The sequence below is a fragment of the Manis pentadactyla genome, chromosome 12 (assembly GCF_030020395.1).
Source record: "Manis pentadactyla isolate mManPen7 chromosome 12, mManPen7.hap1, whole genome shotgun sequence".
NCBI classification, from domain to species: Eukaryota; Metazoa; Chordata; class Mammalia; order Pholidota; family Manidae; genus Manis; species Manis pentadactyla.
In genome coordinates, this window is record NC_080030.1 from 73,284,965 (window position 1) to 73,406,860 (window position 121,896).

Consider the following 121,896-nt stretch of genomic DNA (forward strand, 5'->3'; position numbering starts at 1 on the left):
TATCCTCCTGGAAAACCAGGACTTGCCATTGATGGTGTCTTTGCTGTCTTTCCACTCAGGTTGATAGAGCAATAGTATAGTGGCATGGGCCCATACTTTTGCCCAGGTACATAATGTCTCCCCCTGCTGCATGTGTATTGAACTGCCTAAGGAAGTCACTGCTGGACTTTTGTGAAAAATCACTCCCACCAAACTGTCTGTGTGGGAATGCCTCTGAGCATGGAATCAAAATGATGCCAAAGGTGAAGCAAAATGGTGCTCAACTGAGCAGTTGATCTGATAATCAGCACATACTCTGCCTGGGAAAGGTATCATGTATAATTGGTATGATTGGATGTCTAGTGTACATGTAACCTTGCAAACCATAGCTCCACTGTGCATTGAACAGCAGGTTCACAGACCCAATCTCATAGTTGGCTGGTACCCAGAGAATTGTGTGCCAATGTCAGTGTTAATTACACCCTTAAGCATTGGTGGGATGGTTGCTCCCATGTAGGCACTGTGCCAACCGACCTCCAGCAAGGAGAAACTATTTGGATATGTGGGGAATATGGCTGGTCCTATCTTGGTGTGAATAGGACAGGCCATTGTGCTTGGAGCCACCCATACCTATCAGGACAGATACTACAAACCTTACCATGGTCCACACATAATTGGGATACTGTATATTCCCACTGGCATCATACCAAACAGACAGCAGGGTGGTTTTATCCCTGGCTATTTTCCTTCCAGGAGCCAGCACTATACATGTAGAATTACAAATAGAAGCCCTGGGACAGTGTGTTGCTCATACCCTGAATATAACAAAGTCCTTGCTAGCCCTGTTGCTAGAAGAAGTCACCCAAATGCGGAAGGTGATTTTACAAAACAGAATGGCTCTGGATATACTCATAGTTGCACAACAGGGCAACTGTGCTTTACTGCACGTTGACTGCTGTGTTTATATCCTGGACCACCAGCAGCAAACACAAGCCATGCTCCAGGAAATAGATGATGAAGTGTCTCAGATGCAAACCTTATCTCAAGATCCCCTGTCTACGTGGTGGTCACAGCTTGGTCCCACTTGGTGGTGGTTCCTAACCATAGTGGCCACTGGGGCATGCGCCCTCCTTGTGCATTATTCTTTATACTGTTTCTGTGGGCTCTGGGCACAGAGTTCTGTTTTGTATCCAAGGAAGAAGCAGACAGCTGCTATCCTGCAGAAAGGGGTGGGAGGTAGGGAAGATCCCTGCCCCCTCACTTTTCCTACTGTTATATGAGGACAGCTGTCTGCTACTTCACCCAGGATATGTCTGACCTTGTATGGAGCTGGGTTTGTCTGGCCTTGTCCATAAAACCTTGAAAACACAGCACATAGTACCCATGAGTAAGGAGCTAGATTAGCATCTTGAAGGCCAGACAGTTGCCCATGAAGGCCACACACATGCATTTTTTCAATATTTATGTAACCATGAACTAGCACTATAGCAGTATAAAAAGTACAGATTTATGCAGAATAAAGTAGCTTCTTTTGAGCACACTCCATGAAGACTCCCACTGCCTTCTTTGATCTTCACATTACTCCAAGACCACAGTGGTAACACCCAGACCCTGACAGTATGACTGAGGCTTTCCTTATTCCTGAGTGACCCCCACTGCAAGGGAAAGAGCCCTTCAACCATGGAGCTTGTTGATATAAAAAAGTGGTGCATACTATCAAACCAACATGAAGAGCAGTTCGTGTATTCATAAAAAAATGAATGCCCTTCATGGACATGAAGTAAGAGTCCCTTTACACCTTTGCTGTGTTTCTTCATGCCCCAGGCTTTGATTTCAGAATGGTTTCTCATCATACATCCATGAGCTATGTATAAGTGACCCTGGTATCAGTGAGTGGGTAAGATCACATGTTCTAGTCTTCCCCCATTTGGTAGACAATGGTACAAGTTATTCATAAAGAAAAACTGGGAAAAGGTGAGGTTTGAGGGAAGAATTCAAAGTTCCATTTTGATACTTCAGTTCTGTATTAGGAAAGAGCATTTCATAGAGATAAGTGGACATTTATAGAGACAGAATAGGGACTATAAAATACACAGTTTTTATAAGGGTACAATTAAGGGTAAAGTCAGTATGTGTACATTCTATTTCAAGTTATGTGATTAGATAATGTTACCAGGGTAATAAGAGCAGAGTAAGAGGAGGATAAGGCCAGGTAAAGTGTGTGAGAGTCATCAGCACTTGCAAGTTAGACAGAAAAGGAGAAGCCAGTAAGGAGGAAGGAGCACTGTCTCAGAATACCATCATGTCAGTTAGAGAAAAGCTCAAACAACATTTCCTAAATAACACAGGCATTGTTTTTCTCAAGAAACATGAAGACCCAAGGTTAGAGTACAGTGGATTTGGGTAACTCTTCATCTCAATGATTTCAAGGACTTTCAGGCTTTCCACATTTCTGCTCTGACATGCTAACTCTCATCCCAGGTGGCTGCCACATTTTTCTACCCCAGAGTCTCTTTAAAAGAGTGAGGAAACTGTTCCCAGAAAACACATAATAAACCTCTTTTCCTGTGTTATTTTACAGAAATATTTCACTCTCTGGACCTAGTTCAATTACTGCAAGTAGACTAGATCCGACATGAATGACTTAGACCAGCCAAATTGTACCAATTCACATATGTATTAAAGCCATCTGGCCTAACACCTAGAGAACAGATTTCCAAAAAAAATTAAAGTTATGATGACATGTAAGAGAAGGACAGGAAATGTTTTTTTGGTAGGTACCATGAGTATCTGCTTGATGTGCCATGAGGTAGCCTGAAAACCAGGAATGGGGTGTCAGGTAGGAAGGAAAAGAAAATGTATGAAGAGAGAGAAATGATCATCTATGTCAGTTGCCACTTTGTAGGCCAAGTAAAATGATAGAAAAATGGTCCCAGGGTTGGAAAAGTATAGGATATAAGTGACACTGACCCTGAGGCATCCATGAAAGAATGGGGGCAGGAGTCAACCACTCATAAGAAGATTAGCTCAATAGAAGAACAGGAAGTCACAGCTGAAAATTGAAATAGGACAAGAAGAGTATAAACTGTGTATCATGACACTTGGTTATGGCTCAAAGAGAATGATCAGGAAACAAGAGGAAATTGATAATGAATGAAAAGAGGAAATTGTTGCTCAAGCCAAATCTTCATGGACAGAACAGGTTTCTCGACAGACAAACTACAGACATTTGAACCAGATAATCATCTGATGTGGGTGCTGCCCAGTGCATTGTAGGTTCCTACAGCATCACTCTCTTCATCTCACTACATGTCAGCAGCACCAGCATTTTTGCTAAAAATGCCCCAGACAAGTCCAAATATCTTGTGGGAACAAAATCACCCCCATCTGATAACACAAGGGGATAGACAAAAATGGATCTAGCCCACATGTGGGGGGCAGCTTGCTAATAGAAGCACACACAGGCCACACATATGCACTTTTCCTTTTAGAGGGGATGGCACTAAGGGACACCACTGTGGCCAGGCCTCTAATTTGGAGATTACCTGCGCCAAGTGGATGTGAGGAGAAAGATGTTATTGAGGTTTCTGAAGAGGGAGGAAAGTTCCAAGTGGTCATTTTGGAAAGTGAGAATGTGAAATATTTAAAGAGGTAGAATTTTAGAACTGTGGCCATAAGTTTAAAGACTGGGCCCAGCTCTGAAGTGTGTGGGTTTTGCCCCAGTCCCTTCGATCCCTGAACATGGTATGAAGGCATTCCAACTGTGTTTAAGCAGAGTTAGGGGTTGTCAGCTGATTACAAGGGTGGATGGAGAAAGGGTTTAGACAGGAGCACCACAGTGATACAATATGAAGTCTGTGGTTGGTAATGATGAAAGTGAAGATATGTGTGGGTGTGTTGAGAGTGAGGAAGTGGGGGGACCCTCTTCTCCAGGAGACTGGAGAGGATAGATCCTGAATGATCCTTACACATGCTGGGATGGGAACACCAAAAAAGGAGTAGGTTGGCAAGGAGGCAGTAGTCTGAACAAGATGCTGGAGGTGACAGTATAATTAGGGCAATCACTGGCGAGTCCTTTGTTCATTCACACAGTTCCACTACCTGCTGGGCACTGTTCACAGCACTGTGAACACAGCTATGAACAGAACTTTACCTCTCTTATGTGTTTTACCATCAGATCAGGATAATAGAAAATAAACAAATACATAGATCACATCAGAGAGCAATGAGCACCATAAGTAAAGGGTAGTTTATAAGTGGATTAGAAGGGTAGTTGAGGTTAGTGGAGGAAAGTTCACTGCAGTTGGGAAGTCCTCACTGAGGCTGACAGGGTTGGGATGAGGGGCAGGCAAGGGCAGAGCCTGGCGGTTAAACTCAAAGGAGGCCCATCCTGCATTTGCTCCACCCTGAGAGTGAGCGCCTCCTGCAAGTGTGGGTTTTGGTGCCTTGTGGGCCTCTCCTTGTCTGGCTCTGCCAGAGGACCTTTGAAATCATAATGAATGGCAAGAGCAGAGACAGAGGGGAAGATAATGAGACAAGAGCTGAAATAACCAATGGATGGAGGTGATGGACCCAGGAAGGATGGAAGAGAGGGAGAGAGAATCACTCTGTAAAAAAGGCTGACTTGTTCTGAAATTCCTTTGAAGTTCATGGAATTAGGGGCTTTGAAGGAGAATGGGGGCAAAGTAGTTTGGAAATGTCCAAAGGAAGCAGGGAGGGCTCTAGAGAGAAGGAGGTGAGGAATTGCTAACATTATTTTATCTATACAGTAATACAGTTTATTAAAAATTAGAGGGATGTAAATTATATTTATGATGTATATGCTATTATAATATATTCTTTAACATAAACTACATGCAGGTATATACATTCTTAATTTTTAAATGAGCTATTTGACTTATATAATCAGAAAAAAGGATGGAAAATAAAATTCAAATTTTAGTAATCAAGAAGGTGAATGGCTACTGAAATTATAGCATCTAGTATGAGATAAAATGAGATAAAGAAAAGAAGTGACCATTCAGCAGGCATAGTCCACTTCCTACCTTGGCTGTTTGTATCTTCAGCCCTCTTAGAGCCAAGTAGTATGGAATGTGGCTACAAAATTGATGAGGAGATGGTCTTTCTCCAAATGCCTTAATTTAAAATTATACTCAAGAAAGGGGACTTGATCTACTGCATCCATATTTTCAGGTTTTTGCAATGTTCTTCAAAGTAAATAAGGCTTAAGGGCTGCTGAAGCCATATTCCTGTAAAAAAATAATTTTGTTTTTTTATATGCAGAAAGTTTTCAAATATATGAACATACAAGGCATCAGTTTTTACATCATATAAAGTTTTTTAGTGTACTAGGGATAATCATATTTTTTTTCTGGGTGAATTCTTTTATATATATCAAGGGCAGTGTGAGTAAAAGACAACAAATATCCCTTTTATTTTCCTTTTGAGAAGATGGTCCATTCAAAACTCCATTGCCATTTGTTACACAAATTCATTGTTAGACTCCTTCTCTGTACTTTCTTCTTCATACATAGCTCTTTTATGTTATTTTTTCTGTCTTTCTCTGTATTTTCTTCTGCAGTCTCACTCCTAGAACTTTACCTGTCATGAGCACACAAAAGGATTTCCATTAAAGAACTAACAATATCTTCCACTTTCCCCCAGTTTGAAAGCAATTCCAGGAAGCTTGGCCATAGGCATATAAGAAAAAAAGAAAAAGGTAACTTTTAAAATATTTTGAGTCACACTGACACTGAAAAACCTTGGTTTGAGAGTCTCTCTTACAAAATGTAGTTTACGAAAGGTATAAATTCTCTGGTTGAACACAGGAATTCACAGCAAGACTGAAGTAGGGTCCATGAAAGCATGGGGAGCAGGAAGCAAGAGAGATTTATTCAGTCATTAGAGTTACTGCAAGAGTCTCTTTTTGGCTGTCCTCTGGGGCTCAGGAGGAAAAACCTAACTGATGATACCTTGGGGATGACCTGATTTGGGCTCAAATACTAATTTCCATCATAAAGAAGCAGTGCTTCTTGAGGAGTAGCTGACTCATGTCTTGGGATGACAACAATAAATATGAGCCTGTAACATCTTCATCTCTTCCTAAAGTGAACATAATTACATGAATATTGGGGGTAGTACTAAAGGGTCAGAGATAAAAATGAGGACAGTCAGCACCCAGGGGTGACATTTGGAACAAGAACATTTATATCTAAAGGAAGAGGCATAGCAATGAAAAGTACTTGGGGAAATGGCAGGGAGAATGCAGACACGCTTTCAAAAGTGGGGCAAAGAAATAGATTAAATGTGTTTACTGCAGCCAAAGATACTACTTCTGAGTGCAACACATGAGTCCAGTTAAGAGGGAGATATGATGAATTAGTGAAGCAATGTGTGCACAGTGTAATGAGAGAAAATGTGATCTGTCTTCTAATATGCTACTGTACTAATATGGACTAAAAAAAAAAAAAGGACATCTCATGAATGGGCCTTTAATCTGGGGGAGATAAAATGCTTAGAAAGATACTAGGAAAGTTTAGTGTGTTTATCACGAGTCTGGAATAAGAAACAAACAACTAACCTTATATTTCATCCTATAAACACAGATTTAAAAAATGTAGTGTCATGTATTTTACTTATATTGGAATACTATAAAAACTACTACCCTGGTAACTGACATTTTTGTTATAGTAGAACATATAAAATCTAAATAAATATTTGGAACTATATCATGGCTAGGTTTATTAAAGATCAAAGCAAAAGAACTAGAAGATTTTGGCTTCGTACATAAAGTGGATATCACACACGTATTTCACTCAGTGTTCAAAAAAATCACTATACAACAAAAACAACATAGCAAAAGAGGGGGAGCTGGATACATTACCACACATAATGTGTCCTTATGGCAAAAGGATCATTTTGATTGGGAGGCCATTAACACTGCCTAAAAGAATTTAAATAGGGGCCTGTAACAGGAAGAGCATTATACCAGAGATAACTTTTTATATAAGGAATATGTTATCAAACATTGAGAAATAAATCATCATTGAAAAATAAATTGTCCCTTTCCAGAACACATGCAGACTCTACTTAGATAATTTGATATAACTTTGAGTAAAATTACCATAACTACATATAAATGGACAATCTTCATGCCTTTTCCTATAGAACCACTCAGAAAGATCGCCAGAGACATTCAAGTTGCAAACTAGCAAGATTTATCAGATTATTACCTTCTGCCTTTATCTATTCTGAAGATACTTGAAGCCCAATATCTAGAAATATTCTCACCTGGATGCCTTTGAACCTCAGAACCTGGGACTGCTCTACACATTAACCATCATTTTTCTTTAACATCCATAGAGATGCCACCTAAAATATACCTGATTGTCTGCACACTATTGTCCTAATTTTGGCAGCTGACTTGCATCACAGCCTCCTTTAAAGAGTTTAACAGAAGTGACCTAGTGTCAGGATTAAGAGTCTACTTCACTGTGTGGTACCAACCCAACTTTGGGACTGGGCATCTACTAGGAAACTGGAAAATTTCAAAGGTGGGAATGAGCAGGAGCAGAAGACTTCACACTAGAATATGCCACGTTGGCATGTGAAATTTTTTTTTATTTTGGTATCATTAATCTACAATTACATGAAGGACATTATGTTTACTAGGCTCCCCACTTCACCAAGTCCCCCCCACATCCCCATTCACAGTCACTGTCCATCAACATAGTAAGATGCTGTAAAATCATTACTTGTCACCAAGTTCACAGTCACTGTCCTTCAACATATAAGATGCTGTAGAATCACTACTTCTCTTCTCTGTGTTGCACAGCCCTCCTCGTGCCTCCCCAACATTATACATGCTAATCGTAACACCCCCTTTCTTTTCTTCCCGCCCTTATGCCTCCTTTCCCACCCACCCTCCCCAGTCCCTTTCCCTTTGGTAACTATTAGTCCATTCTTGGGTTCTGTGCATCTGCTGCTGTTTTGTTCCTTCAGTTTTCTTTTGTTCTTATACTCCACATATGAGTGAGATCATTTGGTACTTGTCTTTCTCCCCCTGGCTTATTTCACTGAGCATAATACCCTCTAGCTCCATCCATGTTGTTGCGAATGGTAGGATTTGTTTTTTTCTTATGGCTGAGTAATATTCCCTTGTGCATGTGTACCACATCTTCTTTATCCATTCATCTACTGATGGACATTTAGGTTGCTTCCATATCTTGGCTATTGTAAATAGTGCAGCGATAAACATAGGGGTGCATCTGTCTTTTTCAAACTGGAGTGCTGCATTCTTGGGGTAAATTCCTAGAAGTGGAATTCCTGGGTCAAATGGTATTTCTATTTTGAGCATTTTGAGGAACTTCCAAACTGCTTTCCACAATGTTTGAACTAATTTACATTCCCACCAGCAGTGTAGGAGGGTTCCCCTTCCTCCACAACCTCACCAGCATTTGTTGTTGTTTGTCTTTGGATGGTAGCCATCCTTACTGGTGTGAGATGATATCTCATTGTGGTTTTAATTTGCATTTCTCTGATGACAAGCGATGTGGAGCATCTTTTCATGTGTCTGTTGGCCATCTGAATTTCTTCCTTAGAGAACTGTCTATTCAGCTCCTCTACCCATTTTTTAATTGGATTATTTGCTTTTTGTTTGTTGAGGAGTGTGAGCTCTTTATATATTTTGGATGTCAACTGTTTATCGGATCTTTCATTTTCGAATATATTCTCCCATACTGTAGGATACCTTTTTGTTCTATTGATGGTGTCCTTTGTTGTACAGAAGCTTTTCAGCTTGATATAGTCCCATTTGTTCATTTTTGCATTTCCTTCCCTTGCCCGGGGAGATATGTTCAAGAGGAGGTCACTCATGTTTATGTCTAAGAGATTTTTGCCTATGTTTTTTTCCAAGAGTTTAATGGTTTCATGACTTACATTCAAGTCTTTGATCCATTTCAAATTTACATTTGTTCCTGGGGTTAGATAGTGATCCAGTTTCAGTCTCTTATATGTAGCTGTCCAGTTTTGCCAGCACCATCTGTTGAAGAGACTGTCATTTCCCCATTGTATGTCCATGGCCCCTTTATCGAATATTTGTTGACCATATATGTTTGGATTAATATTTGGAGTCTCTATTCTGTTCCATTAGTCTGTGGCTCTGTTCTTGTGCCAGTACCAAATTGTCTTGAATACTGTGGGTTTTTAGTAGAGCTTGAAGTTGGGGAGCGAGATCCCCCGTCTTTATTCTTCCTTCTCAGGATTGTTTTAGCTATTCGGGGTCTTTGGTGTTTCCATATGAATTTTTGAACTATTTGTTCTAGTTCATTGAAGAAAGCTGTTGGTAATTTGATAGGGATTGCATCAAATCTGTATATTGCTTTGGGCAGGATGGCCATTTTGACGATATTAATTCTTCCTAGCCAAGAGCATGGGATGAGTTTCCATTTGTTAGTGACCACTTTAATTTCTCCTAAGAGTGTCTTATAGTTTTCAGGGTATAGATCTTTTCACTTCCTTGGTTAGGTTTATTCCTAGGTATTTTATTCTTTTTGATGCTATTGTGAATGGAATTGCCTTCCTGACTTCTCTTTCTATTAGTTTATTGTTAGTGTATAGGAAAGCCACAGATTTCTGTGTGTTAATTTTGTATCCAGCAACTTTGCTGAATTCCGATATTAGCTCTAGTAGTTTCGGAGTGGAGTCTTTTGCGTTTTTTATGTACAATATCATGTCATCTTCAAATAGTGAGAGTTTAACTTCTTTATCTATCTGAATTCCTTGTATTTCTTTGTTTTGTCTGATTGCCGTGGCTAGGACCTCCAGTACTATGCTGAATAACAGTGGGGATAGTGGACATCCCTGCATTGTTCCTGATCTCAGAGGAAAAGCTTTCAGCTTTTTGCTGTTCAGTATGATGTGGGCTGTGGTTTTATCATATATGGCCTTTATTATGTTGAGATACTTTCCCTCTACACACATTTTTTTGAGAGTTTTTATCGTGAATGGATGTTGAATTTTATCGAATGCTTTTTCAGCATCTATGGAGATGATCATGTGGTTTTTGTCTTTCTTTCTGTTGATGTGGTGGTTGATGTTGGCGGATTTTCAAATGTTGTACCATCCTTGCATCCCTGGGATGAATCCCACTTGGTCATGGTGTATGATCTTTTTGATGTATTTTTGAATTCGGTTTGCTAATATTTTGTTGAGTATTTTTGCATCTACGTTCATAAAGGATATTGGTCTGTAGTTTTCTTTTTTGGTGGGGTCTTTGCCTGGTTTTGGTATTAGGCTGATATTGGCTTCATAGAATGAGTTTGGGAGTATTCCCTCCTCTTCTATTTTTTGGAAAACTTTAAGGAGAATGGGTATTACGTCTTCCCTGTATGTCTGATAAATTTCCGAGGTAAATCCATCTGGCCCAGGGTTTTGTTCTTGGGTAGTTTTTTCATTACTAATTCAATTTTCTTGCTGGTAATTGGTCTGTTTAGATTTTCTGTTTCTTTCTGGGTCAGTCTTGGAATGTTTTATTTTTCTAGGATGTTGTCCATTTCTCCTAGGTTTCCCAGCTTGTTAGCATATAGTTTTTCATAGTAATCTGTAATTATTCTTTGTATCTCTGTGGGGTCCGTCGTGATTTTTCCTTTCTTGTTTCTGATTCTGTTGATGTGTGTTGACTCTCTTTTCCTCTTAATAAGTCTGGCTAGAGGCTTATCTATGTTGTTTATTTTCTCAAAGAACCAGCTCTTGGTTTCATTCGTATTTTCTATTGTTTTATTCTTCTCAATTTTACTTATTTCTTCTCTGATCTTTATTATGTCCCTCCTTCTGCTAACCTTTTTCCACATTTGTTCTTCTTTTTCCAATTTCGATAATTATGACATTAGACCATTCATTTGGCATTGTTCTTCCTTTTTTAAATATGCCGGGATTGCTATATACTTTCCTCTTAAGACTGCTTTTGCTGTGTCCCACAGTAGTTGGGGCTTTGTGTTGTTGTTGTCGTTTGTTTCCATATATTGCTGGATCTCCATTTTGATTTAGTCATTGATCCAATGAGCGTGTTGTTAAGCCTCCATGTGTTTGTGAGCCCTTTTGCTTTCTTTGTACAGTTTATTTCTAGCTTTATGCCTTTGTGGTCTGAAAAGTTGGTTGGTAGGATTTCAATCTTTTTGAATTTACTGAGGCTCTTTTTGTGGCCTAGTATGTGGTCTATTCTGGAGAATGTTCCATGTGCACTTGAGAAGAATGTGTATCCTGTTGCTTTTGGATGTAGAGTTCTGTAGATGTCTATTAGGTCCATCTGTTCTAGTGTGTTGTTCAGTGCCTCTGTGTCCTTACTTATTTTCTGTCTGGTGGATCTATCCTTTGGAGTGAGAGATGTGTTGAAGTATTCCAGGATGAATGCATTGCATTCTATTTCCTCCTTTAGTTCTGTTAGTATTTGTTTCAGATATGTTGGTTCTCCTGTATTGGGTGCATATATATTTATAACGGTTATATCCTCTTGTTGGACTGAGCCCTTTATCATTATGTAATGTCCTTCTTTATCTTTTTTTACTTTCTTTATTTTGAAGTCTGTTTTGTCTGATACTAGTATTACAACACCTGCTTTTTTCTCTCCGTTGTTTGCATGAAATATCTTTTTCCATCCCTTGACTTTAAGTCTGTGCATATCTTTGGGTTTGAGGTGAGTCTCTTTTAAGTAGCATATGGTTGGATCTTGCTTTTTTATCCGTTCTATTACTCTGAGTCTTTTGATTGGTGCATTCAGTCCATTTACATTTAGGGTGATTTTTGAAATGTATGTACTTATTGCCATTGCAGGCTTTAAGTTTGTGGTTTCCAAAGATTCAGGGTTGGCTTCTTTACTATCTTACTGTCTAACTTAACTCGCTTGTTGAACTATTATAAACACGGTCTGATGATTCTTTATTTCTCTCCCTTCTTATTCCTCCTCCTCCCTTCTTCATATGTTGGTTGTTTTGTTTTGTGCTCTTTTTAGGAGTGCTCCCATCTGGAGCAGTCCCTGTAAGATGCCCTGTAGAGGTGGTTTGTGGGAGGCAAATTCCCTCATCTTTTGCTTGTCTGGGAATTGTTTAATCCCTCCTTCATATTTAAATGATAATCGTGCTGGATACAGTAGTCTTGGTTCAAGGCCCTTCTGTTTCATTGCAGTAAGTATATCATGCCATTCTCTTCTGGCCTGTAGTGTTTCTGTTGAGAAGTCTGATGATAACCTGATGGGTTTTCCTTTGTAGGTGACCTTTTTTTTCTCATTGGCTGCCTTTAATACTTTGTCCTTGTCTTTGATCTTTGCCATTTTAATTATTATGTGTCTTGGTGTTGCCCTCCTTGGATCCGTTGTCATGGGAGTTCTGTGTACCTCTGTGGTCTGAGAGGCCATTTCCTCCCCTAGTTTGGGGGATTTTTCACCAATTATTTCTTCAAAGACACTTTCTATCCCTTTTTCTCTCTCTTCTTCTTCTGGTGCCCCTATAATGCAGATATTGTTCCGTGTCGAATGGTCACTCAGTTATCTAAAAATTTTTTCATTCCTGGAGATCCTTTTACCTCTCTCTGCATCAGCTTCTCTGTGTTCATGTTCTCTGTTTTCTAGTCCATTAATGGTCTGTTGCATCTCGTCCATTCTGTTTTCAAGACCTTCCAGAACTTGTTTTATTTCTGTATTCTTTTTCCTTAGTTCTTGCATATTTCTCTGCAAGTCCATCAGGATGGTTATGACTTTTGATTTGAATTCTTTTTCAGGAAGACTGGTTAAATATATCTCCCCATGTTCCTTCTCAGGGGAAGATGTAGCAGATGCCGAAGCTGTCTGGGTTAGTCTTGTCTGGATCAAATTTTTTTGCCTTTTCTTGTTGATAGGTGCAGTGGAGTGCTATTGACGTGTCTATCAGCTTTCCACTTGGCTCCTGGCCTTTCTTTACTGGGACAAGTGCGACCCCTAGTGGCTTGTGTTGGGCAATTGCATGTTGACTGGTTCTTTGTATCTTGCCCAGCTGATATGGAGGAAGCTCCCTTGCTGAGGGCGTGGCCAGCCTCAGGCTGATTCTCTGCTTTGGCAGGGCTCCGGAGGGGTAATGGACGGGGGCTGTTTGGCTGTTTACCTCTGTGAGGGGTCTCAGAGCTGTTGCCCAGGGTGTTAGTGGGCCCAGATTTCCCTGGAATTTACAGCTGCTGGACTGTGTTCTGGGATGTTTCTGTCCATCTGTTGCCTTCCTGTCCCTTTAAGACTTTCAAAAAGCACTCGCTATTCTTTTTCACAGGGGCATCTGCTTTGGGACCCGCTCAGAGGTCTTGCTGTCCTGTTTCCGTAGTTTCCAGCCCTCCACGCATGCACTGTGTCTGCGCTCTGGTGCGGTTGGTTGGGGCTGGGTGCTTAGCACTCCTTGGCTCTCTCTCCCTCCCTGCTCCGACTCCTCTCCTCCCTCCAGGGGCGCTCAGGTCCCACTTGGCTGGGTCTTGTATCTTACCCCTTTCACCAGGCGCTGGGCTCTCGCATGTGTGTATGTAGTCTGACTGTTATCCTGTGTCTTCTGGTGTCTCTTTTAGGATTAGTTGTATTTGTTGTATTTTCAAAAGGATATATGTTTTTGGGAGGAGATTCCCACTGTCCTACTCACGCCGCCATCTTGGCTCTGCCTATCACAATATTTTTTGACATACACTTTTATATCTCTTGCATAAATACTTAGAAATAAAGTTCCCGGGTCATGGAATAGATGTATGGTTTGCTTATAAGAAACTTACAGTATTCCTTGAGTATGAACTATTTTATGCCCCCAGATTAGGGTTCTTACCAGTTCCAGTTTCTCCACATCCATAGCAAAATTGGGATTCACTGTCTCTTTAATTTTAGACACTCTATGGAGTTTTAAGTATTTCATTGTGATTTCCTTTTTACTTAAATTTGTCATTCCTCGACTTTCTTAAGTTAAATTCCATAGATAACATGATGTAACTACACATGAAATTTGAAAAAGATCAATATAATGTCCTAATTGGAAAAGAGATAAGGAACATTTTAGCATAAAACAATATGCGCTATATAGGAAATACCCAAGCTTTACAACACTATAAAATGTATTAAAATAGTTTCATCACTGCATGTGTAAGTAAAATCACAATGAACATAACTATGAAGACATACAACAGGTATACTGCTTTGATAATTCATATAGGATATGAAGCATTGTTATCACCAACTTCATTTTTAATGTCAAACATCTCCTCATATCTTTCTAAATACAGCATAGTATATACAATGCCTCCTCAAAGTACCCAGTAAGTTCATTCTTAAAACATTCTTTGCTTAATTATACAGAGCAAAACAAATTTTCAGTTTACAAACAAAATGGAATTACTTCAACAATAAGGTAGTTATATGGGTTTTTCACAACCACAGATAGCCAAAGTAGCATTAGAAATTTATGGTGTTGTGGGACAGTTCTCACTCCAGAAAGTGTCAAGTAAAAATTCTTGTATACTTCCATCGTGATATATTGTGATGACCAAAAATGTTCAAACACATTTCAAAAGCTCACCAAAACCACTTCTCCAGCACCACTTGGTGTCTAGGGAAAGCCACAGGCATGAGCTTACCACCCATCCCAACAAACACTGCCCTCAGTAAGTTATGCTCTGTGGCTGTCCTGCTGTGAGGTCACTAAGCTGCTTTGATGTAAATCGTTATGTAAGATGTTTTAGGTTGGGTCTTCCAGGTGAACAGGCAGAGACGGGCATGCAGAGGGGAACTGCTCTCAGGAACATGGCCCCAGGGGGACTGAAGGAAGCATGACTGGGCAGAGGGAGAGGCTGGTCTGCAGTGCAGTGCCAACAAAGCCACAACTGAGCAAAAAGGAAGCTCAGCAGCTGGGAGGCCCTTGAGAACTCTTCTACCTTGAGGCTCCCTAGCTGCTGCAGATGCCAAGGCAACATTTGTACAACTGCAGCTAAAGAGGTGCCACTCCCACTGCTAAATAGTGTTTCATTTTTTTTGGATTTTGATTAAATAATGATGATATAATGCCAAAAGAAGATGAGAAGTATTTGACTTTGTCTCCTTGGATATTTACAACAAAATACCACTGACTCAGTGGTTTACAAACACCACAAATTTATTTCTCACAATTCTGAGGCTGAGAAGTCCAAGATGACTACAGGCAGCTTCACAAAGGGCTGGAACTCACTTTCTTGGCTGTCCTCTTACGGCGACCTCACAGGGCAGAGAGGAAAAGAGGGATTTCAATGGTCTCTTCTGTAAGGTCACTGATCCTATTCATCACCTCCCAAATATCCAAAATCATCCACAAAGGTGGTGGGATTTCAACACATGCATTTGGGAGAGACACAAGCCTCCAGTCCATAGCAGTCTGCTTCTTCAATATCATTTAATCATATAGGGGAAGGTGGAATCATGTGGAATAGGAAAGCTGGGAGAGATTTGTAGACAAAGCCCTGAAAAGAACTTTCCTGATAAATGACCAATTGTGAATAAGTTTCATAATTTTCCTTTTTAAATAAATTTTTCATTTTAAGGAAGTATTATAGTCCCCACCATACACATGAGAAAATTGAGCATAAGAGGATAAGTGAGTTTCCCAATCTCCCACAGTTAAGAAGAGCCATTCTCACCCTTTTTCAGCAGAACCATCTCATAGATGTTCACACTATGCAGTGCATTAAAGTTCAGCAGTCAACTGAAGTATTAAGTATTAAAAATTAAATTTTGACTTTTTCCCACTTGTGTGCAAGCTCCAGGGTGCTTGCGCAAGTGTGCTGGCTCACTATCCGTTGACCTCCAAAGTCATAGAAAGAGAAATCCCTGTATCCCCAAGTAAAAATTACATGTGCACAGAGACATTTCCTATCTCAGTTAGAGTCCCACAAAATTAGTTTATAATAGCCAGGAAAGAGACAAGAAGATATGCATTCAAGCATACCTCTGAGAATATGCCTAACACTGTCTTCAATGTCATTTTTTTTTTTTAGATAATTATTTTTTATTGAAGGGTAGTTGACACACAGTATTACATTACATTAGTTTCAGGTGTACAACATAGTGATTCAACATTTATATACATGACAATTCTAGGTACCAGCTATCACCATACCAAGCTGTTACAATATCTTAACTATATTCCTTATGCTATACATTACATCCCGGTTACTTATTTATTTTACCATTGGAAGTGTGTACTTTTTTTTTTTTGTGAGGGCCTCTCTCATATTTATTGATCAAATGGTTGTTAACAACAATAAAATTCTGTATAGGGGAGTCAATGCTCAATGCACAATCATTAATCCACCCCAAGACTAATTTTCGTCAGTCTCCAATCTTCTGAGGCATAACAAACAAGTTCTTACATGGAGAACAAATTCTTACATAGTGAATAAGTTACATAGTGAACAGTACAAGGGCAGTCATCACAGAAACTTTCGGTTTTGTTCATGCATTATGAACTATAAACAGTCAGTTCAAATATGAATACTCATTTGATTTTTATACTTGATTTATATGTGGATACCATATTTCTCTCTTTATTATTATTATTTTTAATAAAATGCTGAAGTGGTAGATAGATACAAGATAAAGGTAGAAAACATAGTTTAGTGTTGTAAGGGAGCAAATGTAGATGATCAGGTGTGTGCCTGTAGACTATGTGTTAATCCAAGCTAGACAAGGGCAATAAAACATCCATGTATGCCGAAGATTTGTCTCAGAACAGGGGGGGTGAGGTTCTAAGCCTCACCTCTGTTGATCCACAATTTCTCACCTGATGACCCCCCGATGTCATTTTTAAGAGTTTGGCATCATTATTTACCAGTTAAAACAAACACCCTTGTGAACAGTTGATAATGTCTTAATGGCCTTTAAATAAACAGAAATTGCCCCACATGTTCTTTAAAAACAAATGACAGAATTCATACCCAAATTCACATCAAAAATGTTTTTCAAAATTTCTTTATCCCCAAAGCATAGGTTGAGAATGTTCTGGTTCCTTATTTTCAAAACAGACCAAGCATCACAAGATCAGTTTATTAAAGATACCACAAAATTTGAAGCATAATTCATTATATTTTAATGATACATCACATTTAAGGTAAGTCTGGACTAGGATGGCCACAGTGCATAATCTACTTTTCCCCATCTTGGGCATGTGGCAGGAGTCCACACTCCAGTAATTTCTGCTTCCTTAATTGTTTGAGCAGAACTAACCACTCGGGGCTGTCATAAACATGGCTTCACGTATTTGGCCTCTGAGCTCCATAATCTATGCAAAGGATTCCTCCTTACCTACTGCTCCACGTGATTCCACCTCAGTGCTTGCTCCCTGGTTTTCTTGGGGATGGATGCCAAGGGAACCCATATCACCTGTGTGAACTACCAAGGACTATGCTGAGGTGAATGAAGCCCTTGCTTCAGGTGCAGAATGCAAGGAAGTGCTTAAAACTCAGTAATTAAGAAAAATATTTTTTTAGTGCTGAATTAAAAAACCAAAAATTACTGTGCAACCCATGAAAAGTGACCTATCCAAATTTAAATGGCGACTGATGTGTCTTTTACCTCAGGTGTCAGTGGGGCTCTGCCCAGCATGGTTGGTGATATCATGGAGAGGTTACAGATTCAGAGACAAGGACAAACCCCATGGAAAGAAGCAGTGCTTGCGCCCAGCAAATATTGACTCTGTTGCTGGAAGGGGCTTTCAAGCTATCTCTACATTTAAAAAAGTAAATCTTAAATGGAAATAGATTCACTGTAATTCTTTTAATGAAGAGAATAGGGAGTTATTGAGAGAGAGGATGTGCACTGCAACAACCAAACCAATGAGAGTTTTTATTGAAATCATGGTAAAGGGCAAGGAGCAGTCATGCAGAACAGAAATGTGAAAGGAAATACTAAGGGGCTAATTACTACAATATCCTCCAATGATCTGATCATGGTAGGTAGGAAGAAGGAATTATTTTATTTATATACTACTCCCAACCTGTAGGAAATATCCTGGCACTGGAAATACTCTGGAATTTATTTTAAGCCATGTGAGATTTGTTTCCCTATTCTATTCTCTCCAGGTAATGCTTGTCTCATGAGGAACTCATGACAGAGCTCATGGAGCATGGAACTGATGCTCGTCCTGAGAGGCTGGCCGGAAGCCCTGGCCAGAACATGTACGAGATCCCTGACAGCATAGATTGACAAGTAGTCCTCAGGACTTTAAGTCTGAAACTAATGTGTGTAGGATATTTAACAACCTCCCTGGCTTGTCTCACTCCATATCAGCAGCACCTCCATGACCCTAGCCAAAAAATGCCTCCAGACTGGTCCAAGTAACCTGCAGGGTGAAAATCACCTCCATTTGAGATAAAGCAGTTTAGACAAAACAGAACCTGAGCACAAGCAGAGAGGCTGATGTCTAATAGGAGAGACAGTCCACACACTCCACTTCATCTTATAATAAGGAAGGTAGGCACTGAGAGGGAGCAGACTTTCTGACCTGGAGGTCAGTAAGTGGGCCAGAGGTTGCCTGGGCAGAATGTTGTTGAGGTTTCTGAAAAGAAAAGGTATCAAATCATCATTGAGTGAGAAAGTAAAACATTTAAAGATGTAGAACTTAGAATTCTTGCCATAAATTCAAAGACCAGACATAATAATAAGACACCAGTTTATGGATAAAAGTAAGGGACAGAATGGGAAGGTGCAAGTGCCTACAGCAATGAGTTCCCAAGAATAAACCAACAGATAGACAAGACAGTAGAGGACCAGGGAGGTGTTGTTTTACCCTGATGATGTGAAAAAGCACTTGCCTTCAATGGCATTATCAATAGGATTCTAAGAACCATAGGATTCTGATAATGTTCAGTTCATAATTCTGAACTGGCTAAGAACTTAAAGAATAATAAAGGAGAAACTGATGGCTTCAGAAAACTGCTAACAAAATTCAAGATCATCAGGACTTAATTGTGTGTGACTGAATAATTGAGGATTATTATAATTTTTATTCCTTTTGGTGTAAAATATTGTTTGTTCTTCAGTGCTTGTTTCTCCATATTAAAGGAAAACTTTTCTCATTTTTATTAAGCAATCATCAGTTTGGTAATGATTACCTTTTGGAACATGGTGAAACAATTACTCTGTCACGTCTCCTGATCTCTCTAGAATTAAGAAACTCTTAGTGACTATTCTTTTTTTATGGTAATGTATTTATATTCTTAATTTCAATAAGATTTGGTTCCACCTCTAGCATAACGCAATTGGAAACATAGGTGATATTACCAATGTTTGACTGGAATGTGATATATGAGAGAGATACACATAGGATAATATATGAGCAGAGAGGCTATTTTTCCCAGGATCCTGTGGCAGAGGCAATGAAGAATGAATCCAGCAGACAAGGGTAAGGATCAATAAACAAGCTTTTAATGAAGAGTAAAAGAAAATGTATCCTGCCAATCAAGAGGGGCTTCATTACCATCAGGACTGCAGCGTCTAGGGTTTATAAGCACGGAGCAATTTACATGATTGGGGGCTTGTTGCTAGGGTAGATCTGGATTCAAAAAATAACTCCTTTATTTTTCAGGCTGAATTTTCCAGATGTCAAGATTATGGCTTCTTGTTTACTGCAAAGTCATGACCCTAGGTCCCTGCTGACTGCAACTTACAGGGGCCTTGAAATTATAGGGGCCTTGAACTCTATCTGTCTGTATCCCACTAACACCTGTCTTACTAGTAGCAGTGTACAGTTGGAGTGTGAACAATGGTGCTCAGCCTGCATCCATCCATGGTAGCAACGTGTTGGGGTTATACTAATAATATTAACTCAGCAGCACTTCAAGTCCTAAAGCATTCTGGCAGTTCTTTGAGAAAATGAACAAATGCTGCAAGGATGCAGAGAAGTGGAACTCTACTACACTGTTTGTGGGAATGTGACCGAATTCAACTATTGTGGAAATCAATATGGAAGTTCCTCAAAAAACTAAAAATAGAAATAACTTTTGACCGAGTAATTTCACTCCTAGGAATTTACCTGATGAATCAAGAAACCTCATTCAAAAAGACATATGTACCGCTTTGTTTTTAGCAGCAATACATACAATAGCCAAGATATGGAAGCAACCCAAGTTTCCATCAGTAGATGAATGGATAAAGAAGATGTGGCACATAGACACAATGGAATATTATTCAGCCGTAAGAAGTAAACAAATCCTAGCATTTGCAACAACATGGATGGAGCCAGGGGTTATTATGCTCAGTGAAATAAGCCAGTCAGAGAAAGACAAATACCAAATGATTTCACTCATCTGTGGTGTATATACACAACAACAAAACAAAAACTGAGGGAACAAAACAGCAGCAGACTCACAGAACCCAAACATGGACTAGCAGTTACCAAAGGGTAAGAGGTTGTGGAGGGTGGGTAGGAAGGGAGGGATAATGGGATTAAGCAGTTTTATGATTAGCACACATAATGTAGGGTGGGGGGCACAGGGAAGGCAGTATAGCATAGAGAAGACAAGTAGTGACTCTATAGCATCTTACTATGCTGGCAGACAGTGACTGTAATAGGGTATGTGGTTGGGACTTGATAATAGGGAGGGATGTAGTAACCACAATGTTGTTCATGTGAAACCTTGGTAAGATTGTATATCAATGATACCTTAATAAAAATAATACCACAGTGAGATTCTACCTCAACATCAGTACAAGGCAAGAAATTAGTGTTGGCAAGGATGAGGAGAAAAGGGTATTCTGCTACACTGAGAATTTAAATTGTTGCAGTCACTGTGGAAAGCAGTATGGATATTTCTCAATAAACTGAAAAAGAAGTACCATACAATCCAGAAATTCTACTCCTGGGAATTTACCCAAAGAAACAAAATCACTAATTTGAGAAGATATATGAACCTCCATGTTTATTGTGGCATTATTTAAAATAGCCAAATATAGAAATACCTAAATGTCTTTCACTAGACAAATGGATAAAAGAGTGGTGGTACAAATATACAGTGGAGTATTACTCAGCCATGAGAAAGAATGAAATCCTGCCATTTGCAATAACGTGGAGGGGCCTAGAAGGTATTGTGCTTAATAAAATAAGTCAGACATAGAAAGACAAATACCACATGATTTCACTACTATGTTTGTGCAAAACAAACAAACAAAACAGAAACAGACTCATAGACCTAGAGAGCAGACTGGTGGTTGCCATAGGGGAGGGAAGTGAGGGAATGGATGGAATAGGTGAAAGGAAAAATTGACAGTATGAAGAAAAATAAACAAAAAATCACATTGTCAATAGGTTAACAATTGTAAATGCCACATTTTATATTGAGTTCTCATTCATGTGGTATGGCAAGGGAGAGCCAATTTTAGACATTGAGGGACTCAGGGAAAACACACTTGTCAGAAATTCTTGAAAAAAATTACTTTAAATTGTATGCCAGATACAATTTCTATTCTTGGTTTAATTATTTCTATTGTTTTATTCATCTCAAATTTATTTATTTCTTCTCTGATATTTATTATTTTATTGACTTTGGGCCTCATTTATTCTTCTTTTTCCAGTTTCATTAATTGTGAATTTAGACTGTTCATTTGATATTGTTCTTCCTTCTTTAAATAGGCCCAGATTGCTACTTACTTTCCTCTTAAAACTGCCTTCATTGCATCCCACAGAAGTTGGGGTGTTAGGCTGTTGTTTTCATTTGTCTCCATATATTGCTTGGTCTCTGTTTTAATTTTATCATTGATCCATTGATTATTTAGGAGCATGTTGTTAATCCTCTATGTGTTTGTGAGACTTTTTGTTTTCTCTGTTCAATTTATTTCTAGTTTCATACCATTGTGATTTGAGAAGTTGGTTGGTACAATTTCAATCGTTTTGAATTTGCTGAGTCTCTTTTTGTGGCCTAGAATATGATCTATTCTGAATAGTATTTCATGTGCACTTGAGAAGAATGTGTATTGTGTTGCTTTTGGGTGGAGTGTTCTATAGATGTCTGTTAGGTATATCTCTTCTAATGTGTTGTTCAGTGTCTCTTTCTCCTTTTTAATTTTTTGACTGGTTGATCTGTCCTATGGAGTGAGAGATGTGTGGAAGTCTAAAATGAATGCATTGCGTTCTATTTCCCCCTTTAATTCTGATAGTAGTTGTGGCATGTATTTGAGTGTTCCTGCTTTTTTGCGTAAATATTAATAGTGGCTACATCCTTCCATTGGACTTACCCTTTTACCATTATATAACAGTCTTGGTCTCTTGTTAGTTTGTTTTGATGTCTATTTTATCTGATACAATCACTGCATCTCATGTTTTTTTCTCCCTATTCTTTGCATGAAATATGTTTCCATGCCTTCACTGTTAGACTGTGTATGTCTTTGGGTTTGAAGTGAGTCTCAATATTCTTTCATTCCTAGAGATACTTTTTTCTGTCTGTGCCTCAGCTTCTTTGTATTCTTGTTCTCTAATTTCTATTCCATTTACCATCTCCTACACCTCATCTAGTCTGCTTTTAAATCCTTCCACTCTGTTTTTCATTTCAGCTACTGTATTTTTTAAAGTGTCTATTTCCATCCTGATTTCATCCCTTAGCTGTTGAATATTTTACTGTACCTCCATTAGCATGCTTGACTTTTACTCTGAATTATTTTTCAGGAAGGTTGGTGATTTCATTTTCACTGAGCCCTCTTTCTGGTGTTTGGGGGATTTGGATTGGACAAGTTCTTTTGCCTCTTCATAATCCTGGAGCAATGGCTGTGGTCACAGGTGAGCAGTGTCTGTGCCTACCCTAAAGAGTGAGTTCTTTCCTGCTTCCCAGCCACAATACCTGCCACCACTCTCAGGGCCAGTGAGCCATGCACAGGTAGTAGTCTCTGCATTAATCCCCTAAGCTGTGGTAGATGGGGCTGCCCTTCAGCTGGCCTGGTGTGATGGCGGGGGCCGTAGGTTTTCACACAGGTGCCAGCAGGGGGGAAGGGGTGGCAGGCTGCTTGTTTGGTGGGGGACTATGGGCTGCATTACCAGCCAGGGAGATGGAGTGGTAAAGCTTCTGTAAGATCCGAACTTGCTGGGATGAATGTGCCAGGACAATTTTGTCCACCTGTTCCCTCTCCTGAATCCTTGCCCCTTTAGCAGCCCTCTCCCTGTTGGGAAGTCTTTAAAAGTGCCTGCCTTTTTTTGTCCTAGAACAGCTGGCTGTGGGAACCTGTTCACCACAATGGCTGGAATCTCCATCTCTGACTTTGGTTTTCAAACCCTCTAATCTCCAGAGCACTATATAATGTGGGTTTGTGTTCAAGGACTGGGTATTTAGCAGTCCTGGGTTTGAATTCCCTCCCAGCTCTGATTCTCTTCCTCCTACCAGTGAGATGGGGTGTGGGGAGTGCTTGATTCCTGCTGGGTCATGGCTTTATTACTTCACTCTTTTCCATGAGATCTTCTATTTTCCCAGATGTACACTGGCTGGTACAATCTCATTTCTGGTCACTCTTTTAAGACTAGTTGTATTTGCTGTACTTTCATATTGTATGTGGTTTGGGGAAGAAATTTCTGCCTCATTACTCATGCCACCATATTTTTTATCCTTCTAACTCTAAGGAAGGAAATAATAAGGGGAATTAGAATCACATGATGAGGAAAAGGAATTGCTGAGAGAGAATGTGCACTGCAATAAACCTAACAACAATTAATGAACTCTTGATAAAATTTGAGGAGCAATTATGCAGAACACAAATGTGAGAGAAATAACAATGTGGACAATTAGTACAATATCCTCAGCTGATCTATTTTCTTACTGCTGTCAGCCTGTCAAATTATCCTAACACTGGAAAATTCTCTGGATCTTATTCAACCCAGATGATGCTTGGTTTCCTATAAGATTCTCTCCAGGTAAAGATTGTCTAACTAAGAAAATCATGACAGATATCATGGAGAATGGACTTCATGCTCATCCTGACAGGCAGGCTGGAAGCACTGGTGGGTACCTTTCAGAGATCTTAGCAACATAGATTCAGGGAGAATCCTCAGGATGTTAATGCTGAAACTCATGTTTATGGATAAATTGGCCTTCCTCTTGTTCAGACAAAACCACGTTAATCCTTAATATGGTACAAAATGTTTACGGCAGAGTATTAAAGATTTTCAGTTCATCTCCCTTTGGACAATCTTGTCAAACTTTTCATTATGTTCAACAGTCATGTGATTTTTCCAGTCTCCAATGGTACCTGGGAGGAGATACAAACTAATTGCATCAGTGAAGTGCCTGGGTTGGGGGTGCTGGTGTGGGACCTTAGCATGGGGGGAAAGATGATTTTTCCAACTGTTATTTTTCTCTCCCCTCTATGTTTTCAGTTCCTCTCCCCAGTGGCCCTAACTTCACTATCTAACTTAATGGCAAACTATATAAAAATGTATCATTGTAATAATACTATAACTTGACATAATTAGTCCACCTTCTAAGCTGTCAGCCACCTGGAAAAAAGAAAATCACTGCAAATAAATTACTTTTTTTCCATGCTATGGTGGTTATTGTATTTTATAAAGTCTTATAAAAATAACATGTGAAATATCACTGAATTAGTATTTACTGGTAAGGACATGGATGCCCTGAGAGGTATTAAAATATAGCTGAAGGTCATAGAGTTTATATAGGCAGGGCTAGAATTATGCCATCTTTGCCAAATTTGGGTATGATGTACGCTCAAAGTGAACTTACTGACATACAGAATTGTGATGACAAATATCTGCTGAGTGAAGATGAGACAATAGAAGAAACACTGATTCTAAAAATACATTTAATGGAATAAAAATAAAATTCTTAGAAAAACTGAAACCTCAAAGAAAAACAGTGCAGGAGTGGTCATACCAATGCAAATGACATTCAAGAAGATAACTTCTTAATATTTTAAGATAATTTTTTAAGAGATGCATTTAAGAGATGAAGGGATACAAAAAAACTTCAAGAAAACAGAGTCAGTATTTATTGCTACTTGATAGAGAGACATCAAATACTATAATTAAGAATGAAATCTATATCTATAATTATGTATTACACAAGCTACTTATCCTCAATTAAAAGATCATAAAATATAATTTGGAATGATTGTATAAAATTAAAATAATTTAATATGTTCAAATGCTTTGTGTAATGATTTCATTCAATATAAAATCTTATAATTAGGACAGATACATGAGATATTAAATGAATTTGTTTAATATGAGATTCTGGATCGAAATAAGACATGTAATAATCACTCCTGATAATGAACTTGTGCTGATATTCACTCTGATGAATGATGATACTCAGAAAAATCTGCAGAAATACAAAAGCAGCCAGTGATGGTTAAAAGATCCATCATTAACTAAACATCAGAACAGTGGCCATGTTCATGAAGGGAAAGGTTCTTACACTAAATGAGCATACAGTTTGTGGCAGGCACTGCTAGGTATTGGTAGATGTCTAGGGGCCATGTAAGCACCTTGGGATTGTAGGTTACTCCTTTGAATTCTTCAGGAACAAAATAATGTATTTTCATGAAGAGCATGAAGTAGAAATCATGGAAAATCAACCATCTGGAGAAGGAATGGGCACAGGAGAGCTGCATTTTGGGAAACTGGCAAGAAGTCCAGAGTACATTGGTTCATTTGCACCTCAGACCAAAACAAACATTGCTGATCTTCACCTTTGCAAAGGAAACAGCCATGCTGCTTTTAGATTCTGCTCATTCATTTAGTACATATCCAAAATTTGTGAGTGGGACAGATTTCATGTTATCAAACATAGCTTGCCTTACAACAAAATCCGTGTCCTCCTCATTCAGAAGTTCCTTCTCCAGAAATCAGCACTTTCAATGTAGTACTCCTGAGACCCTGTGGTAAATCAGAGGCTGATACATCATGCAAATCATAACAAATAAGATGCATATAAATGTCACAACTAAAAAACATCATGGAACAAAAAATGTAGCTGCTTAGGCTGGTTATAAATTTGGGGTTAGAGAGTGAGAAGGGATTTTATTTTTCCTTCCTGGTGAATTAATCTTCCTCTATATGGAGTTTTTCTCCTCACATTTGTTTATTTCTGAAGTGCTCCGTAAGTGTGGGGAGAGGAAATCCTGGGACAAAATACCTCTAAAAACCATAATCAATCAAAGGGAGAAATAAAGTTTAAAACCCATTTATTGCTTGCAATCTGCAGTCCAGGGCTGTTTTTCTCCTCTGCTCTGTAGGAAGCAAGCCAGCAAGCAACCCAGCCCCTCCTTTTAAACTCTCAGGTTCAGACACACCCTTGGTTGTGTAGGTAATTACCTGTTGACATGGAGATGAACTTCTCTCCACCCTTGAGGATATGCAAATGCATTAAATCCAGGCGAGATATTCTGGAAATGTTACAATTTACCCATCCAAAAATATCACCTTACAATCTACTCATTCCCCTCCTTTGGCAATGGTCCCTGAGAGAGAAAACTGGAGCACTGGGACCAGACTAATGAAAACAATAGCAACAGCATAAAATCATGACAATCCTCAAGCCAGAGGATTCAGCGAGGTTCAATGTCTTATGCACATTAAGTCCCTAGCTCTTCCATTCCAGCAGGCAGTAGCTGAAGGTTCAGAGCAATCACCATGTGGCAGCTGCAGCCAGGGGTCACATTCAGGCCACAAGGACTGAAGGAGAAAATAACCTTAAGGGCAATAAGATACATATCTTGCCCATCATGTAGGACACATGCAAGAGAGTGGTTTTGTGACAAAACAGTGGCAGGAATGGATCTCATCCTAGTCTAACATACCAGACTTTCAAACCCCTCCCTGTGGAAATTACAGATGGATCAACATATAGAGTCACAGGAGGTACATGCATTGGCCATAAAGATAAAACAAAACTTCCCCACAAGATGCTCTTACCTCCTGGGTACACTACTGTGACCTTTGGGGGCCATTCAGCTGTTACTCCAGGAATACACATGAGGCCAGCTTCTAGGCCTTTCCCCCAAGATGCCAGAAGGGCCAGCCATCACTGCTCCATGTGTCAAAATGTCCAGAGCCAGGTCCATTCTACAGTGTCTCCAGGGCTTAATGCAGTAGGGGCTGGCTGCAGGATGTTGCTCTGCTGGCCATATCCTGGCTTCAATAGCTTTTTTTTTGTTTAGATGTACAATTGTATAGGAAAGGCAGCAAGGTGTGTGGGCATATCCACAGGGCTCAAAGCTCCTTTACGTGGCTTCTCATTCAAAGGCCACAGCACCGTCCATAGGAGAACTGACCAACCCTGTAGGCTATTGGTGTCTGACTTCAGGCCAGATTTTGACAAACTGTTGTACCTCTCTATCATGCCTGTCCCAGTAGGATTATATGGTACATGAAATTTCCACTTTATTCCTAATTGCTGCAACTATTGTTGTAATGCATGTCCATTAGAGTGGATGCTTTAATCACTTTTAATCACCTGCAGCTGGCCAGAGGCTGCAAAGAGATTCCAGGCCCCCCTTGGTGGTTTGCTGATATGCACAACATGCAGGAAAAGCAACCAAGAGTCCAGTAGCCATGTCCACACATGTCATGGCATACCAATATCCTTCTGAAATGGGCGGAGGCCCAATATAGTCTGTTTGCCACCTGACAAGGGTTATTGGCCCCCTTACTATTGTCCCATGTTCATGTGGGACTTGATGTAAGTCCCTCTTAGAGCACACAAGGCACTCCTTCTGAGGTCTGCTGACTGTTAGGCTGGAGGAAGGAAAAACAAGGACATACAAACAGAACAGAGAGATACCATAAAAGGAGAACAGACCAGACCCCAAGGTCCATGACTTATATGGAAAGGGGACAGCTCTTCCTGAATTCTATCCTTCTGATGTGCCAACTAAGACCCTCCTCCCTCTTGGAAGGAAAAAAGTTTCTAGTGACCTATTATGTCACCTTTAGCCAATCATACCTCTCCACGCCCCCTAGGATAGCTTGCCCTCTCTTCCCCCTCCTAGCCTCTTATAAGCCCCCACCTCCCTGATGGGTGTGACTTCCACAGCCTGTGTTTCAGACTGAGGAACATCACCTGGGAATTGCACTCAAATAAAGTGTCTGGCCCTTTGTTGCCTCTTGTCACCTGCTAATTTCAGTTAGAATTTATCTTACATTTGGTGCTGAAACCCAGGAAGGAGCATGAGCGCAGGGCCCCAACCGGCCACCGGTGGCCCTGCCCCCTCCTACCCTGACCCGGGACCTCAGCCTGCTCTCTGCTGTGTGGACTATTTTCTGGTGAGTCCCTCAGTTTCCCCCAGTCTGTTTCCCTTCCTAACTCCATTTCACCTGGTCCATTAGAAATTGTAGCTACATCCAGGTGGGGCATCTGGCCCCTGGGCATCCAGCCCATCCTCTGTGGGCATCTGGCCTGCCCCTGGCACTGCAGTAGGGGAGACATCCCTCACCCAGGCTCCCAGGACGTCTCCCCTAACTTGGCACACTTGGGACACTGGGCGCTTCTCTCAGCGGGATTAGTTGGGAAGTGGTGCAGACTGGGGAACCAGCCCTCAAAAGCAGAGGCTCAGACCCTGCTGCAGTGTCTCATTTCTAATTTGGCTACTCTATGTTTGTCCCGTGAAGTTCGCAAATGGAAGCTAGTCTTTCTTTGATCTGAGGCCGGGCCTCAGTATCCCTTGGACAATCAATCTCGCTGACCCCCTGAGGGAACTTCGATTTTGGCCTCCTCACTGACTTGATGGAGTGGAGAGTGGAGTGAAATCCCATATGTGCAGGCTTTTTGGACTTTGCACTCCCGCCCAGACCTTTATGTTAAGTGTTCAATGATTCAGGTTCTCCAGGCCCGATCTCCAGTTAAAGATTGTCAGCCTCTTACTCTGCCCAGTCCTTCTTCCTTTTCAGATCTGCCAGAACACCTCAGTAGCTCACCTCCCTCAGCTCGTGATCCCCTCCCCCTCTCTCCTCCATCATCTTTAAGTCCTTTGTCTTCACACATTTAAGATGTCACTGCCATCTTAAAGTCCTACATTCTCAACCACGCCGTTGTCCTGCTCTCCTCTTCCGGTGGCTGCACCACCCCCTCCCCCTCTCCTGCCTTCACCTCCCTCTTCCCTCACCAGAACATGGTCCTCCCGCCCTCTGGTTCCAGAAGCCACAGACAGGAAGCTGAAGAGAGGGAAGGCAATCGGATATCAGTGACTCAAGACTTTATATCAGTTTGTCTGTCTGTGTATATGTTTTTGTGTGAGAGGTGTTGCTGATGTAGTCATTGTGTCTCAGTTTGTATGTTTGTGTGTCTAGGTGTGTAGATGAAAAATATTTTCCTACCTCAGGATAGTATTAATAAAAATTGATTTAAGAAAAAGCGCTTGTGAAAGTTGGGCAGAAAATCTGATAAGAAATGTTAAACATTAATGCTAATTTAAGTTTGGCTGAGGCGGGCATGTCTTTGTAGTTATCAGCTGCCTAAGTTTACCTAAGGCCATTTAAGTTGATGTTATCTGCTAAATCTTTTAAGAATGAAATGCTTAAAGGCTTGGCTTTGTCTAATATTCAGTAAAAGTCTTGCAAATAATCTAGCATAGTTGTTATGAATAAGTGAACTAAATAAGTGTGGCAAGTGAACACCATAATAATTGTGTGTTACCTACCTACAGCCTGAGAATCTTTGTAGTAACCTAAAACCTTAAAGTTTTGCTAAGTTAAGAAGGTATACTTTGTGCTTAGTGAGAGATTGTGCTGTAAAGCTCATGGTTACAGAAATTATAAAATTTGTTCATAAATTTGTCAATCCAAAGAATGCTAGTGTAACAGTTTATAATAGCCTACTTCTCAGTGTTCACTAAAAATTAAAGTACCTAATGGTTTTAAGTTCTAATTAAAACTACTTAAAGTAATAAGGAAAACATTTCTGCATGCTAAAGAATGTGCCTTTTGATAAAAGAAAGTAATTGTTCTAAAGTACAGCGTTTTATTTAGAGGGAGAAATCTAAATGGTAAAGAAGGTTGTAGAAAGTTTGTAGAATTTAATATGGTCATGCTATATAAAATTAAAGCAAATGAGTCTCAGTATCAAGTACACAGCAAAATTAGAATCTTATTTTCAGTTAAAAAAGACAAAGTTGTCTTAACTGTTAGTCTGTTCTTAATATTGAAAGATTGCAATGAGTTATCTAATTGTTTAATCAAAACAGTTTCTCATGCTTAAAGTCTCAGTGAGTTGTCAGAGTATTTATGAAAATGAGATCTTAATATTAAAAGAACTAAAAGCTAAACTTTGTTAACAACTTGTAACATTCTTTCTTTGCCTTTGAAGTATTTTGTTGTCATTCCAGTTAAATAGGTAAGTATTGCTTCATGGCAACCTATAATCCTATTTAAGCAAGTACCAAAGAAACTTTCTTCTGACAACTTCCCAAAATCAAATTCAAAAAGGTACTTTTACCTCTAGTTAACTTCAGTATTTTCCAGAAGGCCCTAAAACATGTCAGAAGAACTTTTTCTCATTGGAGAAAATATTTAACTAATTTGGCTTATTTATCTGATATACATTTACCTTCTTAATTACCTGGAAAGCACTGTCAAAGAGGATGATGCTAAACTTTATTACCAAATGTTTTGTTACAGAAATATCCAAATTTCTTTATGTCAACTGTCTTATAGTAAGCTTTCATCAAAACTTTAACCATTTTCATTTGTAAGTCTTTCCTCATTTATAGTCACTGTTTAATTACTCCTAAACTAGTAAAGAACTAGATTTCAGCAGAACAGGTATTATTTACATAAGATTAAGTAAACTAAGGAAGATGATTTTATAGCTTTTTGTTTCAAATGTTGCTGATAAGGTGTTTTAAGCTTTTTCTCTTAAGCTGCCAACAGTTTAGTAAATGACTGCATTTATAAGCAGAATTGAAACTTTATCTTTCTCTCTACCTGATCCCCCTAGAATTTAAAAACTCTCAGTGACTATTTTTATATTTCATGGCAGTATTTTTATTTGCACAAGTTCAATAAGAATCTGCTTTCCTTGTAAGAAGACCAATTAAAAACTGGTATATTGCCAAGACTTTGACTGGAACATCATACCTGAAAGACACATGTGTAAACTCAGATATGAACAGACAGCTTTAAGGAACTAAGATTGACTTTATAAAGCCAACAAAGCCCCTTAGAAGAACTGGCCTAGTACCTTGCTTACAGAGTTCCCAGAAGCCTTACCAGGTGAGTAAAGAAGGTCACTTCCTGGAAGGTGCAGGAACCCCAAGATGTCTTGGAGACCTCAAGGAGAAAAATATTCACCCAAATCTGCAGGTACTGCAGGCAAAGCCTGATGGCAAGCCTGGCTTGGCTGTCTGGCCTCAAGAGGCCTTTAAAAGTTCAATCTAAAATTCCTCACAAAAAGTTCCAGCAAAGCACATTTAAAAAAGCCTATGTAATCAATTGCTCTTCTTGCTGCACTTATGCAAATAATCAAGCCAACTGTAAATTATTTTCTTAATCTGGCTACTTCTAACAAAAATGCGGTAATTTTAGAGAAAAGTATTGTTTCAATAATGCAGTCTTATCTATACTAAATCCTAATACTAGTCACTAAGATGTAAACTCGATCCAGAATTCCAGTCCCCCATAATAGCCTGGCTAATGCCCCTACTGGACCCCTTAATAACAGTTTGTGGTTTACTCTTAGTTGCCCCTTGTGTCCTCAGGTTCCTCCAACAGAGGCTAACCCAGATGACCTGGGTCACCACCAATCAGATGTTACTTCACCGTTACACACCTCTTCCCACTAAACACCCTCCTTCAGTCTAATACCAGCCTCAAACCTCCACGACACCCCTTGTCACCTGGAAGTAGCCAGATCGAGTCATCACCCATTATGACCAAAAGGCTGGAATGTTAGGCTGGAGGAAGGAAAAACAAGGACATACAAACAGAACAGAGAGATACCATAAAAGGAGAACAGAACAGACCCCAAGGTCCATTCCTTATATGGAAAGGGGACAGCTCTTCCTGAATTCCATCTTTCTGATGTGCCAACTAAGGCTGGGACGTCAGCCTCCTCTTTCTTGGAAGGAAAAAAGTTTCTAGTTGCCTATTATGTCACTTTTAGCCAATCATACCTCTCCACGCCCCCTAGGATAGCTTGCCCACTCCTCCCCCTCCTAGCCCCTTATAAGCCCCCACCTCCCTGACCGGGTGTGACTTCCCTGGCCTGTGTTTCAGATGGAGGAACATCACATGGGAATTGCACTCAAATAAACTGCCTGGCCCTTTGTGGGCTCTTGTAACCTGCTTATTTTGGTTAGAATTTATCTTACACTGACTTCTTCAAAGGCCCATGGCAAGCCCCACCCACAGAGAACAGCTCACACTGTCTTTTGCCCCACATGAATCAAATGCTGGAATAGCCATTGGGCCACATCAGAGGCAGGCTTTCATTCTAGCCAGTGCCCTGGGGATGCCAAAGGCAAATGGCCAGTCTCATAATATACAGTAACAGTCTTAGTCTGACCAGAGGCCCATAAGCCTTGCCATAACATTTTCCCCCAAAGGGGCCTGTTGAGACAGTGACCATGGGCTTAGACAGAATAGGGTGAGGGCCTCTGGAAAAAGCAAGGCAGGATATTTTCAGTCAGAGCCATCTAACTACATGCAAGGAAACCTCCTACCAAAACTCTGTGTTAAACATTAAGCTCTACGGTCATTCTTCAGTGAGATCAGTTAATAATCCCCAGATAAAGAAGAGTAGCACATGTTTTTATTATGCTAATCATTTGTAATCATGTGTAAGATTCATTTTAGCATGCTAAAAGGCCTAGGCCTATGTGCTGTCGCTCCTCCTTCAGATCTGATGAGGTGATTTTGCAAACTGGGCAAGTAATTTAGCATGCAGACCCAGCTGTAGACATAGTAAAAGGCAGGAAGGATTCCACCTTAAAGATAAGATTGCATTTTAACACCCAGGAAGTTTAACAAGTAAGATTCTTAACTTTTTAGCAAACAGACAACACCTCAGCCCACCTTGGGGACTGAGCAGGCAGCCTTTTGATATGTTCCCACACCAAGATACCAATATCCCAGAGAGAAATCAAGGCAGGAAATTCCTTATGTTAAGTTAATTTTTAATATTCAGGGACCATTTAACAAGTCCACACCCCTAAGCTTTTTTTCACATTCCCAAATATCCTCAACTGCCTATAAAACCCCTAGGCAACACACCACCACGGGCTCTCATGTCCCCTCCTGACTCACACCAGTAGCTCTGTCTGTCCTCTCACTGTATCTCTCAATAAAATTCTCCCTAGCTCTCCTACCTTGACTGTTTGCTAAGTTCATTCTTCAACTCTGCAAACAAGAACCCCAGCATCACAGTGACCAACCATCCACTTGGCATGGTACCATGTCGGTGCCACAGGGTCAAGCCCTGATAGATGGCCCAGCTGTCAGTGCAGACAACTATGGGGGAGTGTTCCTGCGTGATCATGAGTCATACTGCCTGCAACTCAACCCATTGGCTGCTCTTCCCCTCTCCAATCTCCATCCAAATTGTCTTAGTCTTAGGATGGAAAACCACAGACCTCTACTTCAGGGGCCGCTCATGACTGGAGCCATCTGTGTACCAAGCATCTTCAGGTATATGGGCTTTTCCCACCTAGTAAGGAGTCTTGGCTACCAAGGTCTGGAAAGCAAGTTCTTCCTGCTTTCCACTGGTAAAGGTGACTTGCCCCAATAAGCATAGGTGTTCTCCACTTAAGGGGATAGTAGAGAGAGCACTGTTCTGCTGTAAATATGCACCCCATTTGGCCAGGGTAGGTGTCTGTGCCATGCCACTCCATGGCCTTTGGGTGCAGTCTCATACCCACCCCATGATGGGATAGCTGGTTATTACCTTGGTTGGAGCTGTTCCAGCAGTGGGATCCGTAGCCAGCAAAGCATGGTACACAGCAGCAGTTGCTTTTCTATCAAGGTGTACTGGACCTCTGCTCCTTTCCATACTTGTGACCAGAATCCAATAGGTTGGCATGTCCTTTCAAGTTGCTGTCAAAGGCCCCATCCATGACTGTCTTTGGTTACAGCAACATCTAGTTCATAGGGCTTTGATGAGTCCATTATATTCAAGGCCTGTATGGCCTTGATTGCCCTCTAGGCAGCTGTAAAAGCATCTGCACATGTCTCATCCCAGTCCCACCTGATGCCCTTTCATACCAACAGGTATAAGGGCTTCAGAATGTGTGCCAAGCATGGTATAAACACTTTCCAGTAGTCCAAAAGATCCAAAATCTCTTGTAACACTGCCACAGTGGTAGGGGTGGGAAAAGCCTGGACCTTGTCTATAACTGCTTCAGGGACAACTTTAGTTTTACCCCACCAGACAACCCCCAAGAATGTCACATACAAACCAGTTCCCTGAACCTTGGTGCTGTGTACAACCCATCCTTTTTCCTATAGATGTTGCAACAGTCTAGGAACTTCCCCTTCTAAATCTGAAAGAGAATCAAATGTGAGCATAATGTCATCAATGTAGTGATACAACTGCACTGTTTGCAATTTCCTCCATGTGGTGAAGTCCTGGGCTTCAAGTCCATGAGAGATGGTGGGACTGTGGAGGTATCCCTGTGGAAGGACAGTGAATGTCCACTGCCAGCCTTCCCATGTGAAGGCAAACTGTTCCTGGCTTTTCTATGCTATGTCAATAGAGAAGAAAGCATTAGCAAGGTCTCCTACATAATGATACATTCCGAGTTCCTGGCTGAGGGTGTCCAGAATATCTGCAATATAGGGGACATCAACATGCAAAGGGGGTGTGACTTTATTCAATTCCCTGTAGTCTACAGTCATATGCCAGGAGCCTTCTGGCTTTCTCACTGACCGCACTGGGGAATTAAAAGGACTATGAGTGGGCTTTATGATGCCCACCCTCTCCAACTCCTGTGGAGTCTCTCCAATTTCCTTGTGCCACTCAGGCAATTTATACTGCTTAATATTTGTCACCTTCCAAGGTACAGGCAGAGCTACAGGTGGGTGCTTAACGTGTCCCCTCAGAACTTCCTTTACCACATGTACCCTCACTCTGAACTCACCCCCAAAACATATTCAGGGATGGGATAAATGTACACGGTGTACTCCTTCGGGGGTAAACACCTTATCCCCAATGAGATTTGGGATTTCTTCACTCTAATTGCCTTACCCCATAGCCATATATCAGAGCAGGGGTCCCAGAAAATCCCTCAGGGTTTCCATGAATCAAATAACACTCAGCTACCATGTCCACCAACACCAGGACATGTTGTACATGCACAGGGAAACAATGAATTGCTAATTCTACATGTGGCCTCTGGTCCCCACCATGTCCCCAAGGTGAGGACCTTGACTCCCCTTAGTTGAACCGTGATGCCCAATCATCCTCCTGTGGGGGTGAGGGCTCAGGTGAATCCTGAGTACTGTCTCCCATGAAGTTTTGCAGGGACACAGCCCGGGCATGAGGCCTTGACTCTAGTTTCTATGTCTGGGAACTCGGTGGCTGGAACTGCTGCTCTGGCTTTAATTGGTGCCACATTTCTAACAATATTCTGTTGGGCTGCCCATTGAGTTTTTCTTTCACTACCCTTGCCTTTATCAAATCAACACACATCTGGGTCCACAAGACCTTCACAGACCTTTTGAACTTCTCTTCTCAGTCATGGCCTGTACTTTCCTCCAGGCCCTTATTGTTTCAACCTCCCCCAGATCTGCTAAAGTACAAGTAGCCTCCCTTATGGGTTGCCCTAGGTGGGGGGCAAGAGTAGTCATTAGGGACCCAAAGAGAGATGTGGGAGCTGTATGCAGCACCAGGTTTCTCATTCCTATAGTGTACACCTCCTCATCAGGGCCCTGGGGGATCCATATTATAGATTATATTTCTCATACAACATTCTTGCAGTCCCTGTTGGAGCTCTGCATACATTTTCCAACTACTGGGAAAATATGGTAAATCACCCTGATTAGGCCAAACTGTCCTGATGGCAGCTGTCAGCCATTCCACGAGTGTCTGATTCCCTGAAGCATGATGGGCATTTTGCAAATGCTGCTGGAGGGAAGGGTGAGTTATTAGGGAAGCCATTCTACTCATCTCAGTAACCAATATAACAATATTTTCCACCCCCATATCCCAGAGATGTAAAAGCCATGTAGGCAGAGATTCCGATGGTCTCTGCCTATGCTGGATGCTCATGTCCACCAGCTCATTCTGGGTATAGGGTCAGAGCATGGAGTGCTCCACAACCTGGGGAGGAGGCTGCTTCTCCCCCTGAGGAGCCTGCAGTTGTTTCATTTTTATTTTCTTAATTAAAGCTGGGTGGGCCTTTTAAAGAGTAGAAAATTGTACCTCTGTCCATGGCCTGGGTAGCAGATCTGCCAATGGCCCTGCCTCCTCCTCTTCTCCCTTGGGTTCCTCCACCAATGGCTCCTCCTCCACCTTCTCCAGGGCTGAAGGCACTACTCTTTCCTCCCCCTCCCCCATGGCCTTCTGCTATGTGGCTTTCCCTGCTGTCTCCCCTCTTGCTGCTGCTAAGGAATCCTCTAGGAGCATGACCTGCCTTTTCATTAACTGTCTCTCTTCTTTAACAGCATCCAATGCTGAAGTGTGTCTCTTCCATCTAAGTCCCTCCATAATCCTTCTTTTTCCTGTATAACATTTTCCACTATCTGGATGAAAAGAGACCTTACAACGCCAGCTGCTACATGGCTCCCTAAGGTCTCCAAGAAGTCTTCCAACCCACTGAGGGCTAATTCTGCAGCTTCTAGTGTTTCTACCCTTCCCCAGTTTTGGGGAAGGCCTCACCCTTCTAGGATATACTTTTCCCTAGACCAATTCCCCACTAGGGGTTCCCAAGTTGGAAGCTCCATAGCTGGAGGGTAATAACAGGTGAAGTGGCACCCTTTGCTGCTGCATCCACTGGGGCATCCCTACCATCCACAGGAGCAGCCTTCCCAAATGTTGCACCCATTATGACAGATTTTGGGTTCAGAGGCACCCTGCCAACTGCTGCCAGATGTAAGTCCAAGGAGAAGAAATCCTGGGGCAAAATACTTCTAAAAACTGAAGTCGGTCAAAGGGAGAAATAAAGTTTAAAACCAGTTTATTGCTTACAAACTGCAGTCTAGGTTCATCTTTCTCCTCTGCTCCAGAAGAAGCAAGCATGTCAGTCACTCCCTTTAAACTTTCAGGTTCAGACACACCCTTGGTTGCCCAGGTAATTACCCACTGATATGGAGGTGAACTTCTCTCCACCCCTGAGAATATGCAAATGCACTAAAACCAGGCTAGATATTCTGGAAATGTTACAATTTTACCCACATGCTAACATTTCATGTCATCTGTATTCATCATGCAAACTTGGTGAGAGTAGGTACTATATTTCAGACAAAGTCCCAGGTGACAGGGGAAGTGTGAGAGAATCCAGACCTGAGTATGACCTTTTGAATTAGCCCGCCATCTCAGAGAGACCTAGGTGTCATCTTATCTAGGCTACAAGCATTCTCCAGAGGACACGTCAGCAAGCCACTGACCCGCCTTTCCCCTGACCCTTCTCCTCAGAGAGCCCACCAGAAGCCTGGCTATAAAAAGCCTCTTGACCTGTTAGAGATTCCTTTCCTTTGTTCTGCTGGCCAGGACAGACAGGTCCCTCTCAGGTTCCCCAATAAACCTGCTTGGACTGTGGAGTTTGTATATCCCCACCTTTTTAAAAAATCTATCACCTTTATCCCTTTCATGTAGTACTGAAATCCAGGAATAGGAAATGGAGAGCAGGGGCTCTTTTGTAGCCTAGGAAGCAGCTCATCCTGCGCTAAAGCCTAGGTCCTGAGAGCCTCCTGTGTCTCACCCCATTTCCCTTCCCTCCCTCACACAACACCCCGCTTGAGAACTCCAGTCCAGAGACTATCTTGCCAGACCTCAGTTTACACATCCACCACCAGCTATTAATCCAACACAATTCTTGGGAGGGTAAGATTTTGGCCTCTCATCAGCTTTCTCTTGGCGGCGATAGGACGTTGGTCCCAGTCCCCTTTCCTTTATCTTTCCCCTTCCTCTCTGTCCTCCAGTTGAGAACACCACAAGGGGACCTCCTGCACTCTGACTGCGGGGATGCCTCCTCTCAGTGTGCAGGACAACCAGCCCCAGGAGTGTCCAGTTTTGAAACCGGTCGCAGGGAGATGTCCTGGCAGCGTGCTTCTCAAACCCTGGCCATCCTTTCTCACCCTTCCACAATGGGCAATTCTCACTCAAAAACGTTGGGACACACTCACGCATAATCTTTCCCAATTGTGATTAAAAGGAGACATTAAACCAAAAAAATATTGGTCCTCTATTCTATTTCCATGTGGCCTCAATATAAACTCAGCAATGGGTCACACTGGCCAGCTGAGGGTAATTTCAAATTCCAAATCCCCTGAGATCTTAATAACTTTCTCCAGAGGACAGGCAAATGGTTAGAGGTTCCCTAAATCTAAACCTTCCCTTTCTGAAGCAACCTCCCCTTTGTTCTCTACTAAACTCTGACCTCACACTGAGAGCCCACCTCTCCAGCAGCCTCAGGAGGAACACAGCCTCAGGCCAAAACTGCTTTCTCAGTGCAGTAGGGGGGATTTCTCTTCATTTTTTTCTCACAGCTGCATGCCCAGCCCAGGCAACTTTCCTAACTAGTTTGTTAGTCTCCCAGGAACCTTAACTTCCTGTTGTCCCTGGACGAGGCTCCCAGATATCTGGGAGGCTTGCCAGGCCAAAACACTCCCTTATGCTTTTTGCATATTCTGTGCCTTTTGCTGACTCTAAGATCTCAGGTGAGAGCCAAACAATAAAACTCTAAAGATCTCCTCACATAACAAAAATCCCCTACCCATACCCTGACCACATCGTGCCTTTACCCACTTCTCTCCTCTGTTACCCTCCATCTTATCATCTTTCTCCTCCCCAAGAGCTTCAGCAAAATCCAAATCCCTTCCCTATTGTTGGCCTCACCTGAACACCCTTTACCCTCCTCCTTTACACCTGTGCTTCTGCCCCTTTTCCTCTAAACACTCCTCCTTATCCTCCTCTCAGATATTCACCAGCATGTGTACCTCTTCTAACCCAACCTCCTCTCCAAACCCCCCACCCCAGCCTCAAACATGCTCTCACACTCTCACTTCCCACCAAATACCTCCCCAGAATGCTTCTCAGCAGCAGGCACTGAAAGGCCGTTTGGCGTTCATGTCTCCTTTTCAATTTATGATCTGGAGCATATAGAACGAAAGATGGGTTCTTCTCAGAAAACCCTGATAAATCCAACTATGAGCGCCTCAGGGAAATTACCCAGGGGGCAGATGAAAACCCAGCCCTCTTTAAGAACCGCCTTTCAGAGGCCATGATCAAATACACAAACACCAGCCCTAACTCCCCTGAGGGCATTATTCTCCTACACCTCCACTTCATTTCCCAGTGTAACCCAGATATTCATAAAAAGCTCCAAAAATTAGAAAATGGAGCCCAAACACTCCAAAAAGAGATTGTAGACCTTGCCTTTAAAGTTTTCAACAACTGGGATAAGGAACAAAAAACTAAGAAAGAAAAACAGGCTAAAGCCAAATATCAGATTCTTGCCTCCCTAGATCAACCTCACACTGCCAAGCCTGCAAAAGATACCACCCCACACCCACCCAGCAACAGTTATTGCTGTGGCACTCAGGGCCGCTCGGCAAAAGCTTGCTCTAATCCCAGGCCTCTGACAAAGCCATGTCCAAACAGGGAACAGAGGGGTCACTGGAGAGTGAATTGCCCTCTAGGGGTCAACCCCTCCCTTGAGTTCTCAGCCCTCCAGGCAACCAGACACATCTAGAGAGGAAGTGGCAGCACTCACGGCCTTGTCTTCAGTGATGGATTGAAGCGGCCCAGATTCCATGGCCATCTCCATGAGGACACCAGCAGATCCCAGGGTGGTATTAATGGTGGTGGCAGGAAGTCAGGTTTCTTTCCTGGTTAACATGGGATCCAGCCTCTCTGCACTTATTGAATATTCATGACTTTTGCTCCCTCTATCTTCACTGTTATAATGAGAGGCTTAATAGAAACACCAGCCCAAACCCCTCCTTCATATTGTTCCTTAGACCATATTACTTTCCCTCACTCCTTTCTAGTAATCCCCCACTGACCCACCTCCATCTGGGAGGAGATATCCTCCACCACATGGGGGCAGGGCAGGCAATCTTGATTGTTATGCTCCCAGAGGGGAGCTGCTCTCCTGGGAGGGGACCAGAGCAGTAAATTTCTTATGTAAATTTTTCCGAATTTCCCAGAGGATTAATAAAAAACTCAATATCTCATTAAAGATGAGAGAGACCTCTTAACAAATCTACATCCCTAGCCCTTTGTCATGCTCCTGAAAAATCCTCAAAAGCAGAACCCCAACCTTTCAGCACACCTCCCTCTCTGAGGTTGCCTGCACTTTCTAAGTGCCTAAAATCTAAACTTGTATTGAGTCCTGTGAATTTGCCTTAATAATCATCAGGCTGGAGACCCTAAAACATAAGAAATGTGGGATACACTCCATTTTTAGCCAAACAGGGATGGAGAGAAGTGTGAGTTAAACCTCCATTTGCAAGCTGGGTCCTACCAAACTGCTACAATTGGGAGTTAGGTTACAGCCTAGAATAACTGTGGTCATTATGTCTCAATCTGTACATTTGTATGTCTAAATGCATAAGTGTAAGATACTTTTCTACCCCCAGATGGTACTGCTAAAAATTAATTGATTTAAAGACAAGTGCTTGAAAAAAAATTGGACATTCCAAAACTAACAGAAATTCTGATAAAAAATACGCAGCATTAATATTAATTTACATTGAACTAAAGCAGACTGGTCCTTACAAATATCACCTGCCTAAGTTTACCTAAAGTCATTTAAGTTGCTGTCATCTGTTAAATCTTAACAAAAAAAATGCTTAAAGAGAGGCTAGACTTTGTCTAATGTTTGGTGAAGGTTTTGTGAGTAATCTAGCATGGTTGTTAGGAATGAGTGAACTAAATAAGTGTAGTAAGTAAACTTCATTTTTTAAAAATTTTATTTGGGTATCATGAATCTAAAGTTACATGAAGGACATTATGTTTATTAGGCTCCCAGCTTCACCAAGTCACCTCTACATTCCCGTACACAGTCACTGTCCATCAACATAGTAAGATGCTGTAAAATCACTACTTATCTTCTCTGTGTTGCACAGCCCTACCCGTGCCCCCACCACCACACTATACATGCTAATTGTAATGCCCTCTTTCTTTTTTTCACACCCTTATCCCTCCCTTCCCACTTGTCCTCCCCAGTCCCTTTCCCTTTGGTAACTATTAGACCATTCTTGGGTTCTGTGCTTCTGCGGCTGTTTTGTTCCTTCAGTTTTCTTTTGTTCTTATACTCCACGTATGACTGAAATCATTTGGAACTTGTCTGTCTCCGCCTGGCTTATTTCACTGAGCATAATACCCTCTAGCTCCAACCATGTTTTGTGAAAGGTAGGATTTGTTTTTTTCTTATGGCTGAGTAATATTCCCTTGTGCATGTGTACCACCTCTTCTTTATCCATTCATCTACTGATGGACATTTAGGTTGCTTCCATATCTTGGCTATTGTAAATAGTGCAGTGATAAACATACGGTTGCATCTGTCTTTTTCAAACTGGAGTGCTGCATTCTTGGGGTAAATTCCTAGAAGTGGAATTCCTGGGTCAAATGGTATTTCTATTTTGAGCATTTTGAGGAACTTCCAAACTGCTTTCCACAATGTTTGAACTAATTTACATTCCCACCAGCAGTGTAGGAGGGTTCCCCTTCCTCCACAACCTCGCCAGCATTTGTTGTTGTTTGTCTTTGGATGGTAGCCATCCTTACTGGTGTGAGATGATATCTCATTGTGGTTTTAATTTGCATTTCTCTGATGACAAGCGATGTGGAACATCATTTCATGTGTCTGTTGGCCATCTGAATTTCTTCTTTGGAGAACTTCTATTCAGCTCCTCTGCCCATTTTTTAATTGGATTATTTGCTTTTTGTTTGTTGAGGTGTGTGAGCTCTTTATATATTTTGGATGTCAACCGTTTATCGGATCTTTCATTTTCGAATATATTCTCCCACACTGTAGGATACCTTTTTGTTCTATTGATTTTGTCCTTTGTTGTACAGAAGCTTTTCAGCTTGATATAGTCCCATTTGTTAATTTTTGCCTTTGTTTCCCTTGCCCAGGGAGATATGCTCAAGAAGAGGTCAATCATGTTTATGTCTAAGAGATTTTTGCCTATGTTTTTTTCTAAGAGTTTTATGGTTTCATGACTTACATTCAAGTCTTTGATCTATTTCGAATTTACTTTTGTTTCTGGGGTTAGACAGTGATCCAGTTTCATTCTCTTACATGTAGCTGTCCAGTTTTGCCAGCACCATCTGCTGAAGAGAATATCATTTCCCCATTGTATGTCCATGGCCCCTTTATCGAATATTAGTTGACCATATATGTTTTGGTTAATGTTTGGAGTCACTATTCTGTTTCATTGGTTTGTGGCTCTGTTCTTGTGCCATTACCATATTGTCTTGTTTATTGTGGGTTTGTAGTAGAGCTTGAAGTTGGGGAGTGAGATCCCCCCCACTTTATTCTTCCTTCTCAGGATTGCTTTAGCTATTCGGGGTTTTTGGTGTTTCCATATGAATTTTTGAACTATTTGTTACAGGTCATTGAAAAATGCTGTTGGTAGTTTGATAGGGATTGCATGCAATCTGTATATTGCTTTTGGCAGGATGGCCATTTTGACGATATTAATTCTTCCTAGCCAGGAGCATGGGTTGAGTATCCATTTGTTTGTGACCTCTTTAATTTCTCCTAAGAGTGTCTTATAGTTTTCAGGGTATAGATCTTTTCACTTCCTTGGTTAGGTTTATTCCTAGACATTTTATTCTTTTTGATGCTATTCTGAATGGAATTGTCTTCCTGATTTCTCTTTCTATTAGTTTATTGTTAGTGTATAGGAAAGCCACAGATTTCTGTGTGTTAATTTTGTATCCTGCAACTTGCCTGAATTCCGATATTAGCTCTAGTAATGTTGGAGTGGAGTCTTAAGGTTTTTCTATGTACAATATCATGTCATCTGCAAACAGTGAGAATTTAACTTCTTCTTTACCAATATGGATTCCTTGTATTACTTTGTTTTGTCTAATTGCCGTGGTTAGGACCTCCAGTACTATGTTGAATAACAGTGGAGACTGTGGGCATCCCTGTCTTTTTCCGATCGCAGAGGAAAAGCTTTCAGATTCTCACTGTTCAGTATGACATTGGCTGTGGGTTTATCATATATGGCTTTTATTATGTTGAGGTACTTGCACTCTATACACACTTTTTTGAGAGTTTTTATCATGAATGGATGTTGAATTTTCTTGAATGCTTTTTCAGCATCTATGGAGATGATCATGTGGTTTTTGTCTTTCTTTTTGTTGATGTGGTGGATGATGTTGATGGATTTTTGAATGTTGTGCCATCCTTGCATCCCTGGGATGAATCCCATTTGGTCGTGGTGTGTGATCTTTTTGATGTATTTCTGAATTCGGTTTGCTAATATTTTGTTGAGTATTTTGGATCTACGTTCATAAAGGATATTGGTCTGTAATTTTCTTTTTTGCTGGGGTCTTTGCATGGTTTTGGTATTAGGGTGATGTTGGCTTCATAGAATGAGTTTGGGAGTATTCCCTCCTCTTCTATTTCTTGGAAAATTTTAAGGAGAATGGATATTATGTCTTCTCTGTATGTCTGATAAAATTTTGAGGTAAATCCATCTGCCCCGGCGGTTTTGTTCTTGGTAGTTTTTTGATTACCACTTCAATTTCTTTGCTGGTAATTGGTCTGTTTAGATTTTCTGTTTCTTTCTGGGTGAGTCTTGAAAGGTTGTATTTTTCTAGGTAGTTACCCATTTCTCCTAGGTTTGCCAGCTTGTTAGCATATAGGTTTTTATGGTACTCTCTAATTAATCTTTGTATCTCTGTGGGGACCTTTGTGATTTTTCCTTTCTCATTTCTGATTCTGTTGATGTGTGTTGACTCTATTTTCCATTTAATAAGTCTGGCTAGAGGCTTATCTATTTTGTTTATTTTCTCGAAGAACCAGCTCTTCTTTTCTTGATTTTTTCTATTGTTTTATTCTTCTCAATTTTATTTATTTCTTCTCTGATCTTTATTATGTCCCTCCTTCTGCTGACCTTAGGCCTCATTTGTTCTTCTTTTTCCAATTTCAATAATTGGGACATTAGGCCATTCATTTGGGATTGTTCTTCATGCTTTAAATATGCCTGGATTGCTATATACTTTCCTCTTAAGACTGCTTTTGCTGTATCCCTCAGTTGTTGGGGCTTTGTGTTGTTGTTGTCGTTTGTTTCCATATATTGCTGGATCTCCATTTTGATTTGGTCATTGATCCATTGATAATTTAGGAGTATGTTGTTAAGCCTCCATGTGTTTGTGAACCTTTTTGCTTTCTTTGTACAGTTTGTTTCTAGTTTTATGCCTTGTGGTCTGAAAAATTGGTTGTTAAGATTTCAATCTTTTGGAATTTACTGAGGCTCTTTTTGTGGCCTTGTATGTGGTCTATTCTGGAGAATGTTCCATGTGCACTTGAGAAGCCTGTTGCTTTTGGATGTAGAGTTTTGTTGATGTCTATTAGGTCCATCTGTTCTAGTGTGTTGTTCAGTGCCTCTGTGTCCTTACTTATTTTCTGTGTGGTGGATCTGTCCTTTGGAGTGAGTGGTGTGTTGAAGTCTTCCAGAATTAATGCATTGCATTCTATTTCCTCCTTTAATTCCATTAGTATTTGTTTCACATATGTTGATGCTCCTGTATTGGGTGCATATATATTTATAATGGTTATATCCTCTTGTTGGACTGAGCCCTTTATCATTATGTAATGTCCTTTTTTATCTCTTGTTACTTTCTTTATTTTGAAGTCTATTTTGTCTGATACTAGTATTGCAACACCTGCTTTTTTCTCTCTGCTGTTTTCATGAAATATCTTTTTCCATCCCTTGACTTTAAGTCTGTGCATATCTTTGGGTTTGAGGTGAGTCTCTTGTAAGCAGCATATAGATGGATCTTGCTTTTTTTATCCATTCTATTTCTCTGTGTCTTTCGATTGGTGCATTCAGTCCATTTACGTTTAGGGAGATTATTGAAAGGTATGTACTTATTGCCATTGCAGGCTTTAAGTTTGTGATTACCAAAGGTTCACAGTTAGCTTCTTTACTATCTTAGTGTCTAACTTAACTCGCTTATTGAGCTATTATAAACACGGTCTGATGATTCTTTATTTCTCTCCCTTCTTATTCCTTCTCCTCCCTTCTTCATATGTTGGGTGTTTTGTTCTGTGCTCTTTTTAGGAGTGCTCCCATCTAGAACAGTCCCTGTAAGATGCCCTGTAGAGGTGGTTTGTGAGAGGCAAATTCCCTCAACTTTTGCTTGTCTGGGAATTGTTTAATCCCCCCTTCATATTTAAATGATAATCCTGGTGGATACAGTATTCTTGGTTCGAGGCCTTTCTGTTTCATTGCATCAAGTATATCATGCCATTCTCTTCTGGCCTGTAGGGTTTCTGTTGGGAAGTCTGATGATAGCCTGATGGGTTTTCCTTTGTAGGTGACCTTTCTTTTCTCACTGGCTGCCTTTAATACTTTGTCCTTGTCTTTGATCTTTGCCATTTTAATTATTATGTGTCTTGGTGTTGCCCTCCTTGGATCCGTTGTCATGGGAGTTCTGTGTACCTCTGTGGTCTGAGAGGCCATTTCCTCCCCTAGTTTGGGGAAGTTTTCAGCAATTATTTCTTCAAAGACCCTTTCTATCCCTTTTTTTCTCTCTTTTTCTTCTGGTACCCCTATAATGCGGATATTGTTCCCTTTCTATTGGTCACAGAGTTCTCTTAAAATTCTTTCATTCCTCTAGATCCTTTTATCTCTCTCTGCATCAGCTTCTCTGCATTTCTGTTCTCTGTTTTCTCGTCCATTAATGGTCTCTTGCATCTCATCTATTCTGTTTTGAAGTCCTTCCAGAGCTTGTTTTATTTCTGTATTCTCCCTCCTTAGTTCTTGCATGTTTCTCTGCATGTCCATCAGCATGTTTATGACTTTTGTTTTGAATTCTTTTTCAGGAAGACTGGTTAAATCTATCGCCCCAGGTTCCTTCTCAGGGGAAGATGTAGCAGATGCCGAAGCTGTCTGGGTTAGTCTTGTCTGGATCAAATTTTTTTGCCTTTTCATGTTGATAGATGCAGTGGAGTGCTATTGACGCATCTATCAGCTGGGAGAGTCAAGCCTCTTTCCCTTGGCTCCTGGCCTTTCTTTACTGGGACAACTGCAACCTCTAGTGGCCTGTTTTGGGCAATTGTGTGTAGACTGGTTCTTTGTATCTTGCCCCACCAGTATGGAGGAAGCTCCCTTGCTGTGGGCGTGGCCAGCCTCAGGCTGCTACTCTGCTATGACAGGGCCCCAGAGGGTTAATGTACAGGGGGCTGTTTGGCTGTTTACCTCCGTGAGGGGTCTCAGAGCTGTTGCCCAGGGGGTTAGTGTGTCTGGAGTTCCCTGGAATTTCCAGCTGCTGGACTTTTACCTGGGATGCTTCTGTCCACCTGTGGGGTTCCTGTCCCTTTAAGACTTCGAAAAAGCACTCGCTTTTCTTTGTCACAGGGGCTCCAGTTTCGAGACCCACTCACAGGGCTTACTGTCCTCGTTCCCTAGTTTCCAGCACCCCACACATGCACTGTGTCTGTGCTCTGGTGCGGATGTCTAGCACTGGGTTTTTGGCAGTCCTGGGCTCCCTCTCCCTCCCCGCTCCGACTCCTCTCCTCCTGCCAGGAGCTGGGGGGAGGGGCGCTCGGGTCCCGCCTTTCTGGGGCTTGTATCTTACCCCTTTCACCAGGCGCTGGGTTCTAGCAGGTGTGGATGTATTCTGGCTGTTGTCTGTATCTTCTGGTCTCTCTTTTAGGATTAGTTGTATTTGTTGTATTTTCAAAAATATATATGTTTTTGGGAGATTACCACTGTCCTACTCACGCCGCCATCTTGGCTCCACCTCATAAGTAAACTTCTTAATAATAATTGTACTTTATAGTATGTATACCTAAAAACATCTTAAGAATCTTTGTAGTAAACAGAAACCTTAAAGTTTTGCTGTTAAGCAATAAATCAAATTAACGAATTAAGTCACTCCCAAGTAAGATAAATAATGAAACATTAATTACTGATTTGCCAATCTTAAGAATGCTAGTGTAACAGTCTACAAAACCTTACTTCTCAGAGTTCACTATGAAGTAATAAAGGAAACATCTCTGCATGATAGAAAAGATGTTCATTTTGATAAGAGAAGGTGTAAGGAATGGAAATTCATTTTATTGAGGGTAAAAGAAGAAGGTAACTGTTCTAAAGTGTAGCTGTTTATTAAACAGGAAGAACTCTGAATGTAAAAAGAAAGTTGTAAAAAGTTTGCAGAAGAATTTGATATGGTCATGCTATATGAGATTAAAGCAAATGAGTCTTGATATGAAATACACAACAAAATTAGAATTTTGTTTTCTGTTTGCTAAAAGGACAAAGTATTCTTGAACTACAAGCCTGCTCTTAATAATATAAAATTGTGAAGGATTTTTCAAATTGTTGTACCAAAATTATTTCTCATGCTTAAGGTACCAATGAGTTGTCTAAGTACTTAAGAAAATAAGATCTTAATATTAAAAGAGTGGAAAGCTAACTTGGTATGTTACAGAAATACCCAAACATCCTTATATCAATTGTCTTAAATTTTTCATGAAATCTTTAACCACTGTCATTTCTAAGTCTTTTGTCATTTATAGTTACTGTTTTACTCCTGAACTAGTAAATAACTAGATTTAAGCAGAGCAAAAATTACTTACACAAAGTTAAGTAAAATAAGGAAGATGATTTTAATTTTGTTTCAAATGTTGCTAATCTCTTAAACAGAAAAAGAAGTGTCTGTTTCAACCTTTTTCCCTTAAGCTAGTTTACAACTGTTTAGTAAATTATACCTTTAAAGAAGAATTGAAATATTTATCTTTTTCTCTCTCTACCTGATCCCTCTACAATTTAAAAACTTTCAGTGACTTTTTCTTATTTTATGGCAATATTTTTATTGGCATAAGTTTAATAAGAATCTGCTCTCCTTGTGACTGGTTTTATTATCAAGGCTTTAACTGGAATGTCTCATTTTAGGCACATAAAGACAACTTTAAGGAACTAAGATTGACTTTATGGAGCCAAAAAAGCCTCTTGGAAGAACTGGCCTGGTACCTTACTTGCAGGGTTCCCAGCAGCCTTACCAGGTGAGTAAGGAAGGTCACTTCCTGGCAGGTGCTGGAACCTCAACATATTTTGGGGACCTCAAGAACAGAGAAATTTATCCATATGTACAGGTACTTAAGGCAAAACCTGATAGCAAGTCTGGCTTGACTTTCTGGTCTTGAGGGACCTTTAAAAACTCAATCTGAAATTCCTTATAAAACGTTCCAGCAAAGCACATTTAAAGAGCCTGTGCCATCAATGGCTGTTCTTGCTGCACTTATGTAAATAATCAGGCCAACTGTTTTAAAGCTAAACTTATTTTACATTAATAAAAGTGAGTGTGATATTAGAAGAAGAATTGTGTTTCAATATTGCAGCCTTATCACTATTAGATTCTTACACTGTTCATTGTAAAATAGACTAGATCCTGGATTCTAGTTACCTCAAAATATCTTGATATGACTCCAAATGTTTCAGTTTTCTCCCATTATTTTAATTAAAGTTTTACTATTTCTAGTCTTCATATTCAACCATTCATTCTTAATCTCCTTGTCAAGTTTGTTTCCTCCAGAACAAAAGAATCCAACTCCAGATGTTGCTCAGATGAGGATTTCAATCCACTGTAATGTTAATGAAGATGCACATCAGCAACCCTGCAACCTCCTTTCATGTGCCCTTGTCCATGTCTGCCTCTGCTACTACTTCTCCATGAGCCCTCCTCTCCCTGACAGACAGCAAGGAACTGTTATACCCACAGGCAGGGAGACGGCCACTACTCAGCAGGAAGCAGTTACATAAGAGTGACCGACACCCACCTTTCCTTGAAAGATTTCAAGGGTCTGCATGCCTTGAGGGGTGAATTAGGTGGGGCTGAGACATGGGACAAGCATCAGGATTAACTTTTCCTGCCTATTAAGAACAGGAGGGACTCCATCTTAAGGCTAAGACTTCATTTTAAAAAGCAGAAAGTTGATTCCTAACATATTCTCGGGTAATCAGACAATAGGCCAAGAGCCTATCTTAGGTCAGGGCAGGCAGTTTTAACTGATATGTCCCCTCTTCTTTGGCCAAGCACTACAAAAGGACCTCTAATCTCTCAACATTGCTCCTAGCTGACTGCTCCTGTATGTCAATGACCTCTTGCTTTGCAGCCCCTCAGTAAATGATTCTATAGCCTGGGGAAAAAGGGATACTGTGTCTCAGACACAAAGCTCAACAGGTGCAGCAAAAAGTCCCTTACCTTGGGCTTAACCTTATACTTGCTGCATACCCACCTTCTAAACACAAGCTATTAATTATCTCCCTTTACCCACCACAAAGCAAGATCTTTCCTTATTAGGGTTTCTTAGCTATTTTAGACTCTGGATCCAAAATATCTCACTCACTGCAAAACCCCTTTATGAGGCCTCCTATGGGGATCCCCAAAAAGGGTGCCAGATCTGGGCCCTTAAGCAAGCACTCCCCCAGGCATCTGCTTTGACTCCACCTAACCCTAGTAAACCTTTATTTTCTTAACCAGTGAAAAGGGATAAGCATAGGACTACTTGCACAATCAGCTGGGAAGGCCCTCCAGCTTGTTGCCTATTTGTTCAAACAACTCAACCTTGTGATAAAAGGCTGGCCTCTCTGCTTACAGGTCCTAGGATCAGCTGCATTCCTTATCCCTGAAGCCCAAAATATTGCACTCCATCAGCCTCTATAAGTACACTCCTCACACAACCTCTGTGACCTTCTCAGTCAAAGGCTCTAACCCTTTCCTCTCTGGCCCGAGTCCAAGTCATACACTCGCAGCTTCTACAACCCTCACCTTCTCCTAGCCCCATTCACTTTTATCACCCTCCTCCATCTTTTCCTTCCCTGCTTAAGTAACCTATTTCAAAGATTTTTACAGGATCAAATGGCAGCCATCTCCCAGCCAACTATTCAAGAATATCTCCCAAAGGCCTTCCTACATCAGAAGGCCCCCTTCATTGCCCCCTCTCAGCAGGAAGTAGCCAAGTAAAAACAGTGATCCATCTTTAGAGCCAGGAATGATAGAATCTGGACCTGAATACTGCCTTTTGAATAAGCCCACACACCATCTCAGAGAGACCTAGGTGTCATTTTACCTAGGCTACAGGGCATTCTCCAGAGAACATGTCAGCAAGCAACAAGCCTGCCTTTCACCTGACCCCTCCCCTCGAAGAGCCAGCCCAAATCCCTGGCCATAAAAAGCCTCTAGGCTTGTTAGAGACCCTTTTATTTGTTCTGCTGGCCAGAACAGAGGTGTCCCTCTTATGTTCAACAATAAACCTGCTTGGACTGTGGAGTTTGCACATTCCCTCTTTTTTCTTTAATCTATCACTCTTTCCCTTTCAAAGTGAATAGAGGGATTGCAATGGAATCAGGGCAGAGAATTCAATATAACGATATATGCAGAGAGAGTAAGTGTGAAACAGATTTCACAGAAGGTTTCAAGGAATAAGAGAAATTTGTTCTAGGTCTTAAATGGAAACAGGTTTTTCTAGGGAGACAAAGCAGGAGCTGTATAAGCTAAAGGTCTAAAGGGACAGTATATGTAATATTGTAGTTGCATGGAATGTGTAAGGTATCAGATTATAGATATGTTAGGTGTTCAGTTTCCCTGCAGGTGGCTGAGAACAGTCCTGGGGTGAGAAGGTCAGAAGTGGCTACACGCACTGAAAGAACTTGTACTGTGAGGAGGGTTGCAAAGTCAGATACTTGAATCTCTCTTGTTAGCTGATAGATACTCAATCAGAGAGTCTAGGCTTCTATTATAATCTAGGGGTAGATTTTGAGCAAAGCTGGACATGAACATTCAGCTGGTTGCAGTCATTATTCTTTGCCTGTGTTTCTGGCACAGGCAAGAAATCCTCTTCTTTCTTGCTAAAAGATTCCAGTGGTGTTCTGGCAGCAGTTCCAGGAATGGTCCTGTTTGAGCTGACATCCTCATGACAGTACAACTCTCCTTTATATAGATTGGTATAGACTGGAGACTGATGCACTTCTGGCATTGAAAAAGAAAGAAAAAGTAAAATGGAAGCTTCTGAGATTGATTTTCCTCCTGGAGTAAAGCTGGGAACAGAGCAAGGGAAAATTCCTTTATGTTCCTCTTCCTTCTATTTCCACTTGGGGTGTTGTCGATCCTGTCCCCACAGGACATGAGATTGGCGCCACGACAAGCACCTTGCAACTATTAGGGGAGGATCAATGCCACAGCAAATATGATAAAAAAGAAAAGAGAAAAATCTTGGAAAATTCCTGACATCCTTTAGCTGCCATACCCAGCCTCAGGACAGCCTTCCTCTCGATTTCAGTAAACAAACAATAGATATATGCTTCAAAACACTTATAAATGACTTACAATGACTGCTATTAGGAACTGCATTCTTCCTAATGAAACACAGACATTTTATTTTAAATTCCCCTATCAAGCTTACCAAAAATAAGGCATACAAGATTAAATTTCACAACAAATGCATCCAAGTGTGATAAACTAAATTCAGAACATTAATAGGATGAATAATGCAGAAAATAGAATGAATAAAGCATGACTGAGAGAGCAATATTCTGGTTCAAAATAATCAAGCATGTGAAGCCCCGCATATACCCAGAAATCCCTCCTACACATATCATTTTTTATAGGATATCTATGCCCATAACTGTAAATTAAAACCTGGTAAATAGAATATGGAGATGACATAGAAGAAAAGTCTCCTGTAACAGTGCCTCTTGGATCTCTAATTCCATATTTTCATTTGAGAATTCTAGACATGAATCATCAATTCATTAGGCCAGGCTGGGTCGTCAGTTGAGTTAAATCAGAAATCTAATCTCTTCTCACTGTTGTCATGTCCTCATACATTATGAACTGAATGTTCAAGTGACTTTTGTGCTCATACTAAACTCTGATATGGTCAAACCAAAGGCTTCCAGTCACTGTGGGAATATAGAGAAGGATTTAGGCAAATATATTAAACAGGTTGATAAATAAGCTATAGCCTTCTTATCAGGTGCAGGAATGTTTTATAACAAAAAAGGAAAAGGGACTCTGTTCTTAGAGTCCAATTTGTTCCCATTTGTTCGCGATTAACAGGAGAATCATCCTGCTGCTACCAGAAAACTATTACATGCATTAAAGGAGAAATTTATTTTTTCTTACAAACATGTTTTATATAAAGAGAAAAGCATTTTATCTTATTTTATTTTTTATCTTTTTAAATACTTAGGTTCTCTTTTTTAAATTAAGTTATCATTGATATATTATACTATGAAGGTTTCACATGAGCAACTTTGTGGTTCCTAGATTCCCCTCTATTATCAAGTTTCCCCCACATACCCTATTACAGTCACTGTCCATCAGCATAATAAGATGCTATAGAGTCACTACTTGTCTGTACTGGGCTATACAGCCTTCCCTGTGCCCCTGCTACAGTTTGTGTGCTAATCATAGGACTGCTTTAATCCCCTTTTCCTTCCCTTCGCACCTGCCCTCCCCACCACCTTTCCCTTTGGGCTGCCTTCGACCTGGCCTTGCAGAATGGCAGGGGCAGGAGGTTAGTGAGTAGGTGCCACCTGGAAGGAAGGACTGCCAGGCTGCATATCATGGTGGGGGTCCTTGGGGCTCTGTTGCCAGCCAGGCATATAGAATTTAAATTCCCCTATCAGGCTTACCTTTCTGAAGGTCCAGAAAGTACCCAAACTGCTGTGCTGAGTGTGCCAGGATGATTTGTCTACCTGTTCATTCTCCTGAGCAGTAAGCTCTCTGTAATAGCTGTCCCTTTAGCATCCCTCTCACTGTTGGGAAGTCTTTCAAAGCCCCCACATTTCTTTTGTACCAGAGTGGCAGGTTATGGGTATCTGTGCTCCACAGTGGCTGGATACTCATTCTCTCTGAGTATTCTGCCTGTCTTTGCTTTCCATCCCCTCTAATCTCCAGAGCAGCATGCAATGTCAGGTCATGTCCTGGAGCAGATATCCAGGGCTGGGTATTTAGCAGTCCTGGGCTTCTACTCCCTCCCTGATCTGTTTCTATTCCTCCCACCAGTGAGATGGGTTGAGGGAAGGGCTTGGCTCCCTCAGGATCACAGCTTTGCTGCTTTATCCTTTCCCATGAGATTTCCACTTTCCCAGATGAAGGCCAGGTGTTACAGTCCTATTTCTGGTCACTCTTAGGATTAGTTGTATTTGCTGTATTTTCATATTATATGTGGTTTGGGGAGGAGATTCCTGCCTCAATTTTCATGCTGCCATCTTTTTCCCCCCAGAAAAACATTTTAAATTGGGATTAGGAAAGACAGAAAACAAAGAACAGTCATTCAAACAAATCCTCTCTGAACAAATACTCTTACTGACCCCAAAGACACATAGAGCTGCTCCCCTCAGTGGACCATGTAGGCTCCTGATTAGTCCCTTCAGCTCTGCACAGGGGTGCAGAAGCTAAGCTTACTTCTCCTGTGCCAGACCGTCATCTTTATGTCAGCAGGCCTTGCTCCTGCTCAACCAGCCACACTGACTTCTCAGAGCACAATGAGGAACAGTACTTTGTCCCATAGAACCCTCTGGAAGTTGCCATATGCACTATGTACTGCCAAAGCCCCAAACTTACTGGGATCTAAAGTGAGCCCTCTTCTCAGCTGAGCTAGAACAAAAACCTGTATACTCCTGAAATGCTAATTGGTTCACACTCCTTTCATGGTAAAATGTAAATATCTCCTTGAAATATGACTTTATGATCCTGATGATATCCAGAGTTTGGGTGACAGTAAGTAGAATTTGTATGAATAGCATGATATGGTCATGCAAGATAACCCCACTGAGGACTTGATAAATTGTCCACTGAACCCATTCTACTCTATTTCAGGAGGCTCTTTCCCTCTGCCAAATTCACTAAGCTGAAAAACTTCCCAAGTAAACAAGCTAATCTTACAGGAATACAAAATATCATTAATATCTGACCCAGCCCATATTTAACTCACTTATTTTGTGTGTGTGCAGAACATTCAGGGTCATTTGGTAAACACTAGTGTCCTTTGAGCTAAACTTACTCAATTTGGTTTCTGCCTCCAACTTGTATCTCTATTGAGAATGTAAATCTGTTGTTTCTCATTTTGGGGAACATCCAGTTTAGGTGAAGAGAAGGTTTCATCCCCCTGCCCCTTCCCTGTGCAGTGCCTGGAGACAACCCTTCATGCTGAGACAGGGGTTGATAGATTCTCCATATTTCTGTGCTCCTCTTGTCCCTCAGTGACCCACACTGCCCAGGAAAGGGTCCTACAGACATGGCACTTGTCTGATGTCAACAAAATGGTTAATATCAAACAAATATCAATGATGATTGATATTTCTGTGAAAAAAATAATAGTACTCCTCCAAAGGGTGATAAATAAAAGAAAGAAGTCACATTCAGTCCCTTACTATGATTCTTCCTGTTTCTAACTGTTTTGGGAATTACTTCGTGTCTTATATTTGTTGGCTTATGTCAAAGTGACAGTGGTAAGAAAAGAAAACATGTAAAGGAGAAAACAGTCAACTATGTTAGATGCCCAGGATAGGCCAAATAAGATGATACAAAATTAATTCCTTGGTTTATAAACTATAAGAAGTATGTGATATTGACTTTGAGGCATCAGTGAAAGTGGGAGGCAGAAACCAAGCCAGCAGTACCAGCACAACCCCAGGCAAAAATGCCTTCATACACTTGCAAATATCAAATTGAGACAAAATCACCCTCATTTGAGGCACACTGGTGTCGACAAAAAACAGACTCTGACAACAATTGGAGAAGACGACCTCTAGTGGTAGTGGACACCATCTACACACTTCATCTTTTCTTTTAAGGAGGGAAGATGCTGAGGGGACACCAGTGGGAGTAACATTCTGAACTGGAGGTCACTCACTGGGGCCGGTGGGGGCACAGAGCAGAATGTTGTTGAGGATTCTAAGGAGGAAAGTATCATATAATCATTATGTAATAAGTAGAAAGGAGGGAAAACAAATATTTCTTTTCTTACAATGGTCACTTCCTCCTTATACTCCTGGGAAGTTATGAGTTCAGGAAGGAGGGAGTGCTGTACCAGGAGGAGTCACGGGGATTGAGAAAACCTCTCCCATTGCAAGAATCAGGGCCCTTTTTCTCCTTTTTCAAGGCATCAGTGATTAAAGAAATTATTTGTAATTCTTAGGAAACATGAGCAGATCTTTGTGCATATGGAAATAAAAGCAGTGAGGCAGCCAGCCACCCTAAATGGGCACCAAGCAGCTGAGATCTTCCCATCGGTCTGCAGAAGCTGGAGGGTAGTGATGGCAGCCTCCACACTGTTGCTGGCCTCAGACCAACTGCACTGCTTCCCATTCAGCCAGATTTAGATCCAGAAACCCCAATGATGATTGACGAGACAAAAATCCATGAGTAGCAATAATCAGAAAGGAAATGTAACTGATTCAATTTCCTACTATCAGTATGTACAAATATTATATATATAGAGAGAATATATGTTCATATATACATATGTGTATACATTTAGGAATAAGTGAAACAAGAAATGAGTGAACTTTTTATAAGTAAAATGTTTCTTTATCAAATGATCTGAAAAAAACCACAAATAAGTGGTGAGGGTGAAGTAATTTCTGAATGGGAATAGTTTATTGATAAGGATTCATTTTTAAATTATCTTTAAGTGTAAAGTAATATTTAGCATAGTACCAGAAGATTCTTTGTAAAGTTTATGATTTTGTTTTAGAAATTCCATGCCATAATGTTGAAAGAGAAAACCATATTAGGAGAAAAATACGACATTTTACACAATTCAACTCATGAGCATACAATTATTTAGAACATGATGATGTCCATTATAATCAGTAAGAAAATGATGGACTATTCAATAAACAATTTGAGTCACTTTTTTGTCTGTTGGAAAAAATAACTTTTTACAACATGAGTATATTATCTAGATCAATTGAATATATAATATATGACTACATGAACATATTTGTGGTGGCAACCTTCCTAAGTTAAACATTAAACCTAAAAGAGTTAAAATGAAGGTTTCACTGACATGGTTATGTAAATATTAAACTCTTTAACATGAAAAAAGACAATAAGCAGTATTTAACAATAGTCAAACCTTCCATTATGATAGTAAATTGATCACATGTTACAAATTCTTCTTTTACTCAAGTGCTGAGGAATTACTCAAAAGTAAAATAAAATTTTCCTCTTGTTTTAGTAGAATTTAGTATAAATTATTTTATTAACATATTTTAGTATATTTTACTATATTTAGTACAATTATATACTAACACAATAAGGAGAATCCTCTAGTCATCAGAAATTGATGAACCCAGAACTAGAAAACGGGCCACATATCTAAAGGATGTAGAATTACTATGTAGTATGTATTAATCATTAAGGTTTTCAGTTATGATCCAAGAATAGTCAAAGATTAGAGTGTATCTTAAATGTTTCTTTCTGAATCTGCATTCTTAATATATTTGGACTGAGTTTAGGATTCTATTCTTCATTTATATCCCAGATGAACTTCAAGGGTAAATCCTTCATCTCCCTTTGGAAAATCTTGTCAAACCTTTCATTCTGGGCAACAGTCATGTGGTTTTTCCAGTCTCCTATGGTACCTGGGGGGAGATACAGAACAATTGCATCAGTGAAGTGTCTGGGCTGGGGGTGCTGGTGTGGGACCTTAGCACTGGGGGAAACATGATTTTCCCCACTTTTATTTTTCTCTCCCCTCTAAGTTCTCAGTTCCTCCTCACCATGGCCCTGTCTTCACTCTCTCACTTTATGTAAAGCTGCTAAACAAACTTGTCATTTTAATTATATTATAATTTGATACATTTACTCCACTTTCTAAGCTGTCAGCCACCTGGATAAAAAAGGAAATCACTGCAATTTAATCACTCTTTAATTCTACACTAGCACTGCTTACTCTATTTTACAGAAGTCTTATAAAAATCCCATATCAAATATCACTGAATTAATATTTCCTGATGAGGACATAGATGTTCTGAGAGATGTGAAAATATAGCAGAGGTCATAGAGTTTATAAAGGCAGTGCTGAAATTAGACCATATTAACTCAATTTAGGTATGACACAGCCTGGTACTCAATTTACAGACATTCAGAAATGTGATGACAAATAGAAGCTGAGAGAAGGAGAGGCAAGAGAAGACACACTGACTTCTAAAATACACTGAAATGAATGAAAATAAAAACATGAAATAAACTAAAACTCAAACAAATCTTAATGCAGCTGTGGTCATACCAAAGCAAATGACATTCAAGAAGCTAACTTCAATGAGCAAAGTGTGTGTGCATCTATCTTCATACAAATACATGGGAATCTGCTTCACTTCTACAAAGATATTTTGCTCACACAGATTTTCCTTATTTGCCAATTCAGTCTCTCTTGTTCAGGTTTGTTGAAGATAAAGGTGCACAGAAAGTTTTCTTTTTAAAGAAAATCCAAATGCGAGTACAGCAATAATGACAGATGACAATGGTCTTAGCATCTAAAACACAACAATCTCTGCTGGGCTAAAGGGAAAGAGAGTACCTACTCTTCAGGTTGGCTCCCTGTTACCATTGCTTCAATTTTTTTAAGAGAATGGGGAAGATACCTAAGAGATGAAGGGTTACAAAAAAATTTTTTTAAAAACCAAGACAGCATTTAGTGCTACTTAACATAGAGGCATAAAACTAAGGAAAAATCTGTATCTATAATTCTGTATTACACAATAAACTCATCCTCAGGTAAAATTTCATAAGCTATAATTTGGAAAGATTGTATAGAATGAAAATAATTCAATATGTTTAACTCTTATCAGTTGTATAATGATTTAATTCAATCTAAAATATCAGTCACCATAAGGCCAGGTAAAAGAGATATTCCCCTATGTTGTTATAATGTGAGATCCTGATTTGATATAAGATACATAACAGTCACTCTTCATAACAAAGAATAGCAACTGTGTGCTGTTAATTCACACCTGCAAGATGTTCAGAAAAACTTGTGGAGATGTAAAAGCAGCCAGTGAGAGCCAACAGATCAGTCATTCACTTATTATCACAACTGTGGCCATGTTAATGAAGGAAAAGAGTCTAAAAATGAATGAATATCCATTTTGTTGCGGCACTGTGCTAAGCACTGGTAGACTTATAGGGGACATGTAAAGACCTTGTGATTGTAGGTTACATCTCAGATAAACTTCAGGGAACAAAAAATATAGTCTCATTGAGAGAATGGAGTAAAAAACAGAAAAATCAACTGTGTGGAGGAGAGAAGGGGACAAGGAGTGCTTCGTTTTGTGAAACTCTGGCAAGAAGTCCAGAAGCTGCACTTTGGATGATTTGCATGACAAAACATAAAAGTTTGATGCTGAACTCCACCTTTGCGAAGGAAATGGCCATCTGTTCTTCTAATTTCAGGTTGCCTGTTTAGTACACTTTCATAATTTGCACGTGGGTCAGACTTCATGTTTTCAAACATAGCTTGACTCACAACAGCATCCATGTCTTCCTTATTCAATTCTTTCCCCAGAAATTTACAGACTTTTAAAATAGAACTTCTCAGATCCTGAGGTAAAATAGAGACCAGTACATTAGGCAAATCATAACAAAGAAGGCTTACACAAGTGCCAAGATTAAATAACATCATGGAATGAAAAATGTAATTGGTTAGGCTGGTTATAAATTAGAAATTACACAGTGAGAAGGGACTTTATTATTCTTTCTTGGTAAATTAAGCTTTCCTTTGTCAAGTGCTTTACACTAATTATGGTTTATTTCTAGGTAACTCACATTTCATTTTATCTGTGTTCAACAGGTAAACCTCATGAGAGTATCTACTATATATCAGACACGGCCCTAGGTGATGGTGCAAGTGAATACAGGGATAGCAATGGAATCAGAGCTGGCACTGAGAATACCAACACATGGAGAGAGAGTGATTGTGCAACCAATATCTGAGAAAGTTTCAAGAAGCAAGAGAAATATGTTCTAGGTCTTAAATGGAAACAGGTTTTCCTAGGAAGGCAAAGTTGGAAATATATAGACTAAAGGGTCAGTATATACAATACTGTGGTTGCATGGAGTGTGTGAGATGTCAGTTCACAGAAAAGTTAGACATTCAGTTTCCCTGCAGGTAGCTGTGAACAGGCCTTGGATGGAAAGTCACAAGTGGCTGGAGGCACTGGAGGAAGTCCTATTGTGAGGAGGGTTGCAAAGGCAGCCATGTACTTGACTCTCTCTTGGTAGCTGATAGAGACTCAACCAGAGAGTCTAGGCTTCTATCATGACCGAGGGGGAGATTTTGACCAAAGCTGGCCACGAACATTCAGGAGGTGGCCGCCATTAGTCCTTTGCCTGTGTATCTCCTCATCCTCTCCTTTCTTGCTAAAAGACCCTTGGTGCTGTCCTGGCAGCAGTTCCAGGTATGGTCCGGTTTGAGCAAATCTTCATGGCACTACCGCTCTCCTTTACAAAGATTAGTCTAGATTGGTGACTGATGCACTTTTGGCATTGAAACAGAAAGACTAAGTCATACAGAGGTTTCTGAGATTGAATTTCCTCCTGGGGTAAAGCTGGCAACAGAGCAAGGGAAAAATTCTTTCATATTCCTGTTGCTTCTGCTTCCACTGTGGGTGCTGTCTATGCTGTCCTCATAAGACATGAAATTTGATCCATGACAACCATCTTGGGACTATGAGAGGAGGATCAATGCCAAAGACAATATGATAAGGGAAAGATAATAGAAAAGTCTTGGAACAGTCATGACATCCTTTAGGGGCTATACCCATCCTCAGGATAGCCTGCCTCTCAATTTCAGTCAACAAATCACAGATATCCTTATACTTCAAACCACCTGTAATTAACTGTTATTAGGAGCTGCATTCTTCTTAATGAAACACAGACATTGTATTTTCAATTCTCCTATCAGGATTACTCAACATAGGAACAGAAGATTAAATTTCACAACAAATGCATCCGAGTGTGATAAAATAGTACCAGAATGTTTAAAAGATGAATAATTCAGAAAATAGAATGTATAAAGCATGACTGAGAAAGAAATATACTGGTTGAAAATAATCAAGTATATGAAGGGATGCTTATACCCAGAAATCTCTCTCACACACATTGTTTTTATGAAAAGAAATTTAAGTCCATAACTGGAAATGAAAACGTGGTAAATAGAATATGGAGATGACACAGGGAAAAGTCTCTATAACACTACCTCTTGGATCTCTAACTCAATATTGCCCTTGAGAATTCTAGATATGAAATCATCAGTTCATTAGGCCTGGCTCAGTTACAACTTAGGTTAAAATAGAACTATATTCTCTTCTCACCTTTATCATGTCCTCGTACATTATGAACTGAATGTTGAAGTGACTTTTGTGCTCATACCAACCTCTGATATGGTCAAACCAAAGGCTTCCATACACTTTGGGAAGACAGAGAAGGAATTAGATAAATATATTGAACAGGTTGAGAAATAAGCTATAGCTTTCTTCTGAGGTGCAGGAAAGTTTAGTAACAACAGGAGGAAAAGGAACTCTGATAGAGTTCTGTTTTGTTCCCAGCCACATGATTAACAGGAGAATCAACCAGCTGTCACCAGAAAACTATAACATGCATTAAAGGAGAATTTTTAAAAGACATTTTATGTAAAAAGAAAAGCATTTTAAAGTTGGATTTGGAAGGAAAAATACAACAACATTCATAGGAACAAATCCTTTCTGACCCACTCCTCCCACAGACCCAAAGGCACATAGAGCTGCTCCCCTCAGTATAATATGTAGGCTCTTTAAGGACTCCCTTCAGCTCTGCACAGTGGTGCACAGCCTAAGCTTACTTCTCCTGTGCCAGACAATCATCTCTATCACAGCAGGCCTCTCTCCTGCTCAACCAGCCACAGTGACTCCTCAGAACACATTGCAGAACAGAACTTGGTCACAAAGAAGCCTCTGGAAGTTACCACATGCACAGTGTATGGCCAAAACCCCAATGCTTCTGTAATCTAAACTGAGCCCCCTTCTTAGCTGAGCTGGAACAGAAACCTCTGAGTTCCTGATCTGTTCACACTCCTATCATGATCAAGCATAAATATTTACATGTGGTATGGCTTTTTGATCTTGACAATATGCTGAGTTTGTGTGACAGTGAGTAGAATTTTTATCCAAGATAACCCCACAAACGGCTTGATAAATTGTCTACAGATCCCATTCTACTCCATTTCATAAGTTTCTTTCCCTCTTCAAAATTCACTAACCTTAAAACCTTCCCACAGGTCTGAACTTACTTCTAGTTTATAAGCTCAGTTACCTTTTCCTTCTAAAAAGAGTTCCATGAATTCCTCCATATTGGTGGATGGTTTCAATATTCTCATCATGTTTGAAAAGTGAAAAAATGAGCACATAACATCTTTAGGGTTCCTGTACACATAAATAATCTGCAGGAAAAAGAGGGTATCATTGTTTGTGTTGCTTTCATTCCATCATCATTTCCCCTGAAGGCCCATCAGTTGGATGGGACCCACTAATGTTAGTATCGACAACCTCTCAACCATGTTGTACATGCCCAGCTATCACCTTTGTATTCCTGTTTCTCATTCCCTCAAGGCCTCTCCCTCCCAGCGTGGCCTAGACAGTCAGTCACTCTTCAAGACCCATATCAAGATTTAACTCTTCTTAATTTCCCAGGTTGAGAGCACAACACATTCTTCTCCCCTTCAATAAGCAGCTAATGCAGGTGACAATGCTTCAGAAACTATAAAATTCTATGAGAACTAGAACACCTCACTAACATATTTCAATACACAAATAAATCTCAAGTTGTGTTTTTCTTATTCTTCAATGTACACTTAACCTCTTTCTTACTGTTAGAGGAAAATGCAACTGCTGGGCTCACACAGGTTACTTGTCAAGTATTTTTTTTAAATGGAAGGAATAGAGAGTTCATGTGAAACATTGTTTATGATCAACAACTATAAGAAATAATTCCTTAACAATAAGCAAGCTGATCTTACAGGAATACAAAATATCATTAATATCTTCCCAGCCCATGATTAAGATCCTTATTCTGTGTGTGTATAGAACATTCAGGCTCACTCAGTTAACCCCAGGCCTTGCATCTCTATTGAGGATTCACTTGTATATTTGTTCTTTCTCCTCTTGGCAAACATCCAGTTCAGGTAAAGAGAAGGTTTCGTCTACCTGCGCCCTCCCTGTGCAGTGCCTGGTGACAATGATTCATGAGAAGATTCTTAGAATCTTGATAGATTCTTAATATTTCTGTGTTCCTCTCATCCCTAAGTGACCCACACTGCCCAGGAAAGTGTGACCTGCAGTGATTCATTATCTCTATGTTTTCAAATGGTTAAAGATTTACCATATTTCTGCACTGACATATTAAGATAGGAAAAGAAAAGATATAAACAAGTAGAAAAAGATCAACTAAGCCTGATGCCATGAATATGCCAAATAAGATGACATAAAATTGATTCTTTGGCTTATAAAATATAATAAATATGTGATATTGACTTTGAGGCATAAACAAAAGTTGGAGGCAGAAGTCAAATGGACTAAGATTAGGTCAAAGAACAGAAAAACAGCAGCTAAAAATTGATATGGATAAAGAGGAGTTCCATCTCTTTCAGAAAGTGTAACAAGACACCTTATGTGCCAAAGTGAATGATCAGGAAAGAAGAATAAATTGATGATGAATTGAAAAAAGGAAATTATTGCTTGTGCCAAATCTTTGAGGGTGGAGTAAGGCTCCCAAAGTGGCCCTACTGACATTTGGAACAATTAATTGTCTGTTGTGGGTCTGCCCTGTGTATTGCAACGTATTGAATAGCATCCATGGGCTCATTTCACACCAAACCCGCAATACCACTACAACCCTAGCCAAAAAAGCCACCAGACAGATCCAAATATCCAGTGGATACAAAATCACGCTTGTTAGGGTCACACTGGGAATGACAAAAACAAACTCTGACCATAAACAGAGAGGCTGATCTCTAATGGAGGAGACACCATCTACACACTGCACTTTTTCTTTCAAGGAGGGAAGGTGCTGAGGGGACACAGTGGGGGTAAACTTTCTGAATGGGAGGTCATTACCTGGGGCTGGTTAAGCACAGAGCAAAATGCTGGTGAGGTTTCCAAAGAGGAAATAAAGTGTCACATATTCACTTTGCAAACCAAGAATGCGAAATATTTAAAGTAGTAGAACTTGAGAAATTCGGCCATCAGATTGAAGACCAGGTACAAATTTGAAGTATTTATGTTTTATGCTATTAACTCAGGTCTCTAAGCAAGGTTGGAATGCATTTTAATTGTGTTGTAACACGTTCTCCCAGATGATTATAACAGAGACAAAAGGAGCAAGTGGCTTTAGAAGGAAGGGAGCATAGTGCTAAATTACAGTGAAGAAGTAGGGCTCTCTTTGCCAGAAGACTGGAGGGGATGGATCCTGAATGATGCTGACACAGGCTGGAATAGGAATGCCAGAGAGGAACAGGCAGACTAGGAAGCACACTTCTGAACAAGGGGCTTGAAGTCATGATTTAATTAGTGCAATCACGGGTGAGTCCTTCATTCAAGTCAACTACTTGAGGGCCACTGTTTTCAGCATTGTGAACTCAGCCTCCTACAGCCTCTAACTTCTCATGGTTTTACACTAAGGTCAGAAAAGTAGATAACAAATTAATATATACACATGTGAAATAAGAAAGCAGTGAGGGCCATAAGTATTTGGTGGTTTATAAGAGGGTTAAAAGGGGCACTGAGATCGGTGGAGGAGAGATCACAGGTGTTGGGAATTTCACACTGAGGTTGGCAGGACTGGGTATAGAAGGAGGCCAGGGCAGGGCCAGGTGGGCAAATCTGAAGGAGGAACATCGTGCATTTGCTCCACTCTGAAAGTGACGTCCTCCTTGGACTTTGGGCCCTGGTGTCTGGCTGGCCTCTCCTTGTATTGGCGTGCTGGAAGACCATTCACGTGAATTTTGAAATTATCCCATGAGTGATGGGAGCTAAAATTGAGAGTAACAAAACTAACAAAGAGCTGAAATTTGCAGTACATGGAGCTGATTGACCAGGGAGGATGGATAAGAGGGACAGAGAATCATCCTGCAGAGAACACTGACAGGTTTTGAAGATGCTTTGATTTTCATGGAAGTTGAGCTTTGACGAAGAATGGGAAATAAGCTGGGAGTATACAGGAAAGCAGGGAGGCTGTGGAGGGAAAGGGGAAGGAAATCCCTAGTAGTTTATGTGTATACTTAGTGATAGAATTAATTCAAAATTAGAGACATGTTGCATATGTATTATATATACTATTTATAATATATTCTTTAATATAAAATATATAAATATATATACTTTACTTTTAAATGATCTGTATTATTATATGATGAAAAATGACAACGTGAAAATAAAATTAAATATTATAAATGAGAATGCAAATGCTATTAAAAATTGCAGTATGTGAAATAGCACATGATCTAACAATGAGATACAATGTAGTATCAGTGTAATTAGAAACTAAATAACAAAAAGAGTAATAATTCAGCAGGCATAGTATCTTTCCTACTTTGGCTTTTCTATTCTTCAGCCCTCTGGGAGCCAAGTAGTATGGAATGTGACTACAGAACAGTCGAGGAGATGGTCTTGTGTCAAAATGTCTTCCTGTAACATTGTATTCAAGGAAGGGCACTTGATCAATTGTCTCCACATTTGCCAATCTTTTGCGATGCTCTTCAAAATACATTAAGCATAGTAACTGCTGACCCCAGATGGTTCCTGTAAAAGAAATAAATTTATTTTCAACTTGAAGAAGTTCTCAAAATGTTCAAAACTATAGCATGAGTGTTTAAGTCATGTACATTGTTATTCAACCAGGGATAATGAAAATGTTGTCTGCATGGATTCTTTTACATACGTAGGTTCAGTAAAGGTTAAAGACAATAAAGATTGCTTTTGTTTCACTTTTAAGATGGTGGTTCATTCAAAGCTTCCAGGGCATTTGTCACACAAATGCATTCCTTGAATCATTCTCTGTGCTTTATCTTCTTTGTATGGTATCTTTACATTACCTACATGCCTACCTCTGTATTTTGTCTTCACTTCCACTCCCTGATCATTAGCTAACTAAGCACACATAAAAAGAATCCCTCCAAAGAAGTAACTTTTAATCTTTCCCACCTTCTCCCTGTTTTCTCACTTTGCTCACAGTCTTTACTTAAGGAAATTGTGTTTACTACAAATACCTAAATTAGAAACTGTGACACCAAAAACAGAGAAAGGGAAAGGTATGGGCTGAAGTTGGACCCTGGCTTTCAGTGGGATCTGTGAAATTCTTATGATGTCTCTTTCAGTTAACTACAATTAAAGTGGATATTCATGACCAAATCTGTGGGTGTGATTGCCTGCGTTAATTTCCTTATATTTATTCACAACCTGCATATATGACACTAGTGAGATTTAAAACACAGCCCTTAAGAAGGTCTCTTCTGGTATTTCAAAGCCAGTGTTTTCAAACAGAATTACCCCACCAAAATGTCCTATGTCCCTGTTAGGATACAATGTGGGTTCTGAAATGATTAAATGTACTGGTCCCTCATTAGTTCCCATACTTGCCTTCCTTCCAAAGGATTCCAAAATCACTAAGGGAAACTATGACCACTTGTGCCTATATATTAACACAGCAGGAGCTAAAACTTGATTAAAACTCAATGTTAGGGAGCTCTGAAAGGTTTTCTTAAATAAATGTTCATTTTCCAGTTAACAGATACTGCTCCTGAGGTGGTATCATGGGTTCAGGATGACAGACAGCATAACACTCATGACCTATGGGCTGCAGGTCTCCAGAAATTCGGGAATATAAGGACTGCAGCAAAGTGTTCCCCAGGTAAAATGGCCTGCACTTCTCCCTCCCCTCCTCCTCCTTCTCCCTCTTTCGCTACTCCTCTCCATCTACCTTTCCCAGCCTGTCCATCTCTTTCTATCTTTTTCCCTTTCTGCCCTTTTAAGTATATTGAGGTATTAAATTATATTACATTTTCTGCAGTTAATGCCATATTGTCATCACACTTTATCTCAGACACTGCCTTATCAAATGTCCTCCTGGTAATTTCTGCATTGGACATTTGGCTGAGAAGCTCTTCCCCACTACTAGGGTACAATGATTATTATAACAAAAATAATTACACTTCCCTAAGCAAAAAAGCTTTATCACTTACCCTTAATATTAATGTCTAAATACAACTAGAATTCACACTTGGCTGGAGTGATTGATATCCAGCTGCATTTGCTCCATAAAGTGAGGCAGCTCTCCCAACACTAAGAACCCCTCCTTTTTCCATTAGTAGTTGAGCCATGCTTAAATTTACATGGAGTCTGTCATACATGGGGCCTTGTGTCTCCAGTTATTCCTGTGCCTGTCACCTATTTGTTATGTAAATACTATACTGGTTTCCTAAGTGTGGCCTAGTAAAGAATAAAAAAACATAAATGTGCTAATATGTGGTATATTAAAAGGTGATAAATATATTATAGAAAGAAAATAAATTAGCATGAGGACACTAAGTATTTTGAGTGAGGCTGACTATTTAAATATGACCATCAAGAATGCCTTCACTGAGAATGCAATATTTAAACAGGGACCCATAAGTGGGAAATGTGTAATCTTTGCAAATATCTTGGGAAGTGCAACACAGGAAGAAGAATCAGTGCATTCAGTGCAAAGAGCCTCAGACAGGAATGTGCCTGTTATGTTGAGTAAGAGCAAAAAACCCAATGTTTCTCTGCTAAAGTATTTGAAATGTTTTTAACAAATATTTAAGTTATTAATATTAGGTATTCTAAAACAGTTTCAAATGTTAGATGAGAGAACATTGTCAAACTAATTTTAGAAAGCCAGCATTACATGAAAACAAAATCACACACAAGGGAACTACAAGAAAAGAAAACTATAGACCATTATTCCTGATGAACATTGGTGCAATGTATGCAATAAGAAATTAGCAAACTGAATTCAATGATACATTGAAAACATTATACATCATAATCAATTGGCATTTGTTTGAGTGATGCAAGAATGTATCAACATCCACAAACCAATCAATACGAAACACCACATTAACAAAATGAAGGTTTAAAACCATATTATTGGGGAAAAAGATGGTGGTGTGATAAATGAGTCAGAATTCTCCTCCCAAAACCACACGTAATATGAAAATACAACAAATAGAACTAATCCTAAAAAAAGTGACAAGAAGGAAGACTGCAACAAATTGCCTACATCTGGAGAAAAGAGGATATCTCATGGAAAAGTGTAAAGCAGCAAAGCTGTGATCTAGTGGGACTCAAGCACTTCCCCCAACCCAGCTCACTAGCAAAAGGAATAAAAACAGAAGCCCAGGAATGCTAAATACCAAGCCCTGGAGATCTACTCTGGGAGCATGAATCCATATTTCATGATGCTCTGGTGATTATAGTGGTTGGAAAGCAAAGACAGGTGGAATACTTGGAGAGAATGAGATTCCAGCCACTTGTGGAGAACTGGTACCCACAACTGGTTATTCTGGGACAAAAGAAAGGTGGGTGCTTTGAAAGATTTCTCAACAGTGAGAGGGCTCCTAAAGGGGCAAGGATTACACAGAGCTTGTTGCTCAGGAAAAAGGACAGGTGGACAAAATCATTCCGGTGCACACAGTCCAGCAGGTTGAATCTTTTGGGGGATTCAGGTACTCCATACCCCCAGCTGGCAATACAGACCCGATGCCCCCCACTGCAATATGCAGACTGCCCGTCTTTCCTCCCAGCTGGAACCTGCTTGCTACCCTGCTGTTCCCACCATCATTCCAGGCCAGCCAGATTGCAGCTCCGCCTATGGCAGCTATAGGGGCATATCACAAAGGCTATTTGCTGCATGCTTTGCTCACTGGCCCTGGCAGTGGAGGCAGGCATTAAAGCTGGGAGCAGGAAAAAGCTTTCTTCCTGGAAGATAAGGGCACTGCTCACCTATAACAACTGCCATCACTGCAGGTGCTGGGTGTCTCTGGATAGTAGAGCTTCTGGTCCCTAGAGGGTGACACCTACACAAAGCTGTTATTCCACACTATTCAGTAGGATTATGGAAACACAGAAGGATCTTGTTGTATCAAAAATCCATCAAACACAAGAAATCTCAGTGAAAATAAAATAATCTTCCTGATAAGGATTTCAAAACAAAAATTATAAACATGCTAATGGAACTACAGAAAAAATTTCAGGGTCTCAGGATGAATTCAAGGAAGAGAAACTTTGAAAAATACAGTGTCTGAAATGAAACTTACAAGGAGTGGTTGAAAAGCAGACTTGAAGAGGTAGAGGAAATGGTAAAGGGAATAGAAATTAGGGAACAGAAATTCAAAGAAGCTAAGGCAGAGAGAGGAAAAGAATATCTAGGAATAAAAGAATAATAAGGCAACTCTGTGAACAATTCAAATGAACAATATTCATATTTTAGGGGTATCAGAAGAAGAAGAGAGAGAAGAAGGCATGGAAACTGTCTTTGAAGAAGTAATTGCTGAGAACATCCCCAATTTGGGGAACAAAATAGTCTCTCAAAACATGGAAATGCACATATCTCTCAACACAAGGAAACCAAGGAAGACAATATAATACAATAATTAAAATTATATTATAATAATTAAAATGGCAAATATCAAGGACAAGGACAGAGTATTAAAAGCAGAATTAGAGAGAAAACATCACATACAAAGGAAAACCCATCAGGCTGTCATCAGACTTCTCAGCATAAACCTTACAGAAGTGAGTGGCACGACGTATTTAATGCAATAAAGAGAAGGGCCTTGAACCAAAAAATGGTCTACTTAGCAGATTATCATATAAATTTGAAGCAGGGATTAAACAATTTCCAGATCAGCAAAAGTTGAGGGAATTTACTTCCACAAATCATCTCTACACTGTATTTTAAAGGGACTGTTCTAGATGTAAGTAGTCTGAAAGCTCAATAGCTGTCACCAGAGAAAATAAAACCACAGTAAAGGAATAAAACTCATTAATTACTAAGCAAATAGAAAATTAAATAAACTATCCACAAAGTTAGTCAAGGGATACATAAAGAGTACAGAATATGACACCTAACATACGAAGAGTGGAGAAGGAAAAAGAAAGGGAGGAAAAAAAGAATCAATAGATTGTGTTTGTAATTGTGTAATAAGTGACTTAAGTTAGACTGTTAGATAGCAAAGAAGCTGCCCTTGAACCTTTGTTCACCACAGATCTAAAGAGTACAATGGCAATAAGTACATATATATTGATAATCACCCTAAATGTAAAAGGACCAATCAAAAGACATAAAGTTACAGAAGGATATAAAAGCAAGCCCCACATATATGCTGCCTACAAGAGACTCACTTCAAACCCAAAGACAAACACAGACTAAAAGAGAAGGGATGGGAAAAGATACTTTATGCAAACAATAGGGAGAAAAAAGCAGGAGTTGCAGTACTTGTATCAGATAAAATAAACATCAAAACAAAGCTAACAAGAGACCAAAAACAGTATATAATGATAAAAGGGTAAGTCCAACAAGAGGATGTAAACATTATTAATATCTACACAAAAAAACATAAGAGCACCCAAATATGTGCAACAGCTACTAACAGAATTAAAGGGAGAAATAGAATGCAATGCATTCATTTTAGACTTCCACACGCCACTCACTATAAGGAAAGATCAAGCACTCAGAAACTAAATAAGGAGACAGAGGCATTGAACAACACATAGAAGAGATAGATCTAACAGACATTGACAGAACACTCCACCCAAAAGCAGCATGATAAACATTTTTCTCAAGTGCACATGGAACATTTTCCAGAATAGATCACATGATAGGCCACAAAAAAGAGCCTGAGTAAATTCAAAAACATTGAAATTGTACCACCAATTTCTCAGACCACAAAGATATGAAACTAGACATAAATTGTGCAAAGAAAACATAAAAGCCCACAAACATATGGCGGCTTAACAACATGCTCCTAAATAATCAATGGATCAAAGACCTAATAAAAACAGATGAAGCAATATATGGAGACAAATGAAAACAACATCCCAATTCCCCAACTTCTGTGGGATGCAGTGAAGGCAGTTCTAAATGGAAAGCATATAGCAAAACAGGCCTATCTAAAGAAAGAAGAACAAAAAAATTGAATTGGTAATCAAAAAACTACTTAAGAACAAAATGCCTGGATCAGATGGCTTCACCACAGAATTTTATCAAACACTTAGTGAAGACCTAATACCCATCCTCCTTACTTAAAGTTTTCCAAAATGGAGAAGAGGAGTGAATACTTACAGTCTATGAGGCCATCATCACTCTAACATCAAAACCAGGCAATGACACCAAAAAAAGAGAGAAAATTACAGACCAATATCCCCAACGAACATAAATGTAAAAATACCCAACAAAGGAGAAGCAACTGCATTCAAAAATACATTAAAAAATCATCCATCATAATCAAGTAGGATTTATTCCAGGGATGCAAGGATGGTACATTACATGAAAATCCATCAACATCATCCACCACATAAATAAAAAGGACAAAAACCACATGATCATCTCCATAGATGCCAAAAAAGCATTTGATAAAATTCAACACCCATTCATGATAAAAATTCTCAACAAAATGGTCATTGAGGGCAATTACCTGAACATAATAAAGGCCATATATGACAAACATACAGCCAACATCATATGTAAAAGCAAAAAGCTAAAAGGTTTCCCTTTAAGGTAGGGAACAAGACAAAGATGCCACTCTCACCACTTTTATTCAATATAGTCCAGGAGGTCCAAGCCACAGCATTGAGAAAACACAAAGTAATAAAAGGCTTCCATATTGGTAAGGAAGAAGTTAAATTGTCACTATTTGTAGATGACATAATATTGTACATAAAAAACCCTAAGTATACACTAGAAAATTATTAGAACTAATAGGTGAATTCAGTAAATTTGCAGGATACAAATTAACACAGAGAAATCTGTTGCATTCCTATATACTAACAATGAACTGGAAAACAATTCCATTTATAATTGCATCAAAAAGAATAAAATACCAGGAATAAACCTAAGCAAGGATGTGAAAGACCTATACTCTGAAAACTACAATATAATCATCAAGGAAATTAAGAAAACACCAATAAATGGAGATACATCTCATTCTCATGGATAGGAAGAATTAATATTGTCAAAATGGCCATTCTGCCTAAAGCAATATACAGATTCAAAGTAATCCCTATCAAAATACCAACAACATCTTCAATGAACTAGAACAAATAGTTCTAAAATTCATGTGAAACCACATAAGCCTCCAAATAGCCAAATCAATCCTCAGAAGGAAGATTCATGCTGGGGGATTATGCTCCCCATCTTCAAACTCTGTTACAAAGCTACAGTAATCAAAAACAATTTGGAAATAGCACAAGAACAGACCCACAGTTCAATGCAACAGAATAGAGAGCCCTGGTATAAGCACAAACATATATATGGTCAATTAATATATAGTAAAGGGGCTATGGATGTAAAATGGGGAAATAGCCTGTTCAACAATGGCTGTTAACAGGCAAACCTATACAGCTACATGTAAGATACAGAAACTGTATAACTGTCTAACCCCATACACAAAAGTAAACTCAAAATGGATCAAAGACTTAAATGTAATTCATGAAAATGTAAAACTCTTAGAAGAAAATATAGGCAAAAATCTCTTGAATATAAACATGAGTAACTTTTTGCAGAACTTTTTCCTTCCCTCGGGTATGGGAAACAATAGCAAAACTGAACAAATGGGACTACATCAAACTAAAAAGCTTCTGTATAGCCAAGGACATCATCAGTTGAACAAAATGGTATCCTATACTCTGGGAGAATGTATTTGTAAAAGATATGTCTGATAAGAGTTTAACATTGAAAATATATAAAGAACTCACATGCCTCAAGAGCCGAAAAGCAAACTATCCCATTAATAAAAGGGCAGAGGATTGAAGAGACACTTCTTCAAAGAAGAAATTCAGTTGGCCAACAAGCACATGAAATGATGCTCCATGTCGCTAATCAGGGAAATTTTGATAATTTGATAATCAAAATATTGGTAGGGATTGCATTGAATCTGTACATTGCTTTAGGCAGAATGGCCATTTTGATAATATGCAAATTTTAATGCAAATTAAAACCACAATGATATATCACCTCACTCCAGTTACGATGACCAACATCCAATAAGAAAAGAATCAACAAACCCTGGAGAGGATGCTGAGGAAGCAAAACCCTCTACACTGTTGGTGGGAATGCAAATTAGTTCAAAAATTGTAGAAAGCAATGTGGAGGTTCCTCAAAAAACCAAAAATAGAAATACCATTTGATCCAGGAATTCCACTCCTAGGAATTTACCCAAAGAAAACAAGATCATAGATTTAAAAAGACATATGCACCCCTATGTTTGTTGCAGTACTATTTACAACAGCTAAGATATGGAAGCAAACTAACTGTCCATCAGTAGATGAATGGATAAAGAAGATGTGGTACATATACACAATGAACTATTAATCAGCCATAAGAAGACAAATCCTACCCTTTGCAACAACATGGATGGAGCTAGACGGTATTATGCTCAGTGAAATAATCCAGGCAGAGAAAGACAAGTACCAAATGATTAAACTCATCTGTGGAGTGTAACAACAAAGCAAAAACTGAAGGAACAAAATAGCAGCAGACCCAGAGACTCCAAGGAGGGATTAGCAGTTACCAAAGGGAGAGAGGGTGGAGAGGAAAGGTGGGAAGGGAGGCAGAAGGGCATTAAGAGGTATTATGATTAGCCCACATAATGTAGGGGGAGTGCACGGGGAAGGCAGTATAACACAGAGAAGACAAGTAGTGACTCTATAGCATCTTACTACGCTGATTGACAGTGATGGCAATGGTGTGTGTGGGGGGATTTAATAGTAAGGGCAGATGTAGTAGCCACTGTGTTACTCATGAAAAACCATCATACAATCGTATATCAATGACAACTTTAAAAAAAAAAAAAAAATAAATAAATAAATAGAAAAATCCATATTATCAGCTCATTACATGAAGAAAAATTACTTGACAAAATGCAACATCCATTCATGATAAAATACTAATGAAATTGTATTTAACCACAAAATAATACCAAAGAAGAAAATCCCATGGTTGACATCATCCTCAATGGTGAACTCATAACTTGTCCTCTAACAGCAGGATAAGCACAATTGGGCAGAATCTTATCAGTCTTTTGGGAAATGCTAGCAACAACAATTAGAAAAAAATGAAATAACAGTCATCGAGAGCAGAATGGAAGAAGATAAACTGTGTCTATTTGCAGATTACATGCTATTATAAATAGGAAGCAAATACCTAAAAACTTCAGTGAAAAATTAGAATTTCAATGAAATCAGTGAAGTTTAAGGATTGGCAATAAATTTATCCAAATAAATTGCATTTCTAGGCCCTAACAACAAGGTATCAGAAAGAGAAATTAAAGACACAATCCCACTCATGGCAGCATCAAAAAGAATGACCAAAGAGGAATAAATTAAGCCAAGGTGGGTGAAAAACAGGTAGTGAAAATGAGAAGACATAGAAAAAAGAAACTGATGGGAACACACATAATTCCAGGTCATGCATTGGAAGATTAATATTGTTAAATTGTCCGTACTCCCTAAAGCAGTATACAAATTCATTGAATTTCCTACCAAAATTCAAATGGTATTTTTCACAGAAAAAGCACCATAAAATAGTTCATAGGGACCCAAAAAGTCACAGAATTAGCAAAGCAACCTAGAGATGGTGGTATCACACATCTTCATATCGATTTATATTACAAAGTTATACTAATCAAACAGTAAAGTATTGGCATGAAAACAGACACACAGCTCAATGGAATAGACTGGACAGTCCAGGAATAAACCTATGCATATGTGGTCAATTAATATATGGCAAAGGAGCCAAGGTAATACAAAGGAAAAAAATAGTCTCTTCATTGAGTAATGCTGGGAAAACCTATGTACATCCATATGCGAAAGAATGAAACTGCACCACTATCTCACACCATAGAGAGAAATCCAATCAAAATGAATTCAAGATGTGAATATAAGACCTGAAACTACAAAACTTTTAGAAGAAAACATAGGCAGAAAGCTCTTTGATATTTTGCTTGCAATAATATTTTGGATAAGAAATAAAAAATAAATGCAACAAATGCAAAAATAAGAAACTACATACATAAAACTTAAAAGCTTATGTTCAGCAAAGGAGCCCATCAACAAAATGCAAGGAAAATTGCTGATTGGGAGAAATTACTTGCAAATCATCTATCTGATAAGGGTTCATATCCAAAATAAACAAAGAACTCCGTAGCAACAAAATACACCCATCCAGATAAAAAATCAGTAGAAGCTCTGTACTGACTTCGGTGTGCATATGCATTTGAAATTATAGGTGAACACCTATTTGTTTAAGTATTTTTATGTATAGATACATATATACACAGAAAGATACGTTTTTGTCTGATCGCAGTGCAGTAACAGCTCCACAGTGCGATCACAATGTGCACACTAGATAGTCTATAAGTAACAGAAACCTTTCTGTCACAGTTTTGGAGACTAGAAGTCCAAGAGCATGGTGCCAGCAGATTCAAGGCTCTCTTCCTAGTTCATAGTTGTGGCCTTCTTGATGTGTGCTCACATGGTGGGTAGAGATAAGGGTCTCTAGAGCTTCTCTTTTGAGAGAACTAATCGAATACATGGACATTTTATCTTCATGACCTAACCATCTCCCAAAGGTACTACTCCCAATACCCATCACCTTTAAGGGATAGGATTACAATATATAAATTCTGGGGGGACACAAACATTCAGACCATAGGCAAAAGAAATAAATATATGTACATATAACTCATCATTCCTTTCTACTAAGAAACAAATGATATGGTAACTGGAACTCCTTTCCAGTGTCTCAGTCTAAATCCCCTGATAGCCAATAAGGTAACCTGAGGTTTCAGGGGGGAACTTCTGGGCCACCACAGTTTAACTCTTCATCCCATGCCACTCAGAGACCCATAAGACACTAACCTGAATCTACATATTTACCCTGTATAATGTTGATGGCCAGTCACAAAAGGACTCTCACAACATTTAGTTGATTGGAGGGACATGTGCCTTCAAATGGAATTGAAAGGTGGTCATTAAAATGAGTCCCTGCTACTGACCCATAAAGTGCTGACTTGGCTTCAATTAGGAGGACGTCTAACTGGAGCACATACGACCATTTGGGCTCCCATAGACATGCACTGCACACTGAATGGTTCATCGCAGTCAGCTGAAGTGGTAAAAATATATTTAAAATACTCAGATCCTTTCTCCTTTTGTGAACCCCTCTATTTTCTAATATTGCTTTCAAAGAACAGGCCACTTTCTTATTAAGAATTTATGTTTTAACTTGTACTAAAGCATTACTTAAAATATTTCTGATCTTCCAAATGCTGATTGTTTTCTATCATTTATATACACCATATTTGCACAGCAAAAGGGTCACCATTTGATCAGCCCATTTGATGCCATGAGAAAACCTTGCATTGGAAATGGGCTTTGTGTTGTGAGCTATGCAATCAACTGAATGAATGAGAATGGAAGGGGCAATAAGAATTTGTCCTCTGAAAACATTCCAAAATAGAAATCTGGGCTACCTGAGAGGAAAACTCAGTATAAGAAGTAGAAATAAAATTAGAAATCAGTAATATTGGGTCATCAAAGGGAAAAATCTGGCAGAGGGAAGATGGTTAGCGGATTAATGGGGCATGCCCTGCGGCACAACCATGGGAGTAAGGTGGAAAAAAAGCCCTTTAAGTTCTTCCCTATGCAAATCACTACTTAGGACTTTACTTTAATGGTAAAAGCCATTTAAATGACCCAAAGAAACATTTAAAATCTTTGGGGTATATTCTTTCTTTTTTAAAACAGTTTCATTCACATAGGTTACAATTTACCGTTATTAGTCTGTACAACCCATGAGTTTTTAAAAATATATTCACAAGGTTATACAGTCATCAGCATGATCGAATTTTAGAATATTTTGCAACCCACCAATTGATTTGCAAATATTTCCATAGCCATTGGCAGTAAATTAACATTCCTCATCTAACCATCAGCCCCAAGCCACCATTATTTACAATGTATCTCTATTAATTCACCTATCTGGACTTTTCCTATAAATGGAATCATAAAATACATGAACTATTGTGTCTGGCTTCTTTCACATTACACACTATGTTCAAAGTTCATCCATGTTGTAACATTTCTCAGGACTTCACTCCTTTTCATGACCAAAGAATATTCTATTTTACAACTATACCACTTCGCCTATCATTTCTTCAGTTAATGGACATTTGTCTTGTGTCTACATTTTTGCTCTCATGAATAATGCTGATATGAATATCCATGTGTGATTTGTGGTGTAGGCATTATGTGTTCTTTCTTTGGGGTATGGAGAAATAGAATTTATGGGTAATATAATATCTCTATGTATTAATATTTGAGGATCTGCTAAACCAATTTCCAGTGTAGCTGTACCATTTTACAATCCTATCAGAAATATATGAGAATTCTAATTTCTCCATGTCCTTGCCAACATTTGCTACTGTATTTTTGGTTATCACACTCCTAGTGAGTGTGAAGTGATATCTCATTACAGTTCCTCATCACATATATAATTTGCAAATATTTTCTCCATTCTGTTGGATTGTCTTTTCACTTGTTTGAAATTTTTTCTATTGATGTATTGCTGATATACAATCACATGTTGTTTTCAAATATTCAACACAGTGGTTCAATAGTTACCCATATTATAAAATCCTCACTTCTATTGCAGTTACTTTCTATCAACATAGAAAGATGCTACAGAATCACCAACTATATTCTCTGTGCTGTACTACTATCCCCGTGACAAACATATATTATGACTGAGAGTTTTCCTACTGCTTTATTCCCCTCAGCCTCCCCATCCACCTACCCCAACTGCTCCACCATGGTAACCACCAGTCACTTCTCAGTGTCTATGAGTCTACTGCTGTTTTGCTCAGTTTGTTTTGCTTTACTTTTATATTCCAAAATTCAGTGAAATCATATGGTATTGTCTTTGTCCACCTGGCTTATTTCACTGAGCATAATGACCTTTAAATCCATCCATGTTGTTTCAAATGGCAGAATTTCTTGTCATTTCCTGTCTGAAAAATATTCCATTCTGTATATGTACCACATCTTCTTTAGCCGTTCGTCTATTGATGGATGCTTAGATTGATTCCATATCTTGGCTATTGTAAATAATGTGGCAATAAACACAAGGGTGCATATATCTTATAAAATCAGGGATTTTCTTTCCTTCCTGTAAATTCCTGTAAGTGAAATTACTGGGTCATATGATATTTCTATTTTTAGTTTTCTGAAGTACCTCCACAGTGCTTTCTTAAGCAGTTTTATCAATTTACATTCCAACCAGCAGTGTGGAGGGTTCCCATACCTCCACATCCATACCAACCTTGGGCATATTTTGTCTTTGGGGTTGTGGCTATTCTAACTGGTCTGAGGTGATTTTGGTTTTGGTTTGCATTTCTCTGATAAGTTATGTGGAGCATCTTTTCATGAGCCTGTTGGCCATCTGTATTTCTTGTTTGGAGCCTGTTCAAGCCCTCTGCCCATTTCAAATCAGGTTATTTTTTCATTGGTGTTGAGGCATATGAGCTCTTTATATATTTTGGATGTTAACTCCTAAATGGATAAACCATTTACAAATATATTCTCCCATAATGCAGGTTGGCCTTTTGTTCTGTGGATGGTGTCCTTTGATGTATGGAAACTTTTTAGTTTGATGTAGACCCATGTGTTCATTTTTAATTTTATTTCCCTTCTTCAAGGGAAGATGTATCCAGGAAAATATTGCTCATACTTACGTTCAGAGATTTGTGCTAGGTTTTCTTCTAAGAGTGTTGTGGTTTCATGTCTTAACATTTCGCTCTTTGATCCATTTCAAGTTTAATTTTGTGTATGGAGTTAATAATCCAGTTTCATTCTCTTGCATGTAGCTATCCAGTTCTTACAACACATTACTGAAGAGGTTGTCTTCTCCCCATTGTATATTCATGGATCCTTTATCATATCCTAAGTGGCCATGTATTTGTCGGACTACACATATGGGCTCTCTTTGGTGTATCATTTATCTATGGGTCTCTTCTTGTGCTAGTAACATACTATTCTTATTACTGTAACATTTCATTATAGCTTGACATCAGGGATTGTAATCCCCTCAGATTTGTTCTCTTTCTCAGGGTTGTTTTGGCTAGTCAAGATCTTTTGTGAAAGCATGTGTATTTGAGAACTATTTGTTTCAGTTTTGTGAAAAACACTGTTAGTACTTTGATAGGGATTGCAATGAATCTATAAATTGCTTTGGGTAGGAGGGCCATTTTGACACTATTAAATCTTCCTAACCATGAGCATAGGATAGATATCCATTTATTTGTTTCTTTTTTAATTTCTCCCATGAGTGTCTTCTAGTTTTCAGAGTGTATGTCTTTTGCCCCTGTGGTTATGTTTGTTCCTAATTATTTCATTCTTTTTCATGCAATTGTAAATAGAATTGCTTCCCTGATTTCCCTTCCTGCTAGCTCATTGCTAGCATATAGGAATGCAACTGATTTCTGTATTTTAATTTTGTATACTGCAATATTTCTGAATCCAGTAATTAGTTCTAATAGTTTTTTGAATAGATATTCTATGTATAATACCAGGTCATCTGCAAATAATGACAGTCTAACTTTTCTTCCTTACCAATTTGAATGCGTTTATCTCTGTGTTGTCTAAATGCCATGACTAGGAGCTCCAGTACTATGCTGAATAAGTGTGAGGAGAGTGGACATCCTTGGCATGTTCCCAAACTTAGAGGGAAAGCTTTCAGCTTTATGCCATTCAGTATGATGTTAGCTGTGTGTTTGTCATATATGGCTTTTATTTTGTTGAGGATGAACCCTTTATTCTCTCTTTTTTGAGAGATTTTATCTTGAATGGATATTGAATAATGTCAAATGCTTTTTCAGAGTCTATTGAGATGATCATGTGGTTTCTTAGCCTTTTTGTTAAAGTGTTATGTGACATTGATTGATTTATGAATATTACACCATCCTTGCATCTCTGGAATAAAAACAACTTGGTCCTGATGGATGATACTTTTGGTGTATTTTTTAATTTGGTTTGCTATTATTTTGTTGAGCATATTTATATCAATGCTCATCAAGAATATTAGTCCAAGTTTTTTTTTTCTTTTAGTGTCTACGTATGGTTGTCATATTAGAGCAATGATGGCCTCACCGGAGGAGCTTGGGAGTATTCCTTCCTATTCTACTTTTTGGAATACCTTAAGAAAGATGGGTAATAGCTCTTGTTTCAATGTTTGGTAGAATTCAACTGTGAAGCCACCTGATACTGTACTTTTGCTTATTGGGAGTTCTGATTACCAATTGAGTTTAATTGTTGGTAATTGGTCTGCTCAGATTTTGTTTATTTCTGGGTCAGCTTTGGAAGGTTGTACTTTCTACAATATTGTTCATTTCTACTAGGATGTCCAACTTTTTGGCATATAATTTTTCATAGTATTCTCTGATGATTCTTTGGATTTCTGTGGTATCTGTTGTGACTACTCCCTCTTCATTAATGACTCTAAGTGTGTATTCTCTACTTTTTCTTGATAAATCTGGCTAGGGATTTATCTATTTTGTGTATTTTCACAAAAAAAATCAGCTCTTGGTTTCATGTATTCTTTCTATTGTTTTATTCTTTCCTATATTTTTTATTACCACTCCAATTTTTATTATGTCCTTCGTTCTACTAACTTTGGGTTTCATTTGTTCTTCTTTTTCTAGTTTCTTTAATTGTGATTTTAGACTGCTTATTTTGGATTGTTCTTGTTTCTAAAGGTAGGCCTCTATAGTTTTGAACTTACCTCTTAGAACTGCATTTGTGGTGTCCCACAAATATTGAACTGTTGAGTTTTGTGGTATATAGCCCACATTTTTTATAATTCACATAAGTTAAATTTCCTTCCTCAGAGGTCATTAAATATAGCTTAAATCTTCTGTCCTTTCTCCCTGCCTATGGGTAAAAATTCCTGCCTCCTTTACTAGACATTTGATCACTACATTTTTGACATTTTCTTCAATGCAATTTCATCCTCATTGTGTTCCTTTCACTAGACAAAATCAGAAATAAATTTAGCTATATTGTAAACACCTGATTAAATAAGACATTAAATTGTCTTATCTTTCAATAACCAACAGATTTATAGTATATAATCATACCTAATACTACTGAGAAACTAAGTTTGCATATTAATGAGAAGCCATTCAATTATTAGATTAGCTATCAGAATAGAGAACTTACCAGATTTTGGGTATGTGACTATGAAGACATCATCATCTCTGATTTCAAAATCATCCAAATTTTCTAAAAAGTCTACATCAATTCCAGAATATGTAAAATTATATCCTTTAAATGTGAATAAAAATTTTCCTGTGTCCTCCATAATTCAATTGCCTGCAAAAGACAGATATATTATTTGAGAGAAGTCCAGTACAATTTGAGGTCTTCTTCTCTTACATATCCTTGCCTCTCATCCATAATTATGAACGCAAATTAATTTCTTTTTTTCCCACAGACTCTGATAACATGCTGGCTCTGGAAGCTATGGTATCAAATTCTGTATGTGTGGGCTTTGCCCAAATGCCCAGGAGCCTGCTGGCCATGGGTTTGGTCTCCATTTTACATGTGTGTCTTCCTTTCATGTAGCTATAGGGAAAAAGCTTGAAAGTTATTATTGTGATAGTTACAAAGGTAATGCTTAAATCAGAATTCTGATGTATCCTAACACAGTAAAAATGAATACACTAATATGACTTAAACAGACTTCAGAATCAATTCTTTGTTTCTCTAGACTGACAGTCCATGAGCTGGGCCTTTTTATCCCTTTAACAGAACCAAAATGCCTTAAGGTTGATGAGGTCTTAATAACGACTTCATCCTCAACTTTCGGTTAGGATTTTTTTGCTTATATTATATTTTGCAACCACATATTTAAATTTGATATTATTACTTAACCTTCAACTTGTTTAGAGCAATTGGGTAAGTATTATGAAGTAACAGACATGAGAGTTCACAAGGAAACATGAGAAATTTCAAATGAGCAATCAAATTGAGTTGTGAATAATGACAATTTCAACTATGACACAAAATAAAAGTGTAAAGGAAAACATTCAAACAGTGGTCTCATGTAGAATGTGCACCAAGCTTTGTGAGTCATCATACATGTATACGTTTGCCTTTTGTTATCACCTGTCAGTAGGCTTATTTAAAAAGTCTCTTATATACTAAGAATTCTGAGGTTAGTTGATTTTGGGATTCTTCCAGAAAATTCTCCAGATTCCCTTTCTTTTTTTTCATTTTTCCCAAATATATCCCACTTATAGCTAGCAAAGAGGAGCTCCAGAACTTTATATTTTGACAGCAATTTGAGGAATCTTGGGACATGTATTCCTCTAAAAAAGTAAATGAATTTGTAAAATATTTTACAGTCACTCTGTAACAAGTAAATCAATATTTGTTGCCTCTGTTCAAAACTGAAATTTAAGAAATGTATGAATTGTCTGGATGAATAACACAAATTCAAAGCCAGGACTGGAGTGAAGGCCATGAATGGGACAGTGGAGGAGGAAAGATAAAGATTTATTACATCAATAGTATAGTCTTCTCTAAGAAGTCTCCTTGGGATAAGACAGACAGCCTGATTGGTACCTTGGGGCCCTTATTTGGTTTCAAATACTGACTTCTATTATAAAGAAGCAGTGCTCCTTGAGGAGTAGCTGATTCTGTGTCTCTGGGTGAAAATAATAATGATATATCTGTAACAACTTCACCTATTATTAAGCAAAATTTCAGGGCTATGGGTATAACACTAATGTGTCAAAGGTCAAAATGAGGACTGTAGTGAACCAAGGGACATTTGGAGCATCAGCAGGCACAGAATGATTACAGTCAATTAGAAAAAGAAACATTGCATGAGAAGCATGAATCATCATGATGATTTTAAAAGGAATGTAAGCAATTGATGTATTCTGCCACAAATTCCTAAAATCCTTAACAGAAATTATGTGACTTCCACATGTAAATCTGATCAGTAAACATGTAATCAGTTTTCCATTGTTAGTAACAATAGGGAGGACAAGTTTAGAATGCACTTAAAATAAATATGCATAGTTCCTCAGTTTAGATTAAGGAGTAAAGAGAATTACTTCAAAGAATATAGAAAATACACACTAACTTCTAGTAGCCAGATTAAAAGTTATGAGAGAGAAAAGAAAATGTAAGTTCCATGGCCAGAACCCTCATGCGATTATAAATACTTAACCACTGTTTTTGTGCAATGATATTATATTCAGCCTGCTACACAGGGACATGCTTGCAAACACATTGGTGATAAGCAATTATTGCCTGCAGTGGTATAAAAAGACTCTGCTTAGTGCTAAGAGCAGAGCGGAGGCTGGAAGCAAGGGAAGAGTCTGGAGGGAAGACTGAGCCTGGAGTGGAGGCAGACAGCCCAATGCAGATGTGATTCTACCCTTAAAACTACCTCCATGAGAATAAAAATTGGTATAATCCCCCTAAAAATCCCAAATTCTTTTGTCATTTTTCAGTCTCACTGAATCCACAGTGAACTTGCCACAGGTTGGGTACCCTCTCTGACCACGTTTTGGCACAGTCCTTAAGATTTGCTTTAAACTACTAAATGTAAAATCCTGATCACATGGAGTGATACTTCAGCACACTGCCCCTATAGATGGGGAGACAGCAGCTATGCCCCAGTGGGCATATGGCCTGAGGTGGCTCTTCTCCTAAGAACTGAGCCCCTCCCCAGGTCTGAAGGGAGGTAGAGGTGATGCCTAAGGGAGTGTTGGAGGCCCCCTATGATATTGGGTAATCCTTAAATAAACAGAATGCCCATGTGTTGGTACGAACTGAATTTGGCTATTTAACTCAGTATAAGAAAGGCCTTATAGAGGCGGAGCCAAGATGGCGGCATGAATAGGACAGTGGGAATCTCCTCCCAAAAACATACATATTTTGAAAATACAACTAATCCCAAAAGAGAGACCAGAAGACACAGGACAAAAGCCAGACTACATCCACACCTGCGAGAACCCAGCGCCTGGTGAAAGGGGTAAGATACGAGCCCCGGCCTGGCGGGACCCGAGCGCCCCTCCCCCCAGCTCCCGGCGGGAGGAGAGGAGTCGGAGCGGGGAGGGAGAGGGAGCCCAGGACTGCTGAACACCCAGCACTAGCCACCCGCACCAGAGTGGAGACACAGTGCATGCGAGGAGTGCTGGAAACTAGGGAAACAGGACAGCAAGACCTTTGAGCAGGTCCTGAAGCGAGAGCCCCTGTGACAAAGAAAAGCGAGTGCTTTTTGAAAGTCTTAAAGGGACAGGGATCCCACAGCTGGACGGAAGCATCTCGGGACACAGTCCAGCAGCTGGAAATTCCAGGGAAAACCAGGCACACTAACCCCATGGGCAACAGCTCTGAGACCCCTCACGGAGGTAAACAGCCAAACAGCCCCGTTAATTACCCCTCTGGGGCCCGGAAATAGCAGAGCAGAAGCCTGAGGATGGCCATGCCCACAGCAAGGGAGCTTCCTCCATACTGGCCAGGCAAGATACAGAGACACAGTCTACACGCAATTGCCCAACACAAGCCACTAGGGGTCACAGTTGTCCCAGTAAAGAAAGGCCAGGAGCTCTCCCAGCTGACAGAAAGTAAATAGCTCACCATTGCACCTATCAACATGAAAAGGCAAAAAAATTTGATCCAGACAAGACTAACCCAGACAGCTTTGGCATCTGCTACATCTTCCCCTGAGGAAGAACCTGGGGAGATAGATTTAACCAGTCTTCCTGAAAAAGAATTCAAAACAAAAGTCATAACTGTGCTGATGGACTTGCAGAGAAATATGCAAGAACTAAGGAGGGAGAATACAGAAATAAAACAAGTTCTGGAAGGACATCAAAACAGAATGGACGAGATGCAACAGACCATTAATGGACTAGAAAACAGAGAACATGAACACAGAGAAGCTGATGCAGAGAGAGATAAAAGGATATCCAGGAATGAAAAAATTTTTAGATAACTGAGTGACCATTCCACATGGAACAATATCTGCATTATAGGGGCACCAGAAGTAGAAGAGAGAGAAAAAGGGATAGAAAGTGTCTTTGAAGAAATAATTGGTGAAAAATCCCCCAAACTAGGGGAGGACATGGCCTCTCAGACCACAGAGGTACACAGAACCCCATGACAAGGGATCCAAGGAGGGCAACACCAAGACACATAATAATTAAAATGGCAAAGATCAAAGACAAGGACAAAGTATTAAAGGTAGACAGAGAGAAAAAAAAGGTCACCTAAAAAGGAAAACCCTTCAGGCTATCACCAGACTTCTCAAGAGAAATCCTTCAGGCCAAAAGAGAATGGCATGATACAGTTAATGCAATGAAACAGAAGGGCCTCAAACCAAGAATACTGTATCCACCAGGATTATCATTTAAATATGAAGGGGGGATTAAACAATTCCCAGACAAGCAAAAGTTGAAGGAATTTGCCTCCCACAAACCAACTATACAGGGCATCATAAGGGACTGCTCTAGATGGGAGCACTCCTAAAAAGAACAGAGAACAAAACACCCAACATATGAAGAAGGGAGGAGGAGGAATAAAAAGGGAGAGAAATAAAGAATCATCAGACCATGTTTATAATAGCTCAATAAGCGAGTTAAGTTAGACGGTAAGATAGTAAAGAAGGTAACCTTGAACATTTGGTAACCACAAACTTAAAGCCTGCAAAGGCAATAAGTACATACCTTTCAATAATCACCCTAAATGAAAATGGACTGAATGCACCAATCAAAAGACACAGAGGAAGAGAATGGATAAAAAAGCAAGATCCAACCATATGCTGCTTACAAGAGACTCACCTCAAACCCAAAGACATGCACAGACTTCAAGTCAAGGAATGGAAAAAGATATTTCATGCAAACAACAGAGAGAAAAAAACAGGTGTTGCAATACTAGTATCAGACAAAATAGACTTCAAAATAAAGAAAATAACAAAAGACAAAGAAGGACATTACATAATGATAAAGGGCTCAGTCCATCAAGAGGATATAACCATTATAAATATATATGCAACCAATACAGGAGCACCAACGTATGTGAAACAAATACTAAGAGAACTAAAGGAGGAAATAGAATGCAATGCATTCATTCTGGGAGACTTCAACACACGACTCACTCCAAAGGACAGATCCATCAGAAAGAAAATAAGTAAGGTAACAGAGGCACTGAACAACACACTAGAACAGATGGACCTAATAGACATCTACAGAACTCTACATCCAAAAGCAACAGGATACGCATTGTTCTCAACTGCATATGGAACAATCTCCAGAATAGACCGCATACTAGGCCACAAAAAGAAACTCAGTAAATTCCAAAAGATTGAAATCCTACCAAACAACTTTTCAAACCACAAAGGCATAAAACTTGAAATAAACTGTACAAAGAAAGCAAAAAGCTCACAAGCACATGGAGGCTTAACAACACCCTCCTAAATAATCAATGGATCAATGACCAAATCAAAATGGAGATCCAGCAATATATGGAAACAAATGACAACAACAACACAAAGCCCCAATTACTGTGGGATACAGCGAAAGCAGTCTTAACAGGAAAGTATAGAGCATTCCAGGCATACTTAAAGAAGGAAGAACAATCCCAAATGAATGGTCTAACATCATAGTTATCGAAATCGGAAAAAGAAGAACAAATGAGGCCTAAGGTCAGCGGAAGGAGGGACATAATAAAGATCAGAGAAGAAATAAATAAAATTGAGAAGAATAAAACAATAGCAAAAATCAATGAAACCAAGAGCTGTTTCTTTGAGAAAATAAACAAAATAGATAAGCCTCTAGCCAGACTTATTAAGAGGAAAAGGGAGTCAACACACATCAACAGAATCAGAAACAAGAAAGGAAACATCACGACGGACCCCACAGAAATGCAAAGAATTATTAGAGAATACTATGAAAAATTATATGGTAACAAGCTGGGAAACCTAGGAGAAAAGGACAACTTTCTAGAAAAATACAACCTTCCAAGACTGACCGAGAAAGAAACAGAAAATGTAAACAGACCAATTATCAGCAATGAAATCGAAGCGGTAATCAAAAAACTACCAAAGAACAAAACCCCCGGGCCAGATGGATTTGCCTCGGAATTTTATCAGACATACAGAGAAGACATAACACCCATTCTCCTTAAAGTCTGCCAAAAAATAGAAGAGAACAGAGGAGGAGGGAATAGTCCCAAACTCATTCTATGAAGCCAACATCACCCTATAACCAAAACCAGGCGAAGACACCACCAAAAATGAAAACTACAGACCAATATCCCTGATGAATGTAGATGCAAAAATACTCAATTAAATATTAGCAAACCGAATTCAGAAATACATCAAAAGGATCGTACACCATGACCAAGTGGAGTTCATCCCAGTGATGCAATGACGGTAAAACGTTCGAAAATCCATTAACATCATCCACCACATCAACAAAAAGAAAGACAAAACCGCATGATCATCTCCATAGATGCTGAAAAAGCATTTGATAAAATTCAACATCCATTCACGGTAAAAACTATCAAAAAAATGGGTGTAGAGGGCAAGTACATCAACATAATAAAGGCCATACATGATAAACCCACAGCCAACATCATACTGAACACCGAGAAGCTGAAAGCTTTTCCTCTGAGATCGGGAACAAGACAGGGATGCCCACTATCCCCACTGTTATTCAACATAGAACTGGAGATCCTAGCCATGGCAATTAGACAAAACAAAGAAATACAAGGAATCCAGATAGATAAAGAATAAGTTAAACTGTCACTATTTGCAGATGACATGATATTGTAGATAAAAAAACATAAAGACTACACTCTGAAACTACTAGAGCTAATATCGGAAGTCAGCCAAGTTGCAGGATACAAAATTAACACACAGATATCTGTGATTTTCCTATACACTAACAATAAACTAATAGAAAGAGAAATCAGGAAGACAATTCCATTCACAATAGCATCAAAAAGAATAAAATACCTTGGAATAAACCTAACCAAGGAAGTGAAAGACCTATACCCTGAAAACTATAAGACACTCTTAAGAGAAATTAAAGAGGTCACTAACAAATGGAAACTCATCCCATGCTCTTGGCTAGGAAGAATTAATATCGTCAATATGGCCATCCTGCCCAAAACAATATACAGATTTGATGCAATCCCTATCCAATTACCAACAGTTTTCTTCAATGAACTGGAACAAATAGTTCAAAAATTCATATGGAAACACCAAAGACCCTTAATAGCTAGAGAAATCCTGAGAAGGAAGAATAGAGTGGGAGGATCTCACTCCCCAACTTCAAGCTCTACTACAAAGCCGCAGTAATCAAGACAATTTGGTACTGGCACAAGAGCAGAGCCACAGACCAATGGAACAGAATAGAGACTCCAAATATTAACCCAAACATATCTGGTCAACTAATATTTGATAAAGGGGTCATGGACATACAATGGGGAAATGACAGTCTCTTCAACAGATGGTGCTGGCAAAAGTGGACAGCTACATGTAAGAGAATGAAACTGAATCATTGTCTAGCCCCATACACAAAAGTAAATTAGAAATGGATCAAACACTTGAATGTAAGTCATGAAACCATAAAACTCTTAGAAAAAAACATAGGCAAAAATCTCTTAGACATAAACATGAGTGACCTCATCTTGAACATATCTCCCTCAGCAAGGGATACAAACTAAAAATGAATGAAAGGGACTATATAAAGCTGAAAATCTTCTGTACAGCAAAGGACACTATCAATATAACAAAGAGGTATCCTACAGTACGGTAGAATATATTCAAAAATGACAGATACTATAAAGGGTTGACATCCAAAATATATAAAGAGCTCACATACCTCAACAAACAAAAAGCAAATAATCCAATTAAAAAATGGGCAGAGGAGCTGAATAGACGGTTCTCTAAAGCAGAACTTCAGAGGGCCAACAGGCACATGAAAAGATGCTCCACATCACTTGTCATCAGAGAAATGCTAATTAAAACCACAATGAGATATCACCTCCCACCAGTAAGGATGGCTACCATCCAAAAGACAACAACAAATGTTGGCGAGGTTGTGGAGAAGGGGGAACCCTCCTACACTGCTGGTGGGAATGTAAAGTAGTTCAACCATTGTGGAAAGCAGTATGGAGGTTTCCCAAAATGCTCAAAATAGAAATACCATTTGACCCAGGAATTCCACTTCTAGGAATTTACCCTAAGAATGCAGCAGCCCAGTTTGAAAAAGACAGATGCACCCCTATGTTTATCGCTGCACTATTTACAATAGTCAAGATATGGAAGCAACCTAAATGTCCATCAGTAGATGAATGGATAAAGAAGATGTGGTACATATACACAAGGGAATATTACTCAGCCATAAGAAAAAAAAAATCCTACCTTTCGCAACAACATGGATGGAGCTAGAGTGTATTATGCTCAGTGAAATAAGCCAGGTGGAGAAAGACAAGTACCAAATGATTTCCCTCATATGTTGAGTATAAGAACAAAAGAAAACTGAAGGAACAAAACAGCAGCAGAAGCACAGAACCCAAGAATGGTCTAATAGTTACCAAAGGGAATGGGACTGGGGAGGACTGGTGGGAAGGGAGGGATAAGGGCGGGAAGAAAAGAAAGGGGGCATTTTTATTAGCATGTATAGTGTTGGGGGACATGGGGAGGGCTGTGCAACACAGAGAAGAGAAGTAGTTATTTTACAGCATCTTACTATGTTGAAGGACAGTGACTGTGAACTTGGTGACAAGTAGTGATTTTATAGCATCTTACTATTTTCATGGTCAGTGACTGTGACGGGGATATGGGGGGTACTTGGTGAAGGGGGGAGCCTAGTAAACGTAATGTCCTTCATGTAATTGTAGAGTAATGATACCAAAATAAAAAAAAAGAAAGGCCTTATAGGAGAAGGATGTACTCCTGCAAGAAGCAAGAGAAGAGGCAGCATGGGAACTCATGCTGTGAGGTGTGGTGGAGGTGGTAAAAGATTTGTTTGTAACTGTGGAGAATGTAAAAGATATATTCTTGACTGAGATGGAGGTGCGCCGTGGAGTGACAAGAGGTTTGTGTCAGCTCTGGAAGTGGTGGGTGTTACACTGAGGGTGAATGGGGAAGTAGAGATGGTGCCAGAGGCACCAACCCCTCCTCTATTGAAATAATGCCCATTTATACTAAAGAAAATAAAGACACAGCAATGACAGGTTCCTCCAAAATTGGTGAAGGTCCCTTACCAGATCATGGAGCATTTCATGGTTTACCCCTAGATGCAGGGAAGGCTGGTGGATTTGGGCTATTAGGCAGAAAATCTCAGAGTCCATGTCACCTTGGTTCCTGCACCTCTGAGATGTTAACAAGGATGGGATTATTCTGTCCAGGTTAGAAATGGGAGAGCTCATTTCCCTGACATCTCTTGCTGCCTTGAGGAAGCAATAACAAAGTGCATACCAGATCCCAAGCAAGAACTCCCTTGATTGGCTCATGGCCGTACTTTGCACTATATGGCCTAGTCAGGGTGAGATGCCATCTTTCTCCACTAAATGGCAGATATATCCTGAGGTCCAAAGGGCCTTAATTGGAGTTGGTTATGAAAAGTGCCCTATATATAAGCCAGAAAACCATAGCCCAGGTGAAGAACTCTTTACCATGGGGTGAGTGATATGGTGTTGAAAACTGTTCCCCATTGTCTCTTTGAGCCCCTAGTAGCCATTATTGTACCTCACTTAGGGAAACTCATAAATGAGGTTACCCATACTGTGGCAGATTTGGGGAAGTCTAAGGCGATGCAGGCGTGGAAAGGGAGAGCAGTCTGCTGAGAAGTGTTTAAAGCCCCCCATGGAGGTCATGAGGACGCTGATGTGGGTTGATTCAATAAAAGCAGGGGTGAAACAGAAAAATTGGTTGGGAAGTCAAATAACATCTTACTGGAGATGTGGCAACAATTGAAACCAGACTGGAACCATCATGGAAGATTAAGGGCACACGGATTGTAATGTGAGAACATGGAGGAGTAGAGTGTAGGAAAGATGGAAATTCCCTGCCTAGGATCCTCACCTGATCTCATGCTGCTCTCCCAGTGTGTACATATACTGATGTAACACTTAGCATACTGCACAGGTGCATGCTTGCATACCCAGAGGAGATAAACATTATTACCCATGTTGCTATGAAAAGAGGTTCACGAGGTGCTAAGACCAGAGCATAGCAAAGGAAATCTAGAGGTGAGGGAACAGATCAAAGCAGCAGATCCTGGAGCAGAGGCAGAAAGCCAGATGCAGACATGTTTCTAACACTCGTGTTAAAAGTGTTAACACGATTGAAAGATAGTAGCATGAGAAGTGAGGCAGAAACCCTATTCCCAAAACCACATATAAAATGAAAATACAGCAAATACAACTGATAGTAATACTACTGCTGTGGTAATAAAGCTTGGTAAAAGCCCCTTTTAAACCCAATATTCTGTTGTTATTTTTCGGTCACACTTCATCCAGAGTGAATTTGCCCAGAGTTGGGACACCCTTCTGGCCCAGAGCAAAAGATACTTATGTATAGGTACAGGAATGTGTAGAGTGAATGTTTGTACCTTGTTGTTGTTTCAAAAGTGTTAACATGATTGGAAGATAGTAGCATGAGAAGTGACGTAGGAACCCTATTCCCAAAACCACATATAAAATGAAAATACAGCAAATACAACTGATCATCAAAGTAATACCCAAAGACTGCATAACAGACTGTATACATCCAGGGAAAACAGAAGACATCAGAGGAAAGGGTAAAAGAGCAAAGCAGCAATTTGGAAGGACCCAAGTCCTCCCTCACCCCCACCCCAAGGTGGGAGGAAGAGAAACGTAGTGGGAACAGAACAGAAGCCCAGGACTGCTAAACACCTAGACCTGAAGATGTGCTCTGGGAGCACAAACCTGTATTACATGGTGCTCTGGAGATTAGTAGGGTTGGAAAGCAAAGAAAGGTGAAATAATCAGAGAACTTCAATTACAACCACATGTGGAGAACAGGATGCACAACTAGCTCCACTGTGAAAAAAGAAACACTGGAAATTTTAAAGACTACCCAATAATGAGAGGCGTATTTAAGGTTCACATATTATACAGAGCTGGCTGTTCAGGACAAAAAACAGGTGGAGAAAATCATCCTGGCCCACTCAGCCCAGCAGGATGGGTACTCTCAGGAGCAACAGACCCTCCATCCCTCTGGAAGGAAAAGCAGTCCCAAAGCCCCTCACTGTGGTATGCAGCCTGACTCACACTCCTCCTGGCAGTCACCTCTACTAGACACCTGCTCCCCCACCATTGTGCCAGGCCAGCTAGAGTGGGACCTTATGGACATCATGTTACAGTGGTGTAACACAGAACTCCCCCTGTGTGCTTCCCCACTGCACTTGGCAGGGAGACGGGCACTACAGCTGGGAATGCAGGAAAGAGCCCTGTCCTCCCAGCTTTTGCTGGTTCCACTTGCCTGCTACCTCAGTCATTGCTCCATGTGCTTGTCACCTGCAGAGCAAAGAGCTACTGGGCACTAGAGGGTGCCTCCTACACAAAGTCATTATTCCATAGTAATGACTAAAAAAATGAAATGCCAAAAAAAGTTTCAAAACAAAAATACAGGGAAAGACACCATAACAGGACAAGATGAAATTGTAATCACCAATGTTTTTTATGAAGATTTCAAAATAAAAATCAAAAAAGACTCACCAGGCTACAGAAAAATTTTCAAGATCTCAGGAAGGACTTCAAGAAGGAGAGAAACTTTGAAAAATACAGTATCTGAAATGAAACATACAATGGAGGGATTTAAAAGTGGATTAGATGAGGTAGAGGAGACAATAAGTGAAATACAAATTAGAGAACAGGAAAACAGGGAAGCTGAGGCACGGAGAGAAAAATTGGTATCTAGGAATTAAAGAAAAATAAGAGAACTGTGTGACCATTCCAAATAGAACAATATTCACATTATAAGGCTACCAGAATAAAAAGAGAAAGAAAAAGGGTTAGAAAGTCTCTCTGAGGAATTAATTGCTGAAAATTTCATGAATCTGGGGAACAAAATAGTCTCTCAGGTCATGGAAGTGCAGACATCTCGCAATACCACAATACAAGGTACCCTAGGAAGACAACACCAAGACATATATTTATTAAAATTGCAAAGATCAAGAAAAAGGAGTGGGAAATAAAAGCATCCAGAGAGAGAAAAAAGATCACTTATAAAGGAAAACCTATCAGGTTATCAGTAGACTTCTCAGCACAAACCTTACAGGCCAGAAGGGAGAGGCATGATATATTTAATGTAACGAAGCAAGAAGAGCCTCCAACCAAGAATCCTCTACCTGGCAAGATTATCATTTAAATATGAAGCAAGGATTAAACAATTTGCAGATAAGCCAAGTTGATGGTATTTACTTCCCACAAATCATCTCTACTATGTATTTTTAAAGGATTACTACAGATTTAAGTGCTCCTAAGCCTAAGTAGCTGTCCCAGAGATAATAAAGCCACAGTAAAGGAAGTAGACTCATTAAATACTAAGCAAATGCAAAATAAAATCAATTACTCACAAAGGTTGTCAAGGGATACATAAAGAGTACAAAGTATGATATCTATTATATAAAGAGTGGAGGAGGAAGAAGAATGGGAACAAAAAAGCTTTAGATTGTGTTTGAAATAGCCTAATAATGAGTAAAGACAGACTGTTAGATAGTAAGGAAGCTGTTCTTGAATCTTTGGTAACCACAAATCTAATACCTGCAATGGCAATAGTACATCTATCAATAATCACACTAAATCTAAAAATGATTGGACTGAATGCATCAATAAAAAGAAATATTTACAGAATAGATTAAAAAAACAAAAGATATCTACATGTCCTCTACAGGAGAATCCCTTAAAACCCCAAAACATACACAGAATAAGAGTGAAGGGATAGAAAATTATATTTCATGTAAATAATAGGGAGAAAAAAGCTGGAGTAGCAGTACTTGTATCAGACAAAATAGATTTCAAAAGAAGGAAGTAATATGGGACAAAGAATGACATTATGTAATGGTAGAGGGGTAATCCAGCAAAAGGATATAACCATTATAAATATCTATACACGCAACAAAGAAGTACCTAAACATATGAAATGAATACTAACATAATTAAAGGGAGAAAGACAATGCAATCATTCATTTTAGGAGACTTCAAAACACCACTCACTCCAAAAGGTAGACCAACCAGAAGAAAATAATTAAGGAGGCAGAGAAACTGAAATGTATTACAACAGATGGAACTAAAAGACATCTACACAACACTCCACCCAAATGCAGCAGAATACACATTACTCTCAAGTTTACATGGAATGTTTTCCAAAAGAGATCACATATTAGGCCACAAAAAAGAGCCTCAGTAAATTCAAAAAGATGAAAATTGTGCCAATCAGCTTCCGAAATCGTAAAGGTAAGACACTAGAAATAAATAATGCAAAGAAAAAGAAAGCTCACAAACACATGGAGGCTTAACAACGTTCTCCTTAATAATGAACAGGTCAACGACCAAATAGAAACAGAGACCAAGCAATATATGGAGACAAATGAAAACCACTCAACATCACAAAACCTGTGGGATATAGCAAAGGCATTTCTGAGGGGAAAGGATGAAGCAATACAGGTTTACCTCAGGAAGAAAGAACAATCCCAAATGAACAGTACAAACTCACAATTAATGAAAGTGCAAAAAGAAGAACAAATGAGACCCAAAGTGAGTAGAAGGTAGGACATAACAAAGATCAGAGAAGAAACAATAAAATTGATACAGATAAAACAATAGAAAGAAAGAATCAATGAAATCAGGAGCTGGATCTTCGATAAAATAAACAAAATAAATAAACACTTACCCAGACTTATCAAGAGAACAAGAGAGTGTGTGCACATAGATAGAATCAGAGATGAGAAAGGAAAAAATCACTGTTGACACCATGGAAATACAATGAATTATTAGAGAATATTATGAAAAATTATATGCTAACTAATTGGATAACTTGAAAGAAATGGTTAATTTTCTAGAAAAACACAACTTTCCAAGACTGACTGGGGAAGAAACAGAAATTCTGAACACACCACTTACCAGCATTGAAATTGAACTGGTAATCAAAACACTACCTAAGGAAAAAAACCACTGGACCAGGTAGCTTCACCACTGAATTTTATCAGCGATGGAGAGATGACCTAATACCCATATTCCTTAAACTTTTCCAGAAAGTAGAAGATGGAATACTTCCAAACTCATTCTGTAAGTCCAGCACTACTCTAATAACAAACACAGATAAAGACACCACAAAAAAATATAATTACAGACCAATATCCCTGATTAACATAGATTTAAAAACACTCAATAAATTATTAGCAAACCTAACTCAAATTACATCAAAAAGATCGTACATCACGATCAAGCAGGATTTATTTCAGGGAAGAAAGGATGGTATGATATCCAAAAATCATTCAACATCATACAACAAATCAACAAAATGGTTAAAAGTCACATGATCATCTAAACAGATGCTGACAAAACATTTGACAAGATTCAGCATCCATACATGATAAAACTTCTCCACAAAATTGGTATATAGTTTATGTACCTCAAAACAATTAAGGCTATGTATGACAAACCCACAACCAACATCATACATAACAGTGAAAATCTGACAATATTTCCCCTAAGTCAAGAGTAAGACAAGGATGCCCACTCTTACCACTCTTACTCAACATATACTTGAGGTCCTAGCCATGACAATCAGCACCACAAGAAATGAAATGCATTGGGATTTGTAAGCCAAAAGTAATACTTGCTGTTTGAAGGTCACATGATATTGTACATAAAAAACTCTAAAGAATCTTTCCAAATCTACTAGAACTGATAACTGAATTCATCAAATTTGGAGGATACAAATTCAATACCCAGAAATTGTTGCATTCCCAACTACTAACAATGAACTGGCAGAAAGAGAAATCAGGAAAAAAAACTCCATTTATGATTGCATCAAAATGAATAAAATACATAGGAATAAGCCTAACTGAGAAGGTGAAAGACCTATACCATGGAAACCCCAAGAAACTCAAGAGAGAAATTAAAGAAGACACCAATAAATGGAAATACATCCTGACATTAGGGATAGGAAGAATATTATCAAAATGGCCATCTTGCCTAAAGCAGTCTACAGATTCAATGCACGCCCTATCAAAATACCAACACCATTCTTCATTGAACTAGAAGAAATAGCTTTAAAATTCATCTTGAACCACAAAAACACTGAATAGCCAAAGCAATCTTCAGAAAGAAGAACAAAGCTGGGGGCATTATGTTCCCTAGCTTCATGATTTATTACAAAGCCACAGTAATCAATACAATTTGGTATTGGCACAAGAACAGTCCAAAAATCAATGGAATAGAATAGAAAGCCCATATATAAACCCACACATATATGGCCAATTAATATACAATAAAGGAGCTGTGGATACACAGTTGGGAACTTACAGACTCTTCAACAACTGGTTTTGGCACAACTGGACAGCTACATGTAAGAAAATGAAATTGGAATATTGTCTAACTCCTTACACAAAAGTAAACTTGAAATGGATCAAAAACTTAATGTAAGTCATGAAACCATAAAACCCTTAAAAGAAAACAGGCAAAATTTCTTGAATATAAACATAAGCAACTTTTTCCTGAAAACAAAAGGACAAATGAACAAATTGGACTACATTAAACTAAAAAGCTTCTGTACAGCAAAGGACACCATGAGCAGAACAAAAAGGTATCCTACAGTATGGGAGAATATATTCATAAATGACTTATCCAGTAAGGGGTTAACATCCAAAATATATAAGGAGCTCAGCTGACTCAATGCCCCCCAAAAAAGCCATCCAATTAAAAAATGGTAAGATGATGTGAACAGACACTTCTCCAATGAAGAAATATGGGTAGCCAGCAGACACATGAAAACATGCTCCATATTGCTAATTATCAGGGAAATGCAAATTAAAGCCACAATGAGATATCACCTCAAACCTGTTAAGATGGTCAACAACCAAAAGAGAAGAAACAACAAGTGCTGGCTAGGATGTGGAGAAAGGGAACCCTCTTACACTGTTGGTGGAAATGTAAATTAGTTCAACATTGTGGAAACAATATGGAGTTTCCTCAAAAAATAAAAATAGAGATATCATTTAAACCAGTAATTCCATTCCTAGGAATTTAGCTGAATAGAACAAGATCCCTGATTCAAAAAAGATATAAGCATCCCTATGTCTACCAACAGCACCATTTATAGTAGCCAAGATATGGAAGCAATTTAAGTGTCCATCATAGATAAATGTACAAAGAAGTTGTAGTACATATACATGATACAATATTATTCAGTCATAATCATAAGAAGAAAACAAATCCTACCATTTGCAACAACTTGGATGGAGCTAGAGCATATTACGCTCAGTGAAATAATCCAGGCAAAGAAAGATAAGTACTAAATGATTTCACTCATTTGTGGAGTATAAAAAGTAAAACTGAAGGAACAAAATAGCAGCAGACTCACAGACTCCAAGAAGGGACTAGCGGTTACTAAAATGCAGGAGTTTGGTTGAGTGTGTGGGAAGAGAGGGAGAAGGAGATTAAGGGGCATTATAATTGGAACTCACAATATGGCTAGGTTACAGGCAAGATAGTACACAACTGAGATGATGACTCTACTGCATCTTACTATGCTGATACACATTGACTGCAATGAGGGGGGACTTGATAATATGAGTAAATTCTGAAACTACAATGTTGCTTGTGTGAAACCTTCATAAATTGTGTAACACTGATAATTATTTTAAAATAATGCATTAATGTACCTTATATTTTTGGAACATCTCCCAGGAGTATAAGATGCTCCTGGGAGAAAGATGATCATTCTCTGGATGTCACTTGGATCGCATAGATCAAATGGCTTACGTGCTCCTTGGTGGAGGGAAATGTATAGAGCAGGCTTTGGAGGAATGCATATGCCCTACTGAGTTTCTACCTGATTATACATGGGATTAGAATGAACACTGGGAGGGTGACCTATGTAAAACTGCACTGTATCCAATGTTGAGATCTATTTTACAACAGATATACACCTATAATTAGAATCATGATAAATCACAGTCTTCACATGACTCCACCAGATGTTTAAAATATCTTTCAGTATCTAATATTTGCTTTCAACAGTACCATGTAATGAATGAAAATAAATGAATTTACATTTAGCACAGGTAGCCATGGAACAAGAACATTTATATCTAAAGGAAGGAGGTATAGCAATGACAACACTTGGGGAAATGGAAGAGTGAATGACAATACACCTTAAAACATGGGACAAAGAAACAGATCAAACAAATTTGTGGCAGCATAATGTATTGCTTTTTGGCACAACACTTGAGTCCAGTTAGGAGCAGATGTGATGAAGAAATTGTTGGGGCTGCTGGGGGCTTGTGAAGCAATGTGTGCACAGTGTAATGATGGGAATCGTTTGTCTTTTCCTGTGTTCCCGTACTAATAGGGACTAAAGAAAGAAACTAAGACAAAAAAGATACCTCTTGAATGGGTCTTTTACCTGTGGAGAGAAAATATTTTACAAAGATATAGAAAATTTTAGGGTGATCAGAGGTGGTGCAGAATAGAGAGAAAACAGCTACACCTTATATCTCACTCTTTGATCTACATAATATGAATTCCCCTGTCTTATATTCTACTTATAGTAGAACTTAGTATAATACTACTGTTATGGTGAATCATGCCTTTCCTTACTACATGTATAATATTTTTCTCCTCCTCTGGGTGACATTACCAAATTCATTATTTAAAAGATCTATTTAAGTGTCTAAAGAAAAACGAGTGCTCATTAAACACTCAGATATTTCTAACACTAAGAAATATAAGAGGAACTCACCCGAATATTTTTCATGTTCACGGTAACTAGTATAATTTTCAGTAATTAAACTGAAGTTGAAATTTGTTGGTTTAATTAAAACAGGCATGCCTTAGATTTACCAGCAGTATGTATACACTTTCATTCCACCTAGCTTTGCTAAATATCCAATATCCTGTTATCTCTGGTGCACACTTTGTCAGCAGGAAAAATAACGAAAGAAAATGGCTGACTGCTTTAAAGGCTCATAAAATTTTCATGACTAATCTAAACATACTTATTAATTTAAGAGAATTAAGTAAACAAAAGTGAATATGCTAAAGATTTCTATATACACTGTTCAACAATTACTAGATTTTATTATATGTGTATTTGTTTCCCAAATCTCTTTGGTAACTTACATTCTCAGAGTTTTACTAAGTTAAATGATTAAAATTCATTGAATCTCTAGAAAATTCCTAAGTAGAAAACATAAACAGTAATTATTGGAGATATGTTTATTCACTTTTAGCTTATGTCAGTAAAACATGCTTTGTACCACATTAACCAAAACTGTACTCTGAGAAAGGATATGCTTCTAGATGTTACAAAATATATTCATTAATTTGCCGATCTACGCATTTCTGGTGGAAAGGAGGGCTCACCATTACTTTCTTCTTGGTTTTCAACTGAAGTAACCATTTCTAGGGGTTACAGAACTAGCGTATGGAATTCTGACCACTAGAATTAGTAAGGAAAACATCCATGTGGAAGAATATACAAAGAAGGTGTGTTTTTGGCCAAGAAAATTTATGAGGTATGCAACTGTTTTTCTTTTAAGAAAAATGAAATTAATATTTTCCTAAGTTACAGCTGATTATTTCTGAATGGGACAGAGTAAAACAAAGGACAGCTAAATTAATTTTAAAAATTGGGAATAGAGAAAACTTTTACTTTGTACTGTCAAAGTGGTTAACATATAATTGTTATTATAAGGGATTGAAAGATAAGCTTTAATATCATGCTGTGCCTATGTGAAACTAAAATTTAATTTTCTCCTCATCTTTTAACCTATCTTCCTACAAAGGAAAGATTTTAGGTCTTAGCAAAATAATTTCCTGAACTTTATGTAGTCATTACCATTCCTTTGATTAACTTAGAAAACTGAGGCTTAAAATTAAAATAATGTATTTTACTCACACCTATGAATCCTATTTATTGGCTTTTTAAATATATTATTCTCACTTTGGTTAAATAGTGACCAAGTATTGTATCACAGTGACCTATGATCCTAGTTTACTAAGTGTTTTAAAACCCTTTGATATTTTTTACTGAATTCCCAAAAAACTAAATTATAAATGAAGTCTTGTTAATCTTCTCATAATTTCAGGATTTTGCAGAGCATCTCTAGAACATCTCAAAAGATTTTTTTTCTCTCCTTATAAAAAGAGAGATGAGAAAATATGCAGGCTTATTTTATATATTAAATTAATTTGGACATGTTTTTAAATAAGTGAAACTAAAACTATGTTAATTGTATTAGTACAAAAATGTCAAACTTCTTCATTTGCGTTATACTAAATTCTCATAAGGTCTTTAAATAGGCCCATTTTAAAGTCTTTGGCTTTTTTTTCTTTTTGAAAAAGAGATCAGTGTATGGATAATCACATGGGACAGAGTAGGAAGGCTCAACGGCCTACAGCAATGAGATTCCCAAAATGGACCAACAGACAACATCACAAAGAAAAGAATTATTCCTTTGCTCCAATGCATTCAAAAGGGACTTGTCTTAAATGAGATTAATGCAAAGGATTCTAACAACCATGGGTTTCTGATATTTTTCCAATCATACCACTGAACTGGATAAGAATTTAAAGCACTCTAAAAGAGAAAATGATGGCTTCATAAAATTGCTAACAAAAGATAAAGATCAAAGAGAAATACTTGCATGGGACTGCATAGAATGAGGATTATTATAATTTCTATGGCTTTTGATTTGAAACATTGCATGATCTTCAATGGTTGTTTTTCCATATTTAAGGAAACTTTTCACTTTTCTGTTAAGAAAGCAGCATTTTGGTAATGGGTACCATATGGAATAGGATGAAACATTTACTCCATCACCCTACCTGTTCCCACTAGAATTTATAAACTTTCAATGACCATTGCATTTTTTTAGTAATGTATTCAATTACAGAAGTTCAATAAGATTCTGTTCCCTTTCTAACAGAAACACAGGTGATATCACCAGGGCTTTGGCTTGAATGGCATATTTGAGAGAGATACACATAGACTCACACATGACCAGACATATCTATGGAACTAAGGGTGAGTTTATGGACCCAATACAACCCCTTGGAAAAATTGCCCTACTACCTTGTTTATAGGACTCACAGCAGCCATTTCTGCTGAGTGAGAAAGGTCACTTCCTGGCAGGCCCAGGAACTTCAGCATATGTGGGGACCTCAAGAAGAGAAGAATTAACTCAAATTTTGAAGTATTGCCTGCTAAGTCTGATGGCAAGCCCTGGGATTTGTTCCTATCCTCAAGACATTTTTTAGAGTCAAACTCAGACTCCTTTTGGCATATTCTCAAAAAGCCAACTGTCAAGGAGTCTATAGTCAATCTATTCCCACTGCACTTATGTTAATAATCACATCAAGGAGGAAACTATATGTATGTTGTAAACAAATGGTCTTACTGTGATTATCTCTGTTAGAAATGAGGTAACTGTAGGAAAAAAAATCTATATTTCCACAGTAATGCATGTCACTGCTTTATGGATCCTAGATTTAAGACCTGTCCATTGTCTTTGAGGTTTTCTTTTTGACCTGTAAATTGAACTGCACTTGAAATTCTTCTACTTTCCTCCAGTATTGGCTATAACTCTCCAAACTAATGCTTCCAATTATCTCCAAACATACTGATGTGGAATCATTGGGAACAAAACTTCCCTTTTTCAGAAGACGTGCATGTTAAACTGGACAACATGGTTTGAATATCAGATAAATTACCACAGCAGCTCATCTGTGGACCATGCCTGTTACTATGTAGCCTCTCAGAAATATCTGCAGAGACATTCAATCTTCAAACCAGAAATATTTATCATATTACCACTGGCTGCTATCACTACATCTGAATATGTTTCAAGTCAGATGTGTAAATATATTCTCAACCTTCTGCCTTCACCTGAGAAAATGTGATTAAAGACTGCTCCTCTCTTGAGGATCATGGGAAGATGGTGGCATGAGTAGTTCAGAGGAAATATCCTCCCCAAAACATATATATTTATGAAAATACAATAAATACAGCTATTCCCAAAAGAGACACCAGTGGATGCAGTACAACAGCCAGGATACATCTACATCTGCGAGAACTCAGCATCACACGAAGGGGGTAAGATGCAAGCCATGGCCAGGCGGGACCTGAATGCTCCCCCACCCCAAAACCTGGCAGGAAGAAAGGAGTCAGAACGGGGAGGGAGTGAAAGCTCAGGACTGCTAAACATCCAGCTCTAGAAATTCGCACCTGGAACGCAGACACAAGGTGCATGGGGTGCTGGGTAGTAGAGAAACGGAAAAGCAAAACCTGTGGGCAGGTCCCCACAACCGGCACCCCTGAGACAAAAGAAAAGCGACTGCTTTCTGCAAGTCTTAAAGAGACTGGGACCCCAAAACTTGATGAAGTTGCCTGGCAGTTGGGAATATCAGAGAAGCTTAGGCACCCTAAATAGAGGCAGTGCAGCTCTGAAGCCCCTCACAGCACTAAGAAGCCTGCCAGTCATTCCTCCAACTGGCGTGGACCCCGACACATGGGCCCAGTAGTGGGAGAGTGGCAGCATGCGCTGGGGACGGCAGCGCTGGAAGGAACTGAGAGTAGATCCGTAAGCTGCAGGAGAGGCTTGTGCTAGCCTGCAGCAGTGCGACCATACAGCCCGGGTGCGGAAGAGCCCCGTACACACCTGCAGCAGAGCCAGAGGGAGCAGGCTCACTCCCAGCAACTGAATGGAATCCCAGGCCAATGCACAGCCACCCGGACCAGACCCAAAGGCCACTGTTAGCACACAGCTGCCCAGCAGGGTAGCCGCTAGCATGGAGGAGCGCACCTGGCATGCCTGCCACTACTCTCAGGGCTCCGCGCTGCTCTAACGGACACCCCACCCACAGAAGTTTAGGGGACTAACCCAGTGGCTGCTCCAGGAGTGTAGGTAACTGTCACAGGCAGTGGAGAAGGGCAAGGCATCCAGCAAGCAGGAAAGGACTTTCTTCTCCCAGCTAACACATACCCGCAACCTGCCTACAGCCACTGCTATCACCATGAAAAGGCAAAACAATCCGGTCCAGTCCAAGATAGTTATACCAGAGAAAGGATCTGCAGAGGCAGAACTAACCAGTCTCCCTGAAAAATAATTCAAAATAAAAATCACAAACATGCTGACAGAGCTACAGAGAAATATGCAAGAGCTAAGGGATGAAGACCGGAGGGAGATTACACATGTCCAGAGGGAGATTACAGACATCCGGAGGGAGATCACAGAAGTGAAACAAACTCTGGAAGGATTTATAAGCAGAATGGATGAGATGCAAGAGGCCATTGATGGAATAGAAACCAGAGAACAGGAACGCATAGAAGCTGACACAGAGAGATAAAAGGATCTCCAGGAATGAAACAATATTAAGAGAACTGTGTGACAAATACAAAAGGAACAATAACTACATTATAGGGGTGCCAGAGGAAGAAGAGAGAGTAAAAGGGATAGAAAGTGTCTTTGAAGAAATAATTGCTGAGAACTTCGAAAAACTGGGGGAGGAAATAGTGGCTCAGACTACGGAGGCACACAGAACTCCCGAGAGACTGGATCCAAAGAGGACAACACCAAGACACATAATAATTAAAATGGCAAAGATCAAGGAAAAGGACAGAGTATTAAAGGCAGCCAGAGAGGGTAAAAAGGTCACATACAAAGGAAAACCCATCAGGCTATCATCAGACTTCTCAACAGAAACCTTACAGGCCAGAAAAGAATGGCATGATATATTTAATGCAATAAAACAGAAGGGCCTTGAACCAAGGATGCTGTATCCAGCACGATTATCATTTAAATATGAAGGAAGGATTAAACAATTCCCAGACAAGCAAAAGTTGAGGGAATTTTCCTCCCGCAAACCAACTCTACTGGGTATCTTAGAGGGATTGCTCTAGATGGGAGCACTCCTAAAAAGAGCACAGAACAAAACACCCAACATATGAAGAATGGAGGAGGAGGAAAAAGAAGGGAAAGAAATAATCATCAGACTGTGTTTATAACAGCTCAATAACCAAGTGAGGTCAGACAGTAAGGTAGTAAACAAGCTAACATTGAACCTTTGGTAGCCACAAATCTAAAGACTGCAAAGGCAATAAGAACATATCTTTCAATAACCACCCTAAATGTAAATGGACTGAATGCACCAATCAAAAGACACAGCGTATATGCTGCTTACAAGACACTCACCTCAAACCCAAAGACATGCACAGATTAAAAGTCAAGGGGTGGAGAAAGATATTTCATGCAAACAACAGAGAGAAAAAAGTAGGTGTTGCAATACTAGTATCAGACAAAATAGACTTCAAAATAAAGAAAGTAACAAGAGATAGAGAAGGACATTACATAATGATAAAGGGCTCAGTCCAACAAGAGGATATAACCATTCTAAATATATATACACCCAATACAGGAGCACCAACATATGTGAAACAAATACTAACAGAACTAAAGAGGGAAATAGACTGCAATGCATTCATTTTGGGAGACTTTAACACACCACTCACTCCAAAGGACAGATCCACCAAACAGAAAATAAGAAAGGACACAGAGACACTGAACAACACGCTGGAACCGATAGACCTAATAGACATCTATAGAACTCTACATCCAAAAGCAACAGGACACACAGACACACATTCTTCTCAAGTGCACATGGAACATTCTCCAGAATAGGCCACATACTAGGCCACAAAAGGAACCTCAGTAAATTCCTAAAGATTAAAATCCAACCAACCAACTTTTCAGACCACAAAGGTATAAAACTAGAAATAAATTGTACAAAGAAAGCAAAAAGGCTCACAAAAACATGGAGGCTTAACAACATGCTCTTTAATAATCAACGGATCAATGACCAAATTAAAATGGAGATCCAGCAATATATTGAAACAAATGACAACAACAACGCAAAGCCCCAACTTCTGTGGGACACAGCAAAAGCAGCCTTAAGAAAAAGTATATAGCAATCCAGGCATATTTAAAGAAGGAAGAACAATCCCAAATGAATAGTCTAATGTCACAATTATCGAAATTGGAAAAAGAAGAACAAATGAGGCCTAAGGTCAGCAGACGAAGGGACATAATAAAGATCAGAGAAGAAATAAATAAAATTGAGAATAATAAAACAATATCAAAAATCAATGAAACCAAGAGCTGGTTCTTTGAGAAAATAAAAAAAATAGATAAGCCTCTAGCCAGACTTATTAAGAGGAAAAGGGAGTCAACACACATCAACAGAATCAGAAACGAGAAAGGAAACATCACGACGGACCCCACAGAAATGCAAACAATTATTAGAGACTACTATGAAAACCTATATGCTAACAAGCTGGGAAACCTAGGAGAAATGGACAACTTCCTAGAAAAATACAACCTTCCAGGACTGACCCAGAAAGAAACAGAAAATCTAAACAGACCAATTATCAGCAATGAAATCGAAGCGGTAATCAAAAAACTACCAAAGAAAAAAACCCCCGGGCCCGATGGATTTGCCTCGGAATTTTATCAGACATACAGAGAAGACATAACACCCATTCTCCTTAAAGTTTTCCAAAAAATAAAAGAGAAGAGAAGAGGAGGGAATACTCAAAAACTCATTCTTTGAAGCCAACATCACCCTAATATCAAAACCAGGCAAAGACCCCACCAAAAAAGAAAACTATAGACCAATATCCATGATGAATGTAGATGCAAAAATACTGAACAAAATATTAGCAAGCCTAATTCAAAAATACATCAAAAGGATTATACACCATGACCAAGTGGGATTCATCCCAGGGATGCAAGGAAGGTACAACAATCGAAAATCCATCAACATCATCCACCACAACAACAAAAAGAAAGACAAAAACCACATGATCATATCCATAGATGCTGAAAAAGCATTCGACAAAATTCAATGTCCATTCATGATAAAAAGTCTCAACAAAATGGGCATAGAGGGCAAGTACCTCAACATAATAAAGGTCATATATGATAAACCCACAGCCAACATCATACTGAACAGCGAAAAGCTGAAAGCTTTTCCTCTGAGATCGGGAACAAGACAGGGATGCCCACTCTCCACAGTGTTATTCAACGTGGTACTGGAGGTCCTAGCCACGGCAATGAGACAAAACAAAGAAATACAAGGAATCCAGATAGGTAAAGAAGAAGTACAACTGTCACTATTTGCAGATGACATAATATTGTACATAAAAAACCCTAAAGACTCCACTGCAAAACTACTAGAACTAATATCAGAATTCAGCAAAGTTGCAGGATACAACATTAACACACAGAAATCTGTGGTTTTCCTATACCCTAACAATGAACTAATAGAAAGAGAAATCAGGAAAACAATTCCATTCATAATAGAATCCAAAAGAATAAAATACCTAGGAATAAACCTAACCAAGGAAGTGAAAGACCTATACCCTGAAAACTACAAGACACTCTGAAGAGAAATTAAAGAGGACACTAACAAATGGAAACTCATCCCATGCTCCTGGCTAGGAAGAATTAATATCATCAAAATGGCCAACCTGCCCAAAACAATATACAGATTTGATGCAATCCCTATCAAATTACCAACAGCATTCTTCAATAACTAGAACAAATAGTCCAAAAATTCATATGGAACCGTCAAAGACCCCGAATAGCCAAAGCAATCCTGAGAAGGAAGAATAAAGTGGGGGGGATCTCGCTCTCCAACTTCAAGCTCTGCTACAAAGCCACAGTAAACAAGACAATTTGGTACTGGCACAAGAACAGAGCCACAGGCCAATGTAACAGAATAGAGACTCCAAACATTAACCCAAACATATATGGCCAATTAATATATGATAAAGGAGTCATGGACATACAATGGGGAAATGACAGACTCTTCAACAGATGGTGTGGCAAAACTGGACAGCAATAGGGATAGAAAATTCTAAATGGATCAAAGACCTGAATGTAAGTCATGAAACCATAAAATTCTTAGAAAAAAACATAGGCAAAAATCTCATGGTCATAAAAATGAGTGACTTCTGCATGAACATGTCTCCCTGGGCAAGGGAAAAAAAGGCAAAAATGTACATGTGGGACTATATCAAGCTAAAAAGCTTCTGTACTGCAAAGAACACCATCAATTGAACAAAAAGGTATCCTACAGTATGGGAGAATATATTCATAAATGACAGATCCAATAAAGGGTTGACATCCAAAATATATAAAGAGCTCATACACCTCAACAAACAAAAAGCAAATAATCCAATTAAAAATTGGGCAGAGGAACTGAATAGACAGTTCTCTAAAGAAGAAATTCAGATGGCCAACAGACACGTGCGAAGTTACTCCACATTGCTTGTCATCAGAGAAATGCTAATTAAAACCACAATGAGATATCATCTCACACCAGTAAGGATGGCTACCATCCAAAAGACAAACAACAACAAATGTTGGCGAGGTTGTGGAGAAAGGGGAACCCTCCTACACTGTTGGTGGGAATGTAAACTAGTTCAACCATTGTGGAAAGCAGTATGAAGGTTCCTCTGAGTGCTCAAAATAGAAATACCATTTGACCCACGAATTCCACTTCTAGGAATTTACCCTAAGAATGCAGCACTCCAGTTTGAAAAAGACAGATGCACGCCTATGTTTATCGCTGCACTGTGTACAATAGCAAAGATATGGAAGCACCCTAAATGTCCATCAGTAGATGAATGGATAAAGAAGATGTGGTACATATACACAATGAAATATTATGCAGCCATAAGAATAAAACAGATCCTACCATTCGCAACAACATGGATGGAGCTAGAGGGTGTTATGCTCAGTGAAATAAGCCAAGCGGAGAAAGACAAGTACCAAATGATTTCACTCATATGTGGAGTATAAGAACAATGGAAAACTGAAGGAACAAAACAGCAGCAGAATCACAGAACCCAAGAATGGACTAATAGTTACCAAAGGGAAAGGGACTCGGGAGGATGGGTGGGAAGGGAGGGATAAGGGCAGGGAAAAAAGAGGGCATTATGATTAGCATGTATAGTGCGTAGGGGGCATGGGGAGGGCTGTGCAACACATAGAAGACAAGTAGTGATTTTATAGCATCTTACTATGCAGATGGACATTGACTGTGATGGGGTATGTGAGGAGGACTTGTTGAAGGTGGGAACCTAGTAAACCTAATGTTCTTTCTGTAATTGTAGATTAATGATACCAAAATAAGAAAGAAATAAAAAAGACTGCTCCTCTCATTATGTATTGCTTTTCTTTAGCATTCATAGAAATGCCTCTGATTAAATACCCAATGGTACACAGTTTAAGCCAAATTTTGGGAGCTTACCTACACCACCGCCTCCTTTAATGAGTTTAACCGAACTGATCTATTGTCAGGGCTGAGAGTAGCTCCATAAGATAGAGCAATGTAACCACCCATATTTGGGACCAGAAAACTTCTTGGGGAAGTTGCCTAGGTGGGACTGATCAGGACCACAGGACATCACCCCAGGATGTAAATTATTTTGAGCTGAAGGCAATTAAGACCCACCAGACTCAGGAGAAGATTTTTCCTCTTGCTTATTGCATAAATAAGACCTGTACCAGGCAAAGAGCTATTGCCAAAGGTTCTTTTCATATCTAAAAGACTTATGTGCATGACAGGAGAAACATGTTCTCCAAAAATTTCATCTTTTCATCTCAGGTAAATGATCGTCCTCCCTATTGAAGCTCCAGAGCCCAAAGCCCCTTACTTAGCTCAGGTGATATATCAGCCTCAGTATATTGCCTGAAGGTCTTTAAGGATTTGTGCCTTTGAAGTGCTCCTCTTTATAGTTATTTAAGATTGTTTTTCTCTTGTTTTTCTTACTTCTATGAACTTAATTATAGAAGTGGCCACAGACTGTAAAAGGAAAGAAAGGAATAGTTTTCTGTCCCTATACAAGAATGAAACTACCCACCTGAGGATGTAGCTCAAATAATTACTTACCGTCTGATATAAACGCGTGTAAGAAGAACAATTCTGTGGCTCAAGGTCGAAAAGATAAAGTCTCAATATTCCACAGAGATTGAATGAACGACCAATTATAAATGTTCCTGGAATCAATAATTCACTCAAGAGTGGGATTAAGCACATGCAGACTTATCCATTTTCCAACACATGGGTGAAATGCCTTTTCCATTTACCACAAATAGTGGATGGTAAATGATTTAACCAAATCAAAGCTACCCAGGGCTACTGGGCAGAGTTCAAAGTCCCTAATTAGGAATATCCAGACAGGAAGGATTTTCTTACCTGCTGTCCCATTCATAACCCTCTTATGCCTATCAGTTACCAGCACAATGGATCAAGGTTCTTCTACTTCGAAGTCACACCTATTGGGACAGTTAAATATTTGTATTATTTCCATGACCAGTTGAGAATTGATATAATGGACAAACTGAAACATTAAGAGAAAAAAGCCATACATGGAGGTTTTTAAATGAGACACTTTGAAAGATTAGGCCCTTACTCAATTTCTGCAATTTTCAAAAAAGTGTAATACTTAACTAACAGTCACCTTTTATCTGCCATCATCCCTCTCACTGGGCAGGTATTAGTAAGATGTTCATATCTCTTCATCACACACATACAGAGAGGTTCTGGGCTAATTCTTCTGATACTGTTTGTGTTCGTGTGTCACACACTCTACCCAGTCAGTTTGTCTTCAAAATGGATGGCCAGAAAGGTAAATATTGTAAGGCCTGTTAAATTCCCTCTATATTCACCAGGGTTATTGACTTTATCTGTAGCTTTTCTTCTATTGTTTGTGCCTCTTCAATGTCAGGTACTTCTTCCAATATAGTAAGATAATTCATGACCCTTCTGTATCTGTTGACTTTACACTGGGCACACTATCTGATTTAGAAACAACTCAAGTCATTCTTGGCACACTTCTCCTCCTTCTATTCAGGAGCACAGCACTAGGCAAAGCCAGCTTGCATTTCCTACTTGAAACAACTCTTCGTACTTTTGGAATTCATGGATACATTTTTCCTATCACCATTTCTCATTAAATAATGAATCAAAACAAAGGAAGGCTTCAATCCCTTTTATTGGAGGAATTTTAACTGCTAAGAAAATAAGTCTTTCATGTGACACAAAATCACCCTTTTAATTATTCATACTCCCTATTTCTCTTGGTAATTTAAGAGTCAAAAAATAATTCCATTCAAAAAAATAATGGTTGTTAATAGGTTGGAAAAAAATTTTGACTTACTTAGTAAATAAATAACTTGCAGAAAATAAACTAGACTTACTGTTATTGAAATTTTTAAATATTTGCCAAATGTTGTGTAAGAGTGCAGAGATGGAAATCTTAGTCCCTGAAGGTTTTGAGTAAAACCTCTGACTTATTATTAACTAATGACTAATGTATTCTTGCCCAGATGTCAATATGAAAAACAACATTTTTAAATGAAACTTTAGGGGACTCTTGAACAAGTCTGCATATTCCTCAGGAAGAAGATTTCATATTACCAAAACAAGCTTTAAAAATTTTAAAAATAGACAAATTAACCACATCCAGGCAGAGATCAGATTCCTGAGCTGCTATAACCTTACCTAAACATGTCCAGTTTTCAAAAATACATGAGATAGGCCAATAAACTAGAATTTGTGGCACAGAATCAGGCAAAAGACCAATTAACAGAAACTATCTTAGAGGACCCGCTGCTGAACTTAGCAAACAAAGGAGCTATGGAAAATATGTTCTATTTGATGAGTCTCTAAAACGCCTCTGCAGCCATTTTGATCTGGGAGAAGAAAACTCAGGGAACATGAGTCTCTGTCTGTAGAGATTATCCCATGTGGCAGCATAAGGACAAAATGATGGAAAATGTACAGAGCCTCGGAGATACAGGGAAACATTAAACTTACCGATGTGTGCATAAGAAGGACAGGAGAAAACAAGACAGGAAAGAATTTGGAAACCCGATGGCCAAAAATTTCCCAGATTTGATGAAGATCCATCTACATATCCGTGGAGCTCTGCAAGCAAGTAGGTTACACATGAATAGATCCTTACTTGGACCTATTACAAAATACTGAAACAGAAATTTTAGGATTGTTTTTTCTATTTCTATAGAGAATGCCTTCGATATTTTGATGGGAATTATGTTGAAACTGGAGGTGCCTTTGGGTATAGTATGAATATTTTAACAATATTAATTTTCTTGACTCAGGATCATGGGCTATCTTTTGATTTGTTTGTGACCTTCAGCAAAGTCTTGTCGTTTTCATTGTAAAAGTCCTTCACTTTCTTAGCCAAATTTATTACTAAGTATTTTAAAGCTTTCAATGCTATTGTTGAGAAAAGAGTTTTTTTTATTTCTTCTTTTGATGTTTCATCAAGTAGTGTTAGTAAATGCAACTAATTTCTCCATATTGATTCTTTATCCCCTAACCATACTGAGACTTTATCTGTAGCTTTTCTTTTATTGTTTGTGCCTCTTCAATGTCAGGTACTTCTTCCAATATAGTAAGATAATTCATTACCCTTCTGCATCTGTTGACTTTACACTGGACACACTATCTTATTTAGAAACAAGTCATTCTTGGCACACTTCCCCTCCTTCTATTCAGGAGCACAGCACTAGGCAAAGCCAGCTTGCATTTCCTACTTGAAACAACTCTTCGTACTTTTGGAATTCATGGATACATTGTTGATTAGGTCCCACAATTTTTACTAGGCTCCCTGCGATTCACTGTATATAAAGTCATATCATTTGCAAATAACAGTTCTGATTTTTCTTTTCTGACTTGTATGTCTCTTATTATTTTGTCATCCCTAACTGCTCTATAGAGTCATCTGACCCTATACTAAATAGGAGTGGGGGAGTGGACATTCTTGTTTTGCTCTGGATGTTCCAGAAAAAAGTCAACCTTTCCCTTTTGATTTGATGTTAACTGACAGTTTGTCATATTTAGCTTTTATTAAGTTGAGATATTTTCTTCTATACCCAATCTGTTAAGGGTTTTCATCATGAAATGATTTGCCGTTGTGTATTAACAATTGATTTCTCTGCATCTATTAAGATGATCATGTGAAAATTATTTTCCATTCATTTGATGTGAAATATGATGTTTATTAATTTGCATATGTTGAACCATCCTTCCATTCCAGGGATAAATCATACTTGTACATGGTGCATATCTCTGTGCTTATCATTGAGGTTTTGATTTTCATTTTCTTCATAATTGGTGATACTGACCATCTTTTCATGTGTCTGTTGAACATCTGTTGGTCTTCTTTAAAAAATTTCTATTCTGGACCTCTGGCCATTTTTTAATCAATTAGTTATCTTTTCTGTATTGGTTTGTATGAGTTACTTATATGTTTTGTATATTAGCCCCTTATCAGATATATCCTTTGCAGAGGTACTCTCCCACATGGTAGGTTGCCTTTTTGTTTTGTCGATGCCTTCCTTTACTGTGGAAAAGCTTCATAGTTTGCTGTAGGTCCCCTTATTTCTTTTTGCTTTTGTTACCCTTGTCTGTGGAGTTCTATCCAGGATGGCATTACTAACGCTGATGTTCAAGAGCTTATTGACTAAGTTTTCTTCTAGGTTTCAGGTCTCAAATTTAGGTCTTTAACCTATTTTGAGTTTATTCTTTGTATGGTATAAGGCAGTGATGCAGTGTCATTTTTTTTTCATGTAGCTGTCTAATTTTCCAAACTCCACTTATTGAGGAGGCTGTCTTTTCCTGACTGTATATTCTTGCCTCCTTTGTCATAGATTAATTGAATTTATAGGCATGGGTCTGTTTGCTCTCTATTTGGCTCTATTGGTCTGTTTATCTTGTTGTGCCATTACGTTAATGTTTGGATTACTGTAGCTTTGTAGTACAGTTTGAAATCAAGGAGAGTGATGACACAGCTTTGTCATCTTAAAGGTTACTTAGACACATCAGGTTTTGTGTGTGTGTGTTTGTGTGTGTGTGGTTGCATACAAAGTTTAAGGTTATTTGCTCTAGTTCTTTGAAAAATGCCACTGTCATTTTTATAGGGATGGCTAGCTTTGGAACTATATTACTTTAGGCAATGTGGCCATTTTAACAGTAATAATTCTTCCTATATGTGAGCATGGAATAGCTTTCCATTTATTGATGCTGTCTTCAGTTTCTTTCATTAAACTTTCACAGTTCTCAAAGGGCAGGACTTTTGCTTCCTTGGGTATATTTATTCCTAGCTACTTTTTTTTAATGCAATTGTAATCAGGATGGTTTTCTTTGTCCTTCTTTCTCAAATTCTCTCATGTGTAAAGCTATATTTTTAATTTGAGGTTTTTCTGTTACTTGACATAGGCTTGTAAATCTACAAACTTCCCTTCAGAACTGCTTTTGGTGCTCCCAAAGATTTTGAATGACGTTGTTTCTCTATTCATGATACTCCAATTATTTTTTATTTTCCTCTATAATTTCTTTAGGGACTCATTGTTTGTCCTAGAGGATGCTGTTTAGCCTCCAATTGTTCATGTGTTTTCCATTTTTGTTCTTGTAATTAATTTCTGATTTCATATTATTTCATCTAAAGATGGTTGGTTAGACTTGAATCTTCCTAAATATATTAAAACTTGTTTCATCACCTAGTGTGTGATCTTTCCTGAAGGACATTTCCTGTGTGCTGGAACAGAATGAATATTTTGCTTTTCTGGATGTAGCATTCTGTATATATCTATTTGATCCATTTGGTGTAATGTATCATTCAATGCCACTGTTGTTTCCTCATTAATTCTCTCGATAATCTATCCATTGGTGTAAGTGTAGCATGAAACTCCATTTATTATTGTTACATTACTGTGAGTTTCTCCCTTCATGTCTGAGAATATTTGTTCTGTGTATGTAGGTGCTCCTCTCTCATATCTTCTCGTTTTTTTCCCTTAATCATTATCTAATGTCTATGTGTCTTCTTACAGCCTTTGTTTTAACACCTATGTTTTCCGATAGAGCTACTTCCCCAGCCCTCTTTTTTTTCTGTGCACATGGAGCACCGCTTTCCATCCCGCTGTCTGTGTGTATCTTCATGTGTGAAGTGACTCTCTTCTAGGCACTGCATAGATGAGTCTTTATTTTTTACCCACCCAATAACCCTAGTCTTTGGATTGGAGCATTGAGTCCATTTACATTTAAAATAATTATTGGTAGGAAGAATATTATTGGAATTTTGTTAAACATTTTCTGGTTGGTTTTGTCATATTTCTCTGGACTTGTCTTCCTTTGCTCTTTTCCCTTGTGTGTGCTGACTTTATTAGTTTATGTATTTAATCCTTTCTCTTTACTTTTTGTGTATCTCATAGGTTTTTGGTTTTGGGTTGTCATGGGGTTTAAATACAAGGTCTTAACACATATAGCAGTCTACGTTATGTTGACAGTAGTTTAAGACTGAAAACCTGATAACAGCACTCTATTTTTAACTCCCCCACCTCCACATTAAATGTGTATGATTTTTTTTTTTGGTATCATTAATCTACAATTACATGAAGGACATTATGTTTACTAGGCTCCCCCCTTCATGTGTATGATTTTTTAAAATATCTTTTATATAAGGTTTCCCTGAACCACTTTTTAGAAGTAGTTGATTTTGCTACTTTTGTCTTTTAACCTTCTTACCAGCTTTTAAGTGATGATCTACTTTTGCTTTCTGTTTCCTCTGACCAGTGAAATTTCTTGTTTTCATAATTTTTTTGCCTCTCCTTATGGCTTTATATTTTCCCCATAAAGATGTTCCTTTCATATTTCTTGTAAGGCTGGCTTCATGGTCATGAATCCTTAACTGGTGTTTCTCTGAGAGACTCTTTCTCTCCTTCATCTGGATGGTAACTGCTGGGTAGAGTATTCTTTATATATAGGTCTTTCTTTTCCAGCACTTTGAATATATTATGCCACTCCCACCTGACCAGTAGGGTTTCTGCTGAAAAATCAGCCACTAAGTTTATGGTGTTTTCCCTGTAGGTAACTCATTGGTTTTCTCTTGCTCCTTTTAATTTTCTGTCTGTGATCATTGACATGTTAATTATGATGTGCAGTGGTGTGGCCCCTTCGAGGCATCTTACAGGAGGCTCTCTGTACCTTCCGTACCCTTGTGGCTTTTCTTTGCCTGGCTAATAGAGTATTTCAGCTATTATTTCCTGAGAAATGTTTTCCACCACTGTCTATCTCTTCTCATTTAGGATACCTATAATGCGAATATTAGGACATTTGATGTCATTCAGAACTTCCTTAACCTATTCTCCTTTCTTCTTATTCTTTTGTCCATCTGCTGTTCTGCTTGAGTGCTTTTCATTACTCTGTCATCCCAGTTGCTGATCTGTTCTTCTGCATCCCCTAGTCTGTCATTGATCCTCTCTAGTATATATTTTATTACATTTAATGTATACTTCATCTTTGATTGTTTCTTTTATGGATTTCAGTCTATTTATTGAAGATCTCCCTGAGCTCACCCATTCCTATCTCATGTCTGTTGGTCACCTTTATCAAGATTGCTTTGAGCTCTTCATCAGGTAGATTACATTAACTGATTTATGTAGGAATTTTTCTGAGGATTATTTAGTTCTATCATTTGAGCACAGTCCTCTGTAACGTCATTTCCATTTTATTCAGTGCTTGATTCTATGGATAACTCAAAAGGGTTCCCACTCCCTGTATTGAAGGATTGGCCTGGTTTAGGAAGGTCCCCTGGTAGACTGTACATACCTAGTGGCTTTGGTTGCTTGGAGGCCAGGTAACCATGAGACAGGCATGTCTCAATACCAGGACTCTGAGGACATGGGCTGAGGGTCTCCTTTGTGTTTGCCACCCATGGCCATGATGGTGGGATAGCTGTTGTCAAAGGGTTAGAGTCTGGGGAGCTCCATGTTGGGCATATCATTGGGCTCACTCTTGTGGGGAATTGGCTTCAGAAGGGTAATGTCCTCAAGTGTCCCAGCTTGGTTCCCAGATAAAGTCACAGTAATGGGGTGGCTGAGGGTTGATGGGTGCAGTCCAGTGTCTTCCACATGACACTGTGCTGGGGCTATGTAAATGGGACAGCCAGGAAGGTAAGGAATGAGCAGGATGAATCTGCATGTGTCACACTAGTACTACCTTGGTAGAATTGATGTTTACTTGAAAGACATATTTGTGGCTGGCAGAGGGCTAGGATGCTGCCTCCCTTATAACTGGAGCTCTGTGCTCACCCAGCCCCTGCCCTGATCTGCACTATCAATGTGCATGGGGAACTTAATAATGGTGCCCACATTTTTTCTATCTGCAAGTATATGTGCAAGTATAACTCAAATGATAGAGCTCCCTCTTTATTAATGTGCAGTAAATGATGAAGGACAGGGGACTTATTAACAACATACCCACCCTGATCCTCTTTGTGCTACTGGTGTGCAAGGGAAATACAGACAACAACACTTACCCTGCTCTTTCAGTGCTAGCAGTGTGTGCGGGCAACTCTAACAGCTGAGCTTACTAGCACCTCCAGTCTCAAAGCATTCCAACTGCTAACTTTGCCTTTCGGCACTCTGGGTGAAATCCTCCAACTGGTGGCTTTTATTTCTGTATCTCAGGGCATGACAGTCTGTACTCTGGTGCCTCAGCAACATCTTTCCCACCCCATGGCAATCCTGGGGGTGGTGATCCCAACAACACTGTACCTCCACACATCCAGACATTTTTATGTATTTTTTTTCTCTTTCAGTGCACAGAAGGCATTCTCCCAGGACTGTGATGTACTTTGATCCTAAGTTTTCTCTGGGATGTTTTGAATTACTGACTCAAACTTTTACTTCCTTTTAGCAAATTCAGATGTCTTCCTCTGATTCATAACCTTAAGTTGTGTGTTTCTAGAAATGTATGCATTTCTTCTTGCATATGTCTTCTGTTGGCATGTAACAATTTTTTAAATTAATTTTATTTTGGTATCATTAATCTACAATTACATGAAGGACATTATGTTTACTAGGGTACCCCCTTCACCAAGTCTCCCCCACATACCCGTTCACAGTCACTGTCCATCAACATAGTAAGATGCTGTAAAATCACTACTTGTCTTCTCTGTGTTGCACAGCTCTCCCCATACCCCCACCCCCCACTATACATGTTAATTGTAGTGCCCCCTTCTTTTTTCCCACCCTTATCCCTCCCTTCCAACCCATCCTCCTCAGTCCCTTTCCCTTTGGTAACTGTTAGTCCATTCTTGGGTTCGGTGCTTCTGCTGCTGTTTTGTTCCTTCAGTTTTCTTTTGTTCTTATACTACAAATATGAGTGAAATCATTTGGTACTTGTCTTTCTCTGCCTGGCTTATTTCACTGAGCATAATACCCTCTAGCTCCATCCATGTTGTTGCAAATGGTAGAATCTGATTTTTTCTTATGGCTGAGTAATATTCCATTGTGTATATGTACCACATCTTCTTTATCCATTCATCTACTAATGGACATTTAGGTTGCTTCCATATCTTTGCTATTGTACACAGTGCAGCGATAAACATAGGCGTGCATCTGTCTTTTTCAAACTGGAGTGCTGCATTCTTAGGATAAATTCCTAGAAGTGGAATTCCTGGGTCAAATGGTATTTCTATTTTGAGCATTTTGAGGAACCTCCGTACTGCTTTCCACAATGGTTGAACTAGTTTACATTCCCACCAGCACTGTAGGAGGGTTCCCCTTTCTCCACAACCTCGCCAGCATTTGTTGTTGTTTGTCTTTTGGATGGTAGTCATCCTTACTGGTGTGAGATGATACCTCATTGTGGTTTTAATTTGCATTTCTCTGATGACAAGCGATGTGGAGCAATTTTCATGTGTCTGTTGGCCATCTGAATTTGTTCTTTAGAGAACTGTCTATTCAGCTCTTCTACCCATTTTTTAATTGGATTATTTGCTTTTTGTTTGTTGAGGTGTGTGAGCTCTTTATGTATTTTGGATATTAACCCTTTATTGGATCTGTCAGTAATGAATATATTCTCCCATACTGTAGGATACCTTTTTGTTCTATTGATGGTGTCCTTTGCTGTACAGAAGCTTTTCAGCTTGATATAGTCCCACTTGTTCATTATTGCTTTTGTTTTCCTTGCCCAGGGAGATATGCGCAAGAAGAGGTCACTCATGTTTGTGTCTAAGAGATTTTTGCCTATGTTTTTTTCAAAGAGTTTTATGGTTTCATGACATACATTCAAGTCTTTGATACATTTCGAATTTACTTTTGTGTATGGGGTTAGACAGTGATCCAGTTTCATTCTCCTACATGTAGCTGTCCAGCTTTGCCAGCACCATCGGTTGAAGAGACTGTCATTTCCCCATTGTATGTCCATGGCCCCTTTATCAAATATTAGTTGACCATATATGTTTGGGTTGATATTTGGAGTCTCTATTCTGTTCCATTAGTCTGTGGCTCTGTTCTTGTGCCAGTACCAAATTGTCTTGATTACTGCAGCTTTGTAGTAGAGCTTGAAGTTGGGGAGTGAGATCCCCCCTACCTTATTCTCCCTTCTCAGGATTGCTTTAGCTATTTAGGGTCTTTGGTGTTTCCATATGAATTTTTGAACTATTTGTTCCAGTTCATTGAAGAATGCTGTTGGTAATTTGATAGGGATTGCATCAAATCTGTATATTGCTTTGGGCAGGATGGCTATTTTGACGATATTAATTCCTCCTAGCCAAGAGCATGGGATGAGTTTCCATTTGTTAGTGACCTCTTTAATTTCTCTTCAGAGTGTCTTGTAGTTTTCAGGGTATAGGTCTTTCACTTCCTTGGTTAGGTTTATTCGGAGGTATTTTATTCTTTTTGATACTACTGTGATTGGAATTGTCTTCCTGATTTCTCTTTCTATTAGTTTATTGCAAGGGTATAGGAAAGCCACTAATTTCTGTGTGTTAATTTTGTATCCTGCATCTTTTCTGAATTTCGATATTAAATCTTGTAGTTTTGGAGTGGAGTCTTTAGGTTTTTTTACATACAATATCATGTCATCTGCAAATAGTGACAGTTTAACTTCTTTACCAATCTGGATTCCTTGCATTTCTTTGTTTTCCCTAATTGCCATGGCTAGGATCTCCAGTACTATATTGCATAACAGTGGGGAGAGTGGGCATCCCTGTCTTTCCCGATCTCAGAGGAAAAGCTTTCATCCTATCGCTTTTCACTACGATGTTGGCTGTGGGTTTATCATATATGGCCTTTATTATGTTGAGGTACTTTCCCTCTATACCCATTTTGTTGAGAGTTTTTATCATTAATCGATGTTGAATTTTGTCAGATGCTTTTTCAGCATCTACGGAGATGATCATTTGGTTTTTGTCTTTCTTTTTTTTATGTGGTGGATGATGTTGATGGATTTTCAAATGTTGTACCATCCTTGCATCCCTGGGATGAATCCCACTTGGTCATGGTGCATGATCCTTTTGATGTATTTTTGAATTCAGTTTGCTCATATTTTGTTGAGTATTTTTGCTATCTACGTTCATCAGGGATATTGCTCTGCAGTTTTCTTTCTTGGTGGGGGCTTTGCCTGGTTTTGGTATTAGGGTGATGTTGGCTTCGTAGAATGAGTTTGGGAGTAATCCCTCCTCTTCTATATTTTGGAAAACTTTAAGGAGAATGGGTATTATGTCTTCTCTGTATGTCTGATAAAATTCCTAGGTTAATCTATCTGGCCCGGGGGTTTTGTTCTTTGGTAGTTTTTTGATTACCGCTTCAATTTTGTTGCTGGTAATTGGTCTGTTTAGATTTTCTGTTTCTTTCTGGGTCAGTCTTGGAAGGTTGTATTTTTCTAGGAAGTTGTCCATTTCTCCTAGGTTTCCACGCTTGTTAGCATATAGGTTTTCTCATTACTCTCTAATTATTCTTTGTATTTCTGTGGGGTCTGTCATGGTTTTTCCTTTCTCATTTCTGATTCTGTTAATTTGTGTTGACTCTCTTTTCCTCTTTATAAGTCTGGCTAGGGGCTTATCTATTTTGTTCATTTTCTCGAAGAACCAGCTCTTGGTTTCATTAATTATTGCTATTGTTTTATTTTCAATTTTATTTATTTCTTCTCTGATCTTTATTATGTCCCTCTTTCTGCTGACTTTAGGCCTCATTTGTTCTTCTTTTTCCAATTTCGATAATTGTGACATTAGACTATTCATTTGGGATTGTTCTTCCTTCTTTAAATATGCCTGGATTGCTATATACTTTTTCTTAAGGCTGCTTTTGCTGTGTCTCACAGTAGTTGGGGCTTTGTGTTGTTGTTGTCATTTGTTTCCATATATTGCTGGATCTCCATTTTAATTTGGTGATGGATCCATTGATTATTTTGGAGCATGTTGTTAAGCTTCCGTTTGTTTGTGAGCCTTTTTGCTTTCTTTGTACAATTTATTTGTAGTTTTATGCCTTTGTGGTCTTAAATGTTGGTTGGTAGGATTTCAATCTTTTGGAATTTACTGAGGCTCTTTTCGTGGCCTAGTATGTGGTCTATTCTGGAGAATGTTCCATGTGCACTTGAGAAGAATGTGTATCCTGTTGCTTTTGGATGTAGAGTTCTGTAGATGTCTGTTAGGTCCATCTGTTCTAGTGTGTTGTTCAGTGCCTCTGTGTCCTTACTCATTTTCTCTTTGCTGGATCTGTCCTTTGGAGTGAGTGGTGTGTTGAAGTCTCCCAAAATGAATGCATTGCATTCTATTTCTTCCTTTAATTCTGTTAGTATTTATTTCACATATGTTGGTGCTCCTGTATTGAGTGCATATATATTTAGAATGGTTTTATCCTCTTGTTGGACTGAGTCCTTTATCATTATGTAATGTCCTTCTTTGTCTTTTGTTACTTTCTTTATTTTGAAGTCTATTTTGTCTGATACTAGTATTGCAACACCTGCTTTTTTCTCTCTGTTGTTTGCATGAAATATCTTTCTCCACCCCTTGACTTTAAGTCTGTGCATGTCTTTGGGTTTGAGGTGAGTCTCTTGTAAGTAGCATATGGATGGGTCTTGCTTTTTTATCCGTTCTGTTACTCTGTTTCTTTTGATTAGTGCATTCAGTCCATTTACATTTAGGGTGATTATTGAATGGTATGTATTTATTGCCATTGCAGGCTTTAAGTTTGTGGTTACCAAGGGTTCAAGGTTAGCTTCTTTACTATCTTACTGTCTAACTTAACTCGCTTATTGAGCTATTATAAACACGGTCTGATGATTCTTTATTTCTCTCCCTTCTTATTCCTCTTCCTCCCTTCTTCATATGTTGGGTGTTTTTTTCTGTGCTCTTTTTAGTAGTGGTCCCATCTAGAGCAGTCCCTGTAAGATGCCCTGTAGAGGTGGTTTATGGGAGGCAAATTCCCTCAACTTTTGCTTGTCTGGGAATTGTTTAACCCCTTCTTCATATTTAAATGATAATCGTGCTGGATACAGTGTTCTTGGTTTGAGGCCCTTCTGTTTCATTGCATTAAGTATATCATGCCATTCTCTTCTGGCCTGAAGGGTTTCTGTTGAGAAGTCTGATGATAGCCTGATGGGTTTTCCTTTGTAGGTGACCTTCTTTTTCTTTCTGGCTGCCTTTAATTCTTTGTCCTTGTCTTTGATCTTTGCCACTTTAATTATTATGTTTCTTGGTGTTACCCTCCTTGGATCCCTTGTCATTGGAGTTCTGTGTACCTCTGTGGTCTGAGAGGCCATTTCCTCCCCTAGTTTTTGGATGTTAACAGCAATTATTTCTTCAAGGACACTTTCTATCAATTTTTCTCTCTCTTCTTCTTCTGGTACACCTATAATGCGGATATTGTTCCATTTAGATGGTCACACAGTTCTATTACAATTCTTTCATTCCTGGAGATCCTTTTTTTCTCTCTTTGCAACAGCTTTTCTGCATGCCTGTCCTCTTTTTTATAGTCCATTAATGGTCTCTTGCATCTCGTCCATTCTGCTTTGAAGTCCTTCTAGAGATTGTTTTATTTCTATATTCTCCCTCCTTCATTCTTGCATATTTCTCTGCAAGTCCATCAGCATGGTTATGACTTTTGTTTTGAATTCTTTTTCAGTAAGACTGGTT

General features: G+C 39.0%; 1 protein-coding gene across 2 annotated transcripts; it reads right to left on the reverse strand.

Annotated features, from left to right (window-relative positions):
• Window positions 1-24,122: 24,122 nt before the first annotated feature.
• LOC118916506 (amine sulfotransferase-like) lies at window positions 24,123-109,038 on the reverse strand. Of its 2 annotated transcripts, none has more exons than XM_057489318.1 (7): window positions 108,840-109,038; window positions 80,823-80,975; window positions 64,903-65,111; window positions 61,630-61,756; window positions 60,654-60,748; window positions 58,696-58,882; window positions 24,123-24,220 (listed from the first exon to the last, which is right to left on the reverse strand). In XM_057489318.1, exons 2-7 carry the CDS (start codon window positions 80,962-80,964, stop codon window positions 24,138-24,140), a joined length of 843 nt encoding a protein of 280 aa, XP_057345301.1. In that variant the 5' UTR covers window positions 80,965-80,975; window positions 108,840-109,038; the 3' UTR covers window positions 24,123-24,137. The 2 variants fall into 2 exon arrangements, with proteins under 2 accessions (XP_057345301.1, XP_036749457.2); XM_036893562.2 differs by lacking the exon at window positions 24,123-24,220 and adding an exon at window positions 56,003-56,924 and having other exon boundaries at window positions 108,840-109,030.
• Window positions 109,039-121,896: the final 12,858 nt, after the last annotated feature.

What these genes read in the sequence shown, in the direction of transcription:
- LOC118916506 (XM_036893562.2), bottom strand. Translation starts at nt 80,964, where the DNA reads ATGGAGGACACAGGAAAATTTTTATTCACATTTAAAGGATATAATTTT. An exon ending in AGTCACATACCCAAAATCTG is followed by an intron (nt 65,112 to 80,822) that starts GTAAGTTCTCTA and finishes TTTCTTTTACAG; the next exon opens with GAACCATCTGGGGTCAGCAG. An exon ending in TGTACGAGGACATGATAAAG is followed by an intron (nt 58,883 to 60,653) that starts GTGAGAAGAGAA and finishes ATTTTACCTCAG; the next exon opens with GATCTGAGAAGTTCTATTTT.